The following is a 144,179-nucleotide window of genomic DNA, read 5'->3' on the forward strand; positions in this document are numbered from 1 at the left end:
GCCCCCAGCAGGACCGGGCAATCTGGCCGAACATATGTGACATTATGTAATGCCACGGGAGCGGCTGCTGGGGAGGGCGAGCGATGGCAAGGAGGCAGTAGGCAGGCAGCAAACCTTCCTTCCCTGGGCTGAAATGATTCACTCCTAATGATAATTTGCACCATTTTAGCGCCGGGTACCTCCCGTGTAATGATTATACAGTGTTACTATAAAACCTCAGGGTTCATCTGCAGAAACATTTCTTACACCGGAGTTCTCTGTGGAGACAGACTTATAAAAATTGGTATGAGGGGAAGATTAAATAGATAAGAGCATAAAAACAGATTATAGAATAAATACAGTCTTGTAGATCAGTTCAACAGGGAGGCAGGAGCTTACACTCTTGATTCTCCTGCCAAATTCTGTCATATTGGACAGATTGCTTCTTCTCTGTTCCTACCTCAGTTTATCAGATTTGAAAGAATGGTAATGCCTTTTTCAACTCTTTCTCTGCCTTATCTAACCATGCCATAATACAGCAGGAATACCTTCCCTGGAGACATTAACACTGTCTAGCCTATGGAATTTGGATCCCAGTTTAGTCTTCAAACTTGGGACAAATAATTCTCAATATATAAATATGCTTACTTCTGGTTTTGGATTGTGTTCTCTTTTCCTGTAGATCCTGCTATCCATTCCATCTCTATCTCCATCCCAAGAGAAAAAGAAATATTTGCCAAGAACAAAAGAGCCAAATCAGTAAAGAAGTAATTTTTATCTTTTTTTTTAACAACCTGATAGAGAATACAGCACAGTGAAAAAGATGTTTAAATCCAGTTATAAAAAAAACTTTAGTAATATTTCTTTACATTAATAAAGCCATTCACCGAAGTAATCTTGTCTCACACCATTAGTGCACAGCAATACAAAATAAGGTGAAAACCTTTGGAAAAGTACTTAAAGCAATAAATCTGAAACAAGGAATACGCTTTCCCTTTATCATAATTGCACATTTAAGAGGCCTCTGCTTTACCACTGGCAATTCAAAGTGACAATGCCCGGCTTAATGCTGTCGTCTTTTAGCTACTATTATAGAAATTGTAGTTATACAGTTTTCAAAGTGAGCAATTTTATGTAGTTAATTGTGTAATGTTGTTTATGATTTTAAACCACACAATTAATATATTATTCACAGACATGCATAATGGACTCTTTGTATTGAATGATGGTTTAAGAAAAAATGTAACTGATTTTGCAGTTACAATGATTGATTTATGAGGTAAAATTAAAAGTGCTAAGTATGTATTACTTGGCTACTCACCAGCTAAGTGGATGGGGGTGGTATGAAAAATATCTGTATATAACTAACTGCAATGTATGGATATCAAGGAATCAGAGAAATTATTTAAAGCAAAGCAAAAGGATTAACCAAGAAGTAAATAGTGAAGATTTAGGAAAGGCAATTGGCTATCAAGGGAAACTAGACAAGAATTAGATGTTCTTGCCTATAAAAATCTTCTCTAATATAAGGTAATGGAAGCTTTATTCTTAGAAATTTTAAAACAGCTGGATCGAACAATATCAAATTAAAAGACCACACTCCAGTAACATCTCTCATTAATATCTTGCTTTTTAAGTAATGGTGGGACTTTAAATGAAATGGTACCCAGCATGAATAATGGAAACTACCTGCCTGTAATGAAGAAAGGACCTCCGTGGTACCAAGGGATCTGACTTCTTGGTACCTACCAAGAGGTACTGGAAGTACTTTCCATTTTTAATTCATTTGGAGGGGGGTAAAAAAAAGATGTCATTATGCAAGGTGAATGTCGCATGAAATCATGGGCAGTTCCATTAAAGAGCTTTACACTAAGTTAAAATTCTCAGTTTGGACAAAAGCTATGCCCTGCTGTTCTGCTGTAGCTTTTTATACTAACAAATTTTAACTGGATGACAACTAATTGAAGAAGGCACTTGTTTTATTTCACCAGATTTCCTTCTCTGAACTGATAGTTTAACAAAAGTATGTAAAATCTTATTAAGGTACATGACCAATTTGGAAGAAACACACCAAAGCAATACACTAAACTTGCTGCTTCCACCATCCTCTTCACTTACACAAAGTAAAGGAGAGTCTCATCTTAGCTAAATTCCACAAACAACTTGCTATCCCTCATCTGAGCTAGCCTGCTTCAGAGGAAAAAAAAAGTATTTAGAGGAAAACTCCTCTAGTAAAGGACAGTTCCTCTTGTCAAAGGGCATAAGGAGATGGGTTTAGCAAGGAAGTTTGTATAATTTAATAAAAAAGTTAATCTAAATGTTTCCATATTGATGTGCCTTGATTTAAGCTCTAAAATTAAGCAAGCTTCACATTTCTATGAAACAGCCATGAACAACAGACTATAATATAACTTGCCTTTAAGCTACAGCAAACTAAGAAGCATGCTTTTCCTAGATTGACAACTGTCACATATTTTGACACAGGAACAGGACAGATGGATCATTTATTACTGTCATTTTCGATACCTAGCACCATCAAAATATTACAAAGCAAAAATATTACATCAACAGGGAACTTTTTATTCCTGAACTTCTGATGGGCAAAATGAAATAAAATTCACCCAGATCTTGTGACTTTTATTTTCTGTTGAGCATGTGTATATAAATGTCTATGCTATACCATCTTTGTGTATGAGCAATGTAACAGATATAGGATATCTAAAAGCAGTTTTCTTTTCACTCAGCTTCACATTTTTGCCTATTCCATATTACTTGTAAGTGATTAAGTTCATTTTACAATTCAGGTTTGTACTCCTTCTCCATTTATTCTCCTTCCAAAGCAATCTGACCCTTCTTCCACCTGAACATTTAACACACATTATAAGTTTCAATTCTTCCTCTTTCTGGAAATTTATCTTCATACTTTGTATGAACTTCATAACTCATATTTTCATTAAGTTTCAGTCATGACACACTTTCAGGACTGACCATATTTGAGTGTCTGTTTACACTCTTATGTCATGTGTGTTGGAATGACATTATGAACTCCTATAAGAAAAAGTAGATCATGCATACAGTATATTAGTAACATTTATAACATTTCATATAGAAATGAAATGGAAGTTCTGACACTATTACCTTTTCTGATGTAATTTATTCAACTTATAGCCACCAATTTGAAATTTTTATAAATGCTAACAGTTCTGCTCACCTGCTCCACTGGCTGAGATATGATTATATTCTCCCCAAAGAAAAGATGGCCATTAGAACAATATGATAACTAATGGAAAGTAGAAGTTCACATTTAGCAATCTAACAAAATACAGATAAAAGACCAGTTTGCAAATAAATAGCTGCACTTGTCATAATTTAAAAAAAAAAACAAAACCAACACCCAGACTTATCTCTTAGAGTTCATTTGTGACTAAATAAATTAGAGTACAGTCTACTACAGATGACCTGGTGGCCATCTAGGATTACAGGCTGGAGCCCAGGCTATTCAGCCCAAAGGTTAGGGCCTGTGTCCAGAGCTGGGAAGGGAGCCGAATGTTCGTGGCCAAAATTCAGGAACCAGAAAGTCAAACCAAGGGTCAGCAGCCAGAGATAGGAATAAGCATCTGCCCAGGAATCACGACCTGAAATCAGAAACTCACAAAAAGAAACTGCAATCACAGGGCACAATGCAGAGGTGGTTCTGAATATACACATTATGAGGTGCGAAAGGATGTGCTGGAGTTCTGCCTCAGAGACCTGCTCCTGAGCCACTGGCTGATGTGCTCTGGCTAACAGGTCCAAACTGCAGGGAACCCAACTTACTACTACAAAAAAAGGTCTTAGTAGAGATTAGTAACTTTGCCCTGAAAAATACAGCAAATAAACCAGCTTTCTACCCTTCCAAACTCTGTGAATGTTGAGAAGGACGGAATCTCTTTTCTCGGTATGATACTTGTTAGGTAGATTAATAGAAGGCTTCCATTTCTTCTGCTGCTGAACCAGAAAGTTCCAGAGGCATGACATCTACATAACACTTCTAAATTTTGTACTAACACAGAACTTCCAAATCTGTTAAAGGCAGGAATGAATTAAAACAAACAGATCAAAGTTGCACCAGGGTGGATCTTTAGAGTTTTAACAATTCTTTGACCCTCCTAAGGCTTTTCCTTAGTATCCCTGCAGAGAGCAGTGCCAAATGGTCAGACTGGACTTTCACCTGCAATTTTGTACGCATGAAGTAGCAATGGAGGAAGGTTGTAAGCAATAGGGCATGGTGTGAAAAATCAGATCAAAAGATAAGTAGAATGATTTAGATTGGAAGGGACTTTTAAAGGTCACCTAGTTCAACCCCCATGCAGTGAGCAGGAACATCTTCCACTCTACCAGGTTGCTCAGAGCCCCATCCAACATGAACTTGCGTGTTTCCAGGGACAGGGAATCCAGCACATCTCCAGGCAATCTGTTGACAGTGTTTTGCCACCCTCAATATAAAAAATTTCTTTCTTATATCTAGTCTGAATCTACCCTCTTTTATTTTAAAACCATTGCATCTTGTCCTGTTGCAATAGGCCCTGCTAGAAGTTTGTCTCCATCTTTCTTATAGCCCCCCTTCAAGTACTGAAAGGCCACTATAAGGTCTCCCCAGACCCTTCTCCTATCCAGGCTGAGCAACTCCAACTCTTTCAGTCTGTCTTCACAGGAGAGGTGCTCCAGCCCTCTGACCATCTTCAGGACCCTCCTCTGGACTCACTCCAACAGGTCCATGTCCTTCCTGTGCTGGGGACCCCAGAGCTGGAGGCAGCACTGCAGGTGGGGTCTCACCAGAGCAGAGCAGAGGGGCAGAATCCCCTCCCTCCCCTGCTGCCCACACTGCTTTGGATGCAGCCCAGGGCATGGGGGGTTTCTGGGCTCCCAGTGCACATGGCTGGGTCATGTCCAGCCTCTCACCCACCAGCAGCCCCAAGTCCTTCTCAGCAGGGCTGCTCTCGATCTGTTCATCCCCCAGCCTGGATTGATACCAGAAACCCTGCTCTTGGTCTTGTTGAATCTCATGAGGTTCAAATGGGCCCAGTTCTGGATTTTGTCCAGGTCCCTCTGGATGGCATCCCTTCCCTCAGGCGTGCCAACAGCACCACACAGCTTGGCTTTGTCTGCAAATTTGCTGAGGGTGCACTTGATCCCACTGTCTATGTCAAGATATTCAACAGTACTGGTCCCAACACAGTCATAGGCCCAAGCTCAAATTCCTTCCTGCCTTCCTGGTTCCTCAGGACAGGTGCCTAACACCCTTTAGACAGCACATCTGTTTTGTGCATGGCTGTGAACCAAGAGTTCTTGTCTGCACTGCATTAGCGTGAGAGTTTGGAGAGTTTATGACATAGAAGGGCATGGTTTGGTTTGTGTGTGAGGGAGTAGTGATGGACAGATGTTACTGTCCCTTCTTCTTGGGCATGCAGTTCTTGTTGCAAGTGGCAGCTATGACGTTCATCTCTGAGAAGAAAGATGGAATGAGCCATGAACTTCACCTTATCCACATGTACAGCTTGGGTCAAGCAAGTTTTGGAGCCACTGCTTCAGAAGTTCTGCACATCCCTGGACTGGAATGTTCTCCACTACAGCACTGCGGCTCCTTACCATAGAAGTTCTCATTAAACTCTTCCAAGGTACATAAGGATCTCTGAGGCATATAAGAATTTAAATATGCAAATATTGTACAGTGTGTCAGACCACCCACATCTTACTTAAAAAAAAAAAAAAATCCTGTTTAGGAGTTTGCTATGACCTCACCCCATTTTTCTATGTGAAAGAAAAATATTGTCTGACTTCCTTCATAGCATATTCTACATCTTATTGACAAATCACTTATGACACTAATTTATTAGCATAGAAATATTACTAAACTCAAGACAGCCTGCTTTGATTTACTACATCATAGTTTTTCATATGCCAAGGTCCTATCATCTCTGCTTGATCATTAAAAGTCCCTTGGCTTTTTGTTTGCTTTTTTTTTTTTTGTGCAACAGAAGAGTCTTGCCTTGTGGCCCTGGCTGAAATCCTGAGTATTGAATGGATTTGAAGCTCAAAGGAAGATTCACTGAGCTGATGCTTAAGAAATACAGGATGCGTTTTTCAAAACCACTGTCTTACATTAGCTCCTTGCCACAAAATCAATGGCAAAGTAGGGAAAAAATGGGACATAAACACAGAAAAGTAAAATCTAACAACAATTAGAGACAAGAATTCCATAGAGACATGAAGAATTGCAGGATTTAAAGTCTTTTTGCCAGCATCATTGTATTACAAGAAAGATGGGTGGCCAATTTCATAGTGGCGGGGAGGTTGGAACTAGAAGATCTTTAAGGTCCCTTCCAGTCTAAGCCTTTCTATGATTCTATGATAAGTTGCCATTCCAGGTTTTTTCCTCTCTTCCATGGGTGTGTCCTCCTCTTCATCAGCTTCATTTCACTACGTGCACAGCCAGTGACTGGTTACTGGTAATAGTCAAAGTAAGCAAGCTCTGCATCACTAATATTCCAGATTACAGGAGTCCATTCAGAAAACATATTAAAGATAGAAAACTGAGACTAAAGTTAAAACTTATGCTCTGTCCCTCACATAAATTGATTTGGTATTTCTAAAAAGAAATGAAGGCCTTATTGACCTAGAACTTGTGGCTCAAATGAAATCCATGGAAAATCAGTTGGCTTATGTTTAATTCAAGGATCTTTCCTGGAAAAATTAAAAAATACATCTTAACACATAACTGAAGATAACCAATTATTTTATCTTGTCTCCACTTCTTCTGAAACCAAGTAAGCCAAAACAATTTCACTATTATGTGAAATGAGCTATCGAAATGCAATATAAATAAAAAACTTGGGCACATTTTCAAATTTTTTATGCATTCTCAGAGATTTTTATTTATATTTCAGCAAATGCTATTTTAGCCATAGCAATAAATTTGAACACCTGTTGTTTGTGTAAGGTGTACCCACCAGTCTCTCAGCCAGACCAGATTGTGTGATAATATAATTCCAAAGAGTATCTTCTTATTTTGTCTGAAAACTAAACAATTCACCTGCTTACAAGGAAGCAAGTTTGCTTGTCAACACAGAAAATAAAAGCATGGTGTTGTTACATATCCAGCATAAAAAGTAGCGAAAGGTTTGAAATAAGAATAAATATATCAAAATAGCGTATGTTATATATCAATTCAGGTAAATAAGTAAGAGCTAATTAGTGCACATTTAAGTTGCATTACTGAACAGAGCCTTCCCATGCAGAAACACACCTTAAAGGCTGTGAGAAGTACACTTGCTCCTTTTTAATCTTCACACCACCCACCAGCACGGCTGATAAAGCACCGAAATGCACTAATGTTTTCCCCTCCCTGTCCCTCTCCAACAGATATGAGAGCCCAGTGTTGATACCCAGCCGCGGCAAATTCTCATTCGGAAACAAAATCTCCAACGGGAACTTTGTACCCGAATATATCAAGAAGTCAACACAGCTCATTGTCACATTAGGAAGCTTATTCTGTCCTGGGATTGCTGAGATACTTGGCAAGACAGACGGCCAGTCTCTCTGTCTCCCTGATGGCGTCTGCAGTGCTAGAGATTTGTCATGCAATTCATTGAGCTGAACCGAGCACATAAATTTTCAGTTATGACTAGAAAGTTAGAAAATTCTCCACAGATGAAAATTACACGTCCATACTGATAGGCAGGCAGGGAGCACTTTGGGGAACAAGAGCAGGAACAAAGGATCAATCCCAGAGTGTGAGAGTGACTTGGAGAAACAAAGAACAAGCTAAAAGTGGCACGAGCAAGGTATAATTTCTATGTTAACTCTAGAAGATCCTTCTACATTCATTCATTTTCCAGCCACGACATCATGAAATATTTAAATCACTCCCACTGTAGGTGGCAGTTTATTGAGATTTGTTTTTTGAGAATTGAGATCTCAGTAAACCAGAAGCTCAATTCTGAACCACTGATCTCCACCCTTAACTATGGTAAACCAGCATCCAGATCCAGAGAGATGTCACAGAACCTTCCACGTAACACAGAAGCAATACAAATCTGTGTTTTCATATGAAATCAGACATAAAGACCAAAAGGAACAACGTCCTTTCATAATAAAGACTTGGACCTTTCTTGAATATATCATAATTAACAGGTTGTAGGCAAAGTTGATGATTTTACGATTTTTTTTCCCTTAGGAAGGCATATTTTCAATCAGTATTTTACATAGTGCAGGCCATGCTCTAGGACCGAAGTGCAAAAACCTGAAATTCTTGCCAGCAAAAGATTTAACCTGAATAGGAGGAAAAAAACATTGCTGTTGGGACAACTCTTTTGAAGAAGTTTGTCAGGCCTTACATAGCAAATATAGGTAGGCGTATAAAAATAACTTCATTTTTAATTCACTCTTTCGTTCTAATTTTGTAACAATGTGTGTCACTAGTCCAAGGTGTACTAGTTTCATTATTACCAAAATATAAAGTAGTGAGGTACTGAAAGATCTCTTCTGCTTTTAACAGTCACCCAGTATACATTTGTATTTTATTCGAAATACAATTTTTAAAAAGTTAGGTAAAGTCTTAATTCACAAACTGTTTTACTGCATAAATATGACACCAAAGGATAGATGACAATTGCCTTTACAGAGCATTTTGAGTATCTGTACAAGCACATTCTAGCTGATATAACACGACCTGCATTGGGAAGAAGCAAGTGGTGATGGAAAGTTTGCCTTAACTACCCCGGGAGAATAAAGCAGTAAAACTCTAGCTGCAGACAAGTCCTCTTACTCTACCACTCCACTGTGGACAAGACTAAATGCAGAAAAGAAAATTCTGAAGAGGAGAGCAAAACAAGCAAACAAACAAACAAAAATAAAAATCAGAAACAAACAAAAATGCCAGCCCAAGGGCAGCTATGCCAATCCTATTTTGGACTGTTCTGGTTTGTTTTCTTCCAGTATTGCAGCCAAAGGAAATCTCCCTGCATTTTCTTAAGACATCTGAGCTTGCATGAGAAGTGGGAAGCTAGATGGAAGGAAGGCTTTTCTGATAGCCTTACCTGAAGGGCTTCGAAAAAGAGACTGGGGAGTGTGTAAACTAAAAAGAAAACTATTCACAGGCACATACCCTTAGTGGAAAGATACTAGTTTCAGAATTAAAAAAATCCTGCAAGGCATATTTGCATGCGTACACCTTTTTCCAGACATTGTTTTCTCAAGAAGGGAACATAGCGATAGGATTAATTCCTTCTAAGGGTTTCAGCACCTTGAATAAACTGACTTTTACTTACCTGTTAGGTCTTTCCCAATACTAGGATATCAGTAGATCTCCAATCAAGTAGTACAGCACAGTCCTACTCTAGGAATTGATTCTTGGTTCAGGTAGGCACCAGATGGGATGACCCTCAAACAGTCTGCTGAGAAAGAAAATAATAAGCTTGAAACAATAGCAAACACACATAGGCAAAAGTTTAAATTAAAAGAAAAACAAAAGAGAGAGTAAAAGAAAAGAAATTAAACAAGGACAACAAGAATCGACCTGTGAGTAATTTTCCTGTTTATTCCTGTATTTCTAACTGAAGCCAGGTGACGCTGGCAGAGAAGACTGTCATGAAAATGGGGAGAGCGGAAGGCAAGAGGGAGATACAGTCACCTATCTACTTTAGCAAAGCCAGCAACCAGAAGAGTTGCTACCTTGCAAACCTGGTCCTGTTTTGCTTCATTTGGACTATGTACCTGAACTTCAGCCTGCTGCCCTAGCCCATGCAACCTTACTAACCATGGGTCTGTAGGGATTCTCCCCCTTCCTGACATTATACCTCCCACTGCAAATATATTATTATTAATATGTGTCAATGCCAAGAGGAAAGAATGAAAGAAACCCACTGCACACACTAGATAATAGCCTGACAGGGATCATCTTTTTGAAGGAGGCAAGCCAAGGATCAAATCTGTAGTTACCACCCAGTAGAGCTGTACCATCTGAAGGACTTTTATTAGTGCTGTAAGCAATGTACACATTTTACACCTGTTAATTTTATCATCTTCTCCCCACCTTTTGTATGTTTGCAGCAGCCTGAAGTGCTGGGGAGGGTAGTGGCTCTAGTCAGAGTTTCTTAGGAAACAAAGATTCCAAGGCCAGGTATAATCAGCCTAGCAAAGAGAGGCCAGAGACTGGGGCGGAACTTCAGCAGTGGGAGCAACAGAAAATGTTACTCACCATCACTACTATGTCAGAGATTTGCATCAGTGCAGACCAAATGAACTGATTATGGGTATGCTCTGTCAGTGTCAGTACTTAATACTAGTCTCAGTGACTTATCTGTTCACTGCAGTGGTTGCACAGAGCCAGCAAAGAGTGACAGAAAAAAAGCCCAATACTGGAGTTTCCACAGTCCAGGACAGGAATGGAACATCACAGGTGCAGTTCCTGTTATTTCTACTTCTCAGCATTCTGCCAGGAAGGTCTCAGACATTATAACACATTATTTTGGATCTTTGGACCTTGGCTGCCTTTTTTTTCCCCCTTTTTGAGCACTAAGTAGTTCATGCACCCATCTGAGCCCTTACAAGCTGTGGTCTGGAGTGTTCACTGTAGGGTCTCTCTCAGTTTCTTAAATGCATTGCTCAGAAGTGGGAGGTTAGACCTGAAATAATAACCAAAGCACAGGACTAACTCATCAGAGGAAAGCTCCTCTGGTGTTTGACAGACTCATGAATGTTTGCAGGGAAGAAAAAAATCATCATTTCTAAACACACAAATCTTTAGGTCCAAACCTCACGTTTTGGGCTACTACAGTCCTTCCTTGAGTCCTGATTTTAATTGTGGCTCTCAATAATTAAATTTATTGAACACAGACGTATAGAAACTGCAATACAAAGGGAGCAGACCTCTGATGTCTGAGAAAGTTTTCAGAACATCCATGTTCTTTTCAATGAAGTGAGATGACAGCAGTCTGCTCAGACCTGCGGCATGCTGTGGGCACTGAGCACTGATGACTTGGTTTACCACCCATGGTTTACCATCCTTTCCTTGATAAAGGATGTGGCAACCGATAGGAAACTTTTCTCTGTCTGTAATACCGCTACAGCATTGCCTGAGATATAAATTCCTCCAAGGGTGTTTGTACCAGCCTTTGCTCTCAGCCGTCAGTCTCCATTCTCACTCAGGGTCTGTGCTTGGATACAGCAGCCTTTGATATGACCACAGCTAATCAAAAAAGCTGCACAGGTGGGGTTTGCAGCCCTTATGAATAAGAAAGTTGGGGTTAGCTTCGAAAAAGCCTCTGAAGGAGAAGAAAAAAGAGGATTTGAAAGCAGGATATCCAGACATATTAAGTTCTCTTCGCCCCCATGGTGTGGAACACCGTTATCGTGACACAAAGGAAACACATGGACCGGCTTTTTTCTTTCCTGTTTCTTTTTTAAAGAGTTCAGCTTCATCTCTTTGGATATAGATAATTAGTTCTTTTACTTCATTTTCCCTCATTTAAGTAAACCTCGTGAGGAAGGAGAAGGCGAACGGGCGCTATTTCCCACGTGCATCCTCTCACTGGCCCGCTCCTTCCGTGGGGTTTGGTGAGGTCGCTCTGTTATACAGGGCATTGCTTTCAAACAGTCCAGCCCCTCCTTCCAGAATGTCCCTTCTTTAATGAAATCTGATGCATCAGAAAAGAGGACAGGAAGTGTTTGTTGTCTGTACTTATAATCTTAAGCCAGCCCCTGTTTGTCCCGAGCGTGTCAGAGAGCGCGTCCGGCAGAGCCAGCGGGCCCTCAGACACTGAACTCTGAACTTGGGCCGGACCTTGCCCTGGTCAGCTCTGTGACAGGAAAGCAGGAAGACTTTGAACCCAGGGCTTTGGGGCTGTGAGCAGAGAAACAGCTGCACTTTGCAACACGAACTTTGCACTTAGACACATGTACATTTAATCTCTATAAAAGAGCCTTTGTTTCATTACTTATTAACATCTCCTCCTTGAGTAAAGTTCTTTGTTGATGTGGCTTTAAACATGGTGTGAGGGTTTTTTTCCCACGTTCCTATCCCCCCCAAAAATAAAACCCACCACCCAACTTGATGGGATTACATTAACTATTAGAAAGTAACGGAAACCAAAATCAACATAGACTTTATGTACCTTCTGAATACTGTGGATATTTGCTGTGTGCTCTCTTCTGAGTGACTTAATTGTAATAACCAGAGCTAAATACAGAAATCAGGCAATGTTTGAGGCTTGTCTTTGCAGAGACCACTTCTTGAGATGATACCTACAGTATTTCAGCCTGCAGTGACATTCAACCTTACTGAATAAATCAGATGAAAAATGAAATAGTAAGAAAGTGTCAGCCCATCCACACTAAAAAGCCATACTTTATGGAAGTGTCATGAGTTTTATAGTGGTACAGCTTTTTGTTACTGATTTTGCTTTGGAGCATTGTCAGTGCTTGGCTTCTGTGCATGGTAACATGCACAGCCCAGCAAATCCATAGAGATATTTGTGCCCTTTCCTTCACTAATAAAACTTTGATCAGGAACAGAAACCTACCTAAACAAGGACCAAATGAAAACCCTAAAAGAGACCACATAATGTTTTAATCATTTCTGTACCAAAAGTAAAAGCTTAAGATGCACACATGCATTTACTGTAACAAAACTGAGTGACAGAAAATTACTGGTAGATCCTGGAAATGCCCTATTGTTTCTGTGTTGTTAGAATAGCAAAAGAAGATTGAGAAAATAAAGATTTTCTGAATGATTCTTCATCTGCAATTAGAATAAAACAAATAGTTGAAAGTGTATTTTCCATGTCTTCAGGTACCACAAATATTTGTTACTGCCTGTTTGATGAAAAAAATTAGCCACAGACAGAGGGATCACAGTCACACTTTTTTTCCATCACTACCTTCTTTTCAACATAAATTTCCTTCCAAGCCTCTCTGGTGAGCTTTTTTCTCTTCTTTTTTTTTTCTTTTTCCCTCTCTATGAAGACACACCCACACACACCTGACCCAGTTTTCCTTCATTTTCATTAACAGAATGATACAAAAAAGGAAATTTTCAACTAGTCTAGCAAGTCAGGTGGGTAAAGAATAAATCAAGGAGAGCAATTTCAAGGCACTCCCTTGCATGAAGCTGGGCTGGCAGGACTCGGTAGCGATGGGGTGAGGATGGTCAGCTCCTGCAGTTACCTGCGAGAAGCCCATGATGTTTCTTATTTGGATCTATTTTTTTACCCCTCACCTTCAGGGCACTGCTTTGACAGCATCAGTGTTCATCTAATCCTAGAGTTTGATTTGCATTCCTTGCAGAGAGCGGGCTGACAGCAAACGACAGAATTACTTGTGTTGCTCCCATTTTGGGTACGAGTGCTGTTGCCCTCCTATGACTGCAAAGCAGCTGGCACAACTGCAAGGGTGTTACATCTTATTATTTTCCTTTGTATATCCAGAAAGCTGTGCCTTCTCCTCCTTGAGGTGCCCCCCCCATGACAAAAGCATGCATTATGCATTCCTCATCACCTCTGCCCTGGAACACGGCCCTCCCATCACACGGGCCTACCATGATGATCATAAGATTTAGCTGTTGCTAAGAATAGACACGATCATTTGGAAGAGATCCTGCTTTAGTTCTGGGCGCAGCTTCTGAATGGTGTTAAACAACAAAACCCTTAGGTTGGATTCTGGATAACACCTGCCTGCTCTTTCCATCAGTTCGAGGGTGTCAGACCTCCCTCCACGAGGGCAGGCATGAGGATCTGCACCATTTGCTTGGCTGGGGACAGCTGCAGACATGCACATGAATGAAGCCAAGCAAACCATAACATCTCTGTGAACAAAGCAGGCAAGCCTCTGGGAAACTACAGTACCTTTAATTAAAATAAATAAATAAAAATAAATAAGCTTGGAAAGAGTGCCGGAGAAGAGCAACAAGAACGATTTAGGTCTGGAAAAAAAGACTCCTTGCAGTGAGACATTGAACTAAATGCATTTTGCTTCAAAGAGAAGATTATAATCTTTAAGGGACTAGACAAGAAGAAGATATTTCATAAGACTTTAAATTAGTGGGCAGACACACAACAGAATCCAATATTTGCAAGTTCAATCTGGAGATAAAAAGCATGTTTTAAGTATAATTAGCTACTGAGATGAATTGTCAAAAGATGCAGTAAATTCTCCATCACTAAGAAACTATTTTAATTATCACATGCTTGGCTTAAACTAGGTCCCAGAAGTCTCAGACAACACAAGCCAAATAATCTCTAAGTTTATCAAGCTTCTAGCATAAGACAGCCCTCAGTCTGGAAATTGTTCCTGTTGCTAATTCCAAATGAGACTATTTTTTCCACAAGAAATTCAAGGTGGGAGAATAACGACAAGTGAATATTTAGTGCATACAATACTAAGTCACGTAGATGTTATTTATATAATAGTAGCATTCCTCAGTCCAGTGCTTCCAGGGAAAAAAATAAAAAACGATACTCCCTAGTGTCTAATTCAGGTTAGAAAGCCAAAACAATGACAACAAAAAAACCCAGCTAAAGAAAAAGGAGTATCACTTTATATATGAACTTTAAAATATACAATATTGTGTATAGTATTGTGATGTGCTTTTATCATATCCAGAATCCACCACAGAGAATCATAGAATGGCCTGGGTTGGAAGGGACCTTAAAGCTCATTTAGTTCCAAGCCCCTGCCATGGACAGGAACACCTTTCACTACCCCAGGTTGCTCAGAGCCCCATCCTACCTGGCCTCGAACATTTCCAGGCATGGAGCATCCCCAGCTTCTCTGGGAAACCTATTCCAGTGCCTCACCACCCTCACAGTAAATTTTTTCCTATTATCTAATCTAAACCTGCTCTGTTTCAGTTTGAAGCCATTCCCCCTTGTCCTGTCACTACATGCTCTTGTAAACAGGAATATTTACAATATTTATGTAAATAGAGGAAAGGTTTCAGACTGGCACTATCAAGCACTCTACCAATTCCCTCTTGGAACACCTCAGCACTGTTGTATACCCTAAACAAAAAAACACAGCTAGCAGAACACTATTTCTCTTTTGGTCCTCTAGGAGTTTACATGGATATCTCCTATTAACACTAATCAGAGTTAAGGGCAGAAATCCCCCGTGGACAGCCATGTTGTCTGGGGATATGTCCATAATTAATATGTTCTAAGAGTCTAATTTTGAAACAAAGTAATCAGGCTTAAGATGAGTTATATTAAGACTAATAAACCTCTGACTGCATATTTGCCTATATATACATATATATATATATATACACACACACTGGATCCAATGTCAGACCAATGTATAATTTACAACAAAATTTCTGATGAAACAAGCTCTATCTTAGCTGTGTTTGGGAGCATGAAACACGAATACACAAGAAGAGAAAAAACACAGTGGGGTTTGTTTTCTTTTTTTACTCTTCTTTACAGCACATTGCTATTATAAATGTTAATGCTCATCATTGTTCTTTTTCACATCATAGTGCCCAGGCTCAGCAAAGCTAACATAATCCTAACACTTCTGATGTTACAAACTAAAATTAACCATGCAGCACCATGGGAATATTTGTAATATGAAAGATGTGGAACAGGGACTTTGTGACAAGTACATGGAGGAGAGAAGAGGAAGCTAGATGGCTTGAACATGAGTGGTTTTGCAAGTAAGAGATGCTGTAATGGGACAAGAAATACAAAATAAAATTATGCCAACAGAATTTGGTTTCAGTATTATTTAGGATTTCTGTCACTGAAAGAGACATTTTCAAGTCTGTGGCTGCTGATGCTCCAGCACAATTGATGCCCGAGTCATACATAATGTATTATACAACACAGTATATTAACTCAGCTTCAAAGTGTTAATATGTCATGAAACTTAATTCAGATATCACAGATTATGCAAAGGAGATAGAGATGTGGAGACACACTCCTGTTTCTCAGAGGTGTCAAACCAGACAGCTTTGTGTCCCCCAGTCCAGGAGGACATAGCAGCAGCTCTCTCTAAACCTCTTTCACAGAGCAAAGGCTGGATGTCTTTTCACCCCGGTATTTTTTGGCAAATAAATCCCCTACTGAGGGCAAAACTGCATTTAAAAAAAGCAGAAGCCTTTGAATACAAAACAATAGCCCAGGTTTTGCAGTGCAGCAGCTACAGATATATTTTATACTGCAGATGTGAAAATTATGTAATACAAGCACAGAAGACTTTATCATTTTCTTTATCTACAATAAAACAAAGCCTTAGCTTTTGTGCTGTGTGGGTGAAGAATCCAGCTGTACTCTCTGAATGTCTGTGAATAGATGGCAGCAATGGAGACCAACTGTTTCCTTGATCAGCAGCTGGAATAAAGATAGCAAACCTTTGGCCCCATGAGCTCAGTTGGGAATGGAGTTGCATGGAGACTTATCTAGTGTCTCTGTCAGCTGGGAATGAAGCCCACAACAATCTACAGTACTTAAACTGGAGGTAGAGACCTTCTCCCATTTCCACACACGCTGTTTTTGCAAGTCTCTCACTCACTGCTCTCTCCCTAAGCAATTCCATGCTTCATATAAGCTGCTACTAAAGGAGACCATAAACAACATCTCCCAAAATTACATTGGAAGCAACAGAGAGAATGCATCCACAGGAGCTTTTGCTCATTGTATGAAGTTTTCCAAATACCCTGACACAGGTAGGTCCTGACACTACCATATCATTCTTTTACGAAATTGGTCTCTGATGCTTTTAAAACCAGGTTGGAAGAAATATGTCTTATTGTCTCGGCATGTAAATTCATCTGGAGAAAAGGGAAAACAGAGGACAATTTTCTGCCTATAGAGATAAAATAGGTAGATAATATTAAGCATTGAAATATTAAAATACTATGGACACATATTAAATATTTAATATAAAGTGCCCACTAGCATCTGTAATTTTATTGGGTGTTTAACCTTGGGTAAATCAGCCAAGGCTTTTATAGAATGTAATTAGAAAATGCTCTTATGAAAACAAAAAACTACAAAAAACCCCCTAAACAACAACAACAAAAGAAAAAACCAAACCAACCAAACAAAAACAAAACCCCACCAAAACAAAACAAAACAAAAAAACCCCAACCAAACAAGCACAAAACCATCCTAATTCCTGCAACTTTGAGGAATCTACTTTTAGTAAATGAACTTGGTGGGTTTAAGCCTTCATGATTATCTAGGTTATGGCTTTCTTTGTGTTGTTTGTATTAAACCAAGAGGAAAAAGAGATGCTTTCATTACTCAGGCTTAATGAACACACTCACAAGAACAGACTCAATTTAAACTAGCTAGACAATCTAGTGTATTTGGAGACAAAGAAAAATAAACTAGTAAAACAGATGAAGTCCAAGATTCCCTGGAAGAAAAACCAGCTAGCAGGACTGATCACAGCCCTGTACACTAATTGAGGCTGGACATGTCTCTTCTCAGTGATCACTTTGGGGAGGATGGGAAGAAAGGATGGGAAGAAACAAAACAGCACAAGAAGGTGCTGTCTACATGAGAGAGTGCTGTCCCCACACATAGCAGAGAAATCTTGCTATCATCTAAAAATGCTGAGAAGTAACAAGGAGTTGTATTCTGTATCCTTTCACAATCTACTAAAAAGGTTCTTTCTGCAAGATCAACATGTGATGCTACCAGTCCTTCAAAATAACATTTCCTTGAACAAACTCTGAAGAAAACACCATTCATGGCAGCTGACAGACAATTTGGGAGCCTGGTAAGCCATACTGTGACAAATACACACCACCCATTTAGAGTTAAACATTTTTTTAAATGACAAAACACTAAAATGCACCACCAGATTTCACCCTCAGCTTCTCCCTCAGCTACTTCTAGGGCCATCCACATGCAGCCTGCACTCACCAACTTGACTTTTGTCCTGTTATTTGGTGGCAGGAGCTCCAGGTTCTGCTCATCTCCCCTTGGCCAAGTTAGAGCATCCTGATCTCTCTGAGGTGCTCCTCACGAGGGCTCACTTCCTACTTTCTCCTCTAATAGCAATCTTGCTCCAGAGCTTCTGCCAAATATGGCTGTGAAGGCTTAGTTTTCCCATCCCCTGTTTTCTGCAATTAAACTTAGGATATAATAGAAGAGTTAGGATATATAATTAAGGCTTAGGTTGTAATAAAAGGGACGCTCTTTTGTATAAATTCTCTGCCTTACTGTGGCTGCTTTAAATTTGTATTTCTATCATTCTCTAATTAGTATCTCTTCTGTCTTTAGGCTGGCTTTTCCTGTTTATGAGGCTGTGGTAAAACATGATAAATCATTTAACCTAGAAAAAGTGATCATACCAACAGCTAACAAATGCTACAATTATCAGTTTGCTCTCAATATTACCTAGAGAATAAACATGACAACAATTCTAACAGAAAATAGGTATGACAAAGGGGTTACAGGAATGATTTAAAGTCTTCTTCCCACATAGACAGCACAACTTCTGGGGACTTACGGTAAATAAAACTATCTCTGTGAAGATAATTAATTCAGGTGTGGCAGCAGGCTGAGGAGTCTAGAAAGTGGTTCACCTGGAATCACTTCAGGGATTCACCCACTACCAAACAATATGAACATATTTTCCCCATCTCTCATCCTTGTTTCAGCAAGCATTTGTAACATCCAGGGAAAGCAAAAGCACAGCAGCCAACATAGCAGGCTCACCAGGACCAAGAGCAGTATCTTAAAATATATACAAAAGGCAGAAGAGTGTGGTAATGAGGAAAACATTTCCATCCAGTTCCTCTAGCCCATCCATTTCTCCACATCCCTTCCCTCATTGCTTTGTCACAGCTCTTCAGGTTCTGCAGTCTCTGTTCTGGTTTACCCTATGGAGTGCTTGGTTACATCTGCCTGTCAACATGTTGCTATGTCCTTGCACTCGGACCACAAAACCAGGGAAAACCTCAGTTTGTTCCTCCAGGATCAGAAACTGCAAAAGGAAGCAATGTTGCAAAACAAATCACCCATCAACTTTAAAACGGGGCACTGTAAAACACTAATTCCTTCTTCACCCTTTGTTTCAGTCCCACAACACTGTCATGCTCAGCACACTCTTCAAAGTAAAGAGAATTACTGCCAAACACACGCAGACTCTTTTTCCATCTAAAAAGCACGCTTTTTTCAAAATCTGTCCTCTTCTGCACTAAGGTGTGTGAAGCTAACTACATCCTAAAATGGGCTTTAGCTTCCAAATAACCCAAACATAGTGTATATACCTCCCACTTTATGATAAGTTAAACTATGCATTAAGCACTGCTCAGTAAAACCAGTCACAGTAGAGCTCTGACAGCTGTTCAAAATAGATTACACAACAAATCACCATTGACTTCATCTTTAGGAGATGGCTCTCAGTTCTCTGAGGCTGGTCCATGCCTCTTTGCCTATTATGCATCTTTGATCCTGCACCCCAGCTTCTGCCAGCAAATCCACTTCGAAGTTACGCCTAACATTCCAAGTCCTGAGCAGCTTTAGTCTGTATTAATTAACTAAGAAAGAAAGAAAAAAAAAAAGAAAAAAAAAAAAGAAAAAAAAGGTATTTATGTGCCTTAGGGTGACATTCACCCTGATCCCACTGACAGCTTTCCCTATGGCTTTGAAATGTATTACCTTCTGCAAGAATAGGAACTTCATGGCGACCTTCAAAAGGAAGCTTCTACCTTCAACACAGGACCTGCAGTTGCTTTAGTGGCAGATCAAGGTCTCCACGTGGTACAGAACAGCAATTACCCCGTGAATATAACAAATATGCCAGAAAGCATGTAGGAAGAAAAGTATATGCAAAGTCAGAAACAGCTAGTCAAAACTCATCCCAGAAACTCTTTTCTGAGCAGCAGTTCCTGGGAGAGGGGAGGAGGAGAGAATGAAAACAAGTCTGGCTGCACATCTTGCAGCTGCTGAAGTCTGAAGACACTTATACCAAACACAGTAATTTACTCAAAGGGGCCGAGTTCTTCACTTTGTACAATGACTGGATGCACGAGGAATGGAAAATTCCTGCTAAGAATTCCTTCTCCTGGGTCAACTGGACCTAAAAGCATTTAAGAGAAATTGGATGCCTGCTCTAAGGAAAGCCATTAGTGCAAAAGCACTGCCAAAATGTAGACTTAGGAGAGCTTCGACTCCATTTACAGTTGCTAGACCAGAGCGCTGGACACGAACTGCTTTGCAAACCTGATAGAAGAAGAATCGCCCCTTTAGCTACGAACAGACCCTAAACCACCACAAAGTCAACAAAACAGATGCCAAAAATTTCCCAGAACTTCTCATTTTTCAGAAGAGGGGATGGTTGAGGTCAGGTTAAACCTAAGCATGTCTTCCATTCATTCAATATAAACACACTTACCTGTCAGACTTCCTGTCTGTCTGAGCCACAGTACCAGTCGCGAGTTTACACCTCACAGTACATGTCTGTGCAGTAAGGACAGGTGGATTACTATGGTAGCCTTTTTCCTCTGTCCATCATCCTTTCCAAAACACAGGAAATGGCTGTCAGGTCAGTTCTGAAAGTTGGTTAATAATTACGCAGACTAATTATTAGCCTTTCATCTTAATAATTATCATTTCAAAAGTATTTTATTAATCAGTCTTGTTACAGGTGGGGACCATCGTAAGCTTTGGATTTTTTTTTTAATACTTTTACTGTCTTTTTCATTATTAAATCACCATTGAGGTTTCCAGAGCTGCTGTTATATAGCTTGTAATAGCTTGACACCCTCCACCCCTCTTTCAATTTCAATTCACTATCTAGGTGAATCACTATCTAAAATTATCAGTATACTCTCCAGATATCACTATCTAGAATAATCAGGCTTTTAATGCTTAGCAGATACAGTAATAACGTACCTAAGTTTTAACTTTCATGATTGGGTTCCTCTGGGACAGAGTAGAAGGAAGACTGATGTATTATTAATATTATAAATAATTAAAATTAATGAAATGCACCAAAAGTGGAAAGCGTGAACCAAAGGAAGAACTAGCACACCAGTCTTAATGTAAACTATTGGCTCTGTGTCTACACGATACCAGTCTCCTGGTATCCCTCCTTTACATCCCTGCAAAGCATGCATAAAACCTTGTTAGAACAAAATGATATAATTTCCCACTCATTTTCCACACATGGAAGTATCTACAGAAGGTGCAAGGCAGGGGAGAGAGTGGTCAGTCAGTCGTGTTTTAATTTATAGCTATTTTTGCCTAAGCCCTGAATGGCCTGCCAATTATGAATAGTACCAGCTGGGCTGTCAGGAGAGCAGGCTAAGAAGGACACACAGAAAAAGAAAATTATCATAATGTAAAAATAAAGAACAGGAGAAAGGTTTGGAGCAGGCGAGACCTGATGGGGAGCCTGGCTTTGGTTTTAAAATGCCTTACTACAGTCCTATCTTCCCCAACCAGCCCAAATAAAAGAATTATTATCATCATCATCATCATCATCATCATCTGGACACAGGCCTATAACACATCCTTGACTTCTCAGGGCATAATCCAGATACCTACTATGTATAAAAATTGAGACTTCTCTGTGCTTAAATAAGCAGCAAAAATAAGAACTGCATATGATGATGAGCAGAAGAATCTTCTGAAGGGTCTTCCTTTCATTGTTCAAACAACTAATAAAAACTCACTAGTTTCTTTTTTTATCACAATCCTTTTACATGAGTTTTGCAAGAAAAGTAAAAAAAAAAAAAAAATTAAGATTTTCAGTAACATGACAGCTCTTCTGTTTTAAGCTCTATCCCCAGTCTCTGTCACAGGAAGAATATAAAAAAAAATTCCTCTAAACAAAACCTGATGAATGCCTATCAACAGAGTCATGTCTTGAGCATCTATTGAGGGAACAAAGAATAAACACAGGCATTAAAAGACAAAGATTTTATTCCTTTGCTACTAGGATATCAGTGCTGGAGCATGCTGGTGTATATATAGAAATGTGTCATTTGGCAAAGCAGTAGTTTTGGAAGCTGATCTGCTTTTCATGACTGCTCTTCTCTGTGAAAAAATTAAGAGATTTACTCCATACTTTATTGTAATCTGCTTATTTGTGGATGCAGATCAGTTTAAAAAGAAGAAGTATATTTATACTCATGCACTTCACTGTATATCAGCATCATACAGACAAATTCTACAATATCCTCCCTTCTGCTCTTTTCCATAGCCTTGTAGGAGAGACAAGGCAGACAAGTCAGTATGAAAAGCCAGCAGGCCATAACTCCTCTCCTACAGACAGGCGACAATTAATCACATTCACCAGCTAGGCAGGTAGCTCCTGTCCTTTAACGCTGAAGGAAACATAAAGCTCCTTTCTCTGAGCACTGATTGTCCAGTTGATATTGGAGCTCTCAGAAGCAGCTACTGAGCTGCCGAGATACTTAAAAGCAAGGTAAACCAAAACCTAAATGTGTCAGTCTTCTGCTATTTTATTATTCCTTGTTTTTCAAGAGAGCAATGAATTTGCTCAAGAGAGCAAAATTCCACTCCACCAGCTGCTGGAGTGGAATATTTATCACCATTTTTCCCTGCAAGTTTGTAAGTTGCTCCTCTTGTGCCAGGGGTTCAAGGTCTTTGGGGCTCATTTAGGTTCTGACCACAGCACCCCTGCTCAAGGGGGAGCCACTCATGTCTGTGGGAATGCAGCACCAGGGATGAAGAGACATCACCCTCCCTTGGAATAAGAAGGAAGAGAACAAGCCACAGCCCTATCGAATATGTCTACTGTGGGACTAAGAAGGAAAGGATTATTGCTTTTTTTTTTGGTTTCGCTCTCAAGCAACTAACCTTTCTGTTTTAGCTTCCTCCATGTAAGCGTAACTCATTGATTAATTCTGACAATTACATAATGCTTTTGAAGTGCAAAGAGAGACCAAAGAGCATATCCAAAATCTGGGACAGCCATAGCTCATCTGTTTCTTATGGTTCCCTAGCAGAGGTTTTATTTCCAAGTGAGTCAGTCACATTTCAGTGAGTGTAACGGAGTTATTTTTGTAACCCTTCCAAAACCCCCTCGACTAAGACCTGATGATATACTGACCCCTTGGAGGGGGAAGGGATGACAGATATAATTTCATGAGGCCACACAGAAATGTTAAGATTATCTGTGGAATCTCTCCTTCAGTCAGCTAGCAGAAATCAAGCACTCAGAAACCCACCTTTTTGGGAAAAAAGAAAAAAAAGGGTCTTATTTTATCTGTTGAAGATTATTTAACCCAGAATTGCTGAATAAAAAACTTTTCATGTTGCAACTTGATCCCCAAGTTGAGGGAGCCCCTTGTTGGCTTTGCTAACTCAAATGTAATCTCAGTGAAACAAGAAAACTGCAGTAAGGACACGTGAAATGAGAAGTCTTGTTTGTTGCAGAAGTACCCTCATCTCACTTTCACACAGGCTCCCACCTCCTGTCGACCCAAAAAGCTGACAAAATGAACATTTCAAGCATGCAAGCCGAAGTGTAGGCAGAAATTGGTGATGATCAGGGCATGTCAATAATGTCACACAGCTGGAACTCTGCCCAGTACATGGTGAACAGCTGTTCTCCCAGTGACTAATCACACAGGAGGAGGTAGATCATAAAATTCTCTGTTTTCAGAGAGGAGGACACTGCTTCTCCTGATGCCACCTCTTGTAATTAGTTTCTCCTCTCTTTTCCAGATTCATGTTGTAACAGTCTAACCACCATGTGTGCAGCAACATCTCAAACGTGTAAGTGTGAACTTCAAGCATGCCAGTGTTTCACCTTCAACAAATTGTCTGACAGCAGTGCTGCACCCCAGATGTGGAGGGATTCAGTGATCAGTGAATTAACTTCAGAAGTTTTGGGGAAAAAAAAGCAATTTATAAGAGTAAAATATTCTTACTACTGTTCAATTACAGATAGAATATAGAGATGTTGTTGAGTTCTAATAAATCCAACTCAAAGTTCAGCGCTTTGTCTATTGAAATAATCACTTCAGTAAAGGACTCAAAAAAGCCTAGAGTGAAAGAAGTGGTAGATACATTAGAAACCAAGCCACAAGGTACATCAGTTTGGATGTTCCTCACCTGTGTACCACAAGTACTGTGAGGGAAAAAAAGGTGAAAAATTGCAGAATAAAACGCAGGAAATTGTTTTTGTTTCATTATAAAAACTGAGTTTGCCCATCTAAACACAATATTATTTGCCAGATGCTTAAAGATAATAGCAGGCAGGATAACATCCAGAAAGCAAAAGAGCATATAGCTTTCATCATCTCAAAAGTGTTTGAAAGCCCAGCCCATGCTAGGACAAAATGGTTGGTGTTTGCCTCTAACCATTACAGTCATCCTATTTTTGAGGATCACAGTGATAAACAATTCCCTGAAGAATACTGTAATTCTGCAGCACTGATGAGCCCAATATCAATGCCTGTGTTAAGGGCAAGTTCAAAGACTCTTCAATGTCTGCTTGATAAGCTTCTCAGAGAGGTCATTAACTAGGACAGTTCGTGTACTGCACTCTTCATGAAAATTTTCTGTATTTTTGTTTTTCTCATCACGATCCCCATTTTAGGGAACCTTCCCCAGCTACCTTGGAACATGTAAAATTAAAGGCACACATGTAGCAGTAGTCAGTACTCACATACTGTAGCCTGTGTGTCTAAAGCATGTTTGTGGGTAAGGACTGTCAGCGCACATGAGACCAGGAAGAGTTTTAACTGGCTGAAGACAGGAATGCAGTGGAAAACATTTGCGAGGCTTAGGTCCAGTAAGAAACTTATTCCAGGAAATGCTTAGGGTAGCTCCTGGTCATACTCATCTCCAGTATTCAAGCACTAGGAGTAAACAAAACAAACGAGATGAGAACCTGGGCGGTACCTCATCCTCCGGAGTTAAATGCTGCTGTTTAAATCTCTAAAATCATGGCTGTTTTGGTGGTGGTGTATTGGGCCTGCACATGGCAGGGTAGTAAAGGTGACCAGTCTCAGAGCCATGCAATGCTGCACAGAACACTCATCAGGACAGCTCTAATTGTCACAGTCAACTGGAGTTAACTGTTCTTCAGCCAACTCCTTCCAGCAAGCAATCCAGAGTCTGAAAGAGTTCCAGAGGAGCCACTCACTGATACAGGAATGCTGCTCTACCACACTAGCATTTTTCACTTAATGGAGAAGCAAGATGGGAGCAGCTTTTCTGTTGTGACCTCCACCCTCTCAGTTGCCACCATCAGTGAACTATTACCAAAAACCTACTCCAGCAAAAAGTTTCCACTGCATCCGTGCGTGTGTCTGCTGGTTAGACAACACTTGTCCCTCTAGCCCTGAGCAAGACAGGCCTGCCCAAGTCCATCATGCAGACATAGCTCCACAGGACTAAATTAATGGCAGCTTTGCAGTGGATCAGCTGCTGTCTAATGCAAGGCCCAAAGGCTCTAGCAAACATCTTTAAGCAGCTCTGAGACCCGGAAGCAACCAGAGTTGCCCGAGGCCATCACAAGCATTGGACACAGACTGTTCATCGTGACACATCTCAGAGAGTACCCGGGTGTCTCTGAAGGGTTGTTGGCTGTTCCCCAGCCCTGTAGAGCAGAGAGAGCAGCGTGATCCAGAGGTGCCATGAGACAGAACCACCAGGAGAAGCAGCTACCTGAGCGTGTGCTCTAAACAGAGAAGACAAAAATTAAACCCTGAAAATTCTCAGTGCCAGTTTTTCAGTTTTATAGCAGAAATTAATTCAGGCAGGATTAATTCAAGCTGACAAAAACAGCAGGATAGCATTAAGGAGATATGAAGAAAAAGAAGGAGAAACCCCAGCCCTTCCAGCCACAGCTGGCAGGTAGCTCCCTCCTCCCCAGCAGTGAAGGGGTGAGAGAGGGGCTGTGGAGGTGGGAGAAGCCATGTCAGCACTGAAAGGGCCTCCTGCCACTGCCTGTACCTTGATGCAGAAATTTCAGCTTTAGGAGTCCTGTCAGGACACACACACAGAGCTTCAGTCCCAGAGGAAGGACCTGATATAACTCTCCTTCTTTTGTTCTTCGACAGCTGCTTTTAGGCTGCATGCTCCTTCCCCAAGTCTAACTTCTGAGCAACCACAGGGAGCAAATATAGGAGATCTCACATACAAATAGATCTCGCTTGGGTAATGTCATCAAGTGGCTTACATTTTGGCATGAAAGCTTTACCCTCCTAGCACTTGAGCACAGATGTATAGGTAGGTGCCCAACTGCAGCTGGGGAGATACGTGGGGGGAAGAAATATTCAGACATATGGGGGAAGAAATTATTTATTGTGAGGGTGGTGAGGCACTGGAACAGGCTTCCCAGAGAAGCTGTCCATGCCCTGTCCCTGGAAGTGTTTAAGGCCAGTCTGGATGGGGCCCTGAGCAACCTGGTCTAGTGGAAGGTGTCCCTGCCCATGGGACTTAGCTTCTGAAAAGGGTCATCATCTTCTGTATGCATAGGCTTTTTGTTTTTTGTTTTGTTTTAAACTGATCTTTGCAGTGCCATCTCCACTTTAAAAAACCTGCTCAAGTGTATAAACAACCTACAGGTACTCTGGGCAATCTGTTTAGCTTAGCTGATCATTAGGTACTCTGGGAGTTTAGGTTACATGTAGATAGTCATTGTTGATATAAAACATAGTGATGTCAGTCTCTCTCATTTATTCAAATATCCTCAGTTCTGTGAACCTCAGATGTTCCCTTACAGAAAGAGAAATGAAAACAAAGGGGGAAGAGGAGGGGAAAGGAAAACCATCATATATACACACTTCTCTTTAGACTTCCCAACAGATGCTCCTCAGAGAGAGGCTGACCAAGCCTGAATACTGGAACAACCAAGCGTTTATACATATGTATTTATTTATAATTATAGATCTCTACAAGTCATTAGAAAATATTGATCCAAAGGAACCAGACATCTGCCCAGGAAGGCAGCATTTTGGCCACATTTTCAGCTGTGGAATATCATTTAATTCACAGAATTTCAACTGTATGTATATTTTGAGGTTTCAAATGGAATACTACATTTCCCATTTCTAGAGTGATATCAACAACAAAATTTTAACATTTTGAAAAAAATATGTAGTCAAAACTGAAACACAGCAAATCAACTTCCCTGAATTTTACTGGTGGGTGGAAGAGAAGGATCAAGAGGGGGGACAGCCTTGATTTTTATTTTTTCCCTAGCCTTTCAGCTAATGCTATAAAAGAAACATTTTTTGAAATCTCCACGACTCTTACACAATAGGGAAGAAAAAAAGCACAACGAAATCAATCACCCTCCAGCTGATACTATTGCAGAATAAAATCCATTCTGAGATATCCTAGAAGCAGCACAACACTTCTGAGTTGCAGCAAATCAAATCTGGCGATAAAAGGGCTGCTCTTGCTTCTTCCCTCCATGATAAACAGAGGCACAGGTTATCTACTCCAGCATACAGTCGAAGCAGCTTGAATTAAGCAAGTCAGTTTTTATTATCAGTCCACCTTCCTGAGGAGGCCACTTTACACAACTGCCTGTACAGGGGCTTCTACCCATTTGTCTATCTCACAAAATAACTTCCAAGTTTTCCAGGGTGATTTCAATGAGGTTTTGACAGAACGGTGACAGTCATAAAAATACTGTGTCTGATCCAGTTTTGGACATGGATGGAGGGCAGGGCAGAAGAAAGGTAATGCTTCTGCTGAGCAAAACTTGCTAGACACAAGAAAATTCACATATTTAGCACAAACCTATAGGAAATCAGACTTCATAACTTTTACTCATTCTGGCACTACTTTTTTCCTACACTCATGAGATACCGAAAGATTACAAAACCCCAGGCAAACAGAAAGATGCATTTTGCAATGTATCAGCACTATCTTTTTAAATATAAAATACCAATTTTGGAATATAAAAGTAACTGGGCTGATACAATAATTTAACAACTCTGCAGCGAAAACATATACACCTGATGAAATCAGAGAAGGGTCCAACCAGAAAATCTCTACTTGGATTTTATGCCTTCCAGGGACTCTAGGTATGTTCTTATCAGGGATTTGATAAAGAATAGTCTTTGGTATACATATAGGATGTCAGAGGGAATGATTGTGGAATGTATGTCAAAATGATGACAGTAGTCACATCTCTGGCAGGTGTCACTTGTCATTTACCAACACCTTTGCTTAGCCTGTCCAAATTTTTATCCTGAGTGAAGATTTGGGTGTGTAAAATGGAAACTGTGTCTCTTGTTAGGTCTTCAGCCTCCAAGTTAATGCCATTCTACTAGGTCTCTGAATATATTGTAAATAGGAAAAAACAAGCAGAAGTAAATGCATTTTTAGTTTGCATGTCAACAAAAGAATCCCATTTCTCAACAAGACTGTGAATACTGGGCTACAAATTGTTACAGAAGGTCAGATTTCATTTTATTCACGCTGCAGGTTACTGGGTAAAGAAAAATATTTGATTTTTGTATTCTAACAATAATTGTATTTTGTCTGCTAAAAAAAACCCAAGCTATTTTAGCTAAAGACGAGGTTATCTAACCATCCTTTATTTAGGGCAATCAGCCATCACAAAACAATTCCTGGGAGTAAACACCATAGTTAGAGACATGCAAACAAATGCTAGAATTATAAATGATAGTACCACACATGAAAGAAAAAGAAATCAAAGGGATTACTACATGAAGCAAATCTGTATTATGCCTCCCACTGAGTCATAATATTTTCCAGGTACTCTGCTTTGGGGGGTTGATGTTTGTTTGTATGTTTTTGTTGTTTGGGTTTGTTTTTTTTTCTTAAGCAAAACCACATGTTCCAACAGGGTAAATCAGGTAAAACCATTTTTTTGTTTCATTTTGGAAAGGGCATACATTTATGTGTCTACATCTCTTCCAGTATATCGGTGTAATAATTCTCTCAACACAGAGCTCAGGAAGACTTAATAGAATTTAATATTGACTAAAAACAACCAATAAAAACAAGTGCCGCACTCATTTTAAGATTTTGCTCAATGGTTTAAATTCAGAAAATTTAAGCAAACAAGCAAACAACGCCAGTCACATAAAATCAAGTATAACTTTCCTATTAATTTGTGACAAAGTTGCCTTTATGCAAATAGTCAATCAAAGCCGTGGGCTTTGGGAATGGGCATTAATCTGCTCTGGGCAATGAAGCTACGCTGATCTGCACCAGTATTTGATTTGGCCAAACATTCAGAAGAGACAATTACTACTTCAAAACAGGAGGTCTCTTTGCTGAAAGGAAGGGACTCTGTTGAAAGTTACTACCTGGGCAGCATGTCAGTTCTAAGTTTTATGGTGAATCAGCCTCAGGGAAGATTCACAAATATACCCTTAATTAAATACTTTATTCTACCAGCCTAAAAACATAAAGAGAGGAATTAATTACATCGGGACAGATCTTGAACCCATTAGCTGTTAGGGATGTCCTGTGTATCAAAGATTAGACCTCAATACATAAAATATCTTTAATATCATTAAAGCTTAGAGTCATTTCAGCTACTGGTAAAAGTTGGTTTGTTTTTTTTTTTTTTAAAAAGGGATTCTCTGAGAAATGTAAATGGATTTGCTTTCTGAAAGACTGGTGTGAACCTACACATAATCAGTCAGCTCAGTTGCTACAAGTGCACTGTCAGAAGCGTAAGAGTAGATTTACTATGGAAAGGTGCTGAGAAAAAGCCGTGACAATGATATGCAGAAACATCACAAGTTCTCTTCCCCACGTTCGGTCTCCATCAATTAAAACCACAATTCATGAACAACATCAATAACAAAGTAACACTCCTGAAAATTCAGCAGTAAAGTGGAACACAAAGTGGATGCTGTAAAATGAAAGGCAGCAGAGTACAGAATCCCCCTGCAGCCAGGCATAGCAGCCCCATAAAAGCTACAGAGCACCAGAGACTGCGCTGCTGTAATTCACTTGTCCCTCCCTTTCTTTTTATACTGCCCCAGACAAAGTGACACTGTAAGTTATAGAACAGACAGAGCAGAGCCACAGAGTGGTTGAGGTGTGGTAGCAGGTTCTTTGCTAAGGTGATCCTGCTTTGCCTGATTTAACATTGCAGGGCCTCAGAGATGGGACCAGCGTCAAAGCAGTATTTATGTAAAAATAAAGGTATCCTAGATGAGATCAGACCATCCCTCAGTGTACCCAAACTTGCTTCCATCCACCTGGAAGATGAAGAATTGTAATCTAAATTGGTGTAAGCTGTGCATCAGGTGTACATGTGAGACGTGTGTTTCTGGACATGGGATAATCTATTTTATTATATATTCTTATGTTCTCCAGTTTCTTCTTCCCACATCTGTTCTTCTTGGCTCTGTGTGTACAACAGCTGCATATATGGGGAGACTGATTTCAAACAAAGGAAAAGTATTCCTTGCTTTTCTCATAAATCACTCTTCAGATGGTATATAAGTCCAGAAATTCAGATAATTAGGCCAAAATATCAGCTATTTTTTTCATAAAAAACCAAAACAGCATTATTTCCCTAGAGATATCCCCCCTATTATTTCCCTAGTGATATCCCCCCTCTACCTAGAAGAGCAACTAGATAGGTGTGTTTAGAAATCCAGTTGTCTAGATTTACTTCTGTCTCAGGAATTAGTGTTTATACATCTCATACACGTTTATCATGCCCTGCCATTACACCTTTATGGACTGGAAAGAAGCCACACAAACAATAGAAATTATGGTCTTTAAACAAAAGGAATGGAAATATGTTGTGGTCCATAGAGAGGATGGCAGGATCCATGTTCCTCCCCTGTAGAAGGATAAAGATATTGACCCCAGAGCAATTTCAGCCAGTGGGATGCTGTTGCTTCTCCAAAGGCAATTCTCAAGCACAGAGAGTGAACATGACAGGAGCGTGTCACCATCAACACAGAAGAGCTGACGGAGCATCAGCTCCTCTGAATCCCAAGCCTGTGTACTCCTCATTTCTAAACTCTGAAGTCTTCATTCAAGCCATGTTACTGCTCAGCTTGAAAAGAGTTACCTTTAAGGAATTATGCAGCAAGGTTTTAATGATAAAGCATAGTATGCAAACACTACATCTGCCATATCATTAATAATTCTGTAATAGAAACCAAATAATGTATAGCTCATATTTTCTTTTCGTATTTACATAACAAAGTGAAGATACTGCGAAAGTCTTGCACAAGAAGTTTCTCCTGTTCATTACACATGCATGAGATAGTTAAGAGTGAACGAAGAATGTGAAATTAAAACCAGTAACCCCTGTGCCAAATGTTATGGATTCCATAAGTTTAACACCCTTTTCATAATCTTGCATAAAAATCACAGTGCAGCTTCAGACCCAATTCATTAATTGCCCCTCTTTTGTTAAACATCAGGCAGCCTACAGGCCTTTTGTTTATTTGTTTGTTTTTAATTCAAAGGCTGATGGGGCATCTGAGGTGGTTTAATAACAGCCCTGTGCACTATCTAATTTTTCTACTCGATACAGTTTAACTATTTTTTTTGAGGGGATGGATGGTGTTCTTTGAGTTTACATGTCATAAAACATGGCCAGTACTCATTAGACAAGTAAAGCCAAGTATTTGTTTTTAAAAGACAGTACTGACCAGAGTATTTTCTGCATAAAGTGACTCCTGCATATGGTAACAGCAAAGCAGCAGCACGGTATGGCTGTACATGTCTGACATGCAGATTTTCAAGCTGAGTGCATACATTAGAAGGCCATGTACAATGAGCATCAGCATGAGTATGATGGTCTGTCTGAAGAGTACAATTTTAGGCAGTCCCTATAAGTGTATGCTCAGTATAGTGCTTTTCTAATCCTGCTGTAACTTAGAAGAGACTGTGCTTTACTACAAAACCCTGCATTGGTGGTCTCTAATTTCCCAAGATGCTAAAAACTGTTTGTGAACAGGTCTGCTGGCTCCATTTAAACAAATAAACAAACAAAATAAAATGCCAAACAGTTCACATCTTCTGGTAACATCAAGACAGACCCATAGAAGGTCTTAATTAGTGCCAAATACCAATGGCCTTTACACAGCACAAATTTCCAAAGGCAACCACAAAAGCAACCCAATCATGTTAAAATTTAAAAAAAAAAAAAATAGAAGACAAATCCAAAACTTTCTTGGCAATGGCACTGCCAATGGGCTGGACAGGAGAAAAGGAGAGAGGTTTCTGCTCTGCCATTTGCCTAACCTTCATTCCCTCTTGCCAGGCTATGCCTTTGCCTTTCAGTATGCCTACTGCAACATTTCTCAGCTGCTCAAGGAGAAACTTCCCTCCCCAAATAGCACACACCAACAGTAGCTGGGAAATTCTGGGAACCAGCAGCTGGGGAGATCAGCGTTGGCGGGCTGACCTGAAATGCTGAGGCATCTCTCATCACAACTGCACAGAGCCAGATTCCAGGGCTGTTAATCAAGCACAACTCAATGGGAGCTTTGCCCAATTAAGTAACAGAGTTTGGCTCATTCTAGAGAAGGATTATACTAGAACAGCAGAAGCCCTCCAGTAGGTAAAACTGAGGTTAACACCCTCCTTTATTGTACTGGTAAACTCCCCTCCTATATCTTCTCCTTAGAGTCCCTCTGAAGAGAAGGCTTTAAAGGCAAACTCTTAAGTGATGCTGAGAAAAGCAGGGATGTAGGCAAAAGGAACATGAGGCATCTGGTTTTTAGCGCTCCTTATCCATGAAAATCCCTCTTCTCCCCAAATAATTAGAAAACAACAGCATTTATGTCCACGCTGAAGCATAACCCTGGTGTACTCAGGTATACTCCTCCAAACCCCTGTGTAGCCTCCCAGTCACATGCAGCTTGAATCAGTTTGTGTTTCCCATACTGAGATCAGCTGATCTGCTGAAGGCTGATGTGTCTGATTTTGCTAAAATCCAGTCTCTAACTCTTTGCAGGATACAGAAACTTAGTTAAGGGAGGGAAGAATTTGCTTACTGAAGAAATGAAAATATTAAAAAAAAATTTTAAAAATATTAATGTATCCAGCTAAGTGGCTGAGGTGTTCAGACAGCATCCCAAACTCCACAGAACATCATGAGAAAGTATCCTAGTTGGGAAAGCACATACTTCAAAAAGAAGTGCTAGCCATGCCATACTTGCTCTAATCCCACATTACCCTCTTGGATGTTTGATTATTGAAAAGATTATTTTCTCTCAAGAACATAAAGATCTGATCCTGCAAGACAAGACAGAAGGAGGTATAAGAATTAGGCCAAGCTCAGTGTCATGGTTTAGGAATGGTATTCACCAAGTGGTATAGAATAGCCTCAGGGTCCTGGCCATGCCCTTCCTGACTACTGCAAAAATTAACCCTGTTCTGGTCAGAACCAGGACACTCAATGAGAAGGAAGGTCAGTAATTCTCACCAAAATAAAATTCTTCTTGAGTTGTCTACCACTAGTCAATGAGGAGTTAAGACCTACAAACCTTTATGATGAACTTCACTTTGCAGTAAAAATTATTTAAAATGGGCTTCCAATACCGGTTTTGTAATAATGTCTGATTGCAGAAGGATTTTCAAGCTCCGTATTACTGAGAGAAAATGTTTCTTCTCCCCTCTCCCCTTAACTAAGAAAGCTGAATAGCTGGATATACATTTAAATCCCTTTTCTATTTACACTGATTTTCAGAAATGAGTGCTGTGATGATTTACATGTACATATTGCTAGAGGTCCCACTGAAACCAGTGAGATTAGTCTCGGAGTACAGAATTAAGCGTGTGCATAAATCTTTGCGGGATCTCGGCCAAAGAGACTGTTTTATATCGGGAAACAATAAAGAGACACAGGCTCGTGGTGACTCCGTGAGCCAAACCCTTTCCTCAGAAACACAAGTTCATTTCTCTTTGGGGATGTGGAGTGGAAACACCACCCCCCTGCAGCAGCACACCCAGCCATGGGAAGAGAGGCAGAGATGGGGAGAAGCCCTGTGCCCCTCCACCTGCAGAGAGGAGAGTTCCAGCTCAGGAAGCAGCTCATCAGTGGGAAGACAAGGAGGCACGCTGGTGTAATTTAGATGCATTTTTGGCTTAACTCTCCAAAACATAACACCCTCTGGTCTCTCCTTCCTGATCTTCCCTGGTTCTCATTGCTATGGGGGTCACATAACAGGAATGTATCTAGATAGGTTTGAGAAGCACGTGCAACTTTTTATAAAGAATAATGGATAGCCTACATTATTCATAACATAACTGATTTCATTTGCATTATGCTTTACTTTCCAGATTTTTAAACAAGGACATCCTAATGGGACTGTACAGGTATATTTCTTCAGCAATTCATTCTCTACACCAGAATTAGATGTCTTCCACCAAAACCATTATTAAAATTAGCACTACACATTGTTAGACTGTAACCTAAAATGTCACAGTTAAAATATCGTCTACAACACTTACATCTTCTATTTCTCTAACACAGAGAATAGATATAAAATTTTAAATTAATGACAAGGACAAAAAAAATTCTCAGAAAAACAAGAAGCAAGACATTTAAAGGCTTTTTTAATGTAATGCTTGATGGTTGCTAAATGAAATAAAACAAAATAAATAAAATAAAAAGATGCCTTTAAATTACCTCAAACTATCTGTGAAACAGTAAAATGGGAGTGAAAAAAGCCCAAACAAACTAAACAACAGAATAGACAGGACAATGGAGAATGTCTTGGAGTGGATAAGAGTTGATTCTCTCCCTTGAAATTCATAACCATGTTTTTATTCCCCAGAGATATTCTTCATGTGCAGTCCCTTCACAACATTTCCTTTAGAAAAAAAAACCTTGCATGTAAACACACTTGTATTTGTCACTGTCTACATTGGGACACGACTAATTCAGGTGACTAAATCTATTTTAGAGACTATCATTGATAATCCACAGAGAAGAAAACACTGATTTTAATCTTGAACCAAAATCAGACATGATCTTTTGCTCTTTTTATTGAAAAAAAACCCCACCACAACCCCCCCCAAAACCCAAATCAAACAACCCACCATGGTAATTGCAGATCCCCACATAAAGAGAAAGCAGAGCTGACTAGATTCTTCATTCTGAATACTTGAAAATCCTTTCTCTTCCCAGTATTAAAGTAGAATTTTTCTTGAAAAACAAAGCAGAAGGGAGTGTTCTTTCTAGGCATTCTCACTCGCCCTTGTTGTCTTTCAAGAACTGCTGCTTTAAGACAGCCAAGTTGGTTTTTTTGTGGGTTTTGGTTGGAATTATTTCTTTCATTTCCTTGCATTCACAAGACAATATCAGATGTTGATTAAACCCAGTTCAGTCAACTGTAAATGGCCCATCAAAGTTTCCATCATAGAATCAAGCCCTGAGACCCCGTTTTGTAGTGCTGAAGAAGGAAGAGAGGCTCCCTTAAAATCATCCAAGTTAAAAAAAAAAAAAAAAGAGTAAAAACAGGCATTCATGAAATGTTATTGTCCAAGATAGAATAGTAGAGGCCGAGGAGAACAAACAATATAAATAGAGAACATGTTTTTCCTTGCCTGCTTCACAATAGCTAAGATTCTTTAAAAAAAGAATAGGTAGAAAGATAAGACATGCATGCCTGATACTGAAGAAAAGACTGTTTGTACCCAGCACACTGGATAAATTGTTCTAGAACAGTTCAGCCATGTCAAAAAATGACCCTTTAATGCTGCCAAGGTCAGTCAGACCTGTAACCTGTGTTAGTCAAAAAGGTCATCACCACTTGCATATTTAAAATATATTCACCTGTTTTCTCCTAGGACTTCACAAACTTAGTACAGACCAGTCAAATAGGGGATTTTAGGTGTGGAATGGTATGGTCAGCACATGTTTTATTGATGGATCACGAGCTGTATGCAATATTTAATCCAGTGCTGAAGACTATCAGAAAGCCTCTATGCTGCTGCTGCAGCCCCCAATTACAGGCAGAAGCAGGAGGGTGATAGATACATCAATAAAAGGAGGGACTTGACCCCTAAACTCCTAATTCTTGGTTAAAATTTCACTTCATTCCCAGTGCTCAAGACAACATTTGTTTTAATCTCAATCTGATCTCTGGAAGACCCCCTAATGTATAACAGAGCATGGAAAAATTCATATAAGCCTATTCCCATGGATATTCATTATACAGGTGCATCCTGAGAAGTAGTTTACTTGAACAGGAAAAACAACAACAATGCATTAAGATGTAAATTAAATGCATGATTGTAGTTAGTCTTCCACTCAAGCAATTCCCATTGTTATTTTGACTTACTGATCATCAGAGGAATGCTGGAAAGCAGCAGCTTTTAAACATCTGCTAATCAATTACATTATTTCTCTTATTCCGTACTTTTTTTTAAAAATAACAATTTGGGGGGAAATTTTAGGGGAAATTTATGGCTAAAATTATCTGATCCTTGCATTGAAATAGTGATGGAGCTCGTTGTGGCAGAAATTAGATAAATTGTTTCATGGTCCTTATCTGTATGTATAAAGAGTTAATAAATAAATAAATAAATAAATGAGGAAAGTTGAAACATCCAGTGGGAGTTACTTCATGGATTCACCTTCTTTCCAAATTTATAAGCTGTTCTTTTGAGACAGTTGCCTTGCCGAGTACATAATGAAGAGAAGGCTCAACTGGAATGCCTCCCACACAGCGTGAAAGAAATACCATTCAGCTATACCATGATCCCCAACCTTATGTCATAACAAGTCTGGCAAAGAGACCCAATTCTTACAGAAACATTACCTGCAGATAGTAAAGTTTCTGTTCCTAAGGTGCCTTGTTTTTCTAAAGGAGACTTACATGTAACTGTGCCCACACTTCCACTGCATACACTAACAGAGCAGGATCCCTGTCCAGAACAGAGGAAAACTCAGGGCAGGCAGTGGAAATATGTTATTTTAAACTAGCACTAGCTTTGTCCCGTGATGTCTGGTCAACAGATATGCATCATTGCTAATGGGCTGTCCGGCCTCATCTGTCCACGGTTGAAAGATGAAAGTGTAAAACAAACTCTTCTAGGTTTTAGGGCCAGAAAAGACTAAAGTTCAATTCATTTTCATGTGGGTTTTTCCAGTGTTTTCAGAACCTGAATTCTGAGCAGGTTTCCCCAGCACCCTTTTTAGAAACTTCCCGTGGAAGCTTTTTTCCCCACCAAATGAACTCACTGTCCACCCCTACATACCTTAAAAAATCCCAAACAAGTAACTAAATCAAGCACCCTGGAAATCACAGCTCTCTTTTTCGTTCCACAGTTTGTCAGCAGTTAATGACATTACAGTGGCTTAAGTAAGAAGGTAACAGCAAATCCAGTACTCGATAGAGAAGCAAAGGGATGGAGAGGGAGGGAAAAGAGTTTTTTCTTCAGTGAACAACAACGATGGCAGAAATCAAAGTGACATTAAATCAAAATGTGCTGGGAAACTGTAATATTTGCAAAAATTGCAGAACCCAAGTACTCCTCTGCTGAATCCAGGGTTTCTGATTTTCCAGATTTTCTATTAACTGCACCTGCCAATGATTACTCATTGAGAAAGTTTTGTATATGTACTAGAACTAAAGGGATTGTTCTGTGCACTTACTGTCCTACCTCAACAGTGGTCTGGTAGAGTTGCAGACTTGAACCAGTGGTGCTGAGACTCACTCTACCTTTCCCAGGGCCCTTTCATCAGATACATGCTGAAAGCACCTTTCTGTGCTGCTGGAGCACAATGATGCAGAGGGTGCTGAACATCCTGCACTTTTACTCCTGTGCTCCGTGCACACAGTTCCTGGTAGTTTGCACAATGATTTCCACCTTAAAGCTTTAGAGCCAGCCCGTGCCACTTTCTGCTTCCAAGCCAGGACACCCAGTTCTCTGCACCACTGAGCTGCAGGAGCCCTCTCAGCTAGCACAGGCAGTATCCCATTTCTGAGATCATTTCAGTGCCACCCTTCCCGCCTCCTCTCCTCCCAACATCTGTGGGCACACAGCCGTGAGCAACCCTCACTGAGCACACACTAAGGCAGAGAAAGCAAAAGAGATCTGTTTTAGCTGGCAGATTACTGGAGGCACTGAGAGGAGGCTGAGGGGCTGGGGCTTGCACAGCTCATGGAAGACAAGGTTCCCAGAGGATCCAATGTCCACTTGCCTGTATCAACAGAGCAGTGATCGAGGAGATGGAGCCACACTCTCACATCATTGTAAGGCAGGATGAGACACCGGGGCTGAAAGCTGAAAAAAGAGAGATTCAGGCTGGATATAAGGAGCAACTTGTTGTCCATGAGGGTGAGCAGGTAGGCGGTGGAGGAAGGCATCTGGAGAGGCTGTGAAGGCTCCATTGCTGGAGGCTTTCAAGTGCTGCCTGGACAAACACTTGAGCAACGTGGTCTGGTCTCACAGGTGACCCTACTTTGAGGTGGAGGTTGCACTACAGACCTCTTGACATCCATTCCATCCTAAATCCCTGTATGGGCCTTTTAAAAGGAGTGAGTGAATTCAAGAATCTGTTTTATACAAAGACCTGCCTTCTCTCTGGTGCATCAGAGATGTGATTTCAGGACAAAGTAGATACTTTCTTCTTCAAAGTACTCCCACTCCTGTACTTTGTAAAGGTGAAGGCTTAGGTGCCCCTGGGCTCTCTGTGTGGGAGGAGACTGGGAGCTTTCAGAAGATCAGGTCATGCCATTTTGAAACATGGGGAAGCTCAGGCTGCTGTCAGATGCATGGTGACCTCGCTGTAGCTCAGTGCAAGATCTTCTTGTAATTGCCAGGCAGTTATGTCATTTGTTGCTGACAAAACAGAACCTATACCTGCAGCCTTAGAGGCTTAATTTTTTAATGGTGAGTTTCTCAGCAAACACTTAGCTTGTAATGCAATAAAAATGCATTTTAAGACACCTTTGAAATACCAGTATTTAATAACGGCCTCCATACTAAAGGTACTTGCAGATGCCTACATACCATTTCAATTAAGATATAAACAGACATAAAACTATTTAAGCAGAAAATACAATGTATTTTTGAACAGCTCGTAATTTAAGATCATAAAACTGAGAGTGACTGTAGGGCTCACAGCCTGTCACTGGTTTGAATTCAAATAACTGTTAACAAAGTTGACTGTCTCAATTCAGTAAGTCTCATGCTATTTCTCAGCTACCTTATGGATCTCACCATTGCACTTCATCTCCTTGCCATGATTCTCCACAGAATCATAGAATGGTTCAGGTTGGAAGGGAACCTTGAAGATCATCTAATTCCAACCCACCTTGCTGTGGGCAGGAACACCTTCAACCTAGAAACAAAAAAGCCAGAGGCTCTAAAAGGGAAGGTGGTTTCAGGACCACATCAAGGCTGAAGCAAAACCAAAATATTGTCAAGGGAGAACTTTAATTAATTTTCTGTCCACTTTATTTATTCAGTAGATGAGCACAGGTCTCCATTTTCCTGAGAGACAGATTCTGAATACAAACATGTTCTTTGGTAAACCCCAAAATAAGAGAAGGGGCTTTCCATAACTCTGGTCAGAAAACCATAATCTTTTATATTTAAGACTTTGAAAGCTTTCTTTACAAACAGTCTTCTTTTAAAGCCTCACATCAATGTCATTAGTGGTCAATAATGACTATCACCATTTGTGATTCTTCACTCCTACATATATCATAGAATATGCTGAGTTGGATGGGACCTACCAGGACCATCGAGTCCAACTCTTGGCCCTGCACTGGACACCTGAAGAATCACACCATGAGCCTAAGAGCATTGTTGAAACACTTACTGAACTCTGTCAGGCTTGGTGCTGTGACCACTTTCTGTGGAACCTGTTCCAGTGCCCAACCACCCTCTGGGTGAAGAACCTTTTCCCGATATCTAACCTAAGCCTTCCCTGATACAACTTCAGCCATTTCCTTGGGTCCTGTCATTGATCACCACAGAGAAGCGATAAGGGCCTGCCCTTCCTCTTCCCCTCACAAGGAAGTTGTAGACTACAATGAGGTCTCACTTCAGTCTCCTCTTCTCCAGGCTGAACACACCAAGTGTCCTCAACCCCTCCTCATATGGCTTCCCCTCAAGGCCCTTCACCACCCTTGTGGCCCTCCTTTGGATGCTCTCTAAGACCTTAATGTCTTTTTTTGTATTGTGATGCCCAAAACTGCATGAACATACTTCAAAGAGGACAAGGGCAAAGCTATCCCAAACAAGCACATAGCACGATCACCAGTCCCCCTCAGGGGACGTATCAGTCATTTCTCAAAACCCAAACGAAGCACCCCGGCACACCCATTGCACGCAGGATGGTTGCAGGTGGGGGTGCTGCCTATCCACACCCATTGGGTGGTCACAGCACTTGCCATCTGACCTTCCCCAGCAGTGAAGGGGGCACTCTGGGCTGCAGCTGGATATGCCTCCCTGGCTGGAGGTGGTGGGTGCTGGAGGTGGTGGGTGCTGCCTGTCTGGTACCCACGCGCTGCTGCTGGGCTCTGCGCCAGCCCCGTAAAACTCAATCAGATAAACCCCAAATATGCACCTGGGGATCACAGAGAGCAGCACAACTATGCAACTGAGTAAGGTATAACACATAAGGGAACCCAATACCTTTGAGGATGAGAAAATTACCGCTCATTATGCTAAGTAATGCCTTATATCAGCATGTAAATAACTTTTCTTTGTAAGCAATCACCAAAGCATTCTCAACAGAAAATTAATATATCTGATTTGTTTATGTATTCATCTAATTTAGGGCAGAAAGATTTTAAACTGAAACTAGATATGAAAGTGCGTCACTGAAATTTTTCTATGTGTTTAGATCCATATATATTTATACTTCTAAAGATGCACACACACACACACAATTACATGTTCTGTCTCTGATTCTGATAAGATGTTAAATATATACTCCTGTGCTTGCTGCATGTTACAAGAGATTTCACTCATATCTCTGTTTCTGACAGCCATAGTTTTGGTGGAAAATTAAAAGTTAATTTTGGGTTTTTGTCCTTTTGTCTTTTTCCTTATCAGCAGTGCCTCCAAGGCATGCTAAAGTATGCTGAAAGTGACCTTCAGTTTACTCATATCATCCTGACACAAGTGATTTAGCCTCCATACTTGTAGGAGTAAACATAAGGAACACCCACTGACTGACAAATATTTCATCAGAATTCAGCCACACATTTGTTCCCGGGTGTAGAAGGGAGGGTGTGTTAGATGATGACCTCATTTAGTAAGGCGCCATTATTTAAGTTCACCACCAGTGTATGTACACCACTATTACCTTCTGCACTCCTAACCCGTGTCTTCTTGTCTTCCTTTAAAGGTTGCTATATTTTGTGGCCTGTTCCATGTGCAGCTGCCACACACTAATGTTGCAGCGCTGTCATTTCCAAGATGGACACAGATCTTTAACCAAAGCCGATCAGGACAAGAATTTTCTCATTTCTCAAAACTACTCCCAGAGCAAGCAGACAAGCAAATTTTGAATGCTTAAACATATAGAAGTTAAACAAATGATGTAGGGAAGAGCACAGCTGTGCATCTGGCTCTGCTAGGGATTGTATTTTCCAGGACAGTAGTGGTACCACTGCTCACAATGGCCAAAACCTCTGGGCCATGAAATCCATGTGGAGGAATCTGTGCACACACAGCTACTCTCACATAGAAGTCTTGTGCTGGACTGGAGCCTGGAGCACAGTTGAAACAACTGTTAATATATTAATTACTTGTGACTTGCAAATTTCAAGCTCCGTACAGTGAGGCAATGGTGATAGCTTAATAGACATAATACAAAGGTGAAAGGTAACAGAGATGAAAAAACAATGATGGAGATTAGGGCTTTAGACATTGGCTGGGGAAAAAAATCTTAAGAAAGGGAAACAAAAATCTGGGATGTAGCAGTAAGCTGAGTCAAACAGGCTCTTGAAGACATAGGACAACTTTTTCTGAAAGAGAGTATGTTCTGGGTTTTACAAGACAGAAGTCACAGGAGTATCAAGAAAAGTGAGTTCAGCAATCCCATATCACACTGATATGGGCTAGAAAACCATGTGAAAAACTGGAAGACCATTGTAGTGGGCACAGTAAAGGCCATGAGGTTACACACACAAAAGGAAGAACATATGCATTGGAGGTGCTTTTAGTATAGTATGGAAAAAATAAAGCGTATGTAAAAAAAAATGAAAAAACCCACCTGAGAACCACCACATTCAAGAGAAGCTTAAGACAGCTCTCAGACAGCTACCAAATGGAAATTCAGCTTTGACTGCAGATGACACCCCCACAAACATCTATCCAGAATGGCCATTTAACATGAGTGCACACACAGACAGGTACTCCTGGGCACAGTGCTGCTGCAGCACTCACCTGGATGGCACCAAAATTACTGGGTTTTTGAAAGAACTTTATTGTGCCCACAAGAGAATGGGCAATAGCTAATTCTTCCATTTGGTTTGGTGATTTAGTATGCTGGTACAGCTGCGCTCCATGTTTCAGTGTTGTGCTGTAGTTTCATGCATTACCTCCTCTGCTGACTCCACAGCAGAGCAGCTGGAACTGCCTGTTCACTCCTGACTTAGCAAGAGTGCCCCAGGTGACTCCCTGGACACAGAGTCAAATCAAGAAGTTTACAGACTTGACTCCTGTTTGTTTAAGTCCATCTCCTCTTTGCTAAGAGGAGCTATCTCCCATCTTCTGGTGAAAGCTTTGACAGAGGGTGCAGAATTTACGCCTTTTTAAAAAACACCTTGTCATGTAGCACCTTTTTATCACACACAATGGAAAAGACAAATCACCTAAGTTCATGTGAACCTCTCTTTCTGACTCACATGTACCCACTCCCAAGCCTTTGCATGCTGTTGTGAATCTCGACAAGCTATTCTCATTTTCACGTCAGATCTATGTTTTGACTCAACACTAACAGAAGAAAAGGTTAAAAAAATTGACCTGGATACTCAGTCATTTAAAGGAGATTTCTCATTGAATTTTAGGGGGGAGGGGTAAGGCATCAGCCATTTAAAGTAAAATTAAAATTAAAAAATATTCTCCAAACAGCAGGAGCTATTGGTGGCCAGTTACAACAAAACTGATACAAGAAGAATCAGACAACTTGGATTTACACCTAGTTTAGCACACTTTGAATGAGGATGTACCATACAAGGAAGAACTTTTCACTGCAATATGCAATGACAATTCTTTCATTCAACAATATTACATATGGGTTTCCCCCTCCTTATTATCAAGGAAAAAAGGCCACTTTGTGAAAAACATATTTTGATGAAGTCATAGGTACCAGAACCATCTCATCTAGCATGGTGAGAACAGGATTCAAAACCTGGCCAGGCAGATACAGCAATTAGGAACAGGAGGCAACTTCATGAACTTAAATGAGATTGCACAACAGCTTAAAGTATTTGAAGGACCCAAGGCTAAATCAGCTGATCCCTAGAAAACCTGAACTCATTGGTTGCAAAACTCTCTGTAACTGTTTTGACATCAATATTTAGAAAGAAAGAAGAAGTTCTAACAACAAAATCAGCAGTTATGTAGATGCCACGTCAGAGATTATAAACATATACTTCAAACCTGCTGCAAGTGTTTTAGGTCAACCAAAGTATCAGACAGTGAGGAGGACTTCAGCCTATGGAGGTGCTTTCCCAAATCAGGGCACAGAGTGTGCACACAAAGAGCCACTTAGTGTTTCCATACACAGCTGCTCTGGGAACACCTCTGTCCTTGTGTCAGCTCCCCATCAACACAGAGAGGTCTCCTACTGTAACAGGGCCTTTCAGGAGAAGGAATGAAGTTGGAGTTTGGGGATTTGCTTGTTTGTTTTTAAAACTCAAGCGTAGTCTAGGCTTGTGTACTTGAACCAGAATCCATTTTCTGTTAATCCAGTCAGGGATCAAAACCAGAGGCTGTAACTAATCTGTGTAATTTAACTTGCAGCTTTAGTTTTGAACATTATATTCCTACAACAAATACTTGTTTGCAGAAATTGTTTAGCAAATCATGCTATGTAGCACATAAATCAAAACGAAGTGGAAGCAAAACTAATGAAGGACTAATAGCCAGCAAATTAGTCACTGAGCTCTATCCAGTGCCTTCTCTCCAAAACAACAATGTGTTACATCTGAATAATGGTGAGACTTTTTTCCCCTCCTCTTGTTTTTTTTTAATTTTAAGGGAGAGGTTTGCTTGATAAATCATCATCTCACTAGTTAAAACATCTTTAATTGCATTTTATACACACTTTATGGATACACATATAGAAAATATAAGCACATACAAACACACACTGTTTTCATCTCCAGTTTGAAGACATCATCCACAAATTCTTATTCTGTAAGTACTTTAATTTCTGAATTATTTCTTCTCCTTTTTATGACACCTGCCACACTCCTGCAGGGTTTATGTCATGTAAAAGGCCAATACGACAGCAAAAGCTATAATTTGGAATATTTTGACAGATATATAACAGTCAAATCCAACTTAATTGGATGCAAAAAATTGTATCGACACCCTTAGGAATTACTTTGAAAAATTTAGATTCAAATGTGAAAGAGCAGAATAAATTATATATAAGAGCTCATCTCATACATTAAAAAAATAATAGCTAACTTTATTGAAAAGTCATATTTACAGTTCATATAATAAAAAATTTTAACCATCCTTATTAATGCTTTTAGTCCTTCTATGCAGTTTTCCCTCTTTCTTCCATATTTCTTCTATTTGCTTTACTCATTGTGTCCATGCTTCCTTTCCTTCTTGCTGAACCAACTCTACAAACCTCCATACATTAAATATTGTCCTTCTTAAAAGCCTTCTCTTCTGGCTTCCCTCTATCTTTTGAACTATTTTTGGCCCATTTTCCTGGGCTTCATCTTCTCTTGTCTCTCTCAGGTTAGGGACCACCCTGCATGGGATGGTTCTCAGACTCCTCTCCCAGCCCTGTGGCACCACAGGGCAGGCAATCTCTGCAGGGTGCCCTGGCCATGCTCCTGCCAGCACATGGGCTGGCTTTTGGGGACAGGAGCACCAACTGTACACACTGATTTCCTTCGGCACATGGGCAGGGAAGGAGCCCTTCTACTTGATCCGAAGAAGTGGAGGAGTACCATGAGTGATGATGTTATGGACTCCCCCAGCCCTGCAGACACAAGAGTTGAGTCTCAGGCTCACATAGTAAGACTTATTCTTCTAGTTCTTGCCCCTTCCTAGCTCTGACTTAATTTTATCTTCACAGATTTGTTCTACACCTCATGAGTTGTCTCACAAAAAGGCACAAGCTCTAGCAGCGGCTTTAAGCTGCAAGCCCTCTGTTATTACATGACCCTACAGGAACACAAGGAGCATCCTTCCCTGGCCTCTTTGACAGGGACTTGTCTCTCCCATAACCCGGCACACACCTCATACATGGGAATTTCAGAAACTTGTGGAGCATGCTCCAGAAGAGGGGCTGGGTAGTTGTGCCCACATCTGAGCTCCAAGACCACAAACATGACGGGCGCTAACACACTATCTCTGCTTTGGAGGGATACAGAGACACCAGCAGTGGCACTTTCCCACTGAGCTAAATCCTTGTGGAGCCTTGCTAGTTTGCAAAAGGTTGCCTGGAACTGGGCTGAGTTAAAACCCTTCAGGTTGAGCAGAATTCAGTATGCTGTTCCTTATCTCTGGCCCTCCCAGTAAAAGCTCTCGTACACTCACAGCTGGGAACACAGAGCTATTTGCCAGACTGGCTTTGTAGGCAAGAGCCTCCAGTGGCAGCTTCCACACACGTATGAGCAAACTGGAGTGCACTAAGCCAGAGGACCATCTTCACACTCAGACTCAGTAAAAGCCCTGCTAGTTTGTCTATTTACGGTATGTCCAAGTCACCTATTACCATGGCAGCTAAGAAGAGAGGAGAAAATGCTGCAGACCAGAGCAGATCACACAGCAGTGCTTGTAAGACATAACCACAAGACTGTATGTCATCCTCCCCTGGCTGCTGCCATGACCCATTTATGATTTCTACCTGAAAGCTGTACAGTATGGAAAAGTTTTATTATCATACCCTAACAACACTCTTCAAAGATCTGACACTAGCAATACAGGAAACCAGAACATAAAAGCAGGCCAGAAAATGGCAAAAAAAATATTTAAACTGAAATAGAAAAACAAATCTCATTGAAATTAACATTGTAAAACACACTGCAGTGAGCCAGTCTAAGAGGAATGCATTCAGCTCACAGAGTGCCTCAAGCAACTTCAAAGAGGGAAAAATAACATATTTAAAGTATATACAGAAGCAGCTCAGGTTTGTCATCAGCCCAGAAGACTGAAGAGTGGGAAACCCCAGGATGGATGGCAGCAGAGCTGGGTCTGTCCTGGGCAGGTACAGGTCAGCATGGCAGTTTGTGACTTGGGGCTGTGGCTCTCAACCTTCTCACTCCCTCCTGTGCCTTCCTAAGCCTCATAAATGCTCTCCCCACAGCCAGTGTGCTCCCCTCACACTTCTGGCTGCCAGCTCTGGGTTTTAAAGCAGGAGGCACTGCAGCAAGTGGCTTTCTGAGGGGTGGTTGTGCTGCTGCTGCAATCTGCTGCCTTCAGCAGCGTGCATCAGTTTTAGTGCTTTCATTCAGGTTAACAAATCTCCCAACCACCCACACTTAGTGCATATTATTTCACACTGTGGGGCAGTCTCAGAATAAGGGAGCTGGATTTGTTTTAGACACAGTTTAACTGGAAGATGCATTCCAGAGGCTCACCCTGGGTGTTCCAGCTAGTAGCAGCAGTTCAGGCTGCTAGAGCTAATCCCAGGCAGGGAACTCTCACAGCATACACAGTGTGTCACCAGCTCCTTGGCACTCCCTTTCCTACAGATCCATTCCTACTGCACTGCACTGCTTGCCCCAGTCCAGAGTTTGGAGTCCCCAGCAAATATATCTTAAGTGAAATAACATCGTGGATGTTGCTTGTGCTTCATCCCTGAGGCAGTTAGAGGAGAACTCACTCTCTTCTCACATACAACTGTGCCATTACTGGGAGAATTTCATCCAGAATCAAAACCAGAGAGCAGAGGGCAAGTTCTTCTCAGCAGGGAGAGAAATCCCCTGATTCAGACTCCCTCCAGCTTATTGACTGAAAGTTGCACTTCTCCCTCCTTTTATATGCATTGACATTCCCATCAATAGAATGTTAAATGTGTTACTATTATTTAATATTTTCTTTGGCCATTTCCCACAGAGTACATGTGATCTGACATCCAGACATTTTGGTAAAGCGCAGAACTGCAGTGACTCATTTCTGTAAAAATCAGCACCTGTGAGCAAAGAGGTCAATGCTCATTTGTGAACAAACAAGTCAGAAAATGCTGTGATTTGCCTTCTTGGAGATCTCCTGAAAGGACCAAAGTCTAAAATTATAATGAGCCTTTCTTTTCAGCAGGATTGACTTTTTCTCCATGCACCAGCTAAAGAATCTGATCTCTGTTGATCACACATTCCTATGACATTTGGGAAAGACACAGCACATGGAACCTGAGGGGCCAAAGATCCTGGGCAGTTCCTACAGTCTGTGGCACTCCAGTTTCCTAAGCAGATCCATCACCCTCTCTGCCCCAAGTAACTACAGGTCTTTGGACACAAACAGAACATATCCTAACCCTGATCAACCCCTGTTTCTGACTCTCTTACTAGGAAAAGGGATTAACTGGTGGGATAATCAGACATTGTTTACTCTTCTGTAGCCCATGCAGAAAAAGATTAAGGCTAACCCCCATGGCAGGGGGGTTGGAACTAGATGATCTTCCCTTCCAAGGTCCCTTCCAAGCTAAACCATTCTATGATTCTGTTAGGGCTTTAGTAAGTGAGAACCTAAAGTTAGTAAGCCTATACTGAAGCACTTAAATGTCCTGATTTCTTTTTTCTTTTTTTAAACCACTGACCTCCCAGTTGCTCCCAGAGGCTTGACCGTTGCTCTGTGAATGCATATCCTCTGATAATCCAACCTTTATGTCTTGAGCCAAGATTAAAAGTGTTATTGGAGTAAGAAAATTATCCTAAGCAAGAATTAAAAGTTTGGAAAGAGTTAAGAACAGACAATAGCATTCCTGTATTATCAACTGAGTCAAAACTCCAAGCGAAGCAAAAGAGCAAGGAGAAGGAACAGTGAAATATTAAATGCAGTTGCTTCTTCTATTTGCAGTTTAATAATTCAAGACCTATATTTATTTATTCATACTAATTGACCGATGAAGTTATGCTGTGGAATAGCTGAAGAGAAACTAATTGCTGTCTCATTTTATTTTAATAGTATATTAAAACGCAGGCTAGACAGGAGACCTCTTCTCAACTTGTGCTGATGTTATCTGCCCTGAGACACTGGCAACTGTCCAGGGACTTGCCTACACTGATATTTAGGGCTAACCTTAGGAGGCAGATTAGGTGATTGTGCCTTTGGCTATAATGGACCACAAATGTGAAGCTCATTTCTTTTTGAGATCAATCTTTCCTCCTTTCCATTTTTTTTCCCACTTAGTTTCTGTTATCATTTGCTCAGCCTGTGCAAAGGGGCCTTAAAGTAGATGTAAATGAATTTTGCAAAACCCACACAGGACCCCTTAATACTATTGGAGTAATTGGGGCTTAACTGCAGTGAATCCTGAAGCACACTATCTAAATAAAGGCATTCCCAAGCATTTCTACAGCCTCATAATTAACACTCCCACAAGCAAAATGACACAAAAAATGTTCAATATGCATTCTGCCACAGAGCCCTCTGTCAGTTCCTGATCCTTCAGTGTTTTCCCTACACAGTTTCCATGCTCTCCTGGTAACTATATTGATGGCACTATCCTTGGTGTGGAGAGACCTTTTTCCTCTCCCTCCCTGCCCTCAGGTCTGGGACCCCACAACACACCCTTCCTCTTTCCCACCCCTTCCCAGTTCCCACACACTCCCAGCCTCCTCCACTGGCAGGAAGGCTGCTGCTATGGATAATGATGGAGACCACAAGCACAGCAGCTCTCCTGCTTGGCTGCCCACCCAGGGTGGGGAGCTGCCCTCCCCATGGACATCACTCCTGCTGCTGCAGCATGATGGGGAGCAGGGTGGCAGGCAAGAGGACAGAGCCACTTCACCACACCACAGACCTTGGTAGAGGAATCAACAAACCAAACCAAAAATGTGTCAATGTTCCAGTCTCTCGTCTCAGTTACGTTTTGTAGGTGCACTGTTACGGATAGTCCATCCAAAATGCTAAAGAACAGCACACACAGGGCACCATCAGCAGCACATGGCAGGACACGAGAGTCCCCATGTATTCAGAGCCCAGCATATAGGCTGGTTCATCCTACTCAGCCAGACAACAAGGCACTGAACTGCAGCCCTGGCAATTTACATACCCTTTGCATAGATACAAATAAGCTCAGAAGGTGAAAGGCAACAGAAGAGCAGGTCCTTTGACTGCAGATCCTTTCATCTTGGAGTTTGCTAAGGACAGATATAAAGGCAGCTTACAATCCTAGTTGTGCACATTCCTCCTTTGAAGATCTACCCCTCTCCCAGCCCAGACTTTGCCATTTAGCACCCTCATTACCTCGTAAGGTCTGCTCCTCCCTTCAGCATTTCGTCCCTCTGCAGAGCAACAAGCCCTTTCCCTCCCTTCCCAGGAATCTTAATTAACTTTTTTTCTGTGTGCTTGTTTCCCCCCACACACTCCTTCAGACATACCAACACCTTCACTTAGGTTTGTTTCCATCCTTTCAAAGTTATATTTAATTGCATTTTTATTTTGCACAGGTCACAAGCTGACCTTCCTACCAAACAGAGCACATACCAGAATTTGAGTGTTCGTAGAGTCTGCGCAGCGTAATGTGCAGAGCTACACCTGTACTGCTATTTTGGACAGAGATGGCACTGGCACTTTTGAACTATGTTGATTCCATACTTACAATAATCTGGCAACGACTTTCATTCCTCTGTATGTATTCGCATGGTGCCAAATCTTCCTATCGTCTTTCCAGCCCTAATACTTCGCCATCTGGGCCAGAAAGGCTTCCGTGATTCTTCATCATCGTTTGATTTCCTTCAAGCCAATTGATCCACATCAGTCCAAAAGATCACTTCACTAGGACTGCATCTCATAATGTAAAGATGTGAGGACCTCTTGCTGTTTGAGGTCCAGATAGGACCTGAAGGAGGGTGGATGGATGTACATGGGTTAAACATGTTCCATGGCTCTGGATCTGAGCTTGCCTGCTCAGCAGCAAACAGGCAGAACAAGTGCAGGACACCCTGTACTCCTGCATGTAAACTTGCTTTTACACGTATCTTATCACTCTTTTTTTTTTTTTTTTTTTCTGCTTTGACCTCCAGGAACCTCATCAACCCTCCCCAGGGACTGGCTCTGATGAAAGCAGAGAGCTGCCACCTCTGCCTCCAGGGCCCTGTGATATCACCCCCTCTGATACCAGCAATTGGGGTGAAGAGTCTGAAAATTTATCCAGGAGACAAATATTAGCCTGAAATCCCTCTTCACCTTCTGCTTGAAATCTTAACAACAGCTCTCCCTCAGAGCCCCAAATGGCCACTGAGTTGGGCTGGAGAGGTGGCTGTGGAACAGCTCTGTGCCCTCCCCCTGGGTCGTGCCCAGTTGTCCCACACTGCAGCTGACAAATGAGACCTTGACTCCCAAGCCCCTGTAAAATCAGCCAACAAAAAGAAGTTATTAGGGGTGTATTTGCTCACAGAAAGCAGATTACAAATTACCCACATTCAGCTCTTGGAAACAAGATTATTTGTGACATAACAGATTGTCACCATTGTAATCCAGAGCCTGTAAACACTTGTTAGTTGTCCACAGGCAAATGCAAATCTGTGCCAGTGTAGCTGTTTTTAGGTAGAGGTGATCACGAAATACCAGATGCTAACATATGGACCCTTTTCTGTGCCACTAATACTGTTCCCTGAATGCTTTCCCTGCTAACCTTAACCTAAATGTTGTCTGCACCTTCAATGGCCCTAGGACTGCATCTTTGGGGAATTCTTTTATAAACCAAAATCATGCACTGTAAGTGGAAATTTTAGAGGGAAAAATTAATTCTAAAATAGTATTAAGTAGAAGAGCTGATTAACCTAGCCTTAGTTCCAAGAACTTGTTGACCATATTGTTAAATTGTTTTTAAAAATAATAGTTAAAGTCAGAAATTGACATTTTATGACCCTGGCACATCAGGCATCTTCAGGAACATGGTGGGATTCTTGGAGCTGTCCTGTGCGGGGCCAGCAGTTGGACTCAATAGTCCTGGTGGGTCCCTTCCAACTTAGGATATTCTATGATTCAATGATTCCAGGGTGGCATCTCAGGATTGTGATAAATTGGAAAACCTCACATCAAGAGCAAATCTCTACAGAGCACCCAGCTTTCCAAGTCATCATGTGAAGTTGAACGTGAAGCCAGAAGGCCCTGCAGGGGAAGTCTGGATGCAAGGACACCATGCCACTAGGACCTAAGCAACAGTTTCACTGTCAGGGTTTTGGATTGGCAGCTGTGCAAACACAGACATTTTCCCGTAAAGACTAGTGAGAGCCAAGGCAACGAGGGATTCTGCAGGGCAACACAACAAAAACGTGAAGGGGATAATCATATTTTTTCAGCAAAACAGATTTTACTAGTTTATGAAAATGGTGAGGTAGGAATCAAAGGCTGCTTAGCCAAAGCTTTGGTACTCATTGTGAAAATAGCACAGCAGCAATGCTGTTGAAGGCATTTTCTACCAAACACTCCATGCCCTCACCCACACACTGCCCGTCTCTTGAGAGCAGAATATTTCAACAAGCTGATAAATGAAGAGCTGCTCATTTCACAGAACCACACTTGGGCATACTGCTCCAAGAGAAAGCAGTAGTGCTCTTTTATGTTTTCATTATTTAGGCTTTGTGGAAACTCTTCCATGACACCTGGAGGATGTAGGAACATGAGAATTATGTTTTTAAGTCATGATTTAGTCACAGTAAAACACTCATGTGGCATATGAATTTGCAGAAGTAACGGGTCATGAGTAAAAGTCTCCTGTATAAGTCCCTTAAAAGGTTGGATAAATTCCTTCAGTGTCAGAGACTCTGATACTGAGTCATCTTCAAAAATGGTGTGAGCATAGTGGAGGGTCAGAGGAGGTAACTCCAAAGCAAGAGTAAATACATGATCTGCTGTCACAACTGCTAGCTAGCAAGACAATGCAATGCACTTAGCCTCCTTTAAGAAATTTCTCACTTCCTTGTTTAAAATGTTTGCAAACCTGAAGAAGCTGAAGTAACCCATTCTAGGGAACATTAAAATACTTTAACCGCTTACGAGATTTTTGGATAACGCACGTATGTATCAGGGATTACTTTGGATCTCATATCACCCCGAGCTCAAGAACAGTTCAAAACTGGTAGATGCACATTTCTTATTTTTCAGAGCACACAACAAACTGATCCCACCTGAAACCACCTCAGTGATGAATACATTTTTCAGCTACCTGAAGGTTTTCCTACCCCTGAGTTCATCCTTTCTTGGCCTCATCCCTGGTGTAGCAGATGCCAGGAGCCCCACGGGGCGGTGTGGTGTCAGAGGGGGGCCGTGACACACGACTGCCCCTCTCTGTGGTGGCAGCTGTGTGGCCATATCTGTGCAGCTGAACCAGGGCAGGACCTTTCTGCTGCTGCCCAAGGATTCCCCTCTGCTGGGAGGTTTCTCCCAGGGCCAGGTTGGCTGGCAGCAGCAGGAAACAGTCCCAACGTGCTGTGAAACTAGGGCCGTAATATGTTAATGTGAAGACTTTTTCCAAGTAATCTTTACCATCTGTTGTCTCACACTGATGTTAATATTAATAATTTATAGGCCTTCTCCTAAGGCTGAGGAGGAAGCAGGATGCTAAGCTCTAAGACAGAGACAGTATCAACTTTTTTTTTTTTTTAATGAGATTGATGTTGCTCTGTACGATGGCCTCACCCAGGGAATATATGGTGCTGTTCAGCTTTCTGCTGCTGTTGCTTTTGCAAGCCTTTTACTGAAAATAGTAGTGGCAAGATATTATTTTAGTCCAGTTCCTCTGTTGCTTCTTTCCTTCTAAAATAAGGCATGCAGCCTATCTGGTACATAAGCAAAGTGCACGTAAAGGTCAGAGGCAAAGCATAAGCTGACAATATAAGTCGTATTATAGGATGCACTTACTGCCAGGCAAGAGCAGGCAGGGTTTCTTCTGCTGCTATCTGAGGCACTGTTAGGCTGAAGGAGCACAGTTGTGCTACCAGTTTAAGCCAGCAGAATCTCCTTGCTATATTTAACCTTGATTTCCTTAGAGACCAAATATGCAAATGACAAAATGTGATGCACGGCAAACACTGCTTTCATGAGGGAGAGCTAAGTTATAGTCCCAAACAATCAAATCAGCCTTTCCTACTCACAAGGCTTCACTTTAATCCCTTATTAACAGGATTAATTGCAGACTTACAGTTCATACCATCTTACTCCCCTTTTACACAAACCAATCTAGCTGCTCTCACAGAGGGACAGGTGGATTAATAGTCTTAGTCAAAAACTGTGGTGATAATGCAGAAAATCAGCCAAAGAGAGGGATTCCAGGGCGAAAATGGACAGCTGGAAGATTGCTATCAAAGCCATGCAGTGACTTCACCCGCAGATAGAAATGTGAAATGCGTGGGAGACCCTTCTGCTTCTAAATTGAAAAACAAAACAAACCCCCTGAAAGATAAACAACTACAGTAAAGGAATAAGTCTCTCTATTAATAAATGCTTACCAGAGGATAAACAAGTAAAGGAATAAAGAACCTGTGAAGCTCAGAAATGTGGAGGCATTCACCGAAACATAACTCCGCTAAGAAATGCAAAGCTCTGACAGACTGTTATACAATCTTTGATTTCTTTTAATAACAGTTGAAGGTCAGATGCCACAGCTCTTCCTGGAAATCCTAAAAAGACTGGGTGGCTCCCCAAGTTAGAAAGGAACTGCCACATCGTATGTTGTGCAACACTGAGCTATTGACTAAGGTATATTATATTACCTCCAACAGCTGACTCAGACCCAGTTGTTATAAAAGGCTTTCGCACTCGGGCGAGCAGCACGTAGCAGTCACACGCCAACAGGCGCGGGGCCGCCGGACCCCGAGTGGGATGAGGATGGGGCTGGGGCTGGGAAGGTCGGGGGGGTCAAGCTGATTACCTCCGCCAGTCCCCCCAGCCCTCCCCAGCGCAGGGCTCAGCTGGGTTACCCGAGTTCACACCGAGCTATTGACATTCAGCTGCATTGCTTACTCATTACCGGATCAGCAGGGGACTGTCTGGGGCGGAAAAGTTAACCCTTCCCCTGCCCGGGATATCACGGGGGGCATAAAAAAGTGCTTAATAAAGGAGTAGGAACCCCAGGCTGGTGGGGAGCCCTGGGGTGGGACTGCTGCTGAGGCAGCCTTGCTCCCCAAAAAGGGGGTGGTGGAGATAAGAGGAAGAAAGGGGATCCGCCTCAGGTGAGAATTCACTTCTAAAAAGGCAGGAGAAATGATATCTGCATCCAGTTTTCACACCACCAATTACTCACTGACTTCTGTGTGCAGGATGCACATTGTGAGGTAAAGCACATTTCTCACCATGACCCAACCCAGGTGCCACTCCGTTAAGATGCCCCTGCCCATGCTTTGACTCTCAGTTTTACAAAGGTTCGCGAAATTATTGCAGATCTTATAATGGCACTTTTTTCTTAATGACTCAGACCTTCACTGTTCAGACCCCACCAGGAGTATTGTGTCCAGCTCTGGGCTCCCAACATAAGCAGGATGTCAACCTGTGGGAGCAAGTCCCAAGGAGGCCAAAAGACAAACAGAGAGCTGGAGCTTCTCTCCTATGAATACAGGCTGAGACAGCTGGGCTTCTTCATCCTGGAGAAGAAAAGGCATCGGATAGACCTTAGAGCCCCTTCCAGTACCTAAAGGGGACTACAAGAGAGCTGGAGAGGGACTTCTTACAAGGGCATGTAGTGACAAGGGTTAATAGCTTTAAACTGGAAGAGGGCAGGTTTGGATTCAGTATTAGTAAGAAATTCTTTATTGTGAGGGTGGTGAGGCCCTGGCACAGGTTGCCCAGAAAAGTTGTGAATGTCTCATCCCTGGAGGCATTCAAGGCCAGGCTGGATGGGGCTTTGAGCAACCTGATCTAGTGGAAGGTGTCCCTGTCCATGGCAGGGGGGTTGAAACTAGATGATCTGTGAGGTCCCTTCCAACCCAAAACCATTCTGTGATTATATCTGAAAACCTTACTACATTTTTAGGATAAGTTCCAGTGCTTGTGTCTTCACATTTTAGAGCCCATAATCAAGATTAAGTATAAAAAGTCTCCAAAAAGGTGAGGGAGGGAATTATTGTTGGTGCCTCATGGTCCTGTTAGGCAGTACTATGATTTCCTGGTAATGGCATACTAATTTATGTCTTCTGAAGTAAAAAGTCATCTAATATATCATCACAGTCCATTGAGAGATATTAAGTTTGTTTTATTTGGTACTTAAAAATAAAATCAAAATATTTCTGCAGTATAATAAAAAGTGCAATTCTCCCTTTTCCATCAAGTCAAACACTCCTCTGTAAAGAGAACTGTATCATTCTATCACAGGGAAGAACAGATGGCGAATAGCAGGTACGCGAAATGTTCATACTACTCTTCTTTATTTCACCTTCCACTGTAATTATATTGCATGCCAGGCTCCAAATGAAGCATTGAATTCAGACACCAGAATTCAATGGAGACGAATTTTGCAAAGCTTTAGACATCAGTTCAATTTTGTGACATTCTGAGTGTAATTTATACACATCTCAAAACATGCCAGATACTTAGAGGTATATCAGAAGAGGCAAAGGTCTTCTCATAGCTTATAATCATAAATGAAATTTTCAAATAAACAATGAAATATAAGTTAAAAGGCAGCAAGGTTTGCTTGCATCTGGCTAATGCCTCCATTAATCTTTATTAGTAATTTCTAATACTGAGAGCAAGGAAGGTAGAATTTATAGCTCTTTTCAAAGAAGAGCCAACAAAAATTAGTTGGATTGGGCCAGTGGATTAGTACCAAGAATAGGGAAAGAAAAGACAGGACAGGATCTTGAAAATGGCAAATGAAAGTGGCAAATGAAGTGATTCTGCAGATGGAGTGTACTAGGAGATATAAAAAGACATTGAGATGTGCATGTCCAAAAAGGCAAGAGGAAAAAACTTAAATTTAATAAGAAGGTCAGCAAAAGAACTTGAAGAAGAATGAGATTTGATCCAAGTGAAAGGTAAGATAGAAATCAGCTTAGGTAAAATATCAGGAGCCAAAAGAAAATGTATCACTTATCTATAACTATAGAAGTGCTGGCTTATTTGTTTGTTGGAGATAGTGGAGAAAATATAATTGTGTAAATTTTAAGACTGAATGACAGTGTGAAAAGTTGGATGAGAAACAGTAAGTCAAAGAAAGAGGATACACTTACAAGCTTAACAAGCATCAAGGAGGAGAAGGAACTTTAATTAAAGTGCTTGAGTTTCAGTTTGTTGGCATGTGGTTTTCCTTCTGCAGAGGGATATTGAGGAAGTTCAGCTGGCGAGGGAAAGGCAAGCTGTGAGCAAAGCAGGGCGGAAATGAAGAAGTTAAATTGCTGAGTTTGTAAAGAGTAGTTGAAGATGTGGAAGTGTGTCATGACATGAGAATGGAGGAAAACAAGAAGCATATGGCATTTCTGAAAGCTGGAGAACAGGTGGCTTTCAGGAAGGGAGGGTGTGCAGTCACCCTAAAACGGAAGGGAGGATGAGCTTGCTGGTGACTTTCCTGGTAATGCTGTAAGCCATTTCTATGGACAAGAGGGAACAGAAAGCAGAATTTACAGTGGGAAAGAGAATTATTAGGGCCAGAAGAAGTGGGATTGTGGTTTTCTTTAATTTTATTTTATTTTTTTTTTTATGTTTAAGACATATGGAAGCAAAGAAAGGAAACATATGAAGTGGCACTTGAAAATGGGGCTGGGGTCAAGGGAGATGATAGGGGAAACAATAACATGTTTCAGAAGCAGAGAAGAGTGGTTGAAGATGTCTCATTGTTTCTTCATGCTCCTCCATCTGCCAATATCCATCTGTTGGCTTTTTGTTGTATGCTCAAATGTCAACTCCAGTAACTGTTTAATGTAAAATGGATAATCAGGTCTGTCTCTCTTTCTCACTGATTTTTGGAAGGATATAAAGACCATGTCTTCCACACAGCATTGGCAGGGTGGGGAGGACCCACTTTTTCTCTGCAGCCTAGGGCTTGGTGATTAGAGGATGCTGTTCTGGGAAGCAGAAAAGGTCAGAGATGAATCCATAAACCTGAGAAGGCCCCTGAACTTGTGAAGGGGGGACCCTGAAGCCCACTGAATGCTTAACTACTGCCTCGTTCTATAAAAGGCACTGATATCATCACCAAATCCTAAACGAAAGGTGTAACAGGAGAATGTGCACTGGGGAAGATATTCCCTACCTTCCTGCAGCCTGGTGCTTGGTGCCAAGGACATCCAGGAGGTGAGGTGTCGAAGATACCTGCTTTGGGTGTCTCTCTGAATCTCCTCTCTCCTTGGTGCCCTCATTGCTTTGAACCAAACCCTGAGGCATCAAAGTGCTCTTGTCGATGGCGGCTTATGAACCCAGCTGGGAAAACACCACTGGCTGTTTATCTTGTTCCTTGGCTGTAGGTCACCTTTTGCATTGCAGGGGTGGCTGATGAACGTGTGTGCTGGCTAGCTGAGGGAAAGGTGCATCTTTTTGTGCTGCCAGAGAGACAAGCAAGGGACCAGAGCGTGCGAAGGATGGCAATGTGTAACATAACCCCGGTGTGATCCACTGGAACTATTTGCCTCTCCCACATGTTGCAGGAGCAAGGAAGGTTGCTGGTGCCTTGGGTTTTCTCTGGAAGACAGGCACTTGCACACCTTCAGAGGTCATTACATCGTGGCAAAGTAAGAGATGTGCCCCTGCGTCACCATGTGCTGGCAATGACCCACTGAGAATACCCACCCCACCAAGCATTTTCCCTCTTGGCAAAACGCAGCGGTCATAGCCCGGCTGCTTCCCTGTGCAGCAGCACAGAGCTGAGTCAGTCTTTCCCAGGTCACCGGGAATCAGTCCATGCCTGCTGCATCCCCGGTTCACAGTGGCCTATCTGTAATTATGATTTTCACTGTTCTGTTCATGATATTAGTATTTCTGTTGCTCTAGCCAAGACTCCTACTCCTCGTTCATGCATGAGCCTGACATGCTATACAATTACAGTGGAGTCAGGGCCTGATCTGTGCTATAATTATAACTGAGTCAGTTACAACAGGCTTGTCTCCTGACCTGCTTCCAAAATAGTCCTACATTTTTTAAACCAAAGGGGATTTTAGGTGTATTCTTTAACCATGCTAATGCACTACTCTTGTCTTGGATTTAAACTGGGTTCATTTCTGATAAAGCAACCCTTTTTTTAGCATAAGCAGGAATTGGTCCAAACTGGCTGTTCATTTGCATTCACCATCAGTTTCAAGCACCCTCTCTGAATGTCAGATATTTCCCGCTTGCATTCCCTCCCCGCTTTGTGTGTTTGCTACTTCCTGGCATCCTTATCATATAGTAATGAATCACGCTGGAGTGAAGATGTCGGATTGAGATACAGAGTGGGACTAGTTTGGCCAGTCCTTGGTAATCAGGCCTCTTAACAGGGAAATGCATTTAAATAGGTCAATGAATCTTACATGTCTGTGCATCAGGAATTATCAGCACCACAGACCTTGCAGTCAGGGGAGGAATTCTCTTTCAAGCAAAAGTTCATTGATGCACTAGAGCAGCAAACATTTAATTTACATTTACATTGAAAATGATGGTTTACATTCGTGGATTATTCGGGGTCTTTCAAACTGTAATAAAAGATTCTTTATTTTCTAGTTTTTTTCTTAATATGAAAAATAACATATTTCAAATCAACTCTACCATCCTGCTAGAGCTAGAAAGGTGCTTATGTAACCTCTCATCTCCTAAAATGCAGTTGTAATTCTTAGTCTTTATTTTTGCCTTGTGCCTTTTTTGGGTGATGGCAATACTGTGAAATGCTGCATTACAAAGCTAATCAAATTACAAATGGAAAGCTTTTCCCTCACTCCATTCTTTTAGGTCCGCTAGAGGTTATGTCTGCTAAGGCACCTTCTGGAAGCCCCCAAAGAAACCAGGAACATCCACAGGAGTGTCTCAACCTGGGAGATTAACATACTGTATCTATCAATACAGCATATAGCCAGGAGTGAAGGGAAGGGACAACTTGAAGTGGGAGGGGTAGAGTGGTGTGGTGAGGTGTGATGGCAGAGGACCTGCCTGAGATAGGAGTGTTCCTCTGTGCTGCTGGGATGGATGCCTTGGCAGCACCTGCCATGGGGATGCATCCCATGCTGGTGAAAGGAGATGTCCTGGTGGTACAGCCACACCACCTCCCTCAGTGACCCATCTCCCTCAGGGACATTATTGACAGGGACCAAAACACCCTTTTGTTGTCACCACCGCGCCTGTGCCGTGGTGTGGGGTTTGTGGCCCAAGCTGGGTGAATAATTTCTGGTTTCTTGTCACTTTCAGCTGATGGGGCCATGGCAGAGTTTTGCAGCCAATGCCTGCATTTGCTCTGGAGTTTAGAAAATGCACCAGTGGCAGCTACAAGGATCTATTTCTGACTTTCAGCCCAGCTACCCAACTTTTAGCCCAGGGTGACATTATATGAGAGTATTTAAAATATTACACACTGTTTGGGATTTCTAGGCATCTAAGTATCATAATGAATGCACAAGTGTGGTGCACTTACATCAGTTCAAATTTTTGTCAACTCCACTTCTTCTTCTTCTGTGTTTCTTTTTGGGCAAGAGCTCTGGAATTACCAACATTTGAAAGATAAAGTCAGGCTTTTTGTCCTTACTTTGCATTCAGTCAAATACAACTCTTGCAGAAGAGATGCAGGGTAAACCTTCAGACTAAGTCTACTTAAATCCTGTATTCAAATTCTAAAGGTCAAAGTTTGCTGTAAAGCATGTGCCACTTAACATACCTCTCTGACATTACTTAACTGTACCTGTCTTGCATAGCAAAAAAAAGTATTTTCCTGGAATAAGTGTTTAAAAACTGGACTAAGATAAGACTATTTTTAAGAGTTCACCAGTAAAAACAGAAGAGCTACAACCTGCCCGTGAAACTAGGTATGCATATGTTCAAATGTTTATAATATACAAATTATCAGAATATGGCACTATTTCCCATGGTGTTGTATTCCATTCTTAAGCATGCAGGAGTGTATAAAACAGTATTTTTTACCTTGTGCTCTATTAGGTGCTCTTAAATGGTGTGTGAAAATGAACTTGAAAACCAAACCTATTGTCATTAGGCTCAGATATGTTACATGTTGTTTGCCCCTCTCTCAGGAACTATTTAAACCAAGAAACAGAAAGGACTGAAAATCTTCAGTTCAGAATGGTACTGCTGCTGAACCAAAAATAAGGTGATGGACACTGATCTTAGCAAGATTATTACTGTCTTCTGGCCAGTCCTACCACCCTTCATTTACAGGATGCTCAACTTTCAGATAAGTGTGGTACAGCTTTGCACCCTGGGGCCCCTCACATGTGACATCCCAGGGTGCAGGTGCAGTGCTCTCCTCCAACACACCTTTAGCAGCTCCAGGGAAAGCTGGTTGTGTGCACACAGAGGTGTCTGCTCATCCTCCTGATCTGTGCTGTTGTTTTCTTGTAGTCACCCTCTACCTGCCCAGGCTTCTCGTGTCTCTGCTGGATAATTGGATAGAATTCACTTGTCCTTCCTGTGTATACAACATTTTGCATGATGGGATCCTGATCCATAAAAGGAACTACAGTAAAGCAAATAACAACACCACCACCAAAAAAAAATACAATCCTTTAATGGTGAGAGGCTCGTCGAAGTTGATATATAAGGGAAATACACGTGTTGGTGTCTGCAGACCACCTTGTGCAGTGTGGAGCTATAAGAGGCTGAGTCCAGGAGCTTGTCATCTCTGCAACAGAGATCTCTTCCTGTGTGGCTCTGGTTCACTGTATTTCAAAACAATGCAGCCCCAAAACTAAGCTAGATAAATACTTCATTCTCCCTGGGTGCTGGGTTTCACACAAGGGGCTTCCTGCAGCAGCCCTTTGGAAAAGCTGTCGTTGCTGCTGACGTGGTTCCTCGCCCCAGCCAGTCATGCCAGGACCACAGTAATGTTTCTTAGGCTTGCCCAGGGTACCTATTTAAATTATAGATCTAGAATACTGCTGGCTCCCCTCCAAATCTCTGATCTAGTAGCTGTTTTTAATGATAAATTACATATGTTTAATAGCTCAGCTATTTTGTTTGGTTCCTTCAGAACTTTGAGATGAATAGGCTCCAGTCTCAGTGATTTATTGCAATTTAATTTGTCAAGTTGTTTCAGCACTTTTTCTTACGCTCCTCTGACAGCAGTTCACCTTCACAAACCAAAGATAGGTATTTTCCTTTTCTCCTCGGAGTGAAGACCCACACAGAAACTACTTGGCAACCTCCGTGAGTTCTTTCTCCTCTTTGACCTCTTTTTCTCTTGCTCAGCTGATTAAATTTAGGGATTTTCCTGTGAACATCCAATGCTCAAATCCTTTATCACCACAATTGCATCGTGCAATCCTTTCATAAGCTGATTGATCACCAGTTTAATAGTAGGTACAATTTTTGCTGGAATTTTTCTGGAAACTCTCTGCTCTACATTTTCTTTTGATTTCCCATCTACTTGTGACTGTTCTCTTCCCTCAATCATTGTCCGTATCTGTTGCATTTGAAATAATCTTTCCTGAACATGGATGCTCAGATGCTCAGAATTCCAAGTGTGTCTGCCCACTCCCATCTAGGACTGGGTGCATTTCTGTCTTTCATGATCATGTTATATAAGGGCTTTGTATTTATGCAGAAAGAATAGCTGTATCAAAGTCTGCAGGGTATTCAGCTGGTTTCCACTTGAAAGTTCCCAATTTATAAGAGATTTCTGCTACTTGTCCCTGAGCATGTCACCTTGCAGTTGGCATAATTGAATTTAATCCAATTTATATTGCTCCATTTGTCATTTATTTCTTTCCATGTGATATCCTAATAGTCCTCTGTATTAACAGTGCCTCAACATTAACATTGTGATCAGCAAATTTCATTTGTGCATTCCTACCTGTGTGCCAAGATCCTTAGAGAATGATTGGTAGGTTTCAAGACCTTTCCTTGCACCATTCTCCTGCATCTTCATACTTTCCATTTTTACACCCTTTAGGAAGGTCCTTAACTATATCTACAATATAGCCACTAACATGGGCTTCATTTAACTTAACATCTTCTGTGGCAACATATGTTAAACATTGTTAAAATCTAGATATATTAATTCTATCATAATCTCCCTTAAATATATGTAAATATATGTATATTTTTTCACTTATGCCTATCTACTACCTGAAAAAAAACCCTTACAGATTATTGAGGTAATAATAAAGGCATCTATTTTTTCAATACCATCAGGAACTCATTAGATTTGTTTTTAAGAAGTCTCAAATGGTGGGTTGCTCCCCATGCTTGATTTTTCTTCAGCGTGTAGGGTTTTTCCAAACTATATGTGTTTTTAAGGTAAAGACTCAGTCTCTGCAGAGCTGTTCTGGCCAAAAGATCCCTGTGAGAGCTTTGTGTTGGTGTGCCCTGTTGGTTTAGGCTGTCACTGTTTTCTCCTCCATTTCCTAATTCTTCTGTTTTATGGGTCTGGGACAAGGTGGCTTTGGTGTGATTATAATTGAGTTTTCTTAAGCATCCTCCAGGTTTAATTCCCATTGCACATTGATTCCTATCCTTTTGTGAAGAAAAAAAATCATGGTTTAACCATAATTTTGGGGAACACTTTTCCCCATAAGGACACTAGGCTTGCAGACCACCATCACAGGAAAGTCTCTGCAGGAGAGACTGCACATAAACAAAAAACAGTCCCAATCCCTTGCAAGGTTGTCAGACTTCTAATTGCAACATAGTAGAGATGAATCAGTTGGGTGTCAATGGCCTTGAGGGAACCCTCTGGGTGACAACAGGTAATAGGTGTGAAATGCCCTGGCAGCTGGGAGACAATTCCCAAAGGAGTAGATGAACTAAATGGGTCACTGAATGAAGGGTGGTGGGCTGAAGGGGAAACAGAGGGCAAGGGATGGTCTGCAGACCTTTTTCTGAGAATGAGATGAACCACAACAACTACATCCCAGGTGCCTTGAAGAGTGACACTCACTTCCTGAATAAACTTCCTGTATAACTTGCTTGCTTTTAACTGGAGACTGTGGAGATCTCTTGGCAAATGATTGTCAAAAAAATTTTTTAGGAAGCCACCCCCATGTCTTTCATAATAAATATTCTGTTCTTTGCAACCTTTTTTGAAAATGTACCTTCAAATCTTAGTGTTCATTCAAAGACTGTGGTTTGATTGGCTATCTTTTTTTTTATTATTTTTATTTTTTATTTTATTGAACAGAACCGTAAGTTGGGTAACAAGAATTGGGAAACTTGAGGAGAAATTCAAAATATTGATCTGTTGTTAAAAAGCATTCATTAGAACAGTATAGAAAACCAGCAATTGGGTCAACTCTGAACACTATGTTGTGCAAATAACACTCTGAGGTCAGAGTATTTTGCAGAATCACTCCCTTCCCTTCATGTAATGATCATGGTCATGGTGCAAATGCCTGCCTTAGGGCTAGAAAACAGTCATTCTGTGAGACAGGCATCACTGCATGTCCTGCCTGTGTGATGTGGGACTGGAAGCATGTTTTAATGGTCACACACCTGAAGCCTCCAAGGGAAACTTCAGAAGGTTACAAAGGTACCTTCTGCAGAGAGGAGGTGCACACTGGATTTTCCCAGCTATCAGGAAGCAGGAGGCATTGCTGAACAACAGGCATGAGATCCGTGACAAGGCAGGAGGACCTTGTCCTTTCTTTTCCAGTTCTCTCCTACTTGTGACACCTCAGAGCAGCCTGTCAGGGTTCAGACTTCTTTATTTCTTTCCCATGCTATGGCCTTTGGATGCATACATAGCCTACCTTGGCCTGAGATGCAGATTTTTCCTATTGCCATGCTGGATGCTGAACCAAAACAGTAATGAGTGAGAAACTGATGAGAAAACATTTTGTTTGTCTGCCCATAATGGATAAGTATACCACAATATAGCAGAGATGCCACAGAATGTCACTTTTGTGATCTCTCCACTGTGCCATAACCTCTACCCGCTCCCAGACTGTCAGGCATGCGAATAGATCTGGTCAGCAACTCAGAACATTTGAAGAACAGCCCCTGGCTCGTGAGGACCTGAAGCAATAAAGGTACTGTGGTGATGTGCCATGGGAATGCATCAAATACCCCTGGCTCACAGGAGGCTGGAGGCAGCTGTATGTGTCCTGTCTACAGCCCAGGACGGGGGAGAAGATCATCTGCTCCGAGGGTTGGTGTGCAGATAGCTTGGGGTGGCTGCAGTGGCTGCTCTGGAATGGGCAAGGGGGATCACAGCTCCTCATTTTATCTCCTTAGGGCACCAAACTGGCCAGGAAAGGGAGAGGCAGACTGTTGAGCGTGCTTTGCATCTTGGGAGCTGCTTCCCTGACTCCTGTTGGGGAATGTATCTTTATTTTGGGAATTGCAGTGCTGTGCTCTCCCTGACCTCCAAACAGGGGACGTCTTACTTCAAACAGAGAGTTGCTATTCCTTGCATCCAGGCAGAATTTGGGAAGGGAAAAGCTCTTTGTCTCGCAGGTTGTTGTCCAAACACCACAGGGGAGCTTTTCTAACTGGGAAAGGCAGACAGAATAAATGAGCCACCACCAGCACCCCTGTACAGACACCCATGGTCACCTCTTACATAAACCTCTCCATGACAAACCCCTTCTTATGACTTTGCCAGGCAGTGTTTATATTCCAGCCTTGGAAAATAAATCTTGTGTCATGAAATAGGAAATAGTTTAACACTTTACCAGTGCTATCATAATGAATTAATTTGATATTCATGGGAATACCACATGTGCTTTCCTAGGTGTCCTACTACCATTTCGCTTTCACTAATGGGCACTTGAGTCGTACTGATTTTTCCCCAAAGCCACATAATGATCTATAATATTCCTGAATAATTGCACTTTAAGTGGAAGCTAACAGGGTTGACTACTCCCAGAAATATGTCAAAATATTTTTACTGTTTTAAGTAGGAATTTGAATATTAACAGGACCTGTCAATACGTTTAAATATGTGAAAAAGTTTTACAAAATAATGTTTGGGAATGTTTTTTGAAGGTTAAAAAGTCCTCAAATGTTTTTTTCCCGAATAATTTTTATAGCCATCTGGAGAGTACCAGAATTGCTAAATTGTATTAAAGAGAAAAAATGAAAAATAAAAGCAAGTATAAGCTCATGTGGTACAAAAATGTTAACAGTAGCTAAAACAACTTCAGAACCTCATTTATGCTATTGCTTGAAAATAAATGTTGGTTGCAGGTGTTCTAAAACCAGGGTGCGAAATGCAATTTGTGAGAAAAAAAAATTGAAAAATCAGTCTCCTTTCTAAATAGACAAACTTTGCTGCCTTTCTCATGAATTTGAAATTCGAGGTATTGCTAGAGAGTTTTATATCTCCAGAGTAGTTCTGTTTTGAGGCTTGAGTGAGATGTTATTGCCCAGGATGGACCCCAGCACGGTGGGGGCAGATCCCATCCCCAGAGCAGCCAGCAGGGGCTTCAGTATCACCTCAGGACCACGCGTGAAGCACCAGCTCTACAAACATCCACTGCACCAGCTCTGTCCAGGATCTCCTTAAAAACCCTCTTTGCTTGCACCTTTGGCTTGGCTGCACGTGGAAGTGGGTATCCCTCGTGCATGCAGGGTGGGCTCCACAGGGCATGTCTGCTGTGTTACTCTTGCTTTTGGGTGCAGTTAAAACAGGGAGCAGAGGGGAGAGGCGGATGGAAATTATCTGCTGTGAGGCAAATCGCAGCAGGCATGATGAGCCCTGAGGGGCAGGAGCTCTGCTTTGTCTGTGCAGCTTTTGCATACTGGCCACCACGGAGTCACCAGGGAGAGCACAGAGAAGTTGCTGCAGCTGTGTCCTTGAGTGACCCCCAATTGTCAGGTCAGACCTTGAATGCGAATGAGCCGAGAGCCACCCTGTCATGCTCACGTTAATGAAAAGGAGGAGGTCCAGGAATAGGACTGGGTAGGAGAAGTGGAGCAGGACATCTGTGTCCTCAGGAGGATCCTGTGGTTCCAGAAGGAACCACTGAAGTACGTAAGACTTCTTTAATTAAAGGATTTACCTGTAGTCTCAGAATGGAAATGACGTGCTTTGTTGTGCCTAATTGGGAGGCTGCTCTCCAGAGCCACGGCACCTACTCCTGAATGCACAGCGAGATTTCTACGCGCAAGGCTCACCACCAACCAAACTGTCCTGGCAGCCCCGTGCACAGCAGTACCTTAGAAGCATCTAATTTTTATCTGATTACGAATTGTAAGAAATGAGGGCACAAGCCTTGCTCATGCATTATTGAAATGTCTGCAGTGATGCTGACGGGGTGGCAAAGCGTGCCTGCCGATGCCTGAGGAATGGAGGCTCTGATGGTGAGACTCAGCAAGCCGGGGAGACCGGCGGGTGCATCAGCTGAGGGGGTGAGGAGGCTCTGGGCGCTGCTGAGCTTTCTTGCAGGTGGAGGATGTGGAGCAGAAGCGTCATCGCAAAATGCTCTGTATCCCATGAGGTTCGGCCTGATCAAAAGGAAAATGCTGCAGGAGACTGACAGTTATTTGTGTGCTTCCCTCTGCTCTTCGTTAGTGTTGAATTTGGGCTAGCAGCAGCTCTCCTCTGCTGCAAGACTCTTGGTGATATCACCTCCCTTCTGAATCACAGCAATTAAAAATGTGAGCATCCCATCCACCCCGTTTGACAAATCCACATCTCCTTCCTCTCCTCCAGGCCTCCCAACCCCAAAATACATTTACTCTTCAGAAGGCTAATTAACCCTTTCCTGCTTATAGTTCTTTTTTTGAGGAATCTCCAAATTTGGGGCATCAGTAGTTATCAGTGAAAAGCATTTTCAGGTAGAAATTCCCTACCAGCTCTAGTTAAAAGTCAAGGCTGGTAACAAACCTTTGCAGGTGCACGCAGAGAGAGTCCCATAAATGGTGGGTGTAATGGGGCACTATAACATAAGTGTTCTTGAAAAATCAGAAAGATAAGACTCTGAGTTGGAATCTGTGTTGGATTTTGCCAGGGCTTTAGATATGTGCCCCCTTGTCCCAGCAGAGGCCATGGGGAGTGGGCTGGACATACCACCGCTCCTGCTGTGCAAATTAAAGTCTGGCAGATTAAGATGCCATAAGTGGTAATTTCAGTTAATATGCTGGGTTATGAACTCTGGTGGCCGACTTACAGACAGGCTGCCTGTTCTCCTGTGCTGACTAGTGACAGTGGCAGTGGCCTCTGGGACAGGGGCAGGGTGAGCAACTGGCAGGGATAACCTCTTCAGCCCTGTTCTGTCTGATGGGGACTGAGAGTCCCAATCTGTTCTGCATCACTTGGTGAAGTAAAACAAAACTGTTAATGAAACAACTGCCCTTTTGCAGTATCTCTATGAAACATCCTTGAGTGATGGAGGACCTTGACAAGAAGTTCTGTTAAACCAAATAAATTCAATTCAGGGCAATTAAGAAATCTGTTCTTGCATTTTTAAGGTCTCAGAAAATTTGTTAATGTTCTAGGCTGCACCTAGGCTGGTAAATTCTGTTCTTCTTTATACTGCTTGTACCTCTGAATCAAAGTGCCACTGAAGGCTCTGTTTCTGAAGCATAAGTGCAAAACAAATTTTGGCTTTACAGACTTCCTATATGAAGTGATGTTGTATTTAAGCAGCTTTTTAAAGCACTGTTTCCCCCCACATTTACATTTGGCACTACAAGACTGCAGTTCTATGAGTGGGCAAACTAGTTTTCAGCTGTAAACTGAGGCCTTGCATTCTTTGGTGCTCTGTAGTGTTCAGCCCTTGGTGAAGCTGTTTTGGTGCGGGTTACTCTTCTTTTCCCATCTTGTGTTTTGCTGTTGCAGCATAATCATAGTGATTTGGACTAGAGTACCAATCCTGAGTGGTTTACAACTGAGCTGAGGAGCCTGTCGGCAATTCCCAGTGTATCCAGTTGCATGCTCTGCTTAGGTCTGGAAACTCTGTTTTCCATGAAAAGGAAATCCAATTGCATGGGCTGCACAGGAGCTGCTGTACCATGAAGTCTAAGCAGCTGGGGGATGGGAGCCCTCCTGCATGGAAATCAGAGTGCCCCTGTGACCTCGTGCCTTCCATCCCAAATCTTTTTTTTTTATTGTAAACCCCCCAAAGTGGCCTGGACTCAATAGGTCCAAGTAATGCACTGCAAATCTATATACCCCTATTCCTGTATGCATCAATTTAAAAACATGTTTAAGCTGAAGATATTAATGCTGTGTAATCAGGGTTCTTAAAACCAAAAGAGCTCAAGACTCATTGCAAATTTCAATTTTCCACCTAATCAGTGCACTTCTTTCAATTTTACAAACAAGCATATTTCAGCTCTACTACTTTAAATGACACCCTGATATTATTCTTTTATCAGTCAACTATAAACATAAGCCAAGATGCATTAATTATATAGAGAAAATATTAAGCAAATTTAAATACAAGTCCAAGGAGAACATATGTAATTTCTATTTTAAATTAATAATAATATTATACATTTTCCTATTAAGCTATGTTTGCAGAGTTAGCTTGAAGAAATAGCATTAAGTATCTCACCAGAGCAATTCAGTGCTCAGTTGACAAAACAGACAAATGTAGTACTTCCCATTTAATAGCATCCATAAAAGAAATTACTAAGTTCTTTGCCACTATGAATCCACAGTTTTATTGAATGGAAATGTCCCAGTTGACACCAGTGCCTTGATAATAATATTTAAGATAAAAAGAAATACCTAAAGTATGCCAACAATCAGAATTAACAGTTGGGGTAGAAATGTGGGGTTGTATTTACTTGTGGTTTTTTTCAAGTCAGTAACTGAGAAATACTCTGTGTGAGTTTAGAAAGAGGCACAGCTGTCAGCACAAGCTCTGAAACCCAGCTTTTCTGGTCTCTGGTCCAGTTCCTGGCACATGTCAAAAAAACCCAGGGAGTTGCTTTTTGTTATGTTCTCTTTAAACCGAGGAAACACACCTCAGCTGCAAGCCTTTCTCTGAATCATTCCTCCCTCTTCGCCTGCAGATGTCTGAGCGGCAGCTGGGAATCCCCAAAGACAGGAGCGTTCATGGGACTCTGCTTCTTTGACATTTAGGGTAGACGAACAGCTCCAAGGATCTGGAACAAATAGCTCCAAAATCCGGGGCTGGGCATGATACTGAAAAATTGCTTCACTATGGGCTATGCTGCCTATTTTTACATGTAGCATGGGAGTGAGAACTGGATTAGGAGGCCTGGGGGGGTTGAATGGATTACAAACAAAAAGCATTAAGCTAATCATAGGAGTGATGCTCCTTAAGGGCAAGGATGAACTAATGGCTGGATTTTCCTTTGTCCCTGCAGTACAGCCATGGAACAGTAAAACAGTCAAAACAGTAGCTGCTTCCAAGCCAGGTCTGCTACATTACTCATTTCTATAAGTTTTATAAATATAGGTGTTGCTTAACACGGATTGCTTGCACGATCTTGGATGTACTCATAGAAAGGGAATTCAAGGTCAGCTGTCCCTGAAGGCTGTCAAACTATTTACAAGTTTGCTATTTATAAGGACTAGTCTGGGAGTCCTAGAAGCAATAAGTTCTTAGGCAGGCGGTTTAATTTCTGCACGACACAGAAGAGCTGCTGTTTCTGTATCGGTGCCTAGATGCCATTGCAGTCCTCTTAAATTATCTTCAAAAATCTCTTAAAAAAATCTCTTAATTTTGTTATCTAGATTCTAGTGGTGTCAGGCTTGCTCCTGTACACTCCATATAACCCTGAAGGACGAAGATAGCAACAAATATCAGTACAGCCACTATTCTGTGCGAGTTCCAGAGTGGTTTCAGGAGTGGCAAGAGTTAATCAGAAGTTTAATGATTATTAATATAGAATATTAATCAATTGACCTTGGAAATACAGCATGAGATAAAATAGCAGGCTGGAGGATTGGTTGCATTGCTACAGAATGTTCTCTGAAGAAAAAATTCTCTTTTCTAAGGAAAGTGAAAAGTAGGGCATACTGGTTTCTGCAGACCAGAAAAAGCACACCGCTTGCTCTCGTATTAGGCTTTGGAACACTCAAGTGAGGTGGAAAATGTAGAGAAAAATTTGTGACTGAACTGCAAACATCGCAGGCTCAGAGGAACTGGTGTACTGAATTCAGATAAGCCTCCCATGAAGAGAGAGACTAGTTGTTCCTTCCTCAGTAATGTTACCCATGAATATGAACATACTGTGCTTTTTGTTCTTTTTGGTAAGTAGATGGTACATCCTAGATGGGCATCACTCATTCTAGGAAGTGAATCTTTACAAGTCATCTCATCTGCTGTAGTACCCGAATGAAAGCACTGTTCAGTGCTCTTGGTCTAATACCACACAGGGTCTAGACCCAGTGGGCTCTTACCATATTTGTAAAACAAAACCCTAAGCGCCACATTCTCTCCTTCCCCCTGAAAAAATATAAAAAAACCTTGAAGAGGCATTGGTACTTGCAGATTACTTTATCTGTTCAAAGTTTCACGAAGGGATATTTTCCTAAAGCGCTTCTGCAACGTCCTGTGCTTCTTTCAAGACGACAGTTTGCATCATACTAAGGCAGCAGGGAGAGGGTAAACAGAAAGGGGAATGTGATACAAATGCTGGCAAAAATCAGGGAAAGCAAGGTGGGTGCAATATTGCTCAAGCTGTCGGATCTGTGAGCAAGCCTCATGAACCAGCTGAGTTATGGCAAACTCCTGCTATGAGGGAATTGCAGTAACTGAGCCTTGCACTCAAACGTTTATAAGGGTGTCCTGGGATAAATAAAGGTGCAGTCTCTGTAAACTCTGCTGTGAAAACAAACACCTTTGAACCAAACCTGTTACAAGGCTCTATAAAGCAGGGGCATAGCTGGTGTTAATTATAAGATTTGTGTCTTGGTTTTCTATCTTGAGAGCAACAGTCAGAGTCCTCATGGCTGGCAAGGAGTTAAATGCACGGCCCTGGCCCGAGCTGCTGCATAAGGTAGGGCTGGCGCTACTGCAGTATCCCTGTTGGCATAGGGAGTGCTCTCAGTTCAGGGTCTCTACTGGAATATACAACAAAATAGTAAAACCTCTTCGATTCCTAGGCAAAGCCTCTGCCATCTGGGACCAGACCTTCTTAAAACCATGGTTATATTTTGTCAGGTAAAAGACATTCAGCTTATTTTAAGATCATACCTCATGCACTCAGACACAGCTATGTGTCACGTTGAGCTTTGTTTAGAAGCCTGGTCTGGATTATAGAGGCATTTAGGAAATCATGTGCTTATCAGAAGTTTGAATCAGACTTGCTGTCTATAGCCAAACTCAATAATCAGACTCTTGAACCATGTAATGGGTTAGCAAAAGAGCAGGGGACACACAGGGAGACAATGATTTAGCAGAATTTCACTCGGCATTCAAGCATGCTACCATGCCTGAAAATAAGGAATACATTATTAATTAGTTAATGTTTGCAAAGTATTTTGACTCTGGAACGTGCCAAGTCTTCTTCTTCATTAATTTTCAGTAAATATATGACTAAGCAGTATATGTAATAAGGACACAAAATGTGGTAAGTAGACAAAAGACCTGAAAATACACAAAACATAAAAAAGAGAGATGCTATTAACGGGGGGGGGGGGGGGGGGGGGGAAGTGTTCAAACCAGGGGAGTAAATATTGTGATGATGCAGCTGGTTATATATTAACTCAGCACTAATGTAGGGACATACCCGATGGCAGTGACGATCAGTTGAGACAGCCAACGTCCTACAAGACCTGTAAAGCTGACCTCAATCACCTTTTCCCTTCCAGTGCTAAATTTGGCACAGCCCATACTCAGCAGACCTTCTCTTACCTTCTGGGGCTGCCTAACGCCTGCTTTAGGAGTTGCATGTGCTCCTGCGGCTTTAATAATGTCTGGAAAACCACTTCTGGATGGCGGTCACAACCCCTGACTAGCTGCGGGGAGGTGCGCTCACACCAGGGCCCGGCAGCACAAGCTGCTGCACGCCCTTCCCCTCCCTGGTCGTTCTCACATCCCCATCTGTTCCTTTCCAGTCTCTCAAGTGGGAAATAAACTGAGTTAGAGTCAAACTGTCAAACTCATAATATTCGAGTGGGTTGAATGTCACACCAGCAGAATTCATCCAACCCATATTTCATTCAGCGCAATAAATATGCAGTCTCGCACAGATCTTAGAAATCAATTATGTTTTTTTTCAGGAAGGTTTGAAGAAACTGTAGGGGCACTTCAGCAAAATGATTTCTCGCCTTGTTTTCCATGAAGTAACTTTTTAGTACTATGATTGCAAGGTCTCGCTTCCTGAAAACAAGCTCGTAAGTAAGTGCCCTGGCCATCTGCTCCTGCCCTTAAGTCAAAGTCAGGGTCCTCAGTTTACAACATCATACTTGGAAGTTTATGACGTTACAAATACAGGATTGACACTTTAGTTGACAACTAGCCAATAGGATCAAATGAATTAAGCAACAAGCCGTGTCCTTGAAATCTTTGGCTGTAAAGACGACGACCAAGTGGGAGCCTTTCTAACTGGAAGGAGCAAGCACTGCCCTCACAGGTGGTTAGCGTATCAGAAATTTGTCATAAACTCTCTAAAAATAACTAGGAATGATCTTGTCACTTTCTAACATACTTTTAATGTTTTTCTACAATATATTTCCTCTTCACATGTCAACTGTTCTGCACATTTAATTATATACATGCATGATAGTTTTGACCTGGGCTAAGAGACCAACCAATAAATCAACTTCCAGAGCCAGATACAGCTGGTGTAAGTTGACTTTACATTTATGCAGTAACTGATCAAGGGACCTATGCCAAATTTTTCCCAGCTAAAGATATGGCCTACAAGATGTACTTCACATGCTGCAGGATTCTCTGTGGCTGCAACTTTTGCCATATGTGGGAAAACTCCTATTGACCCCACTGTGCAAACCATAGCCTGTGTGTATCAGCATGGCAAGTATTTAATTAGAGTAGTTTGAGGCCCTTCAAAAATGTGCAAAAGGTCCCTCCACTCCAAGAAATCAGCAAATCCTTTTTTTTTACTGGTTAAAGGTCTAGATATGGGTCTGGGTCCCAACAATCTTACTCTATCCAAGAGAAATCATGCCCCTGCAGTTGCCCCCACTGACTTTTTAAAACTACAGAATTTTTCCCTGTGTTTTAATGAACCAGTAGACAATTTGGAAAAACATAGCATTCAGCAAGTCGAGGGTGTTGTACGGATGCCAGGAATCTCCCTGGACAGCATCACCTACAGAACAGGGGGGCACTGTACTCTTTGCACTGCAAGTGCAAACCCAACATCAGCTGGAGGCCAATTTCAGGAACAGACCTTGAAAAGTTACAGGTTGGGAAGTAAGAGATTTTTCTGAGGGATTTTAAGCAAGGATGCTGGATCATTCATTTTTTTTTTTAACTGCTTTTAAGCTACTGTCAAAATGTTTTCCCTTGCAGAGCTAGGTGTATTAACAAGAAGCATTATCCTGATGTGACCTACAGGTCAAAAGCAAAGGAATTGTAAGGCAGAGAACAATTTTGTTTATCTCTCTAGAATGAATTACTCCACTCTGTTATTATTATTATTTTGAGGGGCAGAATTATTAGTTTTATAGGAGAAAAACACCTTTTTAGAATAGATTTAATTGCCAAAAAAACTTCACAGAAAAAGGAAATAACAGCCTTAAGTTATGACCCCTATTCTAAAAGACAGAAGGTCTGCTTTCATTTTGGAAAGAACTTTAATAGATTTTTTTTTTTTTTTGGTGGATAACTTAAAAATAACATTTTATTTTGATTAGAAAAAAAAATTAATTCAAACAAAAATTTAATGAGTCAAATGCCTATAGCTATTTCTGGCATATACAGATTTGCTTTTATGGAAAAAATGCAAACTGATACTAAATGGTAGGTCACTGGTCCCACACCATTTTGAAGTTTTATTTGATGGCTTTGGTGTAAAGTCAAGCTGCAATGCTAGAGATAGGGACCAGAGGAGGACAGGAACTTGGTTTTAAGTTTAACTTTGGCTCCAGTAAAATGTAATTGTGAATCACTTACTGAAAAAGGGAAAAAAGTGCCACTGCAGGAGCGTAAGAGAGATTTTTCTTCTCTCCAGCTCTGGTGTAGCTATTGTTAGTGGGCAGGCACTGCACTGGGCTCATCACCACAGTTATTGCTGTTCTCTCTCTGCTCTGGAGTGTCAGTAATGGGTTTGTATGTGGGAGGGTGTTTTTTAAACAGAAAGGGTAATATTTGGAAAACTGAAATGGGAACCTAGTCCTCCTTGCAAAAATGTCCTAAGTTCTTAGTTCCTTGAAATTAAACTCCAATTCACTTCTAAAATTAGGGCTTTGAATTCCTAAATGACTGGGGGACTTTCAAATATTTGACCTAGCAAGTCCTGCTCCGCTCACGTGTTCCTTCAAAGCTGAATTCACATGGGGCTCTTGTGGCAAAAGCCAGCTCTAAGCTTTTTTTTAAAAACGGTTATATTTGAATGATGTACTCAACAGCCAATAGGCCTTGCTGCAAACACCCCAATGTCTCAGCCAATGTCATTGTCTCCATGATCTGCATGCGTGGCAGATGTGTTGAATGCATCAACATTTACAGTGTTAGTCTCCTGTGGCCATGGGAGGTGCAGTGTGGGATGGGCTGTCCTCAGAGCCAGGGCTGACTTTGTTCTGTCTGCACAATGTGCAGCTCAGTGGGAGTCCTGAGCTGTGACTGGGCTCCAAAATGCTGCAAAATGGTACAGTATTAAATTTAGTGTTTCATGCACACGCTACAGAGAAGCATCTATTACAAGCCTGGGGCAGGGGGAAAGACTAGGAAGGAGGTAAAGGAAGCAGCAGAACTCTCTTTTTTCTACCTCAGAAGCCACTCAGAGAATATCTCTGTGTGTTTTACTTGGTTATTTATTTTTCATTATGATATCTGACATATCAGAGAACATGAAAGGCATTGCGAGCCTAAGACAAAAAGTAAAATGGCGCTTGAAAATGATTCTTTGTGAAGGCTTATTTTTATTTTGTTGCACATGAGACTAGTCAAGCAGACAGGTTTGTTTTAACTCTCTGACAAAATTTAGCAACTGGAGACAAACAATTGTCTGCTATTATCATTCCTGCTGCCAAAATTCATTAGGTTCAGGAATATCAGCTAAAAAGGGAGCACACAGCTACCTACACTATTGCTGGAGACATGACCCCTTAGAGTCAGAGTAGCATCCATGTACATCCAAGAGACTACACGGCCTGTTAAAAAGTAAAATGTCTCAAACCTTAGTCTTACTGCAATTCTTTGCAGGCAGTCCCTTTCTGTGGCTGCACATTTCTGTCTACAGTGAAAGACTCTGCTGTCTATCATGAACCTTGTATCCAGCTTAGCTTTTTAAGGTCTGCACCTCACCAAAAAGTAAATGCATTCTCTAACACGCTGGTATTTGGTTGCCAGCCTGAGAGAAGCAGGAGGCTGTCTGGGGCTGCGTACTTAAAGGTGCCCTTTTAATGTGAGTTAAACTAATTTTTTTTCTTCTGAGATCTCAGCTGTGGAGAAAGGAAGCTAGCTGGAAAAGTCAGCCTGGCCTCAGTGAAATAACCTGCTTTAGAAATTTAGGCCCAGATCCCTGGGATCTGACTCAGGAAATGAATCTGAGTAAAAGAAAAATGTTTAACACCTTTGCAGCCTTCTGTTCTCCAAAGTAGTCAAGAGTCTAGTTTGGCTAATGGCAACTGAAAAATGCAGATAGCTCTGAACGGTATTGAGTCCTTATGTGCTTTGGTTTTTTCCAGACATTCAGTTACAGCAGTTTTCCATCATCTTTGCATCAGAGACATGTGAAGCAGCAGCGGTATAATTTGGATCCCAGTATATGTCATAGATTAAAACCCGTGGAGAGTAGGGATGCATTCATATTTGTGGTGTCTGCTGCCTCTGGGAAGCTGGCAGACTGGAATCTACTGGAGTGAGGTATTTTGAAATTCATCAAACTATTTTAAATCCATGTAAAGTGAATATATAACAGTAACTAGTTAAAAGGAGCTCTGGTTGTATAGTGGCTAAAGAAGACAAAGGAAAAAGGTAATCTGGTATTAGGTTAGTGGTTCTGGAGAAAAGCTTCAGAGCTGGGTGATGTCAGCTCCTGCAAGCCCAGAGAGGAATCAAAAAGGGTGATTCAGACTCCTTAAGGAATGGATCCAAGCTGTGGATGCACCAGCTCCCTACAGAGATGTGCTGGAAATGCCTGGCTTGCCAGTAAGAGTGACAATAATGCCTGCTGGAACAAGCAGTAAGCTGATGTCACAGGTCATGATGGTGATGGTGGTGGACTGTGGGGTGATAGTCAACTGGAGACACTCGTTAAGCTGGCACTGCACAGGGTAATATCGATCCCTAGGCAAGATAACCTCCTGCTTGTATCCAAGCAGCTGTGTGGAGGTCAAATGGAAACACAAAGGGAGCCAGCAACTGGGGCAGACAGGGAGATGGAACATGCTAAAGATGTCTGTGGGTTGGTCTCTGAAGCCAGGAGCCACAACTGTAATAAAAATGAAGAAATCAAAGGTCAACTTGCAGGTTAGGAGATGTTGGCCAAAAAACTGTTTTCCCCTAGCAAAGCAAATTAATAACCTCAATAAAAATATCATGGCTGGGCTGGATTGATTCTTTCAAGGAGCCTTCAATTCTCATTATTTATATATACACACACATACATATAAATGTATATATTTGTATTTGAGTTTGAGTTGCACATGGGCCAAAGAGACATTAAAACAATCAATTGATCAATCAATCAATCAGTCAACAGGTTCTCACCAGTAGTCTTACAGACTCAAAGAACATACAGGACATCAGGCTTTACGAACATTCTCTGGGAGTACCTCTATACTATCCAACTGAAGTTTCATACTTAGGGCTAAGAACAGTTAAAAAAAAAATAGCGCAAAAATTATACACCCATTTCCATCACTGTATACATTACAACAAATGCTCTGTGTTTGCCAGCAACCGAGGCTGTGGAGCAGCTATTAGCAGATGCTGACTGTATGATGATGACCATTGTAAGTGGATGCTTATTTAAGGGACATTTTCAGGAAACTGCTTGCTCTTAGGAACAGTCTAGAAGTGAAAATGCACTTTGCAAGATTTTTACGTCTTGCTGGCTTGCCTTTTGCCATTTTACTGCAAAGGAAATGTTAATGTGTAATAGAATTAGCATTTAGGAGAAGACTAGAATACTGTTCTTTATAATATAGCCAATATTATTATTCAAGACAGGTCTTCCCCTAGTGCAATTTAAGCCCCCCAAAATTACCCATCATTACACAGACAGTCCATTTAACATTCTAAAGCTAATCATACAACAACCTACCCTTTCAGAGGAGATACAAAACCTTGCTTGGGTTTTAAGTTCTGATTACAAGATGAGGTTCCAATTGAGAATTTCAGCTATAAACCAAATGACCTTCAATGACCATAGACTGGAAAACCTGGTGACTAATCTAAATAGATTTCCAGGCAGGGGGAAAAAAACACCACCCAGCTCTTGTTTCTAGTCCTCTGCATTATTAGGGGAATGACAAAGACAAGCAGATTGTGAAAAAAATCATGACTCCAGTGACCTTCATGTCTTTGTCCCAGAAAGGTCAGGAGTAATCAGCAAAACTTTAACTAGAGTTCAAATTCAGCTTTGTTGTCCTTAGAGGCTGGTAAAATTAAATATTCTGTTCTTGTGCTCTGTAAACAGACACAGTAATTGGTGATGCTTTCCAGCATTGCATATGGAGATGTATTGACATGAGCTGAAATTCATAGAGAGACAGTATTTTACATGGTATACAACCAAATCCTGATTTCAGCTTGTAGTGCTGGAAATCACAATCACATTCCTTAAAATTATATCATACCAGAATATGAGTACACAACAGAATGTCTAGGATGTGACTTTACAGTTTGTCATGTTTGCCATCCAACACCACAACAAACAGGAGTTGTGCCAAAACCACCTATTGTCCATCTCTGAAAAAAATCCTATGAAGCTGAGAGGTATCAGACAGGCAAAGTCTGCAAGAGTAAGCCATGTGAAAATTAAAAAAAAACAGTGAGTAATCTAGAGCAGATCTCATAGGGACTTTCTGACGTTGGCCTGAAGTGTTTTGTCCCTTTCCACCTTTTGCATGTCACAAGATGTTTTATTTTTTTATTGAATATCCATTCTCATTAGAGCTGGAGGAATCACCATGTTGGATCAGGCTGCAGTAGTCCATGATTTCCATGATCATACCGTTAGTGAACAGAAGTTTAGAGAAAGTGCAAGGAAATAAGGAAGAAATAAACATATATTCTTTGGAAAAATCTCCTCTTTGCTCTTGATGATCAGGAACTGCCCTATACCTTACAAAGTAGAAAGGTATAACCTCTTCAATAGGACTTCAAGAAAACCCAGTTTTATACCTTGGGAGTTGTCTGTTGTTCACATGAATATTTAGTCAGATTTTGAATCCTGCTGAACAGCTGACACAAATTATGGCCTCAGGAAACAATGCAATGGACTAATTTTGAGCACACTGAACACATGCATATTTCTCTACATATTTTTATTTTGTTTATTATTTGTATAGTTACCCACCCATTCTGACTCAAAGGTTTCTGTGTAGCACCTTGTATTTTTCATGCTGTTTTCAGTCAGTCTCCACAATAAGGATCCATTTGTTCTGCATTTCCCATTTGTGAACCTCCTCACCTGTGGGCTTTTGGGGAGTGGAAGGCCAGCAGTGTACAGGTATCAAGGTCTGTAATTAGTTTTTATATATCACCATGTACTGTTGTCCACAGTCTTTTTGAATTCTGTAGGAAACATTAGAAATTAAAAGCAAGTTTAAAAATTAAGTAAAAGAGCGTTAAATGCTCTCTCTCTTCCTCATCTAACAACCTAAAAATAATGGCACTTACCTTGAACTTTGAAAGACTCCTTTCTTCTTATGGATTCAGATATGGAGTTGCATTTCCTGTGCCTTGAAATGTACTAAGACTGGACATCCTGTGCTGCATAGCATCAGTAAAATTGCAGCTGTCAGTATGGGACACCTGCAACACCCGGTTTTAGAGCTGTTAAAACAGTGACCAGCATTTCTGAAAAATGCAAAATTTGGGAAGAGCGAGGGATTTCTGGCCCAGGGTTCAAAATCAGTATCTGCATACTCTACTTCAAAGTCCTGCTGACTTCAGTGAGCGCACATGAAGTGAAATGTCGTTTATCATGAATAAAGGTGACAAAATCAATCTTTTGGGCATGCTCTGATGCTGTTAGTGCCTGCATATCCTACAGAAACATTTGGTAACTGGGACTTCCCAAGCACAATGTTTTCATACTTGACAGTGGGAAAAGAGCTTCGCTTTTTCTTGCCTGTATGTCCCTTGAAGGAGACAAGGTGAGAACATCTCAAATACAGCAGGGTAAAAGTGCAAGGGGCAGGGAGCAAAATACCTCTCCCAGTTGTCACCCTACCTTTGCTCCCTGCAGGCAGTATTGGATCAATGGGATATTGGCCATTTGGTTCAGAAGTGGCCACTGTGATACAAATACAACATTGCTCCAACACATTTTTCAAAATGATTCTAGGAAAGTGATTGGGTTTTAGCTAATACATCCTGTGATATAAAGATAATAAGCTCTGTGCAATGTCACTGCAGTTATAAGTGTCAATATAGTATAAGCTGTAAAAAAAAAGGAAAACATTTTCATTAGCATTTCTAACACCACCACATTTAAGTAAATCACAAGGTCTGTAATAAGGAAAAAAACAATAACAGTAAGGAAAAGAATAAGATTAATTATCACTTAAAATGGCATTTCCTCTGAAATGCCAGAATGAAGTTGTTAAGATCTTACTAAGAAGAGACAGACGGAAACGTTCCTAGGAATGAGATCACAGACTTTATCTGTCTTGTTTTGCCTCCTCAATTTAGGAAGAAATTTAATATTATTTTGCATCTACAACTGTGTGCAGTCTTTGCCCAATCCATTATCCTATACTGAGAGTAGGTTTATGGTAAAGTCAAAATATTCACAGAGAAATAAAAGATGCTCATATTCTAATGGTGGCTTTAATTCTAAGGAAACTGACCCTGCCCTCTTACGTTTGAGAGCTGTCAATGCTAAATAATTAGTAGTCATTGAAGATCACACTCTAATACTGTCTAGGAAAAAGAAAAAAGAAATGTAGTCTCACCAGATTTAAGTATATTTAGCAAAAAATCAGGATATAATTACATTACATGAATAAATTATTCTAAACCCATTTTAGGACAGAAACTCCAGTGCTGGGTAATGGCTAAATCCCAGAATTTTATCCTTCTTCTGTCTCCAGGCACTGCAGAAACCAGAAACCATTACAACAGGACAAAAGATCACCATGAAAGAGTTTTGAGAAGGGGCAGGAACATCAGGAACATGCTGGTGTTCTGTTTTTAAAAACAAATGACCCATTAATTCACAAAAACAACCCCATTACTGCAGTAACAAACTTAGTTTACGCAAATGTCCCTATCAACATTATTCAAGCCCAAGTTTGATTTAATTTGGAAAAGGAATGAATAAAGCTTAGGATAATGGCAACCTATTAGACCATGCAGACCTTAATAATACATTTGAGAAACTATGCTGAGAGAGTGACATGAACATCAAAAGAGAAACCAAGAGCATGAGCTACGGAATAAAGGAGAAATTGTATCTGAAATTATACCAGAGAAGGCAGGAGAAACACAGGCAGAAGGAGCATGTGCCTAACTATAAGTCAGAGAGAATAATCACATTAATGACTGTTTCCCTACATAGTTTCAGTTTGTTTCTTTATTCTATTTTTACTGAATCTGTTTTCTATTCAGGTTCAATTAATAATAATGAGCCTAAAATTAATTTGCATTATCATTTACAATGGATGCTTTGATCATGTATGTAGTTGGAACTATAATGCATACATTACCATATTATGCAAATTGCATTTTCAGCATCAGCTACATCTGTATATCATTTCTTCATGCCACAGTTCTGTGCATTGTTTCTTTGTGTACAGTCCTGCAGACTGGCAGAAGCTGGGAGGGTTTGGGAAGATGCTACCAGGGGAAACACTGCTACAGATGTGCCCTTTTCTTATGTTCTCTCTCTAAACACCCAGCGCTGGCATCAGACAGGGGAGAACTTTATTTTAACCCAGGTGGCTTGTTCTGTGTCCTTTATTATTCTGTTATTACCTTAGCTAAATTACTCTGCTAAACTGCTCTCCTGCATTGACTCCATGCAATGAGTTTTTGTATAACACGCTTCTTTTAGGCCTCAGAGCAAGAAACCAAATGTACAAAAAGACCAAGTACTACTTTGGGGGTTTTTTTGTGCTTAACACAAGCGTCTCTCCTGAAGAATTTCTAACCGCTTGCAGCATAAATCAGATGAGAATCTGACCTAAAAAAGAAAGCAGAGCTAGTACCACGATGTTCATAGAGATCTGATTTTTAGGTCAGACTTATGCATTCATGACGCTAAAACATGCTCGGAGAAATGTTGCACATCAATGGTTAATGGAACCACTCAACACTGTCTCAGCTGACTACTTTTTGCCACTGGCCAAATTTCGTATTGCAGTGAGTGGGGCCCAAAAGTATTAGCAGTTTACATTTTTATGGTGCCTTTCATCTTGTGAAATACTCCCTTGCTTTACAAGCTGATACAGAAACCATATAATGATTGTTTAATCTACTCCATTGCTGAAACTTTGTGGTGAAACACAGGGAGAATTTAACAGCCTAGAAAAACTTAGGTGTTTCGGAGAGGAAATGAAGACTACAGTGTCCATTTGAAATGAAGTTGGGAGAATGTAATTTTTAGACTTGGCATCTGGCCAGGTCATCAGAGTTAACACACTTTACAGATATAATTACTGCAGTGGGATATTTAATGAGCAAGGTGGTCAGAACTTTGCTTTAACATGCCACCCAAAAATGTATTTGGGTCACACCTTGCACCTTCACATCATACTGACTCATGGGCTGACAAGCAGGTGAGATGCTCTTCTTTCATTTATTTATCTCTCTTTTAGCTGGAGCCCTAGATAACTATCATAAATGAACCAAACAGCCAAAGACACTGCCAAAAGAAAATTTTAAGCAGTTTTGAATTTCATGAAAATTTTGCATGAAAACCTATCCCTCCAGCCAAGCTAAGGATCATATAAGTTTAGATGCTTCCTCCCACAGATAAATTACTTCAGAGCATCCCTATGGGCTTCATCCTGCCTTCCAAAGAGACGATGGTGAAATTCCTCCAGTGAGGTCACTGGGCTCTCAGAAGATGATTCATTTGGCCATTTTACTGTGCTTAATCTGTTTGACAGGAGGTAAGAGCAGTGCCTGAGGAAAGCAAAGGGGATGAGTGGGACTGCCCTTTTTTCCGTGCCAGCAAGATGTTTGGTTGGATCATCCTGTCTTTTGAAACCCTACCTATTTTCACTACCACTTCCTTTCCGGGGTACACTGAGATGTGAGGCATGCAGTATCTTTCAGGTGAAGGAATTTGACTTGGTGCTGTCTGGTGAAGGACAAGCATTAGGTATTGTCAGAATGAGGCATTCCTGGGAGTCTTCAGCAAAGCGTTAATCTGATTAAACTCCTAAAAACTGATAGACATAAAAGAGAAGAGCATATTAATATTGTCAACAAAATGCACTTCTTAGTCACTCAAACTCAAATGTCAGATATTTGTTGCTCAGTATGCAATTAAAGATGATCTGATCACCCTTCAAGCAGAGAACTGACAAAAAGTGGGGTGAGGAAACATTTTTTGGTTTATCCTTTGCATATATGCAGATGTTGATACTGATAAGAGGGAAGAATCACTTTAGTTCTGCATAGATAAAGAGATTGCTCTTGGCAGAATAGATTAATGTACCTGTCTATACAAGCATAGAGGAAGAATTAAGAAGGAAAATAGATTAGTATCCTGCTGCACATGGAACAATCAAATATGATCTTTGGATTGGCAACTGGACTAATAATAATCACTGTAATAAACCAGGGCCTTTATAGCTTTGATATGCAGTACTAGCTAAAAGATAGCTGCTTCTCAGGCATAACGAGCTGGATTCTTCATCACTCATCACCTTGTGTAATTATTGTCATGAGTTCAAAATAAACCCATTATGCAACCAAATCAGATTTTTTTTTCTTTCATGTTGTGTTTTCCTTGCATGGGTATAATGACTACTCACAGTATAGACAATGAAAATCAGGCTTAGTATATTTATTTGCAATGTAAGAATAAAGAAAATGTAAGAGATCTAATGGATGAGCACAATGCCTTGGAAATTATTTGTTATTTAAATGTTCGGTACTTAAATGTTGCTGTAGCCAACCCTGTGGTTAATAACCCCAAGGAAGAAAGAGGAATGAATAAAAAAAGCAATCTGGCTTAATACCAAATAATACCTTTTCTTCTTTCATAATGATTTATTAGCAGGTGTGTTAGTAAAAACATGCACAGCAGTATTGAATGATATTAAGACAAGTAAACTACAACCAACTTAGTAATTTAAAACTCAAAACATCTGCTCAAGAAGCATCTCAAATCTGAGATTTTCACTATATTGGTCAATTTATTTTTCTAAAGGCTCTTCATAGCTGAAGTGAGGATAATCAAGGTAAATTATGAAAATAACCTAGTTATGTGGTAAAGGTCAATAGAAAGTCATGATAAGGTCTGGTTTTTATGAAGATATCCTGTCTGTATTGTCAAAATGGATTAACATTATAACACAACATAGCCTGTCACTTGGAAGAAAAAGAGATGTTAACACAAAGATACTTGCCACAATTAAAATTAGGTTTTGGTTTAGACTGTGAAAGCAAGAAATATCAACATCATTAGCTTGCCTCTTCATTTATATTTTTCTAGCACAGGTCACAAGAAGGTGAATAGATGTATACTTCTTTTCCAGTCTTGAGAATAGCAAGTGTTAGATACGTAACTCTATTTTTAAGGGGAATTTTCCTAATTCTTGTCATATGAACAACCTTGAGCTTTAGAGGTAATGTGGCTTCCAGCACCTTATGCAATAGCACTGAACTGGGAATGGAGGGTGAAGGAATTGCCTACATGTTTCTGTAACCATCTATTTTCCAGGATTACTGATTGTGTAAATTAAACAAGCTGCTCAGCAAACGTGAACAGTCTTGGGCTCACTCATTTGTCTTCCAGCCCAAAACTGTACAAAAGGAACCTCCTCTTTGGGAAGTAACAACAAAGATTTAGTTATTTCCCACAGTATTGTATATGCTGAGCATGCCAATATATGAAAAATGGATGAGTTAGAGCCTGAAAACTGCCAGCAAGCTTCACTGTTATCGTGTCAGCAGCAGTAAAGCCAGAGCAGAGACCTAGGTCTTAAAAATCCCTCTAAATATTCTTCTTACATGGTCAAGTCGCACCAGCAGTTAGGCCAACTGTTACCAACGATGTTCTAAAGAAACTTGATCCAGGAATAAAAAAACCTCTTGCTTTTCAAAACACTCACTGAACAAAACAGAAGCTGGGAAAAAATGCTAGCTCACCCTATGGCCGTGCTGTGAAGGACTTTGGTGTCCTCATGTTTGGGAGGGATTTTACCCTCAGTGATTTGAATCCTTGAAAAGATATACCTGTGACTGAAGTGATCTGAGACATAAATCTGGAAGGACAAAATATGGCATGCAGTATAACCTTCAATACCCTCTACATAAATTAGAAACTAGAAGCTATCTGAGCCCACTGAGTTTAAAATACTGCCCCAAGAGTTTTCAGCTGTTGCTACCTACCAACAGTTTGCTGTGTAAATACCAAGTATGGTAGTTTTCTGTACTCACCAGCTGCTTCTTCCTGAGTGACCAACTGAAATTGTAGCAGCATCAAAAGCATCCTAAATGCAACCTCATACTATGCCAGAAGGCTAACCAAAAAATCAGCTTTTCATCCTTTCTCAATCTGGGAAGAAGCCAGTGCAAATAGGGATGATGCCCAAACTAGTGAGAAGCCTGATCAGTGCGTTGAGTGGGGTTTAATGTTAAAAAGGGCTGTCAAAACACAAAATGTGGCCTCACTTTTCTGATCGCTTAACCGAAAAAACTGCAGAAACTTCGAGGTGTGTGATTTGCAAGAGCTAGCACTTCTGTAATTTTCCAGTGGCATAAAACCAGTTAGTACCAGCTGAAATACATTAGCAGCTTCAGTAATTAGTAGGCATAGCCATTTCTTGTCAGTTCTACGGGCCATATCCTCAGCTGGCGTAAATCAATAACACTCCGGGCACTGGATCTGTATTACTTTACTCACCTTGAAATAGTTATGCATACTAATTATTGCCTTACCCATTACTGCTCTTGTCAATTCAGACACCTGATTTACACCAGGTGAGACCGTTCCATATATTTAGAGGTTTCTGCACATTCCTTCAAGGACCTGTAGTGTTGAATAAACTTTCTGAAAAGCCAGGCGCAGGCTTTCCGTTATCTATCAAATCAATGTTCAATGAAGTGACACCATTGCACATAAATCATGACTGCAATTATTAAATCATGCTGAGTTTGTATTGCGTTTCTTTCACTGTTGGGTGGAATTAAACACAGGAGCACAGGCACGCCAGGATTGCTGGGATGGAAGAAGGAGTTAAAAGCCCCACCCAGGTTCTCACAACCTAACCTTTGGAGCATGCAGCTGATAATGCGAAACAGAACATAATGCCCCGGAGGAGATACATCTGGAGGTCAGCTCAGTCAGATACCGTGGAACTGTTCCAACAAAGCAATCAAATATCTAGCAAAACCTACCAAAAAAAAAAAAAATCACATCTTTGGTATATAGACATACAACCTGAGCTAGATAAAGGTAGAGAAGCCTGATTTCATTTTCACAGCCCTGTCAGGCAACCTAAGAGCTGAGTTTTCCCTCCACAAACACAAAGTGGGGTTTCTAACTGCAGCTTATTAAGGCTTAGTTTGTCTAACCCAAGCATAATAAATTTATGTGTCAAGATCACAGTTGATTGTTCATCAGAGAAAAATGAGACAAGATAATCCACTTTGTTGAAAACGTAATGCTTTAGGAATGTTACAAACTACTGCAAATGTTTAACTCCCCGTGCCTCATGGGTGGTTATATAACAAAACACCCATTCAGGGGCTGATTCTTATCTCTGGCTTGCATAAGGCCGTGTCTAGACAAGGATTTGAAGGTGTGTAGTTTGAAAGTGTTAGCAGAGTGGTCTAGTTGGTAGATCAGGAAACCTCCCCCTCTTTCCCCCCAGTCCCCTGCCCCGAACTTCCATGACTGTGGAATGGGTGAAGTGTGGGTCCTTCTCCTTCAATTTTTGGCACACTGTGCCAGAATGTGACTTCAGAGGGAGGGAAGGTTCATCTCTCTGCCCAGGTCTAGTCTAGGGTCTAAGGCTTTGCATATCGAGGGCTTTTCAGCATTACGTCCAGTATGTCACACACATGATACACATAGGTATCACAAATGAGGCCTGTACTAGGGATACAGATGACTTTCTAGTGATGGTCAACCATTTGACAGCATCTCCTTTACAGGAAAATGGCTCCAGTGCTGATTTCCTGCTCCACTGTACCTACGTGGGTATAATATTTTTATCTCTTTATTGCCCCCATTTCCAACAAACTTGACCCAGACATCTATTCCTACTACACATACACCTCCAGCTGTTGAGAGGAGTATTCAGTGGAAAAGCAGGAGAATTTACACAAAGGTCTGGATGCTAAGAAGCCATCCCACGCAATTTCTTTTAAAGCATTGCCTTGGATTTACAGTCCTTGGTTCCTCCATCTCTGATTTGCCCCTTACATTTCAAGAACAGCAGCAGCATATGGCAATGATGAGAATCCTTACAGAGACACATGCCCATCTGTGGCTTGGTCCATGCAATATTGTTACTCTCACAAGCAAGTTCTAAGAGCAACAACACTTTTAACACTCGCTGCATATTTTCCCTTCTCTTTGTTTTTTCTTTTTTTTTTGGTTTTGTTTTTTTTCCTAAGGAGATCTAACCATTTCAAAATTATTTTTGTAGATCATTTAATTTTTACTTCAAGTTTCAAGTTTTATGAGCATTCATGAAAAAGAACAATTTTATTTACAGCTAATAGTCTGATGTGGTTTTAAAACTTTTAAAGACACATTTCCAGTAGATGAAGGTAAAAAATCTTGCCTTGGTAAATGCACCATTTTTGTTTTTATAATCACAGTTAATTAATTATGTTTTCACTTTCATAAAGCAAGAAGTAAGGGCAAAAAGAACTGGGTAAAGTTTAAACCACAGTCTGAGGGAAATCAGGTAACAGATCAAACTGCTGACAAGAAAGAGGAGAAATCCTGACCTACTGAAATACATAGGAAGGTAATTATTTTCCAAGTGCCAAGAATTTGCCCTGTGTTTTATAAGTTATGTATATACAGATACGTAGATACACATGCATACATATTTGCTTTTCTTCCATAATAGAGCGAGAGTTGCCAGGCCAGTTGTGATAGCTCTCTTTCTATAGACACACACTTTAAATCTGGTATGATAACCAGTGGTTTACAGTGTCATTAGGAAGGTTGAGACTGTGAAGTAACTATTAAGAAATGAAGTCTGCTGTCGTATCTGGAACATATCAGCTCTCGGTAGAAATATATTTTTAATAAAGAGAGGTGCTTTAAAGGTTTCTCTCCTGATACAGGCCTAAACTCAGCAAGTTAGGTTCGATCACAGAGCTGAATTCTAGCCTTCCAGTACACAATAGGGTTTTAATGTTTAAAGTTTAGGTGCATGCTTGAGTATCTTACTGAATAGGAGCCAGAGTGAAAACAGCTTTCATTTGAGATGAAAATTCCTGCTTTAAGTTTTCTTCCTTGAACTCTGGCTCCAATTTGTGAATGCAGTGGGGATGTTCAGGTTTCTGCGTGGAGCCCAGCAGGAACGTCAACAGTTCTGCTTCACTGCCGAGTATCAATAGTGCTCAGAGATCAGAGCTCAGAGCGAGCACTTAGGAGGGGCAACCTTGTCAGTCAGCACTTGACTGCTTTGCTCTGTTCTTGACCAGCCCATGCAATTCGCATCGCCCTCAAGGTAAGATGCGTGGGTGGATCATGGAAGTGTACAAACAGCCTTCAGGATCATAATTCAACTCCTCTCCTTTTACCTTGAAGCAGTATATTTCCACACACAATCAAGGTGCATAAGACAATATTCAATTTAAGGAGGTGTTCAGAATAAGACAGGTTGTATTTAAAAAGAAGAGAGCAGTGTGCTTATAAATAATGCAGTGGCTTGCAGTCGTAAGACAAGCTCTGGATTTAAAGACAAATGATGCAGAATTCCTGGCCTGTCTGCAGGTTACTGTGAGTAAAATCTTATGAAGTGACTGAGCAGATGGAGAGGTAGACACAGCTGCTGAGCTTGTACTCTCCCTGAGCACAAGGGCTGCTTCTGGCCTTGCCAAAGTGGTGTTGGGTGTCCCAGATTGGGACTGGGCTGCAGCAGAGCCTCTCCTGTCCTTGCTTTAACCAGTGGAAAGAGCAAGAGCTGGGCTCTTGCGTGCCAGAGTACCTGCACTGCCGAGAAGCCAGGCAGGGACCCTGCCTCCCTGGTAAGGGATCTGTCTTCAAGGCATGATACAGCCCTTCCTCTGAACTGCAATTTCAAACTTTCTGACCCTTCGGCATGTGAGCAGATAACCAAAACATTTTGGGAGGCCTATACACTGGAGATTTCGCATCTCGCTTTCGAACTTACAGAAATACTTAAAGGAAAAATATCGCCGCTTATCACAACTTTTGTGTTCCCCTTTCAACTACAGTAGCTCACAAACATTTAAAAGTTACTCACTAAAAGTAACTAGAAGTGAGTAGCTGTTTCAGTGTAATGTAACACTCTTTAGCAAAAGATCTCCTCAAATCTGATTCTGCTTGTTGCAGTTACCAGTTATGCCACACGTCTCATACTTGCTGTTTGTCTTCAGCGTCCATATCCCTGGTCTGTCTCTTCATGTCGACAGGTAGGACAGATGGAAAATATGAAGGAAAAAATCCTACTGCAAATAACAACTCAGTCCATTATGTAACTGCTAAAATATTTATGTTTCATGTGCTTTTTAAAAATGATAACACAAAAGAACTCATGTGTAATTAAATGTGATATATAAATCATGCTGTTTGCTAGACCTATTGACTGCACTGTTCTCATTCTCCCAAACTTAATATAAAATTAATTGTTAATTTTCAAACCAGTAACTTTTTCACTAGTGCATATACTGGGTGTTTAGGTCTTAGTCAGTGAGATATTAACACCACAATATAGATTTCTTCTTATATTGCTTTAAAGTTATTCCACTCAAAATGCGACTCCTTTTTAATAAAATTACCTGTATTTTTGAGCTCCCACATGGACAAAGTTGAATACTCAGAAGTTTTTTCAGTATAATTTGTCTATTTTCATTGTCCTTACTTTGAGCAAGGAGAGGACCCAAATCCTCAGCAGGCACAACCAGAGCTCGCATAGCTGCACAGTCTGGATCTGTGGTAGATGTAGCCCCTCTCTATAGATTTCCTCCTTGAATAAACTGTTGTGTATTGAGAATACTAAGCATAATCCAAGTTATTCTGGGGACTAGAACTCACACAAGGTTTATCTAGTATTAACAGTTATTTGACCTTCCTGGGCAGAGCAAGAAGAAAATGCTCTTTTACATACTCTTATGCAAACCTCTTAAATATTAAATGAGCTGCGCACAAAACTTTTCTTGTGTGAAGGACCGATAATACTTTGGACTTCACTTGAAATCCAGGTCACTTTGACCTTGTGTAAATGAAATCTTGCATTTCACCAATTTTTCACATGCTTGTTCTGTCTTGAACAAAACCTCAGAATCAAATAAGCACCAGCTTCAATGTAGAGGATGATTAACTTAAGGAGTTCTTGGCTTCTTCTTCAAGAAGGTTAACATGACCTTGAATGGCAGGAGAATATTATGGATTTGTATTGTTGAATCTTATGCGGAGTGTTGTTATAAGAAGTTCACATACAAACTATATTTTTAAGCCCTAACAAAGAGACATTTCTCTTCCACTGAGTCTGAGGTTATTAGTCCATCTACAAACTGAAAAGAGTCAGTCTTTTCTACCATACTGATACTCAGCCAAATTCATGCACGCATTTCCCATTTGCTTCAGTAAGAGTTTTGTCGATGGCAGTGCTATAAATTCTACCTCCACCTTCTCTCTAATTGGCACCAACATCAAATGCTAAAGGATGTCCTTGGAAAATCAAGAAGCCAGGAAGCAAAAATCCACAGCTAGACCCAGTTCTCCATTGTACGTATAAATGTCTTTTAATTTCTGTGAGCTTATTCCACATCAGGGCTTTGTTCTTTCCTTTTTAAAGTCAACAGTAAAAATCATGCTAGCATGAATGGGGTAAAATCAGGCATATAAGTGAAAATGAAGTCAAGTCTTATCTAGAGAATTCCCACTTAGGACTCAGAGCCTGACACAGTGGTCACTGAAGCATTCTAAAGGTCATTGTCTGATATGATCTTTTCATAATTGTTAGTGGAATGAAGGCATCTTTATTCTGCTCTGCTTACTAGCAATGCTTATATAAAAAGCGGATTATTCACAGCTCCTTTCCTTTTGAAAATGTTTTTTTTTTCTTTTAGGGAGAAATAAAGCACACGCAGTGTGAGTCAAACTGAAAACAATTGGTTGAGGTTTTTGTGCCAGCCAAACAGTGACACTTGTACTTTCCAGTCGTTATTTGTATAGGTCTGTCTATTCTGAAGAGCAATGCCACCAGTTTAAGAAAAAAAAAATTCCAGAAGTTAAATTCTATTGATAATGGAAGAGCAGGAGTGATTCCAAATCATGGTGATGCCCTTGATCATGTGTCAATTGCCATTCTAGTTGTACAGGGTATACTTGCAGCTCTTCCTTGAGGAAAGACATTCTCATTGCATTGCTGCACTAGGCAAAGATGCTTCTTGATATAGCTGCATTAAGTGTAATGTCCTTTCAGCTGAAAAGTGAAAAAGCAGTCAGATTTTTTTCAATCCACACCTGTTTTTCTAAACTTCTGATAAGCACCTTCTTCACATTTTTTCTAACCTCATCTGTACACTGCTGAAATACTCATTAGAATGAAAATGAAAACACACTTTCTGAAGCTGACATTAAGAAAACCTTCTTTTTGACCTGGATGTATCGGAGTGTTTAACACAGTTAATAGTCTGACAAAATTTTATGGATGTTATTGTTGAATGTATTTATGTTGTAATAGTATTGATAAGCATTGGTATAGGTGAGATTCCCATTGTGCACTAAAAATCTAAGATAGTTAAAGTCCTCTATTAGAATCTATTATGGTGAGCAAAATATTCTCTTAAGAAGGCAAATACTTACATTAAGGAGAAAAAATAAGAGGTAGAAAAGAGAAAAATTAAATGAAGTATTAGAAGGGAGAGAAGACAATGAATCCATATGGTCTATATAGGGAAGCTGGGAAGAGAAATAAAACCTTGGCAGTTTGTTTATTCAGACTGGCAAAGTTTCAAGCCAGTTAGTAGTTTCAGTGAAGTCCATAACAGAACTCACATCCTCACAGTAAGGCATTTACATAAATCCATTGCAGGACTGATTAATCTTGCATGTTTCAGGAGGTGTTCTAGTGCTCTCAAGACGAATCCTTTGAAAATAAAACAGATGGGCAGATAGATCAGAGGGAGAGAGCTGGATGCAGTTTTGTGTGTCTCATAATAATTTTCATGTAACTGAGGCTGAGTTTTCAAGTTTAAGTTATTCAAATGTTCAAACATATATTCCATTCAAAGAATGCATTTACAACTTCTACATAGGGTTACCTGGAAAAAGAGTATTTGATTAAAATGGGCCTGTTGAGAGGGAGGATTCTACTAGAGTCACTGTCTGAAAGTCGATTGTTTATGTCTACTTGCAGATGTGATTTATCAGGCCAGTCCTCGGTAACTGTTTTCAGAATAACTGTTTACAACAATTTTATTTTTTGTTTTAAATTCTTTAGAGAATAAATATTTTGGCTCCGAAAGCATGTTAGCAGGACTGCAAGTTTGAACAGTTTTAGGAGACGTTACCCACGTTAGCACTCTCATCTCACTACCACAAGCCCAGTTTTCCCTTGGCCAAAAATAAAAAAGGTTTAGATGGTGTGATTTGAAATTTAGCACCTGTAACAGTATGGGTTGAAAGAGGCAGATCAGGATTTCTTCCATGTAATACGAAGGCCTAACTTTTCTGTAGCCAGTATTCATTTACCTGCAAACAGTATAAAGATGAATAATTTACAAGCATTTCTGCATTGAAACAACTGCTAGCAGCATTCAGATTCAAAACCAGAAAGTTGTTTGGTGTTTTTTTTTTAAGGAAAGCATGTGTTTTGATATGGGTCTGGACCTGTAAAGATCTTCTGGATCCTTTAGGTGAGTAATTCACATAGTTAAGCTGCTTAGGAGATGCTTTTCTTTTTTTTTTTTTTCACAGCCAGTAGTTGAGGCAGCAAAACTGCCTCCATCTTTTTTTCTTCCACCAAATTGATGAAATAAGGCACTGTACATGCAACACTCCCATGCAGCTGCCTGGGTATGTTTCCATTGGCTTTCAAGGAATGAAATATCAAAGGTAGAACGGATGTGGGACTGGGGCCTATAGGATTTTGGAAGCTCTCAGTTGAATAAAAAATAATGTCTTACACAACTCCTTTTTTTTCTCAGAAATGTCAGGTTTAGACCAGAACTGCATAAGGGTAAAATGAACTTTATGGACTACCACTGTCTGAGTTCAAGAAGTGTTGGGTCAATACTCTCAGGCACGTGGTGTGATTCTTACAGTGTCCTGCTCAGGGCGAGAAGTTGGACTTAATGATCCTGATGGGTCCCTTCCAACTCAGCACATTCTATGATTCTACTACAGCTTTTGGTTATTGGGAAGGCTCTAATCCAGAACTACCCAGATGAGCACAGAACAACTTTTTCCAGAAGTAAGGGGGGACTTGTTTAAAGGGAACAGAAGAAGAAGCAAAGAGATGGTGCATTAATGAATGGCACAATGGACAACTGATACTGCCCTACAGAAACAAAGGGCTCTTTACAAGAATTCCCTCCTTTAGCATGTGATAGACCTTATGCCCTGGGATCACAATGGCTCACAGACCGAAACAAGAGAGGAAGCTAGAAATCTCGTCATTTCTTTTCCCCATGGGATAAACAACATTTTATTCTACCTTTAACCCTGGCAGGAGACACTGCCACTTAGCAAACAAATCTATATTAAGTGCACTTGCTGGAATTATTTACAGCATCATTTGTTCCAGAAAATGACACTAATAATATATTGCTGATTTCAGAAAATGGAATTTGACATGAATAAAGGCCTTCTGAGTAGTAAAAAGCATCTTTCCTTGATCAGCATGCCTTATTAAGGAATTCCTTGTTTTCCTGACCCAAAAAAAGAAGGAAAATACCATTGTTCTCCTACAACACCCTATTGCAACTCACAGACAAGCTACTTTTGGCACTCTGGCTTTAACCACAGATGACTCCACAGCAAGTAAGAACAATTGTCCTGCACCTTAAAAATATATTTCTGAGACAATCAAAAGCTCCACCTCACTGTTCAGACATCAATTTATCTGCAGAAATAAGGATTTGTATGCACAACTTTCACCACTGCAGACAGCTGTGTAGTTGTTTACTTCTCATACCAAATAATATTACTTGTCAACCAATGAAACTGTTCAGGAAACTGGAGAATGTCAAATCAAGAATTTAGCAAAAATGTGGGTTTTTTTCAGAGTATCCTCAGAATTAATGCCTTTGGGTTGGTGGTTCTTACAGTTTCCGGATATGCCTGTGTAACTTCACTTTCATGTAATCAGTCAGGAGTTTATTCAGGAAATAGAGATGTCCTGCTGGCCAAATCTGTTTTTGTAATGGTAACCCTGCAGGTTGTATGCTACTAGCATAGTTTTTATGCCAAGAAGTTCCTGCATTAAATGGAGGAGGTTAAAAGTCAGTCCTGCCTTGCAGCTGCTTTTAGTGAGCTTTGGCAAAGGTTCACCAGTCTGTCCATAAATGTACAGTGTCATTGCTATATAGGAACATTAATCAATGTTATCTGCCGCAGAACTGTCTTGCATTGTGATTTTGATGGGAACTGCAGGCAGGATCACATGTTACTGTTATTTCTCATATTTTTTAGTAAAGCAGCTCTAAACATTGTTTATTTTAAGAGTTAATTTCAACAGTGAGCATTCTTTCAGCAGAGGATAAGAAAATGACCCTGATTATACTTCCTCTCCAGAAACTCCTTTTATAAATAGTACAAGGTGATACCAATTATCTCTCTCTGTTTTGGAAGGTTCAGATTTTTTTGTTATTTAAATAATGTCCAGCTGCCCTAAGGGTTCCTTAAAAAGTACAGTTACAAGGAGATAAAATATACAACAGTGTATGCTTTTTGTGTATGGTAGACTCTGTGCTTTCCCACTGCAAAATGCAGATAGCACAAAAAAAACAGATTTTTTTTTTTTTTTTTTTTTTTTTTTTAACAAAGAAAGAAAGAAAGACATTGGTGATTTTCAGATCTACACTCTTAACACATGAGGAATAGTCTTACTATCTACTGTCTACCTTAAGTGTTTGCATGTACTTCAGGAAAACTCCAGCTACCTCCATGGATATATTGGAACCAGGGGATCTTGATACAGGTGGCTTGAGCAGCACCTCACTGACACGTAAAGCAGCCACGTGAAAGTGAGAGGAACAGGAAAAGTTTCATCAGGAGCTATCTTATATTCACCTCGTGTTTCTAAGAAAGCTGTAGTAGAATGTCACGTGCAACAGGTGGTCGTGATATAGTCTAAATGGACAAGTTTTCAGAATACAGAGCTGAAATCCTGTGTCCATTGAAGGACATATGATTGCTGAGATACAGGAATGAGAAAGGACATAGTAATATGTAGATGGAGAAATTAGAGGATCTGTTTATGCCTTTAAAGCAGAGACATACTTTTGTGCCATGATCCAAATTCCCAGGTTCCACAAAAGCCGTTTTTTCTCCTTTTATGGTCTGAGGCGATCAAATACAGTATTATTTTGAAGCTCAGTGCACTTGTGTTCTTGACATATGCAGACTCTATGTGCTTCTTTCCAACCATTAAAAAAACCCAACACTTTCATCACCTCTTCTATTCTATTCTTCTTATTATTATTGTTATTATTATTGATTTAATCTTGACATCTCAGAAACCAGTTCTTCAGTAACCTCGGTCACGTACAAACTGATAGTCTCTGACACTAGTGACTTACATTCTGATGGGATGGCTCCTGTCTTGTGAAAGAAATTGTATTTATGCCCCAACCTCACCATCTAACCTTTAGCTCACCAGTAACATCCTGCTAAGGAGACTCCAAGATGATTTTCAAATAGTGCTGGATTAGCCATTCCTCTTGAACAGGCATTCTTGCAGCAGAACACAACCTGCATGATGCCAGCAGCCTGCCCTCCTTCCCCCAACATTTGAAAGAAAGTTTCACAGTTTAGACCAAGCTCTGTCTCCTCTTTATACAAGGTGAAAACAAACAAAACCATATTCAACACCAAAGTGAGAGCAGAGAAATCCAAGCAAGTAGCAGTTAAGAGATGGGAGACCTGACTGCAGATGGTACTTACCGAGTGAAACTTCTGCTTGAAGAGGGAAAAATTACATGTTAGGTTCAGCCTGTACCTTAGTCCAGTGAAACAGTATTTAGCCTGAATGAATGGAGAAAGGAGAGGTTCTTTTGTTCTGGAAGTCTTTCATAAAGAAACTTATGCCCTTGAAAATAGTCTGTGTCCTTCAATATCGACCTTTTTCCATTGTGGATGACAGCGGGCCCTACTTGTTTTGTGTTCTGTAACAGAACTCAATTACATGTAAGGAAAATAGGTCTGTTTTCAAAATTAAATATATTACCTGTAATAAGAAGCTTTCTGTCCTTTGAGTAGAGAAAGATAATAGATTCTTCTAATGTCCTGTCCCTTGTTGAGGCTACAGTTTAGTAATGCTGTCAGATTGGGGCTGAACAAAATGTTAAGACTCCCTCAGTGTCACAGTGTTCTTGTGTAGAGACCAAGAATCAGTGCTACTTTTGGAAGAGAAGGTTGCAAATAAGGTTTTACCATAGAACAAGTCTTAACTTAAGCCCAACCTCTAGAATGAAGGATCTGCTGCCCTGTTCTGCTTCCTCATAACCCGTTTTACAATCTTCTTATAACAAGACTTCAATTTTGTAAGGTTTTTCTGACTACATTGTCATACTGTTTGTACCTAATTCATTGTGCTGTTTATTTCTAATTAGCTTCATCAACCTTACCACGAATTAGGAATTACTGTAGCATCAATCTATGTGGTCCTAATCATAAAGACAGGACTGTGATTAGGTGCTTGTCCCTGCGAGATGTATAATGGTGTATTATGCATCTCAGAGTAATATATTAATCTTAACTAATTGAAATGATGGTTCAGCCACTTTGTCTATCAATGCAACTTTGATACATTTTTAAATAAAAAAGACAGCTGCCCTTAGCAATGTTTTTGTTAGCCATACAGTCTTGGTGCTAATCTAAAGCTGGTTAAAATCTTTTACTGCCATAGCAAAAGCTGAAATTTGCTGACCAAAAGGGTGTGTTTTTACCTATAGGGCTTAACTGGTCAAGAAAAGAAATAAATGGAAAGATGGATATAGTGCAAATGTCTATTATGTCCTCAGATGACACCTTAACTTTTCCTATACTAGAAATTTCCTAACCTTCATATATACCAGTGTTTAGCAAATTAAATATTTAATCTTTCAATTGTGGGTGAACATGGGCATAGCAAGTGCAACTCATTCTGCTCATACTTGCTGAAAGTTATCTGCTGCAAAGGATTAGCTGCTGTATTCAACAATAGCAAAGCTCTTGTTTTCAAATAAAGAGGTTAATTGGCTTTGTACAAAATATGCTTATATAGCACGTATGACTAATATTGGTTTTGTGAAGGCTCATTGCAAAGGAATCTAAAATTGTCTTTTATTACCATTTTTACAATAATCTGTCCTTGACCAATAATTATACTTACAGAGCCCGTGTTAGCATGTCATTACAGCTGCTTAACAAGTCATTGGCACCTTCTATGATTCTGTTGTTGCACAACAATTGCGCTACCAGGTGTAACCCTTTGAGTCGCTTCTTTCTTTTCTGAATTTTTTTTTTGGTCATTAGTTTCAGGGAAGCACTGATGACCTTCCATTTGCTTAGACTGTGAGCACAAGTGTCTATGAACCAGGTTCTAATCCTCGTTAACATATAAATTTTGGGCATCAGTTTAAGAAAGGGTGTACGTGTGTTTCATTATGTATCCATGTAAAATCTAAATAAAGACACACATTATATATCTGCTTGACAACTGAGAAATATGCACTTGCAACTTCTATTTAATATTTCATTAGTATACATACGGGATACAATCCTTTCAGCAAAGATTTTAACAGTTTTGACACTGAGATGGTGGTCTCTGCCTATATGTGTTATCTTTCTGCCATAACTCTGCAGGCATGTAAAAGCTTTGTTTGACATAGGGTTAGCTGGCACTTTCCTATATTTGTCTGGAAAATCTTCCTAGAATTTGTCCATGGCAATAAAATCAACTGTGTTTTCAAAAACACCTCTCTCTCATGCAAATTTTATCTGTGATCATGAATCTTTCTAATTCTAAATATTCTGTTCCCACTGTTGGTAACTCAACATTTTTGAGAAATTCTAGTGTAAAGAATTTTTCTGCCTCGTATTGCTTTATTTTTTGTTTCTAATTTTCATCCTAATTGTGATGGATTTTAAGTTTACTTAATTAATGTTATGTCTCAACCAACTGCTTTGCTAGATTATGTCTTGGACTAATGCTTAGCGAGTAGTGTAGTGATACTTTTTTTAATTATTTATTTTATTGTTTTTTATTCATTTCAAATAGTTTGCTGATGGTAAATAATGTATATTTTCTCAAGTTTGTCTCCAGTGCCATGTGATGAATAGTAATGAGGTGTTAATTTTATTTTCTCTGTACATAACAGTATTACTGGAAAAATTGCAAAAAAAAAGTAAAACCTCATTTAGACAGTTGAAGAATGAGCAACATCAGAACTCTCCAAGCATTTGATTTGTCACTGGTGATAACTATTCCTTTCTTCTGTAGTCTATGAAACTTTCAGAGGAACCTCCACACGTATCACATAAAACTCACAGGTATTTGTGAGATTTTATCACCAGCAAACAGTGGACCAGACCCTCAGTAGATCTCGGTTTGTCGCAGCTCCATTTATGCTAATGAAGCTTTACAGCTCACAGCAGCCACAGGTCTGGCCCATTGCTTCCAGGATGACGACATTTCACAGTTACTCGGTTTTATAGAATTAGCTAATCTAATTTTAACTTGCTTTGTACCTAGATTCATCCCTTCAACAAACAAAAGAGAAAGAAAAGACGTTTAAGATTTAAGTAGTGAATGCTGCAGGGCAGGCAATAATGTTTAATAGTAAATATGTCCTGCTGGTTCCATCCCAGGTTATTAGTGAAGAGTGGATATACATGTTGTTCAAAGCACCTGTGTGACCAGCTCACTCTCTGACTTGATGTGTGGTTGTATTTAAAGGACGACTCAAACTGTACAGAGAGAGAAAGTAGCCAAAAACCTGTTCTTCAGTCAGTCACCATGTGCGTGGATATGGTTTAAGCATATGTGTGTGGATGTTGTTTAAGCACCCTAGTTCTTCCTTCTGGCAAAACTCCAACTAGGTAGATCTCTATCCTCTGTTTACCTACAGTCGGGATCTGCACTGTCTGGTCGAAGTCCAAGATTTCTCTCTCATGTAAGGCCAGAGTTATTTTCATAGCATGAATTTGCTTTTAAAACCATCTTGGAAAAAAGTAAGAGCTAGACCCAAGTTTTTCGTCTAAGTGTATCCTCTCTACAAAGACCCTGGAGTGCAACAGTACAAGGACTGAAAGACATTACGTCAATAAAAGATATATTAGGGAAGAAACTTAACAAGTTTAGTCTATCTTTAAAAAAAAAAAAATCCTTTGTGCTCTAGTAAGAAGCACATTATTTCTAAATAAATTAGAACCAGAACACAAAAGGATATTTACTGCTACATAAAAGGAGGAAATGAACTGAAACGGCAACACACTGTACTAAGACTATTTGAATATATGCATTTTTAATGACAGTTCTAAACCAGCAACTGCTCAATTAAATACAATCTATCATGGTGGGGGGAGAAGGAGGCAATCATGCTAAAGAAAGACATTTTATGATGAATGGTAACTTATCACTGACTTAAAACGTGTGTGTGTGGTGTTTAAATAACATTAGACAATTACAGAAATTTAAAAATTATGAGCTTGTAAGTGGATTTCCTTTCTATTATTCATTCCTTTTTAGGCTGTTTCGGCAGTGCAGAACACACATTTTCCTTTACTTGCCCTTTCAGTTCTTGGAGAATATTTGTCTTTGTGGAAGTTAAGCAATAAATTTATATTTGCTTACAATTCCCCAATAATTCTCAAGAAAACAGCTGAAAGCAGCTCCTAAGCTGTCCCAACTCACTGCTATTCAGATAGGGCTTAATGTTTTTTGCCTATTCAAAACTCCAGCTGCACTGAACACTTGTGCAGTATTATGCTGTATAGTGCAGTACATTTTCTTCACATTTTGTGGTCAGTTAGTCCTCACTGTATAAACAGTGTTTCTCACATGCAGGAGAAGTCATAGGCATCTCATAAAGGCGTCTCAATCTAAAAATCAACAATCAAAGTTTAAAAAAGAAAAGGTAGCAAGGAGTGAAGGGGTAAAAACAAGAGCTCATGATGTTCCTGAGAGCTAAGGGCATCACGTGTCTCAAGGAGGATTGTATTATGGGTGCCAAAAGTGATAAATGATTGGCATTCAATAGAAAATGGAAGCAGGGAATAGAAACCTTTTTTGGGGGGCATAATCTTGTAAGTACACAACAGTATAACCCCATTATCATTTTTCTGCAATTTGGAATGTGCCTATCATTAGCAAAACCAGCCAGCTTAATCACATTAGACCAAAGCTTTGGGGGGACATTTAAGTCTTCATATCCCTCAGTTGTCCTGATTTAATTGGGACATCCTGAACTTTCATAGTAAGTCAGAGTTCCAGCTGTCCCTGAACCAGCAGACAAATTCTCACTTTACCTTATTGTGCCCTTATGCTGGCACTTTCCAGAGGGTAAACAGAGGTCTGATAACACATGGACACAGAAATGTCAGATGTCACTCTATTTAAATATAAAGGCATTTTAAGGTTGGTTACTTGGGCAGAACTGCTTGCGCATATAAATTGCCATTTCCACTGAATTAAAAGCAAAAAAAATACTGTTTGGATTAATATACATGCAATTCAATTACGCTTTCACTTTAAAACCACTCTAGGAGCTTCTGTTTTCCATGCTTTGTGCTTGGAAACAATGCTGATTTAACATGCCAAGTCCATTTACTTCTTGTCTAATTTCGATGATTATTTGTATGAAACTTACCGAGAATTTTTGACTGACTTTTTTCATTAGAAAGTGCCTAGTCATAGAAATTTGTGCCAAGAAGTATCTGTTTCAATGACAGTTTGTTCAGGAAACATTTCTCAGCTTATAGTGGGGAAGAACATTTGGTCAAGAGTAGAAATAGAGCTTAGAGTAACAAAAAGCACACCACAACATGAGGCCTTACCACTCCAAGGGTTCAGTTCTAAGGTTTCTTATATTTTAAAAGAGGACCCTCAAGCTTCTGCCAGTTTTGAGGTGTTACTGTCATTTTTTCTATGAAATATCATTGGAGTACAGAGTCAAAATAAACACACACACACAAATTAACTTCTTAGGAATAGAAATTCACTTTACATGCAACTTCTGAAGATTTTTATCTATGAGATTGGCTTGTGTGTTCAATAGACGCCCCTGGGGTCAAGTGCTGTCACCTTTTAACTACGAGCCTCTTGGCAAAAGGCACCTACAAACCTGGAGCGTGGAAATACAACTTCAGTACAAGACAAGCAGTAACAGATGTGAAGTACAAAGTGGAATAGCAACAAATAGCAAAAAATATGGATATTTAATATGGAAATATAGCCAAGGAGTTTCATCTACTGTTAATAGAACAAAGTTTCATCCTCTATGAGTATCTTGCGACTGCTCAAATTTCTTTCCCTTTCTGTTAAGTTACACTTTCCAACTGCACCAAGAATCACAGCAGCTTTACTTTTTGCTCCCTGTAAAGAGGAAGAGCTGCAGAAGCTCTGAGAGTGGTGAACCACATCACAGACATTTGGGAAGTGCCCACCCAGCTCAGATTTGCTGCAGCATTTGTACAGCAGTTCACGGGCTAGTGTTGTTTCCAGGCTGCAGAGCTAAGTCACCCAGTAGCAGCTCCTTTTTTCCCTCCAACTGCAGCACTAAAAACATGCACATGTTCTGGAGAGGTGGAGTTGCTGCCTAGAGGGGATCATACCTCTTTGTAGCCACCTGCATACCAGGATGAGGCGACAGCACAGTCACTATCCCTGGAGGAGGGAGTCTGCCCTGTCACAATTTCCAGCCGTGAGATCCAGTGCACTCAAAGGATGGGACAGGTGAAACAGAGCAGGGAGGAGGGGGGCACATATTTGCAGTCAAATCCATTAACACAGACATTTTAGCTGTACTACTGAAATCTTGAAAGCAGCTTTTTGACAGTACCAACTGAATATTTACAGCATATCTAGGGGTGATTCTGCTGCTGGGAACAGTGATTGCATAGTGAAAGCAGTGGTTGGCACTTTAAATTCCCATCCTGAACATGTTGATCTTGCATGTAAGGGGCTAAACTCTTTTTCTTAGCTTAAAATATGCAGTTTCTGTCAGGAAATTATTCTCTTCAGTGGATAAATTATTGAAGCAGCTCGGTTTAGGTGGGGATTTAGGAAGCCTTCTCTAGGCAATGAAGATTTTCCTCTTGATCTGCCTGTAGCTACATCTGTGGAAATGCATTCTCCTGTTTTTGTAAGCCTACTCTTCTGCCACTTTTACGCTTTTGCTAAATGCTTGTGCTTGGCCATTTAACTTCCCTCATAAAGCATTTTAAATGTTTCAGTTCAAGATGTAAGGTTATATGATTCCTTGGTTTTTTATCTTCACTGATTACACAAGTGTAATATTCGTTGTAGATTATATTGCATATTCTGTTGCTTATCATACTTTCAGTACTGAGTAGTCAATGTAATGATGCACTCTACCAATTAGCTTAAATAGGCATTATCTATATTGTATCTATTATTTATGTTTCATTGCATGATCTAAAAGTAGAAAGCTGCATCTTTCCTGATGTCCTTTACTTCTTTTTGTATTGTTGCAAAGTTTGACCCCGAATCAGTCATCCATTTGTTAACCTAAATAATGGTTAATAAAATAAATAAATAAAATTTATTAATCTTGTCTATTAGAATTTAGCTAACTTGATTCTTCCTGCCCTTTGCCCTTTTAACTTTCCCACTTTATTTTCAGAGTTTTTAAGATAAGTAATACAAGAAATCCTAGTAGCTAGAGTGATAATTGATATATTTTATCATGTTCTCCTTAACTTTAGGAAAGCACTTAATATAGGACAAATCAGAAGCACCACTACATAAAAAGCCTAGTTTTTCATTAAATCACATTTTCTTAGATTGCAGTAGCTGGACATGAATATTTCCGAACCGTTCAAGATAATGTGGCACATCTCTGACCGTATAGGTCATATTGTATGGCTCCACTTACAAAGATAAGACTGTTCTACCTGGCTCTCAGCTACAAACTATGGTCTATATTAATACTAAAAGTCAGTAGAATAGAAGTTCAGGATGTCTAGTTTGTGCATAAACATTGAACTTACATTGAACTGAGATGTTCTGATTCACAGAGGTGCATTATAGGCTGTGACATCATCACCCACTGAATCTTACTGAGAAAGCTGAACCAGGTCCTAACAATCTCCTTCAGATCAATGGCTCTCCTTCAAATGCAGTGAATATTAATAGGCATTTGTCTATCTTTAAAGAAATCACCTTTGGTAAAGCTCCTGGCTGGATTTTTGGGGAAGTCTTAAACAAAAAATTTGTGTGATCCTGGCAGTTCTTCACTCTGAACATGATGGTACCAACTCTATGTGTGCAGTGAATCCTGCCTTTCCTCATAGAGAGATACTCTTATACCTTTCAGCAGCTTAAATAGCTTCACTTGATCTCAGTAAATGAAATGTCTTGCAGGATGCAGTAACATGAGTCCTCTTAGTGACAAGTGCAGGGTAGGAAGTAGAGTGTTTCAGCAAGAAATCCATGATGTTGATAGAGGAGTTCTTACTCTTTGTTGGGCTTGAACTGTACCTCCAAACCATAGCTGGAATGGATTATTCCTGACCTTTCTTAAAAGCTTGATTGATTTTCTTTATATCAGGAATATGTGCATAGCAAGAAATGGTTATTGCTACAATCTAGTTCCAAAATTGTGGTTTGGGATCAATTAGTAGGTCACAAAGAGTTTCTGGAAGGATATGGCTCAGCACAGCTTCATAGTAAAGCATATTGTCTGTATTCCAAAGGTGTGAGTGCCCTTCTGCTCCCTGGCAATAAAATATCCACTTCCACATGGTCTATGTCAAATAGCTGTTTATGACAGTGGCACTTTCCCCTACTAAACCTCGTAAAAATCAAGCTTTTTGAATACAAACCCCTTCTTTTTTCTTTTCTTTCCTTTTTTTTTTTTTAATTATCATTAGTGTCAATTTACCTAGAAGAAAAGTGGAATTTTTCTTGCAGTTTAACCTTTTATGATGTTCACAGTGTAAAAAAACCAAACATCAAGTATTCCACAACTTCTTAGTGCAGTTCACTTATAGAATCATAGAATCATAGAACACAGGACTTGTCCGTGACCAATACAGTAAGAGCAGACTTCCAAATTATTACATTCCAAATTTTCTCTTGCCCTTGAAATAAAATTTAAAAAAAAGAAAGAATATGTGAGTGTTTTTATCCCTCCAAACCGAGATCATTTGCACAACTATGCTGAAAGATATAATTCAGGCAAGTCACATTATTCACAAGACAGAAGTGACACTTTTCCTGAGTACTGTAGGAAGAGCAGGCTTTCATCTGCAGCCTGCTATTTATTTCTATAATCCACACAAGAAACAGCCATCACCCAGCTCTGTGAAGAGTGCCTTAGCATTGCAGACAAGACACATTGAGGAAGAAGCAATTGCTACTGCTTTCCCAAGTAAAATGCCACTCTTTACAGGACAAAATCATGTGATATGATAATGATGCAGATTATCTGAGACAGTCAGTTTGATGTATTCTTTTCATCTCTTTGAGGTGTCAGTCTTTAAATCTAATGGTGACAGTGAAGTTTAGGCTTGTTCTACAGCAAGACTTTATTCAGATTTCCCCTACCTGAGCAAATACAAGAGAGAAAGTTGCACTATGGACTTGGTACAGCTTCTCAGCATCTCTGTCCCTTCTTCAGCTTGGTTCCACCCTTTTACCACAAAGCCCTCAGCTAGAAGGAATGCTCTTTGGCCAGACAGTAAAATAGCAATCAGCAAGCACAGTCCTTGTGAAAGGAGTTTAAGAATTTGGAATTTGCTGTCAAATCCTATCCACTTTAATACATGCATGCATTGAAAAGCAGAATGATGATCCGAACATGATCATGCACATGGGTATAGATGGCTATCAGTGAACACCAACCAGAGAGCAGTAAGGGTACCTTTTTGGTTTGTTTTTCTTTCCTTGATATTCCTTGAACCACATCTGCTGGCAGTGTAATTTCATAAAACATCATCAATGCAAATATATCTGTATTGAGTTGCACTGAGAATTATGTTTTATTTCAATAGTTTCTGGAGACAAAAAAGGGGTTTTCTTGGTCTTTTGAACAAAAATTTGTTAGAAACCTGGAACAAAAATCCTTTTAGAACAAATTTGTCTCTAGGATACAATGCTTTCATGTCTCACAATGCTTCCGTGTTAAATTAATCCAGATAGCTGCAGTTTTTTTAATTGCTTCTGATAAGTTACCATAACTATCATTCAAGCTTATTTTGCCTGCTTTGTTTGTGTAGAGCAGTTTGTTATTCCAAGAATACCTGAAGTGATTTGAAGGAACATGCTGATCATTCTGTATAACATTTAGAAAGCCATGCTGCTGAACATCCTTGACCTTTTAAAAAAGCCATCTGAAAACAAACAAACAAACAAAACCATCACATGTATACCACATTTGAGTCTTGCTTCCTTTCTGCATTTGGGTAAACTGGGTGCAAAATGAATGAAGTATATTTTTGCTTTGGTCTCACCTTAATTGCCTTTGTCTGTGTGCAACATGACAGAGGTTTGAGTCATTCAGAATTGCATCTTCTATAATTAAAAAGAACTGTTACCAAAAGAGTAGATTCATTGTTCAGGCTGGGATTGAATTGCAGGGCGTGTTTAATTATCAACCCTTTTTTCTAGTTATTTTAACATATTATTAATTCAGTTTCTCAAAATATCCTTTTCACTTAGAGCCATTGATGGAATAAAATGTGACACAATTTGTTTTCTTTTCTGCTAAGTAGATGATGTACTCTAACAAGAGCAGGTCGACATGACCTCAGCTGTAGTTATATCACATGATAACTACAATAGGGCCTTATCAGAATCTGCTACTCTTTTATGTACTTGAAAATTCCAAAAAAGAAATTAATGTTTGAGTAGGCCTTATCCACTTAAAATAATAAAAATACAAATGTAGTTATGAATTGCTAGATAATATCAGTCTGAGATTCTTCCTAGGTGAAGTTGCACATAGGAGAGAAAAAAACTTATTAAAAGGAAGATGAGAAATAAATGCAAGAAGTTGTTTGAGTAATCATATGACTTTCAAACTATGTAGAAGATAGTATTTGATTATATTGTTGCCATTCAACCTGGTTTTGTTTGGTTGGTTTGTTTTTCTTTTTTCCTTTCTTTTTTTTTTTTTTTTGTGATAATGTGCTTTGCACAGTCTTTTGAACTGTGACCAATTTCCAATCCTTGGTAGTTTTTTGAACTTTAGTCTATAGAGCTCTCACAGGCATTCTTAGCCTATAACTTCACTAAAATCTCATCTGGTATAAATTGGTAGGACCGCCTTACCATGAAACCCCATTTTTTACTCCATCCAAAGGGTCTCAAAATAGAGGTGGATATGCCTAGTTTGGCAGTGGCTTCCTGGCACCAGGCACACAGATAAAATTGCTGTCTTTAGGTCCAGACTACTTTTTTATTCTCTCTGATGCAATGGAAAGCTGCACCTTATGGAGATGGCAATGATCAGGAGTAATACCATCTCTGAGTGCAGCATTTTGGGAATTACTCATAGTCAGTTAAGCTCTGACAATCTTTTCTGTGCCACTGATAAAGATATAGTAAAATAGTCTGCATCCCAAAGACTTTGCACTCTGATGGCTGGATAATTCTAATGTCCTTGAAGAATGATCTCAGCTAAGGAGCTAAGTCCCTGTCCCACTCCTCTGACACTGAGATTAGCTATCTCACTGAAAAAGAGTAATAAACTCCCAAGGTACCTTCTTTTTCTTTCTTTCTTTTTCTTTCTCTCTTTCTTTCTTTCTCTTTCTTTTTCTTTCTTTCTCTTTCTTTTTTCTTTCTTTCTTTTTTCTTTTTCCTTTCTTTTTTTCTTTATTTTTTGTTTTTTCTTTCTTTTTATTTCTTCTTTCTTTCTCTTTCTTTCTTCCTTTCCTTTCTTTCTTTCCTTCTCTCTTTCCTTTTCCTTTTTTCTTTCTTTCTTTCTTCCTTTCTTTCCTTTCTTTCCTTTTTTCTTTCTTTCTTTTTTCTTTTTCCTTTCTTTCTTTCTTCCTTCCTTCCTTCCACTCTTTCTCTCTTTGTTTTCTTTCTTCCTTTCTTCCTTCCTTCCTTCCTGCCTGCCTTCCTTCCTTCCTCCCTTCCTTCCTTCCTTTCATTTTGTTGGAGTATTTGAACATCTAGATATCTAATCACTCAGCCTTGCTTACTTGCTGGGCTAGTAGAGTGTTTGGGTGATTTAGGAATGGAAAAAATAGGGTCCAGAATTATAAAGATACAGAGTTAGCTCTGCAGTAGCCACAAAAATAAGCACCTTGGCAGATCAGAAGTAAGCCTGTAAATCCCAAGCAAAAGATGCTGGTGTTTGAAACCCTTGTGTGCATTGGTTCATAGTATTTACCAAGAGTCTAAGAAACTTGCAGCATTGTGCTGGTACTTAAAACAACCCAAACCTATGCACAGTTGTTTACTGTAGTCACAAACAACGTCCTTTGGAAACACATGTGACAGCAGGTGTACCTTACCAAGTATCTGCCATTTTCAAGTATCCAAGCAACAAATCTGCTGCAGTATGAACTGTCTTATTTTGTCATTATACTTCATGAGGACCAGCACATCCTCAGGGAGATGAATGAGTTCTGTTCAGCATCAGAGTTTGAAACCTACCCTAAAATGAGTATGCCAGTCTTGTAGACCAATATATGAGTTGTTCCTAACTGAGGATTAAACACAAGCTTGAAGCGCCCCTTGAGATACCCAAGGATATCCAAGATTTCCTTTGCAGGACTGGCAGAAATGAGAGAGGATGTACAGGAGACTTGCTTCTTTCTGGAGTCGTAGCTGGAAGCCAAGAAGGATAACACCAGGCAACCCTAGGAAATTCTAGAGAGCAGTGGATTCTAATTTTCTTTTGAGGTTGCAGTTTATTAATAGTCTTATCTTTGACTCTGCACATCTGGGAAAGATCAAGGATTTGAGGGGACTGACTTTGCTTTCTTGGATCGAAAGAAAATACTGCAATAAGTTACATTGTGAAGCTGCAAATAGACTCCTTTCCTAATACAGAACTTAAGAATATTTGTTTTAATATGCCAAGCTTGGTCTTGAAGAACTTTAAGTATGGTGCTCATGACAAAGAAAAGAATGAGCTAAAAAAACCAATGTGTTATTATAACAATTAGTGAGGATTTGCTTGTTTCTTCTACTGTCTGGAGAACATACTCACAGGAGTGCCCTATTCCAACTGGTGACCTGAAACATAGGCTTTCAGATTTATGGAGGTACAGTGGAACATGAGAAAGAATGAGGGACAATTGCTTAGGTATAAAGTACCAGTCACAACTTGTCAGTGAATACCAAAGCCTATAGTGGTTGTCCAGTGAAGCCTCACAATTTCAGGAGTCCCATGGCCAGAAAGATCACTTCTAGTTTTCTGTTACTGACAACAACGAGCAGAGATTGTGCCTGTCTGTATTATTATACTCTCAATGGTTTTCAAAAGAGGATGGCTGCATTTATGCTGGTCGGCAAGATATGTCAGTCTGTAACACAAATGGTCCCACATCAACCCTCAGAATCTGCTTGGGAATTCTCTGGGACAGTGTAAGGTGGCCAAGAAAAAAATCAAGCCACATTCAAACTATTTAACTATATAAGCAGTTGAGTTTCAGTGACTGGGCACTACTTAAATTACTATTCTTGATGCTGTCATAAATTATATGTAGGGTGGGGGGGGGGGTTTGCCTGTGTTTTTAAAAATATTCAACCACTTTAAATCCACAGTACTAGTATAACTTCTCAATAGAATACAAACCAAATCGATGGTGCTTTGTGATTTTCACACAGAGAAATCCAGTACATTCTTTTTTTTTGCTAGAGTAATACAAAGGAAGACAAAAAGAATCTCAGTAAAACCGGCTCTATTTCAGCAACTGCATATGCTTTACACATAAATCTATAAAGAAAAGCTGTCATTTCCTAATGTAAAATCTCTTTATTTTTTCATTATGCATCACTGAGTGATTCATTGTAGAGCAAGTAAAAGATCACCCTCAAGCCTAGGACAGGAAAGTATTTAAGATCTGAGACATCTTACAGATGGTCTTGAAGATTCAGATGCTTCCTTTTTATTTATTAGGATTGAGATATACTCTGCATTGCCAGGTTATTGTTGAGTTGAGCCGATGTTAGTGATTTACACTGTTCCTGACACCATGTAAGTTATTAAACTGTTCAAACAAGAACAATAACAACAAAACCAAAAAAAGGATCAATACCTTAATGCTTGATTATTTTTTTCATTGAATCAACCTCTGAGTTAGGAAGAGCTGAGTGAGAATAAGAGGGACAAAAATAATTCTTGTAAAGGTTTGAATTAGAAATTCTCTTTGTGAACAAAATCTGATATTACTATTTAAATGCTAAGTGCTGTGTCCTTTTAAATACCCAGTTTTGCTTCTGGTCTCAGTCAACTGACGTAGTCAGAGATACCACTATACCCACTGAGTTCATCCAGGCAGCAATTCTTGCTTCCTTCCTGTGTGTCTGACTGTGCCTGTTGTTCTCATGCTGCCATTTGACTGTTTTTTCTTCATCTACCCTAGTTAATTGAAGACTGTTGATACTTTAAATAAACATTTTCTATAATTGTTACTTTATATTAAGCCCAGACACCAGACACATATTCCCCCTCCACCACCTAGCTCTGCTATGTGCCAGCTTATTTTCTCCATTTGTTGTGTCAAAGGAATGTTGAAGGAAGTAAACAATCTTCTCTGCTTTGTAAATAGAGAACTTCAGAAAATAAGTAACCAAAAGCTCACTTAGCCAGCTTAATTTGTTTCCTAGCCATCCATTTCTTTGTGTACATCAAAGCTATTATGCAACACTGGCAAAGGGATGGCTGCTTTTTCAAGCTGGCTGAGGTGAAGGCATGGTAGGACTTTCACTTACATCACAGAAAAAAAGTAAAATATCTGCATTTACAGTGCCTTGGCTGTTAAAAAGGTATGGAAGTTGTGAGTGTGCCTGTGCCACTGAGACCCCAGGGCAGTGGCCCACTGCAATATGAAGCTTGGGGGAAAGGACTGTTTGGAGATGCTGATGAAGGTTATGGAGTGGAAATTCAGTCATAAGAACTAATGACTGTCTCACTGATAGTAAAATTCTCAAATTTAAGAGCATTATTTCAAGTTTATTACAGAAGATCCAAACAATAAATTATTACCCCTAGTTTTTAGAATGAGCATCTCTCTTCCTGATAAATGAATAGCTCTTTGAGGTTTATGCACCTTTTCATACTTATAGTAGGGGTTATAAAAAGGGATTGTGGTGGCAGTGTGCTTTAGATGTTAAATATTTATAAAAAATGCATTGTACAATTCTGTGTGCACTCACCTTTTAGGGGAAAGAATGTCATCCTTAAATACAGCTTCACTGCCTATGTAAACTATGGATCACCTACTCTTCCAGTTCATGTAAGCCTAGTTGCCCCGATATGAAAGAAAGAATTCTATCCTATGACTGCTGAGGATCTGTCCTGGTCCATTTGATCTACGAAGTAATGAATTTCTTATTGTTCAGGGACTTTGTTTGTTTCTGGTTTTGCATCACAGTCTTTGGAAGCCTTCATGTTTACCGCTGGCCTCTCTTTTGTCTTCCCTTTAGTCTCAGGCCTTTCAATTCTGCTTCCTGTACAAGTCTTTATGTCATTGAAAATTAACAATACCAAAGAGGTGCCCTGCCAGAGCAGAGCAGATCAATGACCCAGGAGCAGCATGTTCCAGCTCAATGGTGCACAAGTCATTTTAACTTCCACTCTCCAGTGCTCAGCTTCCAAAGGAGCAAGCTTTTTGCCCAGTATATTAACTTCTGGAAACTCCTTGTTAATCACTCTATCTGCAGTTCCTGCTCTGAATTTTCTGCTAAGACCTGAGTGCAGCTTTTCATCAGGCTGAATCACTTTTCTTTTGCCTTTCTTTCCATCTCATCATGTGCTGTCAGTCAGATTGGCAGCACTGCTGTGGTGTTCTGTACAGCCCTGCTGTGATATAGTGCTGACAGTTATGTTTACCTTATGAAAACCAAACTAACTGTTGGAAAATAAGAAGTCTAACAGTGTAAAGTGACACCCCTTAACTAACAGCACAAATCTTACAGGAAAAAAAATCTTAAAGCAAAAAAAAGAGGCATATATACAATGTTCTCCAAAACATGAAGAAAAATAGTATCATCAGAGATAATAGTATTGCCAAACACTTTTTTTTGTTGGCCTTTTTAGAAAGAATACAGTATTCAAATATAATATTACGAGGATGGAATATCTAAAGGCAATAATTCAAATTTTGCATGTAGACTTTGACTAGAGTTTATTGATGGGGTTAAGCTCAGAGTGATCCCTGGACTTAATGCAGGATCTTCCCATGACTTTGGAATTACCAGATAGCAGTTTGGCACATGGGTTCAAGGGACACTTGGTTTGGAGCTATGCCTTTGCAGTTTTCCCTGAAGTCTGCCTCTTTTCATCAGGGAATTCACTGAGATCCGGGATGTGAATGCAGAAGCAATTTAACCACTGAGGCAGGAACTTTTCAGCTCAAATAATTTAAGCTATATTTTTTTTCCTACAAAAAAGAAAGTTAAGGATTGGGTCTAGGGAGAAATTTCAACCTTTTCTCAACAAAAAAAAAATTCTTTTTATGATACTAGTGGGATTTATCATTGCAAGAAGTAACAACTGGGACTCTAGAGAACAGCTTAATGCTGTTTCATGGAGGATTTGGATATTTCGAAATTTGATCTTGCTCCAAGTCAGAAGGAAACCAAAAGTATTTAAGTTTTCATGAAAGAAAAGCTAAACCTGATGCCAGGAGAATCTGTTAGAGCTCTGACATCCTCCTTCTGAAGATGACCCACAAGAAATTGGACGGCTTTCCACCACATCTTTGCTGAGCTGGAATATTCGTCTCAAGCATTAACAAAATAACAAGATAGGAGAATTCCAAGTGGGAAAAGTTGTCTATAGGAATTGACCACAGTGTGAACACAGCTTTTCACTGAAATCACAAGATACTAACTCTTTTCCTCAAGGGAAATTAGTGCTTTTCACACATTCTTCACTGGGGTGCTGAAAGAGGCAGGAGAAACAGAGGTCTATCACATTTATAAATAGCTGTATTGAAAAAAAAACAACACACAACAACATGCAGTTTAGAGGCATGTTATCTTTCTTCCACTTTAATGGCCTCATTTCCAGTCATGGATGCTCAGTGGTAACATCCAGGCAGTGCAGGCATGTCACAATGTGTGGCACCAGGCCTGCAGTTGCCATCCTGATCCTTGCCAGCCTCCCTGCCCCAGGAAAACTCAGCCGTATTTGTTGTCATAGTATAAAGGAGCTCTGCTGTTTTACCAGGATGTGGATCTTTTACCATGTATTTCTGTCAGGATTTCTGTCTGTTTGATTAGAGCAGAAGTCTGGTGTGGAGGGGGCTGTGGGGTCACAGGGCATTGTGGTGCCCTCCCCACCATACCAGCACTGTCCTGGAGCCCCCAGTGAGGGGAACTGGGCTGGGAACTGACCATCATCCCCCCAGACCAGGGATGATGGTCCTGACCAGGGATGGCACCAGCCTGGCCATCCTGAGGAGACCTCTGTCCTGCTGCTCCCTCACAGCTGCCGGGGCCACGGTTGAGACTGCACCCACTGCCACCTCCCCAGCACTGTGGGTGAGGGACCTGGACAAAGAGTGTCCTGGCACTGTCACAGTGTTTTCTCTCTCAGCTGCCAGACCAGCTCTAAAGGGGTCTTAAATCCCTTTAAGGACAGAGTGGAGATGTATCTGTTCTCCAAGGCTGTACCACCGACAGAGCCAGGGGACAGCCCTCCAGTGCCTCTGGAAGCACCACAGCCCTTGGTGGTTCCTGTGGAGAAACCACAGACCCAAATGAGGACAAAAAAAAAAAATCCATCATTAGCTTCAGACCCAGAATAAATAATACTAATAATATGTAAAGAGCATCAGCTGGATGTGGAAACGGACTGTCACTTCACTATGAAGGATGCTCTTGGATATACAAGAACATAATTCACAACAATATCCTTAAAAAGATAGCAAGAATTTAAATGCATGTGTATGCTTTGGTATTTAATGCACCATGTAGGCATCATATTTCTTTCATACTTTAAACACAAATCATATCATCTTCTTTAATGAGCAGAGATCCATGGCAATGATGAATTTTTATGGCAAACAGCACTACTGTGCCATGCTTCTTCATTAAAGCCCTGATTCAGCACAGTAAATAAACATATGCTTAAATTTAAGTACCTGAGTAATCCCCAAACTTTCTGGTGCCATGCATATGCTTAGTGTCCCCTAAACCTATAAGGAATTTGCTTGTAGTGGGTCATACACACCAAATATAGCTACTCCATATATACAGGATATCTTGCCTAAAACAGCTGGTTAAAATGTTAGATGCTTCATTAGCTCTGCATTGGTAATTTTAATTTTCACTGCCCCTTTGATTTGTGAAAAATGAATGTGTGTGCACACATGAACTCAAGACCTGAAAAAATGATGAAGGTAAAAAAAATAAAGGGACATTGTGGGTTCAGGACATCTATAATAAACTCGAGCTTCATCAGCATTTCTAAGTTTTTTAACCAAGAAATATTGATTCATGTTTATTATATTTTATGGCACTTTACAACAATTTATAACACTTACATTAAGGAATAGATGGGCCGGGATAAAAGCCAATATGAGTATGAAAAAGATGAAGTGCTGTCAGCAATAGCAACTTTCAAGTATCAGGTACAGCCCTTGTTTTTACACTTTATCTCACCTATTTAATATATGGTGGAAAGGTTTCATGATTAATTTGAGAATGCAAATTCTAGAAAAAGACTTGTTGTAGAATGGTCACCTGAAGATCATCTTAGCAATGGTATTGCATCAATAAAAAGCCAAATGCAAAATATCCTCAAGGCATCCGTAACTAAAGAATGTAGCTGTAATAAATATTGTGTGGAACCAGTCTTGAAAATGCTCAAGAAATTAGGAGCTTAAGTTTCAATGACAAACTAACTTAATTTCTTCTTCTTCCAGAGCTTATCATGTTAGAAATCAAGAGAAATTAGTTGGAAAACTGGTTTTGTACACAGAATCCCTTGTTGCTATGTTACTGTAGATATTTCTACGAGAGAGAGTCTCCCAGTGTGAGTCAAAATCTGTTCACTGAAATTTTCATAAGCCAGGTAAAACTAAGAAGGAAATAGGAATATACGGAGTCTTCACCAGGTGTTTCCTTTACTTTATACAATTACCTGGTCCATCTGCTCTAGAACCAGCAGTTAAATCCATTCATTTATGAGCTAAATGTCATGAATCCCTTCTACCATCCCACTTCATGGGCATGGTCCAGGTTCCCGGCAGTTCTGGAATTGTTGAAGGATCATGTGAAGCTGAAATACAGATTGAAGCTGCTTTGTAAGTCTGCCCATGGCATAAAAAAACTGAAGAAATTGCAAGGCATAGGCAATGGATGCAGCATATCTCTGTCTAATTTTGTGTGCTTCTGCTGTCCCCCAGTATTCAATGGAGAATTTGTCTGTGAGAGAGGCATTGTGATAATCCCAAGGTAGTTAGACAAGAAAGAAAGGTATCTGCTGTTACAGTTTGGAAAAGTAGATTGGTTACTGCAGGTGTTAAAAAAAGCTTGTAAATGGTGAGTGCCTCAATCTGTAGTATATGTTGTCCCTCATTTCCCCAGACTGCTAAATTAATTCTTTAACATTCCTTGATTTGCTTTCTCCAAGGACACTGGATTTTTCCATTAAGCTTTGCCTATCTATTTGTTCCTTTCTTTGTGGACATCTTGTGCTCTTTCTTCACCCTTGCACACCTTCTGGAGGCTCATAGGGAAAAAGATATGAATGTTGGGCATTTTCCAGTGTGGAAAATGCTAAACAAACTGAAGTCTTCTAGGCTTGTTGCCCTATAAAGAGAATGTATGCTTTACACATGCAAACATACAACAAAATGATAAAGAAACGGTGTACATTCGGCTCATGTGGTTCATCAGTTTGGGGGCATATATTCTGGGACAATGCTATATTTTCAGTGTCATCAGGTATGAAACAACAGTGAACCAATGTGTCAGATTGCTACAGTGATAGAAAATCAGCTGAACACAACAAATGTAAAAAAGAGAGGACATGAGATCCACTAGCAGCCTTCTGACTCAGGGAGCCATGTGGATTGGCCTTTAACAGTGTCCTTTGTGTTGTTAAAATGTCCAGATCTCCATTTCTTCACCTTTCTGTCATCCCTCTACTCATCACCGCAATAAGTTTGTCTAGGGAGGTTATTTCATATCATCTTGGTTGCGATGATAGCTGGCACCTACTCTTTAGCAGGGTGTGTGAGCAAGTATCTATCACACAATCTCTAACAACACAAAGTGTATCTTAAGCAGAGACATCTCACACATTTGACACGATCAATCAGCAGCATATAAATTATAGCTTATATGCTTGAATATATTGCCAAAAGCTGTCTTTAAAAATTATTATTGCACTGCAAGTTTGGGTCCTGGTCCTACAGGCTGATCATCACACCCAAGAGTCTTGCATCTGTTCATGGTTGTATTATTTTTTCTCAATCACAGCAGTTCAGTGGTCCACCTACACGGAGCAGAATGTAAGACCGGGGCCCAAATTTATGTACCATCTGCCCTTGGTCATGCATGCCAGCTTCTATAAAAATCAATCACTTTGTCTCTCTGAAGAGCTCCCACATGCAAAATTCCCCCATGTAAGTTTGAAACTTACAATGCAACTTTTTTTTTTTTTTTTTACTTTTAATGATCTGTTTTTACTGGGATTTTTTTTTTCTTGTGCTAATATTCAATATGACATTATTTTGGGTGGAGGATGATAACTCAGCCTGAAGCATGACAAAATAGCCAGAAACACACCACCTGCTGTGCTCCATGGCTTTAATATTGTACTGTTTAATAAGAAAATGACCCCAAGCGCTTGGATGACAACTCCAAAATGGACCATAAATATTCTGTACATAAGGAAAAGCTGAAAGCTAAAGTACACTGCATAATATTGCTATGGTGCAGAAGGGAATCGGAATACATTCAATTTGCCTAAGTATCTAGTAGTGACAGCCACTAGCATTTGTTTAGGAGAAACACCAAGTGGATGTCTGTTTGTTAATAAATGAAGCAAAAGAAATATGGGTTACTGTGCAAATGGACATTAGAGGAGCACAGATTTTGGTTTGATGTATAAGACACATAAAGAACCCAATTCTGGGCACTGCTAAGTGATTCTTGCAAAATGCTGAGCCCCTGCTAATTTCAGTAGGAGTTGAGCAAACTCAGCACCTGGCAAGGATGGGTCTATCTATATTTAAATACGGAACGAACACTCATCCAAGTGGATTCACTTATGATAAACTGATGCAGCCTAGAAATTATATGTTTGGTTAAATTGGGGTAATCACAAAGAGGGAGACACTCAAATAGGCAGTGGTAATTGGTACAACAATGTCTGTTTCCTCCTTCTGATCTTGTGTCCTCCCCGAGGGTTCTCTCCTAGCCTGCATTAATTAAGAGAAAGCATGTGACATTTCTTACAGCCTTTGACACCAAGATGACCTTTCCTAGGTTGCTCATGAACCCCTGCTGACATCAAACATGGTTTTTACTGTACAGGACCCTTATCCACCAGACATTCATAAACAATATTGAATAATATTCCTGAACAACTGTTAAAATGCACAGAAAAAAGTTATGCTATTATGACAAATGGCTGAACAGTTCATAGGGAATAATTTCTTTGACAAACAGGAGCTTTTATTTTACTGATCCAATCACTTTTTAAAAAATTTATACCTCACTTGAAATCATGCATTTGGTTACTGCAAATAAGTATTGGTCATTTGATTGTTCTCCAGACATCTGTCATGAGCCAACTCGGCATATTCTATGATTCTGTGAGTGTGTGGCATTTAAATCTTCTGGACAGAAGGGCCAGGGAGCTGGGTTTTGCTTCCTGAGTGGTTATGTACAAGTCTTTTGAATCTAGCTAGTGTAAAAGTAGGTTCACTTTACTGTTCATTCATACTTTATACAATTTTTGCAAAAACATTAAAAATAGCAATTTCAGGTCTTGCTAATCTGTTTCCTAGATCATTCAGGGAAATGAAAAACAGAAAAAGCACATATGTAGTCAAGACAGATGGAACATTTATCTTTTTGCCCAAATACCTACAGAGCAGTTTCTGACATATTCACCTCTGTTTAATCAGTCACGTTCTCAACATTTTATTACCCTGAGAGTTCGAAACAGCATGGTGTTGCACGCTGGGAGATATCCCCAAAACTTTAAAACTCTCACCAAAATTACAAGTGAAAGTTCCATTACTTCGCACGCACGCACACAAAAATCCCACAAAAACACCCATCAGCTGAGCAAAAGCAAATATGTCTGTGACTGCATACCTAAGTACTCCCTCGGAGTATCTGTGCAGCCAGCAAACACAAGGCACTGGCATCTGCTGTGGGAACACGAGGCCTTAGCGTGGGCAAATGGGAGAGGGACATGTGAGGCCCAAGCTCATGTTGCTTGTGCTGGGGACTCCTGGTGAGACACCTTGACTCCAGGTTACCTCTGAACGGTACACATGCTGTTTGGTGCATGTTCCCAGTATGCCAAAGATTAAAAAATAAAGTGTGGTGAGAGAGGCATGAGAGAGGCAGTGCTAAGCTACCCTGAAGTATGTTCTCGTTGCAAATATATGTCTTATGGCTCCAAATGTCATGCCTGGTAATGGGTGGCATCACAGAGAGAAGCAACACTAAATACCTGTTGATAAAAAAGGAATAAAAGCAGACAGTTAAGACACTGCTGCTTCTGCTTGAATTTCCTTTTAATTCTGCACATGCTGGCCCTGGCAATAAACAGCTTTCCACAAACTGCAGTTTCTTATCCCAAAGAAACTCCTCCCTGCAGTGATCTGTGGGGCATTTACCGTGCAATTATCCTTCCCTGTCATTCTTGTTTGTGCTCGCTGAGGAATCAAGCCAGCTTTATGTAAAGCCAGAGAGGAACACGGGTAAGGCTGGGGTCAGTTCCAGTTCCCAGAGATCTTTCCCATAATTTCTGAGCCTTGGAGCCATACTCACTGTAGTTCCTGCAGTGCTGTGGCACAGAGTCTTGTTGAAAGAGAACCCCATGCCATGCCATTGGAGAGAGGAGTAGGTACATTGCACAAACACACAAGTATAGGAATGTCCCACTGCCAAAGGACAGAGGTCTCCACTGAAACACGAGGTAGCCTTGGGTCACAGTCTGGACTCTTGCCCTCACAAGGAGTGGGGAGGCACATGAGTACATGCAGCTGTAAGGCTCCAGTTAGAGCAACAGCATCCAAAACACACACAGAAAATCCCTGTGACCGTTTCTGTGTGCTTGCGTTTGTTTGTTTGTTTGTTTGCTTGTTTTTCCATGCCAGTGTCTTTTCTAAAATAATTTCCTTATTATATTGCTGGTACTCTGAACACTTTCCTGCACAACATTTGGACTGTTTAGGTGATTCACTATAACAAAGTGACCATATCACCATAACAGCAGTGTGCTGCTGTTCCACTGAATGAACCAGCAGAGAAATTTGTGTGGGTGGGATTTGCTTTGCCCTTTTACCTCTGTTTTCTCCTCTGTGGGCTCCACTCCTGATCCACTGCATTCCAGCTGTGGGCATCATTCTTCCTCATTGCATGACTGTTTGCTTGAATCTGATGCTTTATTTTAGCACCATTTGTATGTACTCTCACTTGGTCCCCATTCTGCTTGCCTTTAACAGCTCCAGTACGTGCAGACTCTTCTACGTCAGTGCCTTTCATTCCAAACCACTCCACTTTTTCCTTGCTGGTTTGTTTCCTTTTTTGTTTGTTCTTTTTTTTTTTTCCTCTTAGTAGGACATGGCAGAACACTTGCATTAGAAGAGAACTCCCATACTTCTATTAGTATATGGTATAAAGCCTGCTCAACAAGACCTTTCTAGATTTGAGCATAGATAGCTGGTATCTCCATCTTTGCTGGAAATCAACTGACACAAACAAATTTTCAAAGGAAGTTCTTAATGAGATTTGAGCTGAAAGACACTTCTTTGGACCTATGCACATTTTGTTAGTACATATGGTCACAAAAGCTATATGGTCACAAAGAGCCATTGATGAGCCATTGTACAGCCACTTGATCACTTATTTTATGATTATCTTCGTTCTCAAGGAGTAGAAAAAAAAAACATTGGCTTAGCTATTTTGAAATTATACAAGTACAAAAAAGTATATGCTGAGTGGTTTAAAAGCATTCTTTTTAAATCATATATAAATTAAAAGCTGCTTAATTTAAGAATGTATCTTTGGCTGAGGTACTCAGTGTTGAAAAGTGGTTACTCAGCATGTGAAGTACCATAAGTACTTTTCATAAGAGTTTTTATGACATAACAAATTTTGAAAAATGGTTATTTACACAATAATTCCTGATGGCTTGCCATTATAGTTTATCAGATCAATAGTCAATGTTCTTAAAAGTCACTTAATTCAAATTTATGTATTCCACGTTATAGAAAAGATCAGGTAATGTATATTTGCATCAGAAAGCTTAAAAACTCCCTTAAAACTGTTAAGGTCCTCTACTCCCAGTCTTGTGCAATTGTATGAAGGATTTTTGCATTATTTAAATCCCTTAAAACTCGAAGAAATTCATGCCACCAAACTTCACTGAGCTGGTGACAAGCCATCTCTGATGATAAGCACTTTTGACAAGTTCTAGGATGGTGAGGGGGGCAGGGTGTGACACAGATTTAACTTTAAGGATTTTTCAAATTGAAAGCTGTGGCTTTATAGCTTTTTTGGTTTCCTCTAATTCCACTGTACTGGAGTGCTGGGTCACAACTGCTGGGTTTTCAGTTGCATGGTTTCATGGACTGTGCTTTTTTCATCAACTGTATTTTAATTAATGGCAAGAATGCCTACTGCCCAACTAGGTATTCTTTGAAGTTTAAAATTAAAATACCTTAGATATTTGGCTTAATAACAGTTCAGTGCCTTAAAATTACAGACTTCATGTTTATACTACAAGCTCTGTCATGCTACAATTGAATATGCCCATTAGCATGAGTGGAGCAGGATGTTACTTCAAGAAAGATCGTTTTTTCCCACCAAGGATTTGATCCTAAAATCTGCAGTCGTGAGAGAGCAACTCCATTTGATTTTAGTGGGTTTGAGTAAGCGACTAGTGATATTTGTGGGGACACTGCTGGGTCAAGTCTTGTTTTGGTTGCTGTTTAAATGTCAGCACTCATTATGACAGCAGTATTAGGGGCTTGTACTTCTTTTCCCTTACAATAAGGATACTTCTGCTCCAGTCTGTCCTTTGAAATGTTTATTGAGGACTAAGACTGTAGGTACCTAACAGTTTCTTTTAGATGTGCAGCAGTCATAGGTGTGTGAATTTGATGTTTACTAGCATTGTGCTGTTGAATTGTCAAATGTACAAAAAGGAAGATGGAAAATAAGAAAGGAAAAAACAAACAAACAAACAAACAAACAAACAAACACAAACCCCCCCATGTTTTGGCTTGGCTTGTGGGTTGTTCTTTTGGGGGGGGGTTGTTTGTTTTTTTTTTTCTCAGTAGCAACTGTAATTGCTACCATGTATAAGTCTATGGCAAAGATGTGCAGGCATACAGTGGGAAGCAGAATCTTACACAACCTTGGTGTGGTTTTCTGTTCAATTTAAGCTGAAGCCAGCCATGCAGAAAGAGGAAGAGTTGCCTTGGTGCAACCCAGGCCCCATGTCGCCACAGTTCACGTGGCTCTAGGAATGTCTTGGCCACAAAAATGAGTTTGGTTGGCTGATCTGACTGCAAACTGATTAGGGAAAGGGATGTGTGCAAATGGGGAGAGAAGACAGAAGTGGGAAATGGTTCTGTAATAGATACCCTTTCTGGGGACTGCTGAGAAAATGTTGTAAATGCAGATATTGTAGAAGAGAAAGCCAAGGCAATAGACACTGTTTGACACAGAGGGGAAGCCATGTGTAAGAGAAAGACCTTGCTGTTGGTTCAGATTTGGGGATTACTTCAGAAGAATTAGGAAATTTAATCAATAATGTGTGCAGGTGCCATATTTTTATGTGTTTGTATGCTTCTTGAGGCAAGCTGATGTAAGATACAACTGGAGTTTAAAACCCTTCAAAGGTCATATTTCTGTTTGTTTCTGTTGCTACATGTCCCAGAGGAATGGACTGTAATCCCAGTTTATCCTGGGTAAACATGGTTGTGGAGCCTAAAAATATCTAAACCCTGTATTTCAGTTCTTCTGCAGGTGTTACAGGTCCATACTAAGAACCCCATCAGTGAAGGGAGGACGAAAGAGAGTGAGGATGTAAAGGAGGGTGAAAGAGAGTGATGCCACCAAATGAGATTCAGACTAGAGAGTAACTGAATTCCTTGCTCTGGGAGTACAGGCAGGGTGTATCCCTGGGGTGGAAATCTCCCTGGGGAAGTGACTGGAGCTTTAAGAGACAAAAAGAGCTAAAAAAAAAAGAAAAAGGGGAAAAAAAATTCATGGCTTCAGGAAAGCTGCCTCCAAAGAGTGTTTGACACTGCTTGGATCCCACACTCTATACAGAGCAACTGTTTCCCCCATAGTCATTTATATAATTATAACCTTGCTTCATCCTTTCACCTCAGAGTGGGAGGTTTTGTAATTCTTGCTAATTTCAGACAGATCTCCCACTGTTTCATGAGGAACACTTTATATAACACAAGTATTTCTGTGGGGCTAATGTTTTTAAAGCTGTGTTTGAATATTTCATGGATGGTAGGTTATTTTCTTTTCTTCAGCAGTGGAAAGTAAACCAAAGATTTTGTACTGCTCACAGTTCAAAAATTTGAGCATTTCAAGCAGCAGACATGACAGGGACTGGGCCTTGTGGGAGCTTCACTGGTGGCTTTGTTTAAGTTGGTGTTGACTGGGTGGTCAGCGCTTGAACCAGTGAATTATTAAACAGACCTCAATTGCAACAAAGATAGTGGGACCTGATAGACAGTCACAGCATGTGTAGTTGTGTGCAGCAGCTTAGTAGAGAGGTACCTGGGTTAGTTCAGATACCAGGCAAGGACAAGTGCATCCAAATGCTCTCCTGGTACTTCTGGGGAAACATTCATCTAAGATGCAAGGGGTGCCCACAGTAACTCAAGTATCTCTCCACATTGTGTCACATAAACTCGTATTCAAACAGGACATACTCATCAAAGTCACATATGTATGTATATTTTCACTGTGAAAACATGGCATAAGTGCTGATAGTTGTCCAGATTTACTTCTTCATTACAACCAGACTGTGGTTTCTTGTTTAATTTTTTTCCTTCTCCAGCAATGCATTAAATCTTTTGTTTGTCTTCCCTGCTTTGGCTGCACTTTATCAGTGTTTGAACGAAGATGACATTCAGGAAATCCTTCTCTTTGCTACCAGTTTGCCAGGAGCTGAAACCAGCTTTCTGGTATGATATCAATAAAACCTGTAATTGGAGAAAAGGTATCAAAAATGACATTTTTTCCCTTTGTGAACAAAAAAAAAAGATGTGAAGAGGTAGGCAGAAAACAGTCAAGTGCACTATGAATCACTGCAGGGGTGCAAACAAAATTCCTTAATGACAGAGTTCTCCCTGACAAATTCTGTTTGTTTTTGCCTCTAGAGCTGTCTGTGCTAATGACAAGCGACTCTGCTTGGAACTTATTTGCATGAAGTAGTGTACAGTGCACACTGTGCATGAGTGGATGAGAGAAAGGAAGTAAGGCCACCCCAGGACTGTATCCCCATGACAACCCCATTTAATGAATTACTAAGGACCAAGAGAATATTGAACAAAAAGTCCCTTCCAGTACAGCTAGAGGAGCACCAGTGCGGACGTTGTCACAGAGCACTACTGTGGTCAGCAGGGAAGAAAGATTTGAAAAAAGACCCATGGATGGGATTAGTCTGATGAAGTGGAGATCTCTGCCTCTGAGTTAATCAACTTTGGCTCCATTTAGTAGGAGAAAAACATGGGGAAAACATGAGTTTTGATTTGGCCAGATAAATTTCCCATTAAAGAAAATTATAAGGGAAGCCTTTACAGGTCGGTTCAGATTTAAACATTTAAACTAGAGATACCTAAAGTGTAATAAATACTTAGTCCCTATTGCTATGTTAGAATATAACTACCCAAAAATTGAGACAAAGAAGCTGTTTTGAACAAAAAGAGGCACAAAACAAGTGTCATATCATGTCAGTGGGATTGCTGCATTAACTCAGATCCTTCTTTCCCTCAGACTGCTGACAAACTGAGAAAAGTTCCTCCACTGTAAAACAATGCATATGAAGGCCCAGAAAATGAAATGTCCATTTCTTTTTGAATAATTGGTATGTCAGTGATTCACAACCGGCTGTGAATTGAGATATATTTATTTAATGGCTTAATAATTTTAATGATTAATTTTACTTTAGATTAAAAATCTAATTCAATGTCCACATTACACTTCAGACTCAGAAGTAACAGATTGAAAGGTTTTGTTCTCACACCTAAGAGGTCAGATTCCCCAAGATGCTTGTACAAGTAGCTCTGTTGAGGCAGGTGGGACTGCTGAAAATAGGAGAAACTGGGCTTTATATATAGTTATTTAAATGACATCCAGTTGCTTAATGTGTTGATAGGCTATGTCTAAACTGTGGGATGTGGAGCTGGTATCTACGTCTGGAATTCACATCAGGATGAAAACCAGGTGTGTAACTTTCTGCCTCAGTCTGACCAGCACCCTGGTGCCTGTTGGAAGAGAGAAGCTGGAAGCTGGGATGCTTTCTGACCGGTCCCTGGTGTGAAGCACTCAGGATATGGACAGAAAGATGCATCATCCTGCAGGTTTCATTGAGATGTAGATTGAATAGATTGAACTGTTGTGTCCAGTCTCCATTCATGGTCTTGTGGCAGTTATTAAGTTGCTTTCATTTAATATCTGAATGTGTAAAAGTGGTTAGATTTAAAGTTTATTTTCTCTTGGATGGGCTAATACCTGTAGCACATATACACACAAACAAATCACTGCAACAGCAGTGACTGAGAAGAAATGCAAGTATTTCATGAGTATTAACTTTTCCCATAGACATGCCCTGTTTGGTCTGGAGAAGGTTTGGAGTGCAAGAGGGAAGAAACTAAAGAAAAGTTTGTGTTGCTTGTGGGTTGCATGGTTAAAGGAAGCATCTTAGTATTCAGGACTCTTGTGCTTCCAGGTTCCTTAAATGCTAAGTGCAAACCAAAAGGATTTGGCTTTTCTTTTTTTAAAAGAGAAATATAAACCAGTAAATTGCAGGGCAAGGATTGGTCCATAGTCAGCAGGGTTTTTCGGTTGTACTAAATCTCTAACAGCATTAATCAAAACAAATAATCATAAGCATAACATGAAGATTCCCCAACCTGGAGTTCATCCATCACCTATAAATGGAGTTCTGCATTTCCAGGCTCCCTCTTCCTTCAGTCTATCCAGTATCTCATCTTGCAGAAGAGCCTCTTCCCTAAGCACCCATGTTGAGACAGGAGAAAATGAAACTGGTGTTAAACCCTCATATTCAGGGGGTTGGGGCAGTTTATTCCTGACTAGTCTGGAAGCTTTCATGCTGAAATACTGTTTATGAACTCTAAAGGAACTTCTTTCAGTTGGATAATGGTTAATTTACAGCCAGAGCTTAAAAGGGCAGAAAAAGATAGCAGCACAATTGGGTTCAGTGCATGATGGGGAAAAATAAATATCTCACGGAAAGAGATATCTGAAATTCAGATCACATTGAGATGCAAAGAAAGCTGTGAAAAGCAGTAGGAGGGTGATTGTATTCCAATTAGATTTCTTCTGCTCATATAAAACAGGCTTGGACTGAAAGTTAATCATCTGATTTATGGATCTTGGGAGGAGTGAAACCCTATGAGCTCCTGAACAATGAGAGGCAAATGAGACAGAGAGGAAGAAAAATAGAATAATTCTGAGGCTGTGCTTCTGAGGAAAACAAAGACAACAAAGTCTAAACATGGTCTTGGTTTAAACATTTACTGTAGTGCTATCTCTTAAACTCCTATTTGTGCTATACAAAAAAGTTGCCTTTCTTGGCAAAACAGTCAAAAAAAATGCATGATTTCCCATGTCACAATTTTGGGCGCTTGATAAATGTGTTTCTACAAGATTTCTGCAAGACCCTCCAGAGTTATGTTGCCACGGTGGGTTAGTTCATTTATATGATGGCTAGTAAGCAATCTGATGTCTGATCTGGGCTTGGGTCACACGCAAAAGCGTGTCCATTCCTTAGCTGAATCCTTTAAAAGCATTCCATGTGAGAGTTATTTGAAAATTACTGTCAGCCAAAGGGGAACAGTGGGATTCATGTACCAGCCCTGCTTGGTGACAGGGTTTGGAGCACTGTCAGGTCACTGACAGGAGGACTGCCTGGCACCAGCTATGATCCACTTATATGTTCTTATTTTTCCTTCAATTAATCCATCAGTAGCTGGCCCTCAGAAATATAATACCGGGGCATTCATGAAATGACCAGCAGAATAGATGTGATGATGTATCACAGATGCCATTTCTTTCTGCCATTCTTGAGTTTCAGCCTTCTGCCCAGACCTGCTGCTGAGACTGATTCAGCAAAGCTGAGTCCAAGCAGGACAAAGACGATATTAGTGGACAGAGGACAGTACTCAAAATTTTTCAGCTATCCTTCCTTTGGATGAAGACATATCTACGGCCAGTAAATCATATCCATAGTTAGGTCATTTATGTAGCATTTTCTACCAGGATAGATAAAATACTCTTCTTTATCAAGTTATACTAACACTTCAGGTTCAACCCAAATCCAGTCTATCTCTAATCTAGACCTAGAGTCCCTTTCCCGCCACACTGCATCTTCTAAGTGTCAACCTGAACTTTTAGTGGGTAATTTAGCAGGATTGTAGTTCAGAACGAATATTTTCCCCAGATGTCCAGGTCGAACCTCAGAGTTTGCAAGTTGGTGTCTGGGCATCAGTTATTAGTACCTTTTGCACCTTTAGTGGATATGTTCCAACATGAAGTTCTTCACAACCTGGGGATGGTGGGGAATGCTCTCTCTTTGCCCATAAAGGCTGCTACCAGGACCTTTCCACCAGTTTCTGTGTCAGTTTGCACAGAGTGCTGAGACAAGGTCAAAGTCTCGATCCTGATTTTCAATACATTTCCTGGTCTGCACACCAAATGCCTAAAACCTTTTCCAAAGAGCTGTTGATAGACTTCTATCTTAGCCTACAGACCTAGTGCAGCTTCCCACCTTTCAGTGGGAAAGGGCCTGCTACTCTTCCCCTGTCAGCAACACACACTGACATATATGTTAATATATTTTTGCTGCTGCTCTGCTCTGTTGCAACAGGAAATAGAGTTTATTCTCTAATTGATTATTTCTATATTCTTAACAGGGACCATTTATAACCCGAAATTGTCTTTAGCAGCCATCTGTTCCTTATGCTGCTCCATACATGCCCTCATCCCTAACCTGAAGTAACTATCCTTTCTTCAAGGAAAGGGGGTTTAAATATTCATGCTGACTAGGTCTTGAATAAACTCCTAATTGGTATCACAGTCTCCCAAACAGAAGCGGTTTATTCCTCCCTTAGACTTTCAGCATTTGAAATATTTACTACAGTCGATGAGGGCATGTCTCACCTCACAGGAGATAAAATCTACTTCCTGGAAAAAATTTCAGGTGTTCAGGCTTGCATTTCTGAAGACCACCGAAACTTCCACCATTTGAAATGCAAAAAGCAACACACCCAAGAAAGAACTGTTAGCATGTTACATTAATATTGTATTTCCTTTAACTGTGACCGTGTTGCCATGGTGGTCACAACTGGGAAGGTGTAGAAATCTCGGTGATGGGAAAGCTACATTCACTCCTGTTTGGAATTCCTAAGGTTACTCAGTCATCCACTCTTTCTGATGCCTGAGAATTGAGGACTTGAACCAGTACCTCGTGCACTGGTATTCTGTGCCATTTGAGATGCCCTAAGGTAGGTATCCAGCCTGGGACTCAAGTGCCATTCCATAAGACCTCCAGTCTTTGGCCGGATCTGCCAGCCTTGCAAGATGCTCCCGACACCCACACTGAACTGAACTGTGAACCCCGAGTCCTCTTCCCCCAGCTGCACCACCCCATCTCCTGCTCCTCAAATGGAGCAACAGACACAAAGAGCTAAAATGTTGGTGAAATTCATGAGCTTCCTTCTTCAAAAGAAATTGTACACCCCACCACCTAGTCATAGCAATCTGCTGAACAAGCACCTAGTGTAGACCAATAAACGAGAGGAAACTGAGAGGTCAGTACAGGTCATTATTTTCACATACCTTTGAATAATGAGGGCATCACATGTCAGCCAGAGGAGAACAAAATGTCACATTCTCCAGCTAAAGGTCATCATCGGTCATAGGTCATGGAAGGGAGGCCAGGAAATAACCTATGAGGTTAGGATGAGTGCACAAAGAAAGGGCAACAAATGTCAATGAAAGCATGCAGCTGTTGTGAGATGAAACAACTGAGGCACCCTTTTGTGCTGACACAGACTTAAAAAATGTCTTTGCTGACATTTTTTTTTTTAAGCTGGCACTTTTATAGGACATTGACATTAATGTACCCAACCCTGAATTAGCCTTTTCTGAAAGCAACAGTTTGGAAGTTAAGTGCAGCATTTTCCAAAGAATCATAAGCATGACATTTTTATTTCAAGTGATTGATGTTACAGTGGACTTCTAGCACCAAATTCGAGTTTCATTCTCAATCATTGCATCTGTGCAGTGTGATAGCAATCAGAAACAAATGGAGGTGGCAGCCTGCACTGCAGTAAGGTCTTCTGGAAATTCTTTTTGCCTATACCGACAGTCAGATGTGTCATTTCATGTTTAATACATGGCATTGCATTTATCTGATTGTTTGTTTTAATCCACAGATTTCAAAACAGGTTGATTTCAGGGTTGCCCCAGCAGTGATGACAAGCACTTGCAGGGCAACCATACAGGAAAATGATAATGAACAGTTTAGGAATGTGTGGAAATATGTCCAAACTGAGAGACAATTTCTGATGAGTGAGCTGCATACTTGACCCATCTGTCTTTTGCTTTCTCTTTTGCTGAACAGCAGCACAATACCATTTTCTTCTGTCATTGTGGGTATAAACCTGACAGTCTTCATGAAATAACATGATGCCAGGAATGCACGTTAGATGAAGGACTGCTGCATCTCCCATGCCCATCTTACTGGACAACACATGAAAGAAAATGTCAAAAAAACCCACCAAACCAAAAAAGCTTTGCATTGATGTCTTCAGTGTGGCTGGGCAACTTTTGCAGGATAAAGACAATCAGAAATGGCTTACCTCATGATGAAATTCTCATTGTGAAAGTATTGTATATTTACATTACAGGAGAGAGAGGAGAATGGTAAACTGGGGTACAGGATTGCTGCCTCTTATTTCAAACTCTTCCAGTTCGTTGTTATATGACATGAGACTGAGATTAAGAGCCTCTCTGTGCTTTGGTTCTGCTTTCTGATCAAAGAACACTGACATCTGGTATGGTCTGTTTGGAAATTCTCAGGTAATACTAACTTCCAAATTATTCCTGTTGCTGACTTGGCAGTCAAGTTTTTTTCAGAGGTGATACCTGAACAGTTGGTTTCCTGGTTCAATTTATGTTTAAGAAATTGGATAAAAGTAAAACAAGAAAGCATTCAAACTCAAGGGTTCCAAGAAAGAACTAATTTTCTTCTTTTTACTCATCATTGATTTCATGTTTCTAATCTGAATTCCACCCCTCACACCCCTTTTTTTTTTCTGATAAATTTCCAAAACCTGGGAACCTTTTTTGTTTCTTTGTAGGTTGTTGAGGGTTTTTTAATGAGATTTGCTTTAGTTTTGCAAGGATGGAAACACCTGCTCAGATTTGCACACCACTAATAGTCCTAAAGAAGCCACAGATATAACTAACTCCATGCACTCTCTCCAAAATACTGATGCCAATGCTTTTGTCTCGATCTGTAACAGCAAATTTACAGGGATTTTTCACTGTAAATTTCAGCAGAAGTAGAGCTCATAAGAATTAGACATCTATGCAAATTATAACATGGGGCACAGACTGCATAACCATTTCACCAGACTGTATTCTGACTGGGTTTATTTACAAGCTGTATTTATTTTAATTATGTTTTCTACCTATTCACTCTTCCTTATTTTGGGTGTGTAATTGGCCACCTAAGAAACATGCCATCCTTTCAGCTGCCAGGTTGACTGAATTATAAGCAGAGAAAACACATCTCAGGCAGGTTTGAATGAAGAGTATCAGAGTTTAGAATGCACTTTCTCCAACATTCCCTTGAACAAAAGCCCCTCTGATCAATGTTAGTGGAGAAGAGGCTGAAACATGTTCAAATGTGGCTGAATTGGGGTTTCAGAGTTTGCAAACACTCCCACAAAGCATTTACCCATTACTCCTTGCATAATTCTACTCTCAGTAAGCTCAAAGGTTCTAGGGCTTTTTTATTCTGAGTATGTGCAAAGCAATATTCAACAAATCTCCCTTCCCATCACAGTTCTGTGTTTTTCCTACTCTGTTTAAACAGATCAGTTAAATTACAAGCCAAATGAACTGGCTTTAGGGTGTCTGAAGTTAATAGTCCATGCATCAGAGATTTAAATTTCTTTTATTACTTAAGACCAAAATTTTTTAATTTTGGTTAGAAATGTTTTAGAAAAAATACTCTCCAAATCCCAGGAGTTCTTAATTCTCTCTTTTTTTCTTTTTTTTTAGAATAGGCTTTGCCAAGCCTGAATTCTGATTCAGCAGGATCAATAAATAAATAAGACTGTCTTAAAGTTGCAGAAAACTTCAATCAGTGTGCTGCTGTGACGCATCAAGCAACCAAAGGGCACTGGCCAATTCAGTCCCATTTCATTGTCATTACTGGTATTATGGTGACTCTGGGCAACACCCAAGGAAGGTGAGTCAGAACTCTACAATAAATACTGTAGATCGAATGCTGAAGAGCCTTTGCCCTTACAAGTACATTGTATAATACTAAATATATATACGCAAGCGCTGAGTTAAAAAGAAGTCAGTGACTTTAACATGTCATATCTATATGGAGGTCATTGAACCTCCTTTGAAAAGTCATTTTTTTTTCTAATGCCATCTGCTTTTCTCATGATTTTTGCCCCCCTCAACCCATATAAAATAGATGTGTATTCAATCTTGAACCAAGCACGCTTGCAATGATTGAGAAATGTCTAAGGTCAGAGCTTACAAAAAATTCATAAGGGAAGCAGCAGGCAAAAAAGAGAGGTTTTTTTAAAAGAGAGTTCAGGAGCCTCTGTATGAATTGGGCATGACATATTCATGTTACTGACTTCATTTATTTAATGTGGCTCCAAATAATTGATACCAGTACAGTGATAAAAGTACAGAGACTTCACTGCCAGAATTGTGATAATGAAGAGCCTCCCTGCTGATTTCATTCATGGGGCTGTTAGTCTGCTGGGAAGGACTTCTGATGAAAACTGGGCTACAGCAAATGCCATAAAATATCAAAGGCACAAAGCCCTTTACCTGAAGGGAGCTTAGTGAGGAAGTGATCCAGGGCAGCAGGGGGAAAAGAGGGAAAATTGCATTAGCTGACAAACCAGGCATAGCTTTTAAGAAAATCTGATCCAAATTGAGAGGACTACATTATATACAGAAATCTGCCACATCTTTGGAATAGGTTCCAATTATGTGGCCCCAACAGCTAGCTAGTTAACTGGTATATCAACAGTGCTTCTTACCTTTCTGAACGCAGTTCAAACTTAGTTTAGCCTCATTTACCAGCCATTTGTTCTCTCTGCCTTAGACTGTGAGCTCTCAAAAGCAGCGGCTGTCTCTTTATTTTATGCTTAGCACAATGGGCTCCCTGTTTGGGCTATAGAAAGAAATCCTGTAGGCTCAAAGCAGCCATACAAGTGTTAAAACACGGCTGATGTCAAGAATCCTGGAGAGGAACTGAATATTAATATTAATCTAAAATCCTTTCTAAGGAAAAACCTCATTTGTCAACTCTGCTCATTTGTTTCACTTCAAGTAAGTGTGTCAGTGGTTGATTAAAATTCATATATGTGGAGCACAGTTACTGGATAAATGTTGAGTTATTGTTTACATATCAGAGTGCAGGAAAGGCAGGAGCTTGGATATGGAAAACTGTGTCAGGAGGAAAGGACCATGGTATGAGTCACTGCCAGGACAGACTCACCAAACAATCCACAATGTCCCTGTGTAAACTCTACTAGTGATTAATGCTCTGTTACAATACAATAAAATAAATAAAATAAAATGCCTCCTACTTACAGCCCATGTTTACCAAGCTTCAGCTTCCAGTGACTGCACGCCTTGATGTTTCTTTTTTTCCTACTAGATAAAAGAGCTTTGCTATCAGAAATTGCTTCCTTGTGTGGGTGATCGTGAATTATGATCAAATTGCCTAAATTCTCCTTGCAGTGCCTTCTCTTCATTATATCTATGTTACCTAACTGTCTTTATGTCTTCAAATGCAAAATCTGGGTCATAGAATTTTGTGTCCTTCTTCCAGTCTTGAAGTTACTATGCAGGGTTTAAGGATAACTCCATCCTGTGTCTTCAGCTACTTTTCCTAAACTGCTACATCAGCAGCTCTAGTAAAAACTTGTCATGAATAACGTCTTATTAATCTTAAAAGAAAACACATTTCAGATGAGTTCACAGGCACCTACAACTCTGCCTGAAAATAGGTTGTTAGGATGTGCCTGTAGAAGGCAAAGTCACAGCTGTAGTGTACAGTTATGGGTACTGTACCCACTGAAGTAGATGCAGAATTAGAAAAGGCATTCTGCTCCTGGAGTTCAACTTGATTATCACGTGCTTTGGTATGCAGCATTCTTTAAATTGGACAGACATACAATTGCTATATCTGTTCTTGCAACAGAGTCTTAAAATGGTGTGAACAGGAGTAGCCTCTGGGATGAAAAAAGATGGAACTGCTGCAAATGTGGCTCAGAAATGTCATTTGCAACTGTTCTTTGGGAATAGGATGCAGAGAGAGCTGTTTACAGCGCTGAATACAGCAAAATGACAGTATGGGACATCAGTGCAGCAAACATGGAAACACCTTCCCATGGCTGAGTGAGAAAAAAACATCAACACCAACAGGCAACAGTGAACATCATGTACCAAACAAATATTGCCACCCATACTGTGTTGGCTGCTTTTCTGTCCACAGAGCTTTCTAATACAGAGGGACAAAATTTAGGCAATAAAGGCACAGTGTGATGTGCATGTAGTGGTACAGTTGCCCTCATCTATGTTCTTTAAAAGGAAGAAATGTAGACACTTCTTCCTGCTAATTAAGTTGTCACGCTTCCTAAGACCTGGGCCTTGCCCAGAGTACAAGATTTGTATTGCTGATTAAAAGAGGGCCGGGGAGCAGCTAAGCACAGGCCTCAGACTGGTGCCCGAGGGACAGTTTGGATTCTCTTTGGGAGGTAGCTCACCTCAGTGACCTCGGCTAACAGATGGCAAGGACCCCACTGCACCGAGTCTGAGTTCTTCCACCCTACACAGTCCTCTGCTGCACCTTTACACACTCGCATACGACCACCCTGTGGCACTCAAAGCACCCTCCCAGCCCCAAATAAAGACAGCACTTGGGTGGTCTGTGGCACTGCTTCACATGCTCTGAATTAGTGTCCCCAGTCCCAGCCAGCACTAGGCACGAGAGGCACCCACAGGACACGAGACAGACGACCAAGCACCGTGTGGTGATGGAACAGCCAGTCTGCTGTGGCGGGCCAACAGCCCTAATGAGTTCAGGAGCAAGCCAGTCAGTGCTGCTCAACCTTTTGTGCCAGGTACTGTCCCCTGGCTCTCCTTTCCTTGGGTGTGCAGAAGCATCCAAACTGTTCGAAGGCCAAGCTCAAACGTCCATGGCTATTCAGCAAGAAGGTCTGTGTTAAATGGGTACATCTGAGGTTAGGCACTCACCTGATAGCAAGAGTATTTTTAAAGAGAACTTAATGATCATATTATGATAGCTATACCTATTCCTAATCCAGCCAGGAGAATTGTAATGGTAAATTTACAGTGATGTAGTCCAAAAGTTTTCATTAAAGATATTTTTCCTTGGCAAATCCAACTATGACAAATTATTTGAATAGATAATAAAAACTGATGTTATTTGAATAAATAATAATAATATAAATAAATAAATAAATATTTGAATAAATAATAATATAATATAATAATAATAATATGATAGCAGTAACAATTGAAAAGCAAAAGAACACCACAGCAAAACAATGCCTTGCTTTCGACATATTATGCACAAAATGTTTTGCTTTATTTAAAAAAAAAAAATCTGACATTTGAAGTAGAAAAAAAAGGATCCAAGGAAGGGCCCAAATGTAAACATATTTGGATTTAAACATTTTGGGCAAAGTAATTATTTTCAGAACTTAATTTTGCACACTGTTTGGATTATTTTTTAGGTTTGTCCCCACTTAATTTAATGTGAATATTTAATATGATCTTTTATATGTCAAAATTTTTCAATCCTGACATTTTTAATGGAATGGAAAATCCATTTGACAATCGACTTTAATTTGTACGCCTTTGAATTGTTGTATCAGCTTTTGGCTTCCTGTTCATAATGTCACTTAGTGGTGGCACTCTTCGTTCTTGAAAGAACAACTATTACAAATACACAATACTTTTAAAATACCAAAGGGTAGGTGAGCACTGTCTGTGTTCCTTTGCAGAAACCCTCTGCAGAAATAGGACACAGGGAAGAAACAAAACACCAACTAGAGGGCAAGCTCCTGTCCATTTGCACTTGCTCTGCTCAGTCCTTGAGCAGCACCAGCCGACAGAAGTCAACCTCGAGGAAATCACTGTTGGTATCAGGCTGGCGAACATCAAACCAGTACCACAGAGATTAAGAGCCTGCTGCAATTTCATCTTGAAAATGACTAAGTCAGGACTTGGAGTGATTGCTCTGGAAAGCAGAGGTTCAGCTAAAACTAGCTCCAGTTGCCAGTAATGTATTGATTTAGTGTGCCAGCTATAGCATCGATTATCTCCTGTCTGATTCAGCCCTCTGATTTCTATCTACTAGAAGCGCAGAAAAGCTTCTCTCGTGAAAAATATTTCTGCATCCTCCCACCAAATAAGCCCCCTACGAATTTAAGGAATGTTTCACCACAGTCAGAGCCACTTCAAACAACCAGAGCTTAATGTTTCTGAAATAAGGTTTCCAGCAAGGGTTGCACATATTAATGGGGTCAATTGAGGGCACACCTGCAAATGCAAGGGTATTGACTACAGGCAAGTTAACCTCTCTGGGCATGATCTAACCCGTCTAATCCACTGCCCTTTTCCCCCTTAGTAATAAGGCAGCTGGACTCCTAAAGGAATTTGTTTTAATTTCTTTTACATTATGGACATTTACCTCCTGATGTTACTATATGTTAGATTTGCTAAACATGAGTGTAGTAGTTAGATCATTTTTAAAAGCTAATTGTATTTCTCATGCTAATGAATTATTCATAGTATAATCATATAAATCCACTCTCCACACTGATGTTTTATTTTGCATACTAATCTGAACATTTTGCATTTTCCAGGTTTTGATCTACAGATGATCTTTGATATTGACCTATTCAAGAATATAGGGTTTATGTTGCCCTCAGTGTTTTGGTTTTTTTATATAGTGAATATGTTTCATTAATATATGAGACAGGCTTTGTCTCATGACTTCTTCTCTACAAACCCTCTGGTTGTTATTGATCGAGGGCCTTCAAGAGATTTACTAAGGACTGGTGTAGGTATCTCTGTAGGTGATACACGATACCTGTGTACCTGGATTTCACACCCTAAGTTTTACTCTTCAGGTTTTTCTACTAATTTAATGCATCCAGAAGTCCCAGGAAAGTAATAGGAAGGGAAGGTTGATTCCTGTAAAGAACAGTTGTATAATGCTAGGGGCAGACTGATCATCATCATACAATTTGAGGCAATGCATATAATCATTATGTCCAATATCTGGTCCCTCCTGAGCTAGAAGTACTTTATGTTTTCAAGGTTATCAACTTCAATCAATAGAATGGCTTAAAATTCAAATGGTGAACATTCTCAGTTGTTTAATTACAATTTTTTAGGATTCAGTATTGTATGAGAGTGAGCTAAACTTGTGTTGAAGGAGGCAGTTCTGTAGAAATTTGAAAAATAAGCCTCTTTTTGCAGTAGTTTTGTTAATTGCAAACCTTAGTCACAGCAAGTTTTGTCCATGAGGATTCCTATTGGAACTACTTAATATTATCAAACTCGTGGTTAAAAGATATTCTGAAAGTTACTCTGTAGATTATACATTTGCATCATGATCTTATACCTTCTTGAAAGAAGAGTATTTCTCAGTAATATAAGCATAAGGGGTTTTTTTAATAAGAAAAATTAATCTTAAAGAATAGTGAGGCCATAATCCAACAAGGCCTTACTGAACCAAGGAGCTTCCCTAATAGGAAATTTGCTTTCAGCCTGAGGAGCTGAGATCTGTATTGTCAATGAGGAGGAGAAATAGAAGGTAAGCTTTCCCTTAAGCAACCTGTGAAATCCTGACCTGGTATTGTTGATAGGAGGCTGTGCCTGACTTCTGAAAATGAAAACCTGACTCTGTACAGGATGACAGCTTTGCTTCTTATGAAAGCATAATTAGCCCAGAAGGGACAAATTTTTAGGGGAATTGAACAATTTGACAGGCTTTCAGCCTGGTCATTTGAGATCTGACCATTCTCATTTTCAGCAATGAAGTCTCTCTCCCCTCAGAAGCATCAGTAAAGATTGTGCAGAGGTAGAAAATCACAGCTACAGAGCTGGCTAGGTGAACAGTATCTGATGCAACTCCTGCTAACATGCACAGATTTTAAGATCATGCCTATAACCAGGGGGCTGAGGGGAAACGTTAATTAATCTGAAGGAAAAAAATATTGCCAGAGGCCAGCTGCTGTCTGAATTGATAGAGTAGCTCCAGCACTGTAATTTGCAAACTGTAGATCCGGCAAGACTACTCTTCGCAATTTTATCTCCCAGACGCCTCAGGAGTGCTTTGACTGCAATCAGGGAAAAGTTCAATTCCAATAACTTTCCTGGTTAAGAGGCTGACCAGAGTTAAGGGTCTGCCTGCAATGTGTCTGCAAACTGGACTGGGACATAGGCTTTGTCTCAGCAACACTATGAACTCTGTGCTATTGTTAGCAAATATCCTATGAACTATTAGAGTTTGGAATTCAGTCCCAAACCCTCCCCCTTATTCCCCATGCCCGGAAATAACAGGCATTAAGGAGAAGAGAGGGGATGCAGAAATGGTGACAAGGTTGCACCTCACCTTTGTCATGCAAAGGTTTGTTTTGCTTAAAGAACTTCCTCTGCAGAAGGTGATGTCTGAGAAGAAAAGAGCCTAGCTTGTCTCTCAGGTCCCTCAGGAGTACTGCTGAGGAGATATATCTTGTCAGTGAAGTTTGTCATCATGCAGGCTGTAAATATAGATGTTCGATTATAGAGGGTTGAATATTTTCTTTCAGCAAAGACCTAACTTTTAATTCCTAAACTTTTTATCCTTAATTCTGCCCTTTGAGCAGATATGTCATGCACAGCACTAAACAATTCACTCACTATTTTAATAAAATGGTTTCTCTAATCACTGAAACAAATGAACCGAAGTAACTTTTGATTTAACTTTGATCCTTATCTTTCAGCTTGCTTAAACTTCCTAATCCTGTGCCTTTCCAGCATCTAGAGCTCTATGCCTAAAGGAACTACAATTCATAGACCTATCTGGATCAGAGAACCTTATCTCCTTGACATAATACCTGCCATATTGGTAAGCCTAAAGTTATATATACTTAGATAAGTGTACATTTTATAAACAAATTTTAAAACATTTGAAAATTAACCAGATAATGTATTTTTCTGATAATATATCACCTAATCTTACATGATGAACTTTTGGAAAGAGCTAAATATTTGGTGATTAGTCTAATAACTAATCTAATATTGCATCATTATTTTAATATGTGACAAGAGTTGAATGTTAAATTTTCTTCCAGCATCTCAAAGGGGCTTGTTTATAGGATTTACAGAAGGAGAATGAAGGGCCATGCAATCAATGGCTTTGTAGCCCGGAGAGAGTCACCATGAGGTCACTGTTCGACAGATAAATGATGAATTCTTAAGGGTGATGCTTTATTCTGTAACCTTTTGACTTTTAGAACTGCCCTTGTAACAGACAGCCATGAGCTTCAGCAAATAAGTGAAATGTGAAAAACAGAAAACAAGGCTTATTATTTAACATGCTTCTTGGGAAAAGCTTTTTGTGTGCAGACCGAGACTAAGTAAATCCTTGGATTGGGATTGTTGCTTTCTAACTAGCATCAGAAAATAAAGCTGGCATCATGTCCAATGCTAGTCATCCCGATGACTAGGATTCTTCATGTTTGTGTAAAAGCTGCACAGTTTGACCAGGACCATGAGGTAATGCACAGTAAATAGAGGATGATGTTGGAGAAGAGATCTTGCTGACAGGAATAATGTGATTCAGCCACTAATGACTCAGGGTTTTAAGAAGTGTTTTGGAGTAGACTTCAATTTACAATTCTCCTTTGAATTGCACTTGCTTTATCATTAAAGCCTCCCAGCTGAAAGCCTCTCTCCTACACCTCAGAAAAGGATAACATCTTGCCAGGAAGAAATGTGGATAGTGTTTCACTCAGAGTGATAAATATTCCCACACATATAATAAAGCCCCAGTTGCCTTAGATGGACTCTCCCCTGGGCCACCCAAGGTAGAGGAGGGCCAGCCCCTCCTCCTATAGTCCTGCCAAGCACCTCATCCCTGGAACTGGGGTCCATCTGGCTATTTCTTTCGGCATTTGTAAGCTTTGGTCATTTTCAAAAATAGCCCCTGGTGTGTGCCCATTTCTTCCTGCCCAAATCTGAGGATTAATCCATCTTGAGTGCCTCTTCTAGAAACAGGGAAGGCTGCTGGCTACTAGGGAGGCTAATGGGCCTTTCCTGCTTTTGTCTTCTGTTCTCCAAGTCCCAACACTTGTATTTTCAGTGAAGCCTTGGATCCTCTCTGGCCTCTCAGACTTGTCTCTCACACTCATCTCATGTACATCTCTAGAGGTGAAATAACACTCTATTATTTTTTGTATCCAGCATTTTCAGTGTCCTTTATTTTCCAAAGTTGGTCATTATATAGAGAAAAAAAGTAGGGAACCAAGATCTCCCTAAAGGCTAAGCAGGAACAGGGAAGAGAAGACTGGAATGGAATATTTCTGTCCTGCGGAGTAATTTTTGTATTTCAAATTTTTTTGTCAATCTGTGATAAAAAAACCTACACATACTGAAGTCCCCTGCAGAAAATGTATTTCCAACCCCTACAAATAATCAAGAAAAACTAAAATATGTACTTCCTGACTACTTAAACAAATATTTCCTAACACTTGTTTTTATTGTATCTTACAGAGCTGCTCCTAGAAGACCAAAAGCCTTTCAAGTTTAAGCTGAGCCTTTTCATTCTTCTTGATTTTAGTGAGACCTCTCTCAGGTTATGGAAAAAATGAAGAACTGAGATACTGAAAAACTTCTGCTACAGCCTGGGTTTCTGGGCTCTCAGCCATGCTGTGAAACCCTTAAAACATTGTGGTATCCTGAGTCTGTGGTAGTCTATACAGAGGGACCATTCTGGAAGTCTTGACCCTAGAAATCTGGATTGCTTAGGAGCCTGTAGGCAGGAAGCAAAGTGGTTTCCAGTGGCCACCTTTTCTAGCAGAGGTTCATCTAAATTCATATATTTCTGAAAAACGTTCTGCTATTCACAATTCTACATATTTAATAGAAAAGGAAACCAGATCTGAAGTTGTCTGGAAACTCCCAGACATCTTTATACATTGCCTGGCTCACGGTGGAAAACAACTACTACTGTCTGCAAAATCAGAGATCAACTTTTGAAATCTTGCTTATGATAATAATGTCTCAATTTCCCTATCTGTAAATTGTGAACAATTTAGATGAACATCACACGTCTCAACCTCATCAACATCTGAAGAGCCCTTGAGAGTCACTAGATGTGCAAAGGATGTCTCTTCTCATGCCTGCAATGGGAGATGCGTTGTTTGTGATCCTCTGTGAATCTCCAGACCTCACTTGTCTGACTTAAGCCTGTAGTTGGGCGGCTTTGATGTCTTAGGGTGATAGCTTAAACTCCCCGAAGTAGAAAATCAAGTCGAAACTTATTTCTTTCATGTGGTGCCTTATGAATAGGTGCTGTGGGTGTTACATTTAAGTATACGAGGCTTGTTCTTTTGGAAAATGCCTTTAACACAGTCTGTGTGGGTGAGAATGATTTCCCTGCAATCTTGGATTCTCTTATTTTTCTCAACCAGTTATGATCTTCTAAGATGAGACTGTGTCAATGGGCATTTGCAGAAGTTGGGAAATTTTATGTTCTGTGCTCAAGAGAGATGTGATTCCTTCCCTTCTGTCCTTCGGGGTTAAGCAGTTACTTGGATAACTCAGATTCTGCAAGAAAAATCCTCAATTACAATCAATTTTTTCTCTGTCAAAATCTAAAATTTGTGAATTTGTCAACCACGTTGATTCACAGATCATATGTGATTCACTCCTAAGCAGTGTGAAGACAAAGAAAGGCAAAAAACAACATTCCTGTAATACTTACAGTTATCAAATTCCCTGCAAATTCCCCCACACTCTAATTTCTTTAAATGTGATAGGAAAAAGCTCTTCCTCCCTGCCTGTCTGTATCTTCTGGTCGTAAAGGCAAAAGAAGGATTGCACCTCTTTCTTTTCTGCAAACTCAGCTCCCTCTCAGTCCCTTCTGATGGAGGTCTTTGGGCAATACAATATATAAATATTTATTGCTGTGCCACAGAAAAGAGTTTATTTCTCTTCCCAGGGGCATTGGCCCCATGAAACATTATGAGTTCTGAATATTTTACTGCACAGTTACTCCACTATGAGTTCCACCTCTCTTCATTATACAGCAGCTGAACACTGCATTCCTCCTCAGGGTGCTGAAGTTTTTTCATGCTTTCCTAGGGCATGTTTTTCTGGAGCCACACAGAGTTGGTTTTTTACTCACTAGAGGATATAAACACCAGTGTGCCAACAGACTAGAGGCCAAGTGTCTAAATTTGACCAAAGTGAGCAAGCCATCTTCCAAATCTATTGCAATGATGTTTGTAGTTATATAGAGCTCTGTTTCACTGTACAGACAACCAAGTCAAGAAGTCTCACAGATATAGACTTCTGCTTCAAAAACCAAGGGGTGCCTACTCACTAAAGGAGCACATTCAGACTGCAGTTGGAGCCTTTAAAGGGTTTGAATGGCTCCAGATTCTTCTGGGTAGGAGTCAGTGGTGTTACGCTCACCTTCACAAGCCTGAGACAGTTTTACTGTGAGAAGGACAACGAATGCTCCAGTCCTTGCTGCAGACTTGCTCAGAATCTATGGCTTTAAATAAACTCAGCAGGCCACTGTTTTCTGGCACGCCTCATAAATCTGCCTATATAAGTCTCAGTACATTCTGCCATCTATTACTCATGTCCATATTAGAGATAAAGTAATTCTCTTTGAAATTTCACTGCTGCCAAAAACCAGCACGTCATAATGCAGAATAAATATTTCTTCATGTTATACCCCCTTTATTTTCGTGTGTGACCCTTGCATTATGTGGTAGGAAAAGGCTGACAACTTCTTCTCTTGTTTTTGGGATGGCTCCTGCAAACTTTGTGAGCCTATGGGGAAAGGGAAGAAGCTCATTTTGCAACACTTTGTGAAGTGAGTAATATCTTTAGCATAATATTTTGGAATAATTCTTCATCTTTTGCTATATACCCTTGAGCAAAGGTGTGCCAAATTAAAATCAATTAGCTGCATTTGTGGGTGAATTATAAAAAATTGGTTGCTTACACAAGCTTTAAATAAAGCTTTGCAACTTCGATACAAAACCTGAACTTCTCTAGAGACTTTGGAATAACCTTTGCATGAAAGTTCTTGTCTGGAAAATTACTTAAATTCAGGTTTCTTTTATTCTTCGCAGTTTGAGGACACCTCTCCTTTTCTCCAAGTCCAGTGTCCTCCAGACAAAGGCTGTAGATGGGCAATAAGAAAAGCAGGCAGTGCTGTTCAAGTACTGAAAATTTAATCTCTTCACTTTTGGGATCCATTTTAGACAACTAGGCAAAGCTTCAGCCATTTCCCTTGCTTGGGCCAGTGTGCTTTCTCTAATTAGAGAGGTAGGTTAAGTTATCTTCTCATTGCAGCAATTAACACTTGCAGTGACTGCCAGACAATTTTGTAATGACTCAGGAAGAGCATCCAACTTCAGAGAGTGTTCCAGTACTTCTTTGTCAGAGATGAAAGTCCACATTTCAGCAAGGAACAAGCCACTCCAGAGCGCCATTACACCATCCTTACTCATAGTGCAGAGCCTGTTGTATATTAATGTTCTTGCTATAAATAAAACATTTAGTTTATCCCATACATCTGATTTTCCCATCTAAGTATTCCCTATACAGCCTTGGGTTACAGTTGGGCACGTAGACAAAAAGCATCACAGCAAAGGCAGACAATGGACTACTCCACTTAATTCTGTGCAGATTAATCTTTCCTGTAGCAGTTTGCTGCAGTGAAATTCACCCATTTGGCTGCCCTATGAACACTGAGACTGCATGTAGCAATGCTAATGAATAATTTCAGGCGCTTATTTACAGAACCTAACTGAAAAAAAAAAAAAAAGTCTGTACCACTTTCAGTTCTGTTGGTTTTGAATGCTAGACAGCTTTCTGTCTCCTGCAGTCCCAGAAGTCAGTCTTTGTGTCAGGTAATAAAAGCAGAGGTGTGTTGCTTGGACACCATGGCATGCACATGGCTGATAACCCACTTGGTGTTCCATGTTACTCTTCCTTTCAAGAGATTTTAAGGGAAATTATCTCAGATACATATACCTGTTGTCCTGCTTCTTCAGGGATTATGTATTTTAGCTTTTATCTTTACTCACTGTGTGTCAGAGTATACTTCACCTCCTGTGCTTCACCTTTTAGAAGAGATATGAACCATAATTAAGTGTATGTGGCAGCAGCCTGATGGTAAGCTCTGTTTACACATTAAACTTTTTAAAAATACAAGTACATAGCATGATTTTTATCCCAGGAAAATAGGCTGAATCACTTCTTATTTTGATTTGTTTCAGTGTGACTTAAGACTACTGTCATTCAGCCTGAACTAAATAAAGGTAAACAAATTTTAAACTTAGATAAGTGTTTACATACGTACTTGTATTGGTTTATCTGGATTGTTTAAAAGTCTTACTACTCTCCCTGATGGTCAAGGTTTCTGTTAATCCTGTATGATCCCAATGAACTCTGTAGACATAAGTGATAGCAGAATGTGGCCTATGACACTGTACTGGCAAAAATATCTGTTTGAGAAAAGGAGTGTTGCCAATAAATTCTACTGAAACTGAAACAAGTCATCTTTTAGTAGGTACCGGTCTGGAAAACTTTAGCCTCCTAAGCGATGAGCAAGTAAAGACAGGTTTGTAATGGAATCATAACCAGTGCTGCTGCAACCTGCCAAACAGATAACATTTAATAACATGAAGTGACAGCAGTCTTGAAATTCTAATCTTTTAAAGCCATCCACCTTCAGAAACAGGTTTAAAAACAACACCGCAAGTTGATATGATGCATGTAGAATTCTCCTGGCCCGTCTGGAAAGAGTATCCTGTTAAATGAAATATCATTAAAAGCCCACCACTAAGAAGCAGCCAAGTGATACCCAGGGTCCAGCCACATTTTGAAAACACAGCCTCTGCTTAGAATGGAATTCAATGAACATGGTTAATTCACTGTATATTCTTAAATAACTAGATCATGTGCCTAATGCAAACAGTGGAGGGCATATGGAAGAGCTACAGTAGCCAAGTCAGACAAAAAAAGTATGGATTAAAGTTTTAGCAAGTGGGCTAGAAAGAGCATAGGTCTCAGCCCAGCTAGATTCCAAAGACAGTAGTAAGACACTTTAATTACATGATTGATGTGAGCTTCAAAAGCAGGCACCAAATCCACAATGACCCCAAGGTCACAAGCATTATCTGAAGGATAAAAGAACTACCACAAATGGAAACTACCACAGATGACACCTGAGACCTCTGCGCCAGTGAACTAATCAATAGCAACTCAGTTTTGTCTGTGTTAAGTTTAACAAAATTTGAAGTTACCCATGATTAAATATCACAGAGGCAATTACACAAAACATCAAACTTCTTTGTAGGCTCTGAAGGGACTGAGAGGATATCCGAATATCTTCTGCATACAAATGACACAGCAAACAGGGCGGCTGAATAATGTTAACTAAGGGAAGTGTATAAATAGAAATCAAAATTGAAACCATAGGAGAATCACAGCCTTCCTAAAGAATGGATTGCCTCCAGCAGAAGTGAATTTTGTCAATACGTATAAAACAGCAAAGACAAACTAGTCTAAGCTCCCAAATGGAATTAAAGAAAGGCCTGATAAATAGTCACCAGAAAGTCAACATCTAGTAAAATATATGAGCTGTTAAGTAATTTAAATATTTTATTCACCTTCATTAACACTTCTGGAAGCAGGAACTCCCAGTGAAATTGGTGTCTGCATTCCATTTAAAAGGAATAGCT

At 40.2% G+C, this 144,179-nt stretch overlaps 2 long non-coding RNA genes across 3 annotated transcripts; both read right to left on the reverse strand.

Moving 5' to 3' along the window:
• Nucleotides 1-644: 644 nt before the first annotated feature.
• LOC135409014 (uncharacterized) lies at nt 645-53,786 on the reverse strand. 2 transcript variants are annotated; one of them, XR_010427979.1, is made up of 3 exons: nt 53,702-53,786; nt 9,288-9,413; nt 645-3,614 (listed from the first exon to the last, which is right to left on the reverse strand). It is a non-coding gene; the product is annotated as an uncharacterized LOC135409014 (long non-coding RNA). The 2 variants fall into 2 exon arrangements; XR_010427978.1 differs by lacking the exon at nt 53,702-53,786 and adding an exon at nt 9,536-9,736 and having other exon boundaries at nt 646-3,614; nt 9,288-9,410.
• Nucleotides 53,787-76,971: 23,185 nt separating this feature from the next.
• On the reverse strand, nt 76,972-81,408 carry LOC135406584 (uncharacterized). The gene is made up of 2 exons (XR_010426353.1): nt 79,208-81,408; nt 76,972-79,102 (listed from the first exon to the last, which is right to left on the reverse strand). It is a non-coding gene; the product is annotated as an uncharacterized LOC135406584 (long non-coding RNA).
• Nucleotides 81,409-144,179: the final 62,771 nt, after the last annotated feature.

This window comes from Pseudopipra pipra, chromosome 2 (assembly GCF_036250125.1).
Source record: "Pseudopipra pipra isolate bDixPip1 chromosome 2, bDixPip1.hap1, whole genome shotgun sequence".
NCBI classification, from domain to species: domain Eukaryota; kingdom Metazoa; phylum Chordata; class Aves; order Passeriformes; family Pipridae; genus Pseudopipra; species Pseudopipra pipra.